Below are 116900 nucleotides of genomic sequence, written 5' to 3' on the forward strand. Positions count from 1 at the left end.
TATACTTGGTCATTTATTTACTGAGGAAAATGATCCAATATTACATATCTGTGAGTGGCAAAAGTATGTGACCCTTTGCTTTCAGTATCTGGTGTGACCCCCTTGTGCAGCAATAACTGCAACTAAAATGTTACTAAAATGTTACTTCCCGGTTGGCGGGATTCTCGCAATGCGGTGTGCGCATGATCAGAAGTGGAACGAAGTCTCGCTACCACAAGATAACGCGCGATTTCATAAGACTCTTTACTGCCTGTCCATGCTTTCTGTATTGTACCGTTTGTAAATGTGATGCACTTTTATCATCGTGGGAATTGATTATAGCTCTAAATAAATATTGAAAAGAATCCGTATAACTTTATTTGTACGCCCGTATACTACGTTTATTGAATCAAATCCGTATAAAATACGGACATTCCGTATAGGTTGACATGTATGCAAGCCTTCCAGATGCAGACTAATCCTAAATCTCGGGTTAATAGAATTTTACATTTTGTCTAAATCTGGCTTTAGACTAACATTTATCTTCAGGAGGTTGATGGATGCATCAACATCTTAATCTGAAATATCACGTAGCATTAAAAGTAGCATAAAATGCGCTCAGAAATGTGATTTGTGAATAAAGTTAACTTCTCTAGGATGAATGTTTCTGAATTTATAGAAAGGTTCACATTTTCAGTTAAAGACAAACTTTCTCTGTAATAAATCAATCACATGCAGGGAGTGTTACATATGAGCAGTTTGTGATTCTACTAAAAAGGCTCAGTGGTTTGAACCGATCACGGGTCGATATGCAAATTATTAGCGGATGACCTGGTGATCAAAAACATTTCTGTTCTGCAATCAGAACTTGCAGAAACCCACGCGGATAACATGCAAACTTCGCACAGAAAGGCCCTTGCCAGCCACGGGGCTCGAACCCGGACCTTTTTGCTGTGAGGTAACAGCGCTAACCACTACACCACTGTGCCGCCCTAGCGTTGAATATGGTTTATGATATTGCATGGTTGTCAAGACAACATGACGTCACACATCAGAGCTGATGCGAATATTCACTGAGAAAGTTTTCTGCTGCCCATGCACGGAAGCATTTCTTTGTTTGCTGGCGGTGCCATCGAATGTGTATGTAGTTGTTGGCTCCTTCGATCTCGAAAGATCATGGTGATCTGCGCCAGGGGTCATCCATCAGTTGCTGAGTTGCAGTGCCTAGTATGACTGTATAGGCCGATGCGTGAGCCTCACGGTCTGCTACAGTTGCTGCAGGTGAAGTTGCTTGGTCGGGTGTCTGTTGATGCTGTCTGCAGTCTCCACTGTCTTCGGAGCTTCCTCTCCCCCCACCGGGTCTCTCTCCTTTCCTCGGCTTCCCCAACGACGGCCTTGGTGGTGGACCGCCAGCCGGCGCGGTCTGAGGCCGCCATCTCCAGGTCTGCGGGGTTGAAGCCACCTACCCTCAGGTCGCGCTTGCACACGTCCTTGTAGCGTAGTGCGGGTCGTCCTGTGGGTCTGGAGCCTGTGGCCAGCTCACCATACAGCACGTCCTTTGGAATGCGGCCGTCGTCCATGCAGCTGATGTGGCCTAGCCAGCGCAGGCGTCTCTGGGTCAGCATGGCAAACATGCTGGGCATCCCTGCCTTGGCCAGGGCATCAGTGTTGGTGACACGGTCCTGCCAGGTGATGTAGTATAATAATAATAAAAATAATAGGGGCAGCACGGTGGTGTAGTGGTTAACAGTGTTGCCTCACAGCAAGAAGGTCCTGGGTTGGCAGCTAGTGAGGGCCTTTCTGTGTGGAGTTTGCATGTTTTCCCCGTATCTGCGTGGGTTTCCTCCCACAGTCCAAAGACATGCAGGTTAGGTTAATTGGTGGCTCTAAATTGATCGTGAGTGTGAATGGTTGTGTGTGTCAGCCCTGCGATGAGCTGGCGACTTGTCCAGGGTGTACCTTGCCTCTCGCCCATGGTCAGCTGGGATAGGCTCCAGCTTGCCCCCCCACAACCCCACATGGGATAGTGGTTACAGATAAAACAAACAAACAAACAAACAAACAATCAATAGGGGTGGCATGGTGGTGTAGTGGTTAGCACTGTTGCCTCACAGCAAGAAGGTCCTGGGTTCGAGCTCAGTGGCCGGTGAGGGCCTTTCTGCATGTTCTCCCCATGTCTGTGTGGGTTTCTTCCAGGTGTTCCAGGTTCCCCCACAGTCCAAAGACATGCAGGTTAGGCTAATTGGTGACTCTAAATTGGCTGTAGGTGTGAATGGTTGTTTGTCTCTGTGTCAGCCCTGCGATGACCTGGTGACTTGTCCAGGGTGTACCCTGCATCTCACCCATAGTCAGCTGGGATAGGCTCCAGCTTGACTGCGACCCTGTAGAACAGGATAAACGTCTACAGATGATGGATGGATAATAATAATATTGGCTGGCTTTTTTCATGGTATACTCCATTCAACTAGCATAATATTGACCTTGTTGAATGGAATATATCTGATATACCACTCAACGCCAGCCAATATTATTTAATTATCTCATTACAGTGGCACCTGTCAAAAGGAGGGATATATTAGTATTACGCAGCAAGAGAAGAGTCAGTTCTTGAAATTGATGTGTTGGAAGCAGGAAAAATGGGCAAATGTAAGGACCTGAGAGACTTGTTTTTAGACAAGGGCCAAATTGTGACAGACAACTGGGTTAGAGCATGGGTACAGAAGAGCTACTGTAGCACAAATTGCTGAAAAAGGTCATGCTGGCTATGATAGAAAGGTATCAGAACACACAGTACATCGCAGCTTGCTGCCTATGGAGCTGTGTAGCTACAGACTGGTCAGAGTGTCCATGTTAAACCTTGTCCCCCATTGACAGCATCTACAATGAGCATCAGAAATGAACCATGGAGCAATGGAAGTAGGTGGCCTGGTCTGATGAATCATCTTTTCTTTTACATCATGTGGATGGCTGGGTGCATCCATGTTGCTTACTTTGGAAAGAGATGGCACCAGGATGCACTATGGGGAAAAAGCAAGCCCCAGTGTGAGAAGAAGCCTTTATTTATCATGTATACACATTAGAGTACAGTAAAATTCTTTCTCTGCATTTAACCCATCTGAAGCAGTGAACACATACTCAAAGCAGTGGGCAGTTGCATTGCACTGCCCAAGAATCAGTTGGGGCTTAGGTGCCTTGCTTAATGCCACTTCAGCCATGGATATAGAGGGAGGGGAAAGTGCTGTTCATTCACTCCCCCCACCCACACGTTTTCCTGCTAGTCCAGGGAATCAAACCAGCGACTCAAAGCTGCTTGTCTAACCTTTAAGCCATGGCTGATGATGTGTCATGCTCTGGGCAATGGTCTGCTGAGAAACCTTGGGTCCTGGCAGTCATGTGAATGTTACTTTGGCACTACCATCTACCTAAACATTGTCATAGACCAAGTACACCTCTTCATGGCAACGGTGTTCCCTAATAATGCACCCTGCGAAGCACTGTAAAAAGTGTTCAGGATCATGACAAAGAGTTAAAGGTGTTGACTTGGTCTGTGGGACGTGCTGGTAAAACAAATCCGATCCATGGACACCCTACCTCACAATTTGCAGATCTTAAAGGGTCTGCTGCTAACATCTTGGTGCCAGATACCACAGCACACCTTCAGGTCCTGTGGAGTCCATGCCTTAAAGTGTATATCATGGGTAAATTCAGGAGCAAGATCAATGTAATTCTCCTGTTTTATATTAAACTTTGGTCAAATATCTGTCACATTTTGCATTTTGTGCAATTTTTTTTTTACCTTGCGCAATACCAGAAAAATTCAGTTGAAATCAAGCCATTTGAGGTGAATTGGTCCACCTCTGAAAAAACTTGGCATTTGGATTTCCCAGCAAACATTGATTTTCGTGACGTCACATGCGGGACGCCTCCCTCTGAATCCTACGTCAGCACTGGTTTGTTTATGAGAAAACGACCTGGTGGTTTTCTGCAAATTTCTTCAATGTTATCACATAATTATTAAAATGGTTAACAGATGTATCGTAGGAGGGGGTAGCAACACCAATCTTGATGGGATTAGTACTCATCGTTTTCCAAAAGACCGGACAATGAGAGAGAAATGGGAGCGCTTCGTGCGAGGTACCCGGAAAAATTGGCTACATGCTACAGACTACAGCATTATTTGCGATGCTCACTTCACAAGGCCTGACGACTTTGAGAACTATTTGCAGTGGGAAATGGGCTTCGCGAAGCAACTTGATCTGAAAAAGATGCAGTTCCATCTGTCAGAATGCCCAAAGCAACACCGTCTCCATCTGTGTCAGCGTCACCAAAGGAGCTAGCCGTGTTCGTCTCCTCTGACAGAAGGTGAAGTGCCACATCCACTGAGGCCCTCGAAGCCGAGGACCAAGCAGAGCCGAGAAAAAGACCAAGAAAATTGGCAATTCACAAGTTGACTGTTGCCAGGGTAAGAAATAATTCTGACATCTCATTATATTCTTCATCCAAAGGTGAAGTAACATTGCGCTCAGGTGACAATTCCATATTTCAGTGCAAAATTGCTAGCTGCTAAACTTGGTCTACACAGGCTGTGCACTGAAACCATGCAAGCTCTCGCAGCCTGCTGGCGGTTCCACAGGTGACGTCACGAATCTGGCTCCAGACTCCCTTGGGATTTTTCCAGACGCGTTTTGTTATTTTATTTTTTTCTGCTGTAGACAGATGGCCTTGTGCAAAATTACCCTTCTGGATGAGTGTAAAGGGACATACTCATCTCATCTCATTATCTCTAGCCGCTTTATCCTTCTACAGGGTCGCAGGCAAGCTGGAGCCTATCCCAGCTGACTACGGGCGAAAGGCGGGGTACACCCTGGACAAGTCGCCAGGTCATCACAGGGCGGGGACATACTTTCATATAAAAAAACACGAAATTGGTCCAGAATATGCACTTTAATGGGTTAGAGGTGTTTTGGTGGCACAAGGGGGGCCTACACAGTATTAGGCAGGTGGTTTTAAAGTTATGGCTGATCGGTGTATTTTTTGAAGCCACATATGCAGCAAGCTGCAATGCACTGTGTGTTCTGACACCTTTCTGTTTTAGCCAGCATGAACTTGTTCAGCAGTTTGTGCTACAGTAGCTCTTATGTGGGATCAGACTAGTCGAGCTAGTACATAGCTCAATCTCATCGTACATGGCTTATAGCCAATTCCACGCTACGTGCCTCTTCGGCTATCAGCACATATCCGACTCAATTTTGTGGAATAACTTTTCACTTCACCTGTCAGTGGTCATAATGTGGTGGCTGATGTGTGTTTGTTTTCCATCACCATTTATAATAGGTTAGCTGAGCTGACGCATGAGATTATGGGATATTTAGAACAGTAAAAGATGCATGTATATGTAGGCAGCATTTTATGTAAAATTTCGATTTGGACATGACCCAATGCTTCACTGCTTTCAAAATATTGCCCGAGTAGGCAGCATTGTAGTGTTTCAGATATGACAAGATGTAGCTCTTGTGAGCCTTTGAAGGAGAGCCAGAAAAGCTTAAAATGAATTTTCCAATATATCTTTGTAATTATATGATTAATAACTTAAACATTACAAACTAGTCAGGAAGACACATCATACCTCAATACCAAAGACAGTTAACAAGATTTCCAAATGTAAATTTACATATTTTGGGTGACACAGGGCGGCACAGTGGTGTAGTGGTTAGTGCTGTCGCCTCACAGCAAGAAGGTCCAGTAGCCCAAGAGCATTAGCTCAAAATTGAGTCCAACCCGGAACAAATTAGTAACAAGCTGAATTTTTCAGAATATGTTCAGAATACCCTTAGGAATAACATACTAAAAGTCCCCGGGAATCCACCTTGTGATCTCTGAGAAATTCAAGATGGCGTCCAAAATGGCCGCCGATTGGAGATTTTTCAATATCTCAGGGATAAAACATAATATAAATGCAATTAAAATGTTAAATTATATGTTCTCTCATACAAGCAATGCAAATTCAGCATTGTCACACTGTTAAAATTAAAATTAACCAAGATTACAAGGTCATTAATGTGGAAATTACATGGAATTTGATGGTTGACATGATTGACAGATTAGCTTAGTAGGCTACCTACATACATGAACATAATGTAAGACAACAATTAGACATCAATTTCCTTAATATTTAGTGCATCTTTAAGCTTTGATAAAATATTAAAGGGAAATTAAATTTGAGAACTCTATCTTCTAAAACTACAATGGCAAGCTGTTTCAGTACACTTCTTCAACATTCCGGCGACTTTCATGACAAAAAGGTCTGCCTCAATAAAAGCTCTCTCTTATAAACAATGAGTAGACTTAAACACTTCTCAGTGCCTCAGTTGTAATGCTTGGACCTTTGTTGTACCATTAATGAAGTAGGGAATTTATTCAAGCTTGTTTAAGGGTGGAAAAAAATTAATCTTTGAGTTTCTAGCGCCAGTCTTTACTACTAGCAATGCCAGTGTGTTCGGACAAAAAATGATTAAACTCAGCATGACCTTTTAAAAATGACTGAACTCAGCATGACCTTTTAACATGCCATTTTTCATTTTACACCACCAATTTACTTTAATTAATATTAATGAAAATAAGTGCTCCAACCCCTAGTAATTATGTTTGTTGTTTTGTGAACAGAATAGGATGATACGGAGTGAACGAGTAACCAATGGATCCACACTCTATAATCGGTAGTGTACATTAAATAGCACATGTATAGATTTACAATTATAAGTCTGTAATTATTAGTCCTAAACATTAAGAACTGAAGCCATTTCAAAAACATATGAGATATCTTCATGATACCATAAAGATTATTTTGTCATAACAGTCATTGTTATTTCTTCTTGGATGTGAATTTATGGGCCAGGGCGTTTCAAGATTGATACTTGATTCAAGGATCGGACTGGATGAAACCTACACACATTCATAGTACTGTGCACATTCATAAATGTGAACTGGTGAAGTGCCAAAAATATGACAATCTAACCAGACATGGCAAGCGAACATATTAAACACAAATATACTGTTATAATAATGTGTACATTGTTATTATATAATGTTAATACACAATGTAATTAATACACACATGTTGGAATTTACTCTCCTACCCTACAAAACATATATTCTGACCTTTTAATTGCATTAATATTTTGTTTTGGGCCTGAGATATGGGCAGATCTCCATTTGGTGGCCATTTTGGACGCCATCTTGAATTTCTCAGAGAGCACAAGGGGGATTTCCAGGGACTTTTAGTATGTTATTCCTAAAGGTATTCTGAACATATTCTGAAATTTTCAGCTTGTTACTAATTTGTTCCGGGTATAACCCTATTACTCCTGGGCTACAGGTTCGAGCCCCGTGGCCAGCGAGGGCCTTTCTGTGTGGAGTTTGCATGTTCTCCCTGTGTCCATGTGGGTTTCCTCTGGGTGCTCCGGTTTCCCCCACAGTCCAAAGACATGCAGGTTAGGTTAACTGGTGACTCTAAATTGACCGTAGGTGTGAATGTGAGTGTGAATGGTTGTCTGTGTCTGTGTGTCAGCCCTGTGATGACCTGGCGACTTGTCCAGGGTGTACCCCGCCTTTCGCCCGTAGTCAGCTGGGATAGGCTCCAGCTTGCCTGCGACCCTGTAGAACAGGATAAAGCGGCTACAGATAATGAGATGAGATGGGTGACACAATGGTGTAGTGGTTAGTGCTGTCGCCACACGGCAAGAAAGTTCTGGGTTCGAGCCTAGTAGCTGATGGGGGCCTTTCTGTGTGGAGTTTGCATGTTCTCCCCATGTCTGTGTGGGTTTCCTCCGGGTGCTCCGGTTTCCCCCCACAGTCCAAAGACATGCAGGTTAGGCTAATTCATGGCTCTAAATTGACCATAGGTGTGAATGTGACTGTGAATGGTTGTTTGTCTCTATGTGTCAGTCCTGCGATGACCTGGTGACTTGTCCAGGGTGTACCCCACCTCTCTCCAGCTTGCCCGCGACCCTGCATAGGATAAGCGGTTACAGATAATGGATGGATGGAATTTACATCTTAGCAAAAAACATCCCAAACACCTGTGATTTCAACTTGGAAGCAAGAAGGGTGAACCTGAATGTACAGAAGCAAATATGTGTACTTGTAACTAAGAACTTTATTTTCAGTTTAATTAATCAGGAAAAAAAATGACATTTGTTCAAAATATACAGCTTTTTATGTCTTTGCCATATTGTATAGTCATTTCTTAGTTCACGTAGCTCATATTAGCTGCATAATCCATGATAATATACTCAGACTTGAGCAGAAATCCACAGATAAGGTGAGGGAGTGAACTTGGTGGCACACGTATAAACATTAACAGACGGGTGTTTTTGTGCTGGACATGGTCATACCTAGAAGGTGTTACACTTTGAATAACATCTAGAAGAAACATCAGTGATCTTTGAAGACTGCATGAAAATCTGATAAAACTTTCTACTCTTTGTTCCCCTTTATCCCTCACTTCTCATCAGAGTGTAGGACTGAACAGAACCAAATCCAACAGTAATACATAATCTCATTGCAATAATTGTCCAACCCTTTCCCTCCCCTTCACTTTTCCACTGTGATGTATAAGACATCCCTGAAATCTCACACCCCCAACCCAGATTAATACTGGAAAAGTGAAATGTTTAAAACCGCCTCTGTGGTTATACAGAAAAACAATACAAATAAAAGGTCGAATGTGGTCAGGTCTGCAGCTGATATTTATATTTAATCTCTTTATAAGGCAGTACGGTGGTGTAGTGGTTAGCGCTGTTGCCTCACAGCAAGAAGGTCCGGGTTCGAGCCCCGTGGCCGGCGAGGGCCTTTCTGTGCGGAGTTTGCATGTTCTCCCCCTGTCCGCGTGGGTTTCCTCCGGGTGCTCCGGTTTCCCCCACAGTCCAAAGACATGCAGGTTAGGTTAACTGGTGACTCTAAATTGACCGTAGGTGTGAATGTGAGTGTGAATGGTTGTCTGTGTGTCAGCCCTGTGATGACCTGGCGACTTGTCCAGGGTGTACCCCGCCTTTCGCCCGTAGTCAGCTGGGATAGGCTCCAGCTTGCCTGCGACCCTGTAGAAGGATAAAGCGGTTAGAGATAATGAGATGAGATGAATCTCTTTATAAGGCATAAGAGAGAATCACAATCTGAAAGTGTTGTTTCTTGATAAAGCAGTGCTTTTCACAGTGTCCGTTACCAATCTCAGTGTTTCTTTTTTCTCTCCAGATAAAAGTGGCACTTTTTAGAAACATCTCAAGGGTGAAGCCATTCCTGATCCCAGGCACTGAACATTACAGTAGGGGTGTGGTTTTCTGTTAGACTTTGAGACGTATTGTATTATATAAATGTCAGCAACTGTTAACTGTTAACTTTTTAACACTGAGATGAATTACACATAGTCAGTCAGTCATTCCAGATGTTTATGTATTTTGCCACCTTACGCAGGTCTTCGTTAACAATAAGAACAGATACACAAAACAGGAAAAAGATGTTTATTTCAAAATAGTGATATCTTCATATATTACAAGGTGTTTAAACAAACCAAATGAGACTATACAGGCTTTGGTTGAAGAATGCTTCGTATCTTTTGGTCAGTAAAGTCAGGCAATCTTGTGCAGTAACTTTGAAGTAAATTAGTATAAATACACAGGTGATTATCGGAAATCGTGTGCGCAGATTGGTTGAGAAATTCAGACTATTTCTCAATAATCACTTCGAGCGACTCGGCAAAATGGCGGCCGATTGCTTCGTCACCATAAGTGAGGAAGAATTACAAACGATGAAAGAAAAATGCTGTTCCTAAAAGCACTAAAGATGCTACGAAGTTTGATCTAAAATTATTCAAAGGTAAGGTGGAATTGTGATTTATTTTATTGATTTCAAAATAAAGTATTTTATGTGAGTCGGCATAGATAAGTGACAAGTCTGTGCCGCATCTTTTACTACATTTGCAGGCCGCTTTTGAAGATTGAAATAATTTTTTTTTTAAATACGTTTTTTTTAAATAATCACCTGTGTATTTATAGTAAAACAATTATCCACCTCAGGCTCAGTGAATATCGGTGAATAATAACCTCAACTTCATCTCGATTATTATTCACGGATATTCACTTCACCTTTGGCAAATAATTGTTATTGTTATAATTAACACACGTGTTCACTGATTAAGTGAATAAACAGTTGCTTTAGTTTTGGTTACTGTAGCGGAACATATAACCACTTATTTCAAATAAACAACGTCTAACACTGGAAAATTCAGGGTGTGTTATATAACCCACAGAAAAAGATTATAGACAGTATTCAACGGTTAAGCAGTTAGGTCTAACTCTACTTCCTTTCATGAGAGAGCAGCCACAGCTTAATATTATCTCCTTTGCCTCCCATATATCTTCCACTTTCACCTGAGCTACACAGGACACGATGACAGGGCACAATCAGAGGAACCTGAGAGATGCAAACACAAGCGAGAGGAAGTCAGCTGACAGATTTCACATTTGCACCTACAGGAGGAATTAATGCATCAAAGTGAACCAACCGGATTTCTCCTCATAACACTGCCCACTGCTCGAGCAGCCTTTGGGTTTCCTGCCATCTCGCTGAGCTCCTTGTAGGAGACGGTTTGTCCTACTTGTACCCTCGACTGCAAGATCCTCAACACGCGTGCAGTGAAGGAGTCTGACACAAAGAGATAGGGGTTTATACAGTCTACACCAACATGACAGTGATTGGGTGTGTATGTGATGCACGTACCTCCCTGCAATAGTGGGTGATGTAAGGCAGGAAAAGGAAGAGAGCTCACTGATTGTGCAGAACAAAAATAACTCTGAAGCCACGTAACACACTGCTGGAGCTCCGAGTTCAGTTCTGCCTGGTCTGAAATGAGCCGAGACCTGCCAATACATGCGCGCGCACACGTTAAGACACATGACCGTATGTAGAGGTGCATAATGCTTGAAACAAATGGCAGAACAACATTCCTCTTCTGAGATCAATCTTCCCAATGGCAAATATCACAACTACCACAATAGCGGACTGCTATAACATTTAAAGACTACACCCACACTGGCCACTTTAATAGGAACTTGTTCTTGATTCTAAGATTCCTGTTCTTGGCTGCAGGAGTGGAACCCAATGTGGTCTTCTGCTGTTGCATGCTGAGATGCTTTTCTGCTCACCACGGTTGTAAAGAGTGATTATATGAGTTGCTATATCCTTCCTGGCAGCTCAAACCAATCTGGCCATTTTCCTCTGATCTCTCTCATCAACAAAGCATTTCCACCCACAGAACTGTCACTCACTCAGTGTTTTTTGTACCATTCTGTGTAAACTCTAGAGACTGTGTGTGAAAACCCCAGGAGATCAGCAGTTTCTGAAATACTCAAACCAGTCCATCTGGCACCAACACCCATACCGCAGTGAAAGTCACAGAGATCACAATTTTTCCCCGTTCTGATGTTTGAAGTGAACATTAACTGAAGCTCTTGATTTGTGTCTGCATGATTTTATGCACTGTGCATGTGTCAGGGGATTGGCTGATTAGAGAACTGCATCAAACAGCAGGTGGACGGGTGTTCCTAAACCTCTTCAGACATAATGTGCACGACTGTACACATGAAGTTCCATAGCATGAAGTTCCAGAGCATTTTTCCTTGTGTTCAAAGGGGTTAATAAAGTGGCCGGTGAGTGTAAATAAGCAATTAGTAGTGATTCAAAATAGAGAGTTAGGAAGTCCATCCATCCATTATCTGTAGCCGCTTATCCTGTTCTACAGGGTCACGGGCAAGCTGGAGCCTATCCCAGCAAGAGGTGGGGTACACCCTGGACAAGTTGCCAGGTTATCGCAGGGCTGACACACACAGACAAACAACCATTCACACTCACAGCCACCAATTAGCCTAACCTGCATGTCTTTGGACTGTGGGGGAAACCGGAGCACCCGGAGGAAACCCACACAGACACGGGGAGAACATGCAAACTCCGCACAGAAAGGCCCTTGCTGGTCACTGGGCTCGAACCCAGGACCTTCTTGCTGTGAAGCGACTGTGCTAACCACTACACCACCGTGCCGCCCGAGTTAGGAAGTCATTTGCATTCAATATTTTCACATTAAAGCAGCAGCATCCAAATAAAACTTGTAAAGGTCCAATTACCAAAAAAAATGTTTACAAAGCAGCAAATATGACTGAATGGTGACAAACAGATACATTTTAGTGGATAAACATTAACAATTAGTTTATGGCCATAAATAAGACCATTAGAAGTTGTGTTTTGTAGCAATGCTTCACATTAGTACCTGGAATCTGAACAGTTGAGACATCTGTGGGGCGGCACGGTGGTGTAGTGGTTAGCGCTGTCGCCTCACAGCAAGAAGGTCCGGGTTCGAGCCCCGTGGCCGGCGAGGGCCTTTCTGTGCGGAGTTTGCATGTTCTCCCCGTGTCCGCGTGGGTTTCCTCCGGGTGCTCCGGTTTCCCCCACAGTCCAAAGACATGCAGGTTAGGTTAACTGGTGGCTCTAAATTGACCGTAGGTGTGAATGTGAGTGTGAATGGTTGTCTGTGTCTATGTGTCAGCCCTGTGATGACCTGGCGACTTGTCCAGGGTGTACCCCGCCTTTCGCCCGTAGTCAGCTGGGATAGGCTCCAGCTCGCCTGCGACCCTGTAGAACAGGATAAAGCGGCTACAGATAATGAGATGAGATGAAATACTCCAAAAGCATTTTGACTCTAAATTTGCCTTCATCACCGGACAGGATCAAAATTATATCACGTGATACTAATACTATTACTGTGATGGCATGTTGTCTAAGATACACAATGTTTCCATGGTGACAGTGTACCCATGTTCGGTTTCCATGGTAATAGTGATGGCGTGAACTCCCCTCTCACAGCCACTCAGTAGAAGCTCTCCCACCGGCGACTTCAGAGACACACACTGCAGCACACACTCGTTTCTAACACACAAACACATTTTATTATTGTAAATGTAGGCTACATCCTGGAAATAAACGAAGGCTGATGGATCAACTCGTAATTAGTTGCTCAACAGAATAACTTTTATTACCATAAACAAGTATTGCATGATTCTTGCCCCAACTCTCCGGGAGTGTTTGTTATACAGACCTCTCTTTCTGCATTCTAGGTATGAACTGCACGCAAAAAGCTGCAAACCGAGTAGTAATTATGTCAAACCCATCAAATTTTGCATTCAGTGCGCTTTGTTTTCGTATTTCTCAGTAAATGAGGATTGACATGAAACCTGGCCAATCAGTATTGGAAAAAAAATCTCACCAGAAGTCGCTATTGGCTCTCGAAAATGTCACTAAAAGCAATCACGCTACATTGCGTATGACGTCACATTTTACGCAAATACGTCTAATTTGCATACGTTACGTCAAACGCAGTAAATGAGGATTGACATGAAGCCTGGCCAATCAGTATTGGAAAAAAAAATCTCACCAGAAGTCGCTATTGGCTCTCGGAAATGTCACTAAACGCAATCACGCTGCATTGCGCATGACGCCACATTTTACGCAACACGTCTAATTTGCATACGTTACGTCAAACGCAGTAAATAAGGATTGACATGAAGCCTGGCCAATCAGGCTTCAAAAAAAAATCTCGCCGGAAGTCGCTATTGGCTCTCGGAAATGTCGCTAAAGGCAATCACGTATGTAACCACAATTTCCAGCAGCGATAATAAGAAGGCTGCGTCGAAAAACACAAAGGCTTTAAAGACTATCAACATTTGCAAACCGTTAAATTTGTTTACATGAAATATGCTCTCGCACACTTAATTACTCTCTTGTCTATTCTGTTTTTTTCTTTTTCTTCTTGGAATGTCTTGTTTATATCTGTCTGTATTTTGCTCTTGATTTCGCTCTGTTTAATTGTACTTAAAATTTAAAAGAGAAAAAAATAAGAAGGCCGTCAAAGCACAAACACTTTTTGTGCTATACAGTGTGTTTTTATGATCTGTTTTTTGTTGTTGTTTTTTTGTTTATTTATTTTGTAATGTACATCCCCCTGGCGTAGTTGCACCAATGGTATTGTATTGTATACTCTCTGTGTACTGTTTGTATACTTGATTTGATCTAAAAAAAATAAAAATAAAGGCAATCACGCAAGATTACGTAATGACGTCATACAATACGGAAGCACGTCTAATTTGCATATGGCACGTTTAAAGCAGTAAATGAAGATTGACATGAAGCCTGGCCAATCAATAACAGGGCAGTCAAAATGTCATTTTCATATTTCATCATTATTGGATAGCTGTCAGAGCGTAATTTATTCCCCCCCATTACCGTTTAATATAATGTAATCATGGGTGCAGATCCCCCCCCCAGTTTCTGAAAAACATGAATTGTCCCCCCCCCCAATAAAAATCCCCTAAATTATTCAAAATTGTACAAACAAATGTGTTTTCAGACTTCACATTCTTCACATTTTAGATAGAAATGGTGGAACAAATAATGTTTGACAAATATATTTCTGAGTCTGCATTCCATCTCTGCATGGTATGAGTTGCATACGGGCAAAAAAAAAAAAAAAAGGAAAAAAAATCACTTTTGTGTCCCCCCCCCCCAATCCTGACATCTGATCTGCACCCCTGAATGTAATGTAATGTAATAAAATAGATAAGAAAAAGACAAGTAAGCAAATATCTTGCATTTTCCTTCCTCAGTCGTCTATGGTATGCATCTTGATACCATTGGATAAAATATTTCTAATTAAAATGCAATACTTACATACTTATTTCCAATATATTTTTCATATTGACGGAGTACTATCATGAGAAATATTGAAACAAAAAACGTTCCATTTAAAAAAAAAATTGTCTAGCATACAACTTCAACAATTATGTGGAACAAGAGGCAATAAATTAGGTGAAACGTATTATAAATGCATTGTTTAAATCAGCCTGTTTTAATCCTACCTTCCACTTTGCCTTCATCATCCACACTCATACCATCTCCCTGTAGCCTTGATCCTATCACTATACCTCCATCTTCACCTTCTCCCTGTAGAGCTGCTCACCATCATCCTCATTATCATCCACTGGGAGTGCTACCTCAGTAACCTTCTCTAACGTGCCTCTTTGTTCCGCTGAAGGGAAACTGTAATGCTGCAGCATACAAAGACATTCTAGACAAAGTTGTGCTTTAAATTTTGTGTTTGAGGGAAGCATCACATACAGGATCAGGTATCCACAATTACTTGGCCATATAGTGCAATCCATTAACTTAAAACAGGCTTTTAAAATCTTCTCAATCTGTCCTTGTATATTACTAACACAGTAACAAACAATGCAATGTTCAGTTAAACAGCTTATAGTATTGAAAGGTATTTTAACGCCATAATTTTGTAGCATAAATATTCCAATACACCATATTAATAAATTCTTATACATTACAAACAATTCTTACTTTCATTTATATTTTAACTAGTTGTACTTTCACTCTGGCCCAAGCATAATGAGAAATTAAAACAAAAATGCAAAATAGACTTGGTATATAGTATTACTTTTACTTCTGTAAATCTAGTATCCCTGGAAGTGGGGTACATGCAGGTGAGGAACTGAAAACACTAAATTATTAAAGCTAAGGTAGGCAATATTAGAGAAACCAGCAAGAGTAAGCTAGAGCTTGAAAAAAGTATTCAACTGAAAAATCCCATCCCCTCCCTCAGCACTCCCTCCAAAGCCTCTCCTCCAAAACACAAAACATGCAGCGACCGAATTAAATGATTGGACATGATTTTTACATCCCTGTGTCTGCTACAGATGACGTATTGTTTTATTTTTATGTTCAGATCATTTGATTTATTCATTGCTGTCAGGATATAAAGTGAATTTCAAGAAATATAACTAAAAATACTTCCAAAAGAAATTGCCTACCCTAGCTTTAATTAAACAAAAACAGCAAACCTTTGATATATTTGATGACAAATCTTCAATGACACTTTAGAGAATTGTGTTGGAACTTTTACTTTCGTACAAAATACATAAATATAGCATCTGCAGGTGGGTCCAGCAGCAGAAAATATTTGTACAGATACATTTTATGCACACACGCACGCGCGCGCGCGCACACAAAAAGTAAGCAGACATCCTTAAATACTAATTTGCCTCACCCAATCCCTCTGAAACATGATTAAATACAATTAATTGTTTAGCCTTAGTTAAATGCATTTTCCTGTCCAAATGGAACGTTACCTATTCAACTTTTAAAGAATTCAAGTGATCCATAAAAAGGACCATTACTGTCAAGGCGTTGCCATTATACACCCTTATTACATATACGCTCTCTCTCTCCCTCATGCTGGTAGCTCAAGGGCATCAAGCAGGAAGAAAATAAAAATACTAGCCTTGATAAGCCACAGATGCATTTCTCAAAAAAAAAAATTCCAAATTACCTGTAAAGTCCATAATTTCAGCAACGACACTCACTATCCCTATAGTGAATCCTAAAGCAGCAGATGATAAAGACAGCACCTTCATGCAAAAATAACAGAGGATGGGCTGTTTATGGCACCAGCTATTTCTGAAGAATATGTTGTTTTTGTGAGACAAAGCGCAACTTGTGCTTTAAGTAACAAAATCTAGGCCATAAACATATTGCCTAGTTTTGCAAAATACAATAAGAAATGCATTATTCAAACCACTGATATATAAACAGCTCAAACCAAAACAAATGTGAAGGTGTGAAAGTGTGCAAATTCCTTTTGGTATCTACATCGTTAAAAACAACAACTTCCAACGAGCCTATTCGACATGGTTAAGCCGAATTAGCAAAGGCTAGCAAACAAACTGGTTGCAACTTAATTCAGCATTCATTCAGGCTGATCAAAAAGTTCTTCTTAGTTCAACTCAACACCATAAATAGAACGCAAACCCAGCGACCCTGCTTTGTAGTATTTGTTGCATCAACGTTTTTCTTCATCCATCATCTCTCAAAAATACAGCAACTTCTATCTTTGGAGGAAACGCTTACCTAGACGTTTCTCCTTTAGATCGCACATATAAATAGAAACTTTAAGAACCGTTCACATAGGTAAACATCATATCGTATGCACTTTTCAAACAGTTACTATAATTGCAGTGCATGAAAAGAAAGAGACAAGGTCTTGTGGGTGTGTTATAGTTGCAGAGTAATGCTCTATATTTTACATAACAGCTGTGTTGTGTGAGAATATTTTATGCAGGCACTGTCCTGAACGCGCTCCAGGCATGGAAACAGCGAGTAAAACAATGAGGTTCGTTGCCTTTGCGCACCAGGCGCAGTTTCCTCGGGTGCTCAGCATCCTTGGACCTCATGTGCTGAATATAGACCTGAAGATCAAATCAAAGATGCGACAGAGAAGAAAAACAAGCAGGATCATTAGTCATTGCAGCTGTAATGTAACATCCTGTAGGACAAGCTTAATAAAAAGGATGTAAAAAGTAGATCATAAACTGAGAGGCAGTCTTAGTCTTACCTGACAAGCCTTTAGACTCAGTTTGATCTCCACCTGGCTCGTCTGGGTGCCAACCCACATGTACACCTGTATAAAAACACACGAGCCATCAAGTACAACTTCCACTGGGCCTTTGTCCAGAGGTTTACTTCAATAAACTTAAGTAAGCACTTACTTCTTTTCCATTGTCTAGCAGCATGATGTCATCATCAGCCAAATCATCTTGACAAAAGTCAGAGCATTTCTCAGATATAGAAAAGTAACCTTTCTCATTGGAGCACCTGCAGTGAAATGGCATAGATGAATTAACTTTGATAAGAGACCAGCAAACAAACCTCATCTCATTATCTGTAGCCGCTTTATCCTGTTCTACAGGGTCGCAGGCAAGCTGGAGCCTATCCCAGCTGACTACGGGCGAAAGGCGGGGTACACCCTGGACAAGTCGCCAGGTCATCACAGGGCTGACACATAGACACAGACAACCATTCACACTCACATTCACACCTACGGTCAATTTAGAGTCACCAGTTAACCTAACCTGCATGTCTTTGGACTGTGGGGGAAACCGGAGCACCCGGAGGAAACCCACGCGGACACGGGGAGAACATGCAAACTCCGCACAGAAAGGCCCTCGCCGGCCACGGGGCTCAAACCCAGGACCTTCTTGCTGTGAGGCGACAGCACTAACCACTACACCACCATGCCGCCCAAACAAACAATATATGAGTGATTCCACGCTTATGGGTACTGAAATGGGGACATGAACTTATTCACCTGAAACCATTTCTTTTTTTACCATCAGGTCACAAAACATGTAATCTTTAATGAATGATATGTTAAAAGATAACTTTAATTTTCTGAGATGTAATAAAAACATATTTATATGCCAAAGTCAAGCCTGAGTTCCAAAATGATGTCTGTTATATTACTCCTGTTACGATTGTCCATCTCGCGTCTGTTACAAATTAATTACAATCTAGCTATATACCATGTTAATCTTATTGAAAGAATGTGTATGTTTATTCTACTACACATGTTTATTAATTATATTTGCTAAAACATCACCTTCCTATGTTTCAAAAAGTAATTCTACATTGTTAAAATTGAGAATCTATATGTCCACAACACTTCTGTTACGTTCTGACTTTGGCATATAAATACGTTTTTATTACATCTCAGAAAATTAAAGTTATCTTTTAACATATCATTCATTAAAGATTACATGTTTTGTGACCTGATGGTAAAAAAAAGAGAAATGGTTTTAGGTGAATTTTTAAAAATAAGTTCATGTCCCCATTTCAGTACCCATAAGCGTGGAATCACTCATATAAAAGAATTTAACAAATAAAGTATTTAAATTCCTAACCTAAAAAGCCTGGCATATTTCATGTATTCTGCGTCTTCATCGTATGGTTTCTGTGAGCCAATGCCAACCCAGAAAAAGTTTTCTGGTTCCTCTCCCTCATTTATTACCTGTAAAAAGCAAACACACTTCGTGTTGTATAATCAATTCAAAACAATTTTCTCAAAAGCCAACACGAACGAACAGTCCAAACATGTACCTGCTTGCTGTAGGTATCATCAAACATGGAGTTCATAATATCCTCTGCCAGCTTAGCCTCGTCTGGGTCTGCTGCTCTGCCAACCCATGTATACACAATACCCTGGTTGTCTGTACTCTCAAATGGCACCTAGAAGAGGTTGGGGGTGATGGTGACAATAGTTTGTGTCACAGACAGGTTTTTTTTAAAAAAAAAGCAGCATTGGCACTACAATTTCTAAAGCATTAAAGAGATGAATCTGGAAGTGCATAACAGTCAAAGCCACACAAAGGTTCATGTCTCTTCAACAGAACATTCTTTTGTTCATGGCTCCAAAGAACCCACATGGAGCACACGTTAAAGGTTAAATTATTAATAATCTCTGTTCACAATAAAGGCTTAATAATAATTTTGAGCACTGGAAACTATGGCCATAATTATGTGGACACCTGACCATCACTCTCCTATGTGGTTCTTCCCCAAACTGCTTCCAACTTTGTAGGAAAAAACAATTGTATTATGGAACGTCTTTGTGTGCTGCAGCATTACAATTTCCCTTCACTGGAACCAAGAGGCCCAAACCTGTTCCAGCATCACAAAAATGTCCCTGTGCACAAACCAAGCTCCATGAAGACATGGTTTCGCTCAAATTGGAGCAGAAGAACTCAAAGCGCTTTCACTGAACGACCTGTGAACACTTGTATGCAGTCAACCCATTTCAATTTCTTCCACTCTCATCCAGCAGGCCTCTTCTGGCAGCATAGATACTGTCAATTTGCAAGTTCTGAGGAATCCTAGAACTAAGAATCCACAGCCCCACTTTCTTGTTTTCTATGGGTTCACAAGAAGGGAGCTTGTGAATTCACAAGTAAAATATTTACCCAAATAAACTCAGTGTAACCTATCTGAGTCACCAAACCATCTGACTTGTCCGACGCTATCTCCGATTCAGATATGTTTATAAACAAAGGCATCTTCCTGCATCTTTTCCTCTTCAGTGAACTGCTTTTTTACTGAGGGAACTTTAAAAGCACAAATCATCTGACTGCTGCTTAAGCTGAGTAAGTGGAAAAAAAACTTTTAGGTGGCCCTAATATCACTATTGCAACAGGTTTAAAAAATATATAATAATAATTAACCAGAAAACTGGACCTGGTGGCACCTTTGCATTTATTGCCAGTACAAATACATAGAACATTACCTTCAGAATGAAGCAGAACTCAGAGTTGAGGTTACTGGAGTCAGTTGAAATCTGGATAGTTCTATGGAAAATACATCATAAATAAGCATGTTAGTCTGTCAACAATAAATGAATTTTCTTGGGTTTCAGTCACGGGACTTTTCTTAGCGATTTCACTTCCGGTAAAACAGCTGGTGGTCAAGCAAACCAAAACGGCCGCCATAGTGCGAACAACTAGCGATAACAGAGTATGCTCGTAATCTAGAAGCCACTGCTGGCTTTAGATATATTCAGAAGATTGCTACGTGCAATGGAATCGACCCCTACAGTCTGGGAAAGGAGGATTTGTCACACAATCTCGAAAACCACCCCTCAGTCGAGTTCCCCGTCATCTCAAACTATCTGGTGTTGCAGACATCCTTCTACACCGCAAGACAGATGAAAGCATGGAAGAGTATGGAGGCTTATAACTTTTTTGTATGTGGCTGGGTAAAGGACCTCAGTATCAAGTCACTGCCGAATGAATCCTGTATTGTTTTTGCCCATGTTTTTTTTTTAAGCTTTTCATTCGAGGGCGGCACGGTGGTGTAGTGGTTAGCGCTGTCGCCTCACAGCAAGAAGGTCCGGGTTCGAGCCCCGTGGCCGGCGAGGGCCTTTCTGTGCGGAGTTTGCATGTTCTCCCCGTGTCTGCGTGGGTTTCCTCCGGGTGCTCCGGTTTCCCCCACAGTCCAAAGACATGCAGGTTAGGTTAACTGGTGACTCTAAATTGAGCGTAGGTGTGAATGTGAGCGTGAATGGTTGTCTGTGTCTATGTGTCAGCCCTGTGATGACCTGGCGACTTGTCCAGGGTGTACCCCGCCTTTCGCCCGTAGTCAGCTGGGATAGGCTCCAGCTTGCCTGCGACCCTGTAGAAGGATAAAGCGGCTAGAGATAATGAGATGAGCTTTTCGTTCGTGTCTTTACAACGAAGCGTGCAAGTTGAAGTGTAAACAGTTTGCTTGATTCTCACTTGTGTTGGCTCGTATCTCTCAGGTAAATCATTCACAAAGATCATCAGAAACCCCTTTAAAGACCTGGATCTTAGTTAAACAAGATGGAGAAGTGATCACGGTGCATTGTAACCGTATGGCTGGGGAAGAATTTTGTCACGACCTTCATGCATATGGACTTTATTATTCATGGTTGTTTTGATCGTGAGCACTTGCTGAAAGACCCGTTGAAAAGACCGCTAGGACATCCTGTTAAAGAAAGCAAGACGTGTCGTTTTCAGTATGGCGTCCATCGAGTGAGGAGTAAACAAAGAAACAGCTGGGGACTTTAGCGCTTCATGACTTTAAAAAAAGAGTACCATAAAACAACACATAGCAAGAAACGTACCTGAAAAAAAAAAACCAACACTAAGGACAAAGCTGAGAGGGAGATACACACCTTTCATGCAGTGATCACTGCAAACTCGAGCATGCTTCAACTCTGCTCCCTTCGATTTCAGTGAGAGGTTCAAAAGCCACCTTTCTCGACGTCTTTTTGTAAAACCCTGTGTTCGTTCACCCTTATTAGTTCACGGGGAACCCTGAAGAAACTTTTATCAGTTTCACGGTTTGGTCGATTCAAACAACCTAAAACAACTTTTTTCATGCGAGCAATGCACCTTCTTCGTACAAACACTGTCAATGGAGCTTTGGTAGACCACCAGCTAAAGATTTGAATAACTAACGAGGCGGATGTGACGTCACATGAAACCCAAGAATTAAAAACATTCTCTGACATTTTGACATGTGTATTGAATAGACTGGTAACCTGGTGCAGAGTGCACTGCCATTTGTCCTGATATGGTACAGACTGGGCTGCACATTATCCACCTTAAGCTTTCTCTTCCCTTTGTGGATAATGAACTTCCTCTTGAAGTGTGACAAGAACTTGAGGTTTTCCTGCTGCTGGGTCATCCTCACAACCTGGAAGATGCACGCCATGAAAATCATAGCAATTTGGACCACTTTTTTTTTTTTAAATATGTTTGACAGCTAAGAAATTGTACCTCTAGTTTGCCAGGGAAAAGGCTCTCAAACTTCTTCTGCAAGCTGAATGTAAATGTAAGCCAGCCCATGTTGGAAGCCTCACGACCTTGCCAGAAGTAAACCACACACTGGAAGTCCTCTTCAGGTTGCTTGTCCTCATCCTCTCCTTCTCCATCATCACCCTTCTCTTTTTCTTTATCCTCCTCATACTCAACTGGCACCCAATACCTGCAAAGCAGCACACAAACAAAAACGTCAGTCAGCATTTATAACTGAATGGAAGCTATCATACTGCATAGTACTTACATTAAGAATAAATTTACTCCACAAATACTGCAGAGCCTGCCTCACCTGAAAACTACCGCCATGATTACAGGTCGACATTTTGAGTAACTAAATGAATTATTTCTTTACAGCCTTCATGGATCCTGTCCATATATTCATGGAAAACATTTCACATGCTTTCAGAGATACAAAGACAATAACACTAACAGGAATTAATACAGATTGTGACTTCACAAACAAACAAGCTAACCAGAATATGGGATTTCAGATTTAGTCCAGTTAACTGGAGTCAATGCAATTAACAACAGGTTCAACTAAGAGAAAGGAAAATGAGAGGCAATCCTATTTCCACAAGATTAGCCATCCAATACCACTTACCTGCAGAGAAACACATAGCAGTCTTGCGTGTTGAAGTGACCAAACTCCTCTTCTGGCAGTCGGGCAAACTTTTTACCTTCTAAAACAAATCCCTCCATACCATCCAGGTCCTCGTTCCATTCTTCCATCATTTGCTCAGCCTGTGCAATGATTACCATGAGCCATAATGAACACATTAAAAACAATGCTGGTTTTCCTTTTTTTAAATAAAAATTTGTTCAGACGGGAGTTTAAAAAAAAAAAAAAAAAAAAAAAAAAACCACACATCTATTAAACCAGAAATTTTTCAGACAAATAAATATGCATATTTTACAAGTGATGCTTTTATTACTAACACAATTGTTAAATATGATGTGGTGCAAAAAGTGTCTGAATAGGTATAAAAACAGCCAAATTAATTGGAGAAACCCTAGTATACCATAACCGACATGTTATGCCAGTACCATCTTAACTTCTCTGAAACTACTGTACTGCTTAGTGGTGTGTATTGATATGCATCATGAATTTGTATATTACCCCATAAATTATCACCCGTCTTAGACAAACTTTTTATGGTTGCGGTTGTAAATTACAATTTATTTATTTGATTTTTCCTCATTTCTCACTATAAATAATCACGTTTTAGATTATTATCCTTATACGACTTGAGTGCAGTTGTATAATGGGCTGCTCTTCCATGCAGACATAGAAACCAAAGTTGCGGACCTTGTTTCCTTACGCTAAATGTTCAGTGGAACTTAGTGTTGCAGTCTTCTGTTTCCTATCTCTCCATGGTAGTCACCTCAAAGTTGAGAGTAGTAACTCAGTCCTCACCGGCCTCGCGTTGCCAGCGGGTATTTTGCCCATCATTGCTACAAGTTACTGAATTTCATTGACCTTACATCGTCGCTCATCACCACATTGCCATGAATCGCTTCCTGTGTGTAACACATGCTCCCTCAGAGACATATGAAGCCAAGCAACCTGCTGTTCATGCTGCATCACACACTCAAGAAAGCGGTTTCTGTCCTCTTACGCATACATAAGCTCACAGACATTCACAACTAGCTAGCGTCGTTCTGCTTGACAGGGGAGAAAGAGAGAGAATATGCCGCCTCTCCTACCCAGAGCGCGTGGCCAATTGTCCTCTCTTGGACTCCCAGCCACAGATAGCTGTAGCATCATCAGGATTTGAACTTGCAATAGGGCAACAAGTTTTCCTGTTATGCCACTCAGGGGCCTGTACATCATTTTTAACTTGAAAGTGCAAGGAGTACCCTGGGAGACAAGTTTACACAATAGCATACTGAATGAAATGAAGTGCATATGACATCAAGATCTCACCTCAGAAAGGGGCATAGGTGGTTGCCTGGGCAGGAAGAGAGCAGTCAGGTCAGCCTTCATCTGGTTCTTTTGCTCAGCATCCTTCTTCACCTTTCCTGACAGGCCATTGTTCTGCTGAACACTCTCTGCATTCCTGGTGTAGTCCACCTTCAACACATCATCCCAGTTCTTGAACTTGGATTTGAAGACCTAGTAAGGAAAACAGAGAGGCATTGGGGTGTATGGGGAAGTCTTTTACCTTATTTCTATTCAAATGTCATGTCAGAATTGTGCAAACACAGACATTTAAACCGGAGGAGCTTTGAATAAATTGTGCGCTTGCATTTCAAAGCATGTCTCACCTGGCACTCAGTACCCTCCAGGTTGCGGAGGACTACGGCATGTTTTGGTCGATGGAGCATGCTGCACAGCTCCTGGCCTAATTTCAGTGCAGCTGCTCTTACAAGACGAGGGGACTTGCGTCCAATCCAAATGAACACTTCAGACCAACAATCCAGTATATACACACCTTTAGTGTCTAGAAGGCTTTGGAGCTGCAACAGGAAGACATCATTTATAGTTAGTGCATTCAAATGAAGCCAACCTGTAACTTAAAAATAAAACTTGAGCGATTACTATTTCACATACCAGTCTGAGTTCTGGAAGCACATCAAGTTTGAGTTTGTCCTTATGCTCAACTGAAAGCTTGTAGTTGATTTGAGGAAGTTCAAGATATCCCAAACCCAGACCAACCTACAGCACACACAAGATCAGCTTTCACACACTCATTTCACTCAGTGCGTTTACATGCACATCCAAATCGAGCTGCTGTCGGTAATCGAGCTAAGGGTCCCAGAGAAATCCAATCCTACATGCACACAAGGAAATCAAGCTGTTGTGTGAGGTACATTGTGCACCTGAGCCACAGGTGGCGCTACACGCCCCATCGTGTTGGTACACTTCCGGTTGTCGTCATGAAGAAGAGCTATTCAAGAGTGTAAACAAAGTTATCAGTTCTGTGTTCTCCATTGCGCGTTTTTCTCCCGTCCATGAATTTTAATATATTCAACTCCTTAAGCTGAATGAGCATGAACTCTGTCTCCTTATTGCTCCAGAAGTGCACGTTTCTGCTCGCCATTTTCTCTTCGTTTGTTCCTCCTGACCTCTTCTGCTGCTCGCTACTACTGTTGTCATGCCGACCGAGGCTGTCGTGTTTCCCGCTTGTGGTCTCATCCTCGTCACTTCCGGAAGGGGCAGTGCTGAAGTAAGTAGCTCGACTACGTAGCTTGATAGGGTTTACATGCACTAAGTAGCTCGGCAAAAAAAAAAAAAAAAAAAAAAAAATCGCATAACGTAGGTCGTGTAGCTCGATTACGAGAAATCAAGTTCGGTTCGATTTCAGCCTAGCTAAGGTGTTTCCATGGCATTTAGAACTTCGATTTCAGTCGAGCAACGGCAGAAATTCGATTTTCTCTATGTGCATGTAAACGCACTCACTGTGTTGTCATTTATCTTGATGGGGGGTGGGGGTGGAGACAGACACCAACCTTGTAGAGCTTAGGTCGAACTGGAGAAAAGTCATCTGGAACATGTTTCTTGATTTCTTCTGGCTGTCCACCAAGAATTTCCCAAAATTCTGGAGGTTCCTGGTTCTGCATCAATGAAGTGATCTCTGCTTTGCCCTTCCTTTCATTTTTGTTTATCTTCTCTGCAAATAATCTTTAGACGCCAGTGAGAGTACAACAGGTTAGAGTGAATCAAAGGGAAAAATGCTGTTAGACAATAAATAAATAAATCTCACAACATACCTGGCTTTTGTAGTGCTGCTAAGGGTAGCATTGGCTCCTCTCCACACATATATTTCAAGACCAGTATCCAGCAAGAAAACAAACCTTGTAAAAGGAAGCAACATTTTAACACTTTTGAGATTACCCAACTATGTATGCACCTTGGCAGTTATCTGGGACTTACCGAGGATCAAGGGAGGCTGCCTTTAGAGGCACAGATTCCATTTTGATGTTCTTCTTCCCATACACACGATAAAGTCTGTCCACAAAAAAAAAAATTAAATAAATGTGTCTATAACAGAAGCATGCTATGGGCAATTCCATGTAAATGTCAACCTCACCATGCAAAAATAAAGCAACATGTAATACATCAAAACCACTCCCAGAGATCTCACCTAGGCCTGTATTTTACAGATGTGAATAAGTTGAACCAATTTGTAACCAACCTAATATGTCACTGTCAGTCTTTCTTATAATGTAAAGCCCAAGCTAAAATCAACTATGATCATGTACAATTCTATATTATTGCCACAAGCCACAGAAATGTATGCTAAAATCCACAAAACAGCAAAACAATAGCCATCCTAAATATTATTTAAGAACTTTGATAGTTTTAGCTGATATTTAGAGAGTTTTTCAAAGGGTTATGGTGGTTAAATTGCTGATTTTCTAAACATATGCCATGTCTATTTCAGACGCGTCACATCCATAACGGAATTTCGTCACATCCATAACGCTGACTTTTCCTTCCGAAACTCTGCATGAAATACAAAATATTTTAAACAAAGATTTTTTAATATTCACCTTGGACCCCTCTATCAAATGGATCTCTCCATTTCGACATTAGGTTTACAATTTCACAGAGTTTGATAAAAATGTACAGTCACCCAAGAAAAGTGATACTTTTTCTGTCACGTCCATAACGCATCTTTAATTGGCGTTTTCTGGCATGCCCTAGATGTACTATGGGAATTGTTCTTGTTCTATCACTTCTCCAGTATGGTACAGCCTTAAAATATGCAACACCTTTTTAAATACTGGGAGACAATAAAACATGCACTGGGTCATTTGTTGCCATTTTGAGTTCAAGTGTCACGTCCATAACGCTGGAATTGCTCCTATAGTGTCCCCACCTCCCCCCCATTTGTGTTTCAGTTTAATACCTTGTTGGGTATTGTGTGTCCTCTACTGTGTAGAATCCACTGACAGTACCTCCTTCTATGTAGGAAATTTCAGTGTCAAATACCTAAAGGAACAAAGAGCAGGAATTAAAAAAAAAAAATTAGATACAACCTGAAAGGATGCTACAGGAATCATCAATACAACCTTGATACTTTCTTCCACATTTTTTTTTTCTTTTTAAACTGGATCCCAGTCCCAACCCACACCTCTATCCATTTTGATTTTCAACTCAGGACAACATGAAAAGAAATCTAATGCACATGGCCTACTAACCGCAGTAAATTCTTCACTTTCGTCTCCCATTTCCTCTCGGATAGTCCTACACTCAGCACCCAGGAAATTGCGAAGATTAACAGCATGGATAGCAGAGCCTGCTTTCTTATCCAAGGTGGCATCCTGACCAATCCAGTAATAGATCTGCCAGGTTAAAGCCCCATTGTCATCTAGAAAAGTCTGAAAATAAGAACAGAAATATAAAATACAAATGGATGAGTAAACTTCTATAAAGAAGAATAACAAAAAAAATAAGGTTTTGAAAATTCAGACACATGAGCCAAAATCAAAAAAGCATTGTAAATGAATTTTACCTTCAGAACAATGTAACAGTCTGCCTCATAGAACTTTCCATGGAAAGCTTCATCCACCTGAACAGGCAAGAAGTTCTCTATCTGCCACACAGAGACTCCAGGAATCTGACCCACATCTTCCATATAGAACTCAGAATAGTCAAGCGGAGGTTTCTCAAGGTTCTTATCCCAGCGTTTAGACTTCAGGTCAGAGTATTTCATATCGCCGTTCTCCTGATTAAATAGGAGATCATTCATTTGTGGCTGGTGTAGTACAGCGTCTATATACTTTTTTTAAGGATGCATTAGGGTACAAGCATGTTTATCGCTACATTCACACTGCAAGGCTTAATGCTCAATTCCGATTTTTTTGTGAAATCCGATTTTTTTGCGAGGTCGTTCACATTAACAAATATATGCGACTTGTATGTGATCCTCAGTATGAACGAAAAGCGACCTAAAAGTGTTCCGCATGCGCATTGCAGGATACGACGACGTCACACGCAGTGAGCATGGCCAGTGTTTACGGAAGTAAAACCGCCCGGTTGCGGTATGATCCATCCAATCTAGCTTGAATAGCTGCATCCCCCCCAAATGGAAATCAGCTCCCTAACCTCTGCGTCCTTCCATTGAGAAGATTCAGAACCTTCACAGCCCGAAGTGTCCCTCGCATTGATGTCATGCGCAGCGGTGCAGATACGTTTTTTGAACTGGGGGGGACAAAAAACTGGGGGGGACAAAGCTGCCAGCAAACCAACCCCAACCCCGATATGCCTGTCAAACTTGTTGTTAGTAACCATAGCAACCAAGCTCGAGCTCGCAACCTGTGCAGTCTGCGCAGCTCAACCAACCGAATATCAGTCTTTGTTTTGTTTTATGTGAGTTGTTGCAACTATGTATACACTGCCGTGCACCTCAATAAACCGAATGGTGATTAGTCTTTTGATTTTTCCGTGAGGTTTGCCTTATGCAAAGAAAGACAGCATAGACGGTTTTTCCTCCCTTTAAGTGGGGGGGACCGAGCGAGGTGAATTTAAATCTGGGTGGGACGAGTCCCACTCTCTATCTGCGCCCGTGATTATGCGCCATGTTGTTATAACTTTTTTTGAGAGACCCGCCGCCTACTTCAGCGCAGAATAGTGACGTTTGTGGCTTGTTGATGACGTGTAAGTCGGATGAATGCGACCTGGCGGTTCAGACTGAAGTCGCATATGAAAAGAGCGGATAGGAATCGGAATTAGGACCACATATCCAAACGGCCTGGGTCGGATTTGAAAAAAATCGGATCTGTGTCGTTCATATTGTCAATAAAAGATCGGATACAGGTCACATATGGGCGAAAAGATCGGATTTGAGTCACTTCAGCCTGCAGTGTGAACGTAGCCTATGACAAAGGCCACCAACTCAACCTGCGCTTAGATATTGTCTCACCTGAATAGATTTGTTCTTCTCCTGGGCTACATCAGACATGCCTTTCAACACCTGTTTAGCTTGGTCATCCTGTGTGGAATCCTTCCGTCGCCTTAACCTCATTTTTCTGGCCATTGGATCTCTTGGACTATTTCCTATACAGGGATTATATAGATATATATAAAAATAAAAAAAAATACTGTAACACAAACACTTATATGGCGTTGTTCCAGCAGTACTGGAATCATGTCATCTTCTATTTATATATTCGAGACTGAAACATAAAATAAAGCAGCATTATGTGGACATCATTCCTGTAGCTGAATATGTGAATCTCAATGGAACAAAACAAAACATGTGGTTTACTGCACCTCCACCTGCTGCAGCCACAGTAGCTGGTGATGCACCAGCCAATCGCAACTGGTTCTGCAAGGAGAAGTCTATGTTGTACCATTCGGCTCCCCTGTCCACTGGCTTCGGTGGCATAACCAGGTTTGGATTTTCACGAACATCCAAAACCTATATTAAAATAGCAACATGAGTACTGAGTGAAATTTATTCAGCGGCCATTTAAAATATATTTTTTTAAACCTTACATCTAAATCAGTGAGGAAATGGATAGCCTCTGGTAACGTCACAAGCCTGTTCTTGTTCAAAACCAATTTCTTCAGTTTTGCGCACCTGAAACGCATATACAGATGAAGAAAAATAATTATGTTAGTTTAACACAATTTGTAATTACAATTCACCAGTGAAGTACAGTGCAGGGGCGTACATGGGGACTGGGATCCTGCGGACACAAACACAGGAACAAGTGGTTTTTACTCTTATGCAGGCAACTCTCAGGACAAAGGAATGCCATGTTAATCGACATGGAAGCTTAGTGGACAGGACACATTAACCATGTCGGATGTAAATTGGGCTTTATTCATTTGTTACAACTATAAATTACCGTTTACATTTTGAGAAATAGAACCAACTCATACCCCATTCCCACTCACACTGAAAATTGTATATTTTCAGCTATAATGCTGTAAAAGTATCGTGTGGGAATCTATCCCCTAGTGACATTTATGGAAATCTTTTGCAATGGAAATCGGAAGCATCTGGAACAACCTGTTGTGACCATAGTGATATTGTGACGGAACTACTCGCACTGCCTCAATTTAAAACAACCGGCAGCAAAACATTGGCAGACACGGCTGGAAATTAGAACGACACCAAAATCAAAGAACTGTTGGCTGTCCGTGCTGAGGACGAAATTGCTCGTCGGATATCTGGTTCTGTTTGTGATGCTGCTAACCATCTCAGCTTGGGCTGTTCACAACAATATGGACTTACTGGCTCGTGAATTATATTTTTTATGCAGTCTCACATATTTAACATGTCTCACGGATAGTTGTGCTCCGTAGCATTCCATTAAATATAGTCAGGTGGGAATACACGATATCTGATACTTTTCCATTACAGAAGACTGAGTGGGAATGAAAACTTGTCATCTATCCATCCTGTGTTGTTTTTACCTCATACAAGAATGGATTTTGCATGTGAAAGAGGCTCAAGTTAAATAGAAAATATCACAGGTGCATACAAACAAAAATAACTGCAGGAGCAGGTGGGATTGGTCAAAATTCCTGTACAAGTGGTCAGGAGTGGGAATTTAAAGGGGGGGGGGGGGGGGGGGGGGAATCCCACAAACCCATCTATTATTAAAAGGACTTCCTACCTGCAGAGCCCCTCTGGAATAAGCTCCAGATTATTATTGGCTGCCATGAACTCCACCAGGCTGGACAGCTTCCCAACACCAGATGGCACTCCATCAAAATCAAGCTTGTTTGAGTTCAAATACAGCTTCTTCAGTTTGGATAACTTGCAAATTGCAGACTGCAAAAGATCAGATTGACCAATCGGTGATGATTAAATTATTAGAATACTCATCTCCAAAATATGACGCAACTGACTGATGTTTGCACTCTGAAGGGGTTATTTTATTTCCAGAAGGCCAGTGTGGCAAGAAAACATCCACTTCAATAAAGCAGGATACAGTGATTTCAGTTTTTAATCATTTCGTCCTGGACTTGTAAACTTGGATGAGATGTAGATGGTTGGAACGAAACCTACAGCTCTTCATAGACAGGGTTTTTTCTAGAAAAATTTAGTATGAGGGCGCTCACCATGGCGAGGGAGCGAAGCGGGGGGGTGGGGGGTGGGATGGTGCTGGTTGTCCGTCCCCCCGCCGTGCGAAGCCTTTGAAAAATTGAGGCTACAATGGGACATTCTGAGGCTGAGAGGGAAATTGTAACAAACTGTCTGTCAACATTGAAAAAGAAAGAAGTAATCTTCTTCTGTCCCGGACAGTCTTTGGCTTTCTTCCGCTTCGTGCTGCGGGATGACATCTTTAAATGCCCAAGTGTCAACAAAAACAACTCGCCAACTACTTCTGTCAAAAGCTCCCGCGCCAGTGGGTGAAAGGTCATTCAGTCTCGAGAAATCTCGCTCTACAAGTCAGCTGACCTTGTATGTAACCTATGTCAAATCTCGCGAGAGCAGCCGCGACAAGTAAACAACTAAACAACATGGCGCAGCAGTCTGGAAAATGCCAATTCGGATTGTTTTTGCACCGTCTGGCGGTGTATCTACTATGATTGGAATATTTTTGGAGTAATTATAACGTATTTGATGATCAGACACATTGTCACGTGGTGTTGCTGGGGTGTTTTCACGGAGAAAAGATCGTTTTGAGAAAGATTGCATGTTGTGCTGTAGCATATAAGTGCATGGCCTAAGTGTGACTTGGGGTTCAATCGGCATTTCGGTAAGGGGGCGCACGCTGAGAGTAAGAGGGCGCAGCACCCCTGTTCCCCGGTTTAGACGAAAGCCTGATAGATAAGACTAGACACCACTGCACTGCAGGCTGCTTTGCCCTTCATCATTATGTTCCCTCCCTCCCCTTGACTTGTGGAAAATTGTAGATGGGTCATTCCGTGCCAACTCACCTAAATTTCAGGAACTCCCCCACATCACCGTCTCAGATTTTACTCAAAAAATTCTCTAATCAAGAATCATATGTTTGTACCACACATGCAAAATATTAGCCCCCAATTATGTTGTAGTTTTGGAACTACAGGCCTTTGAAATATTGATGTCAAAACACCACATGTCGAAATTGGCTCTTTCCCCAACTTCAGAGACCCATAACTTTTTATTGCAGCTATCTAGAAAGTTGTGTGTGCAGATTCTTGCTGAATGATACCCACTCTTTTCAAATCTGTTGCCAGAAAGCCTCTGAAGGACATACTTTTTGCATAATAGGAAGCCAAAAATGGCATTTTGGCCAAAATCGCTTAAAATTCATTAAAACTCAAAGGGGCCTAGTAGAAATATGAAACTAGTTAGATTTTTTTCCTCATTACATAGTAATTGTAGGGTTGTTATCTGTTCACAGAAACATATTTTGCGATGAAAATTATATTCCTGAATTTTTAAAAATTTTTTTTAACATCTTACGTCCTTTCCGAGGGGGCTAAAATAGGGCATTTTTGCCATCTTATTTGTTAATGTGGCTAGGGGTTTAGGATCTTCTAGTTTTTTGTGAAGATGCTCTCATATAAGATGTAACTACTCCCTGATTTTTTTTAACAAACGCCCCTTGCTTCATATTTTAATAATTTTTTTTGTACATGGACAGTTTCATCATTTTTCACTTTTTTCCACATTCAGAACTCTGTAACTCTACATTGGAAAATTCCTACTAGCAGCCATTTCAGATTTACATACACTGACATACAAATTTTCATATTTTAGTAGTAGTCTGCCCAAGAAATTCATATTTTTCTTTCTATTGGGACCTAAAAACAGCTATTTGGCCAAAAATGACAAAAATGTTGACTTGATATTTTTCAAGTTCTGGAGGGAATGGGCTATTTTCCTCATAAATTAAAGATGTGGTGACTTTTTCTATCCTGGAACAAGATCTCATCACAGCTTCTGCCCAATTGCACCCACTCAGCTGGAGATGAGAAGGGTTTCTTCTGATGTGGTACCATCATCGGTAGTGGACATAGGACCTGAAACCACACCAGTTTTACAGTCCCAGTTACAGGCCCCAAGCCAAATGTCCCAATCTGCACCAAATATGTACCAGCCAGGCAAATATATTGCCTGTGTTTATGACAGAAAATGGTACATTGGAAATATTGTCACCAGAAATGAAGAAGAAAATGTGTATGTCAATTTCATGAGACAAGGACGAGGCAACACATTCTCATGGCCACCACAAAGCAGGAAAGATGAATGTTGGGTGCCTTTGCTTCATGTCCTTTGTGTGGTAGAGGCCCCAAACATAAAAAGTGGGGGACGCCATTACCAACTAACAGAGGATGACTTCAAACTTGTGAAAGACTTAAGTTTTAACTTATGTACTACTAGATGACAGTTTATGAGTGTCTTAGCACATCACATGAAACTGTACTGCCTGTGAATGAATTACCCATTATCACGGATGCCCATATTTGACTTTAAATTATGTACAAATCTTGTGATGTTTTTCAACATCATGATCATGGATCATTGAATGTGTTAATATGTAAATAAAACCTCATTGCTAAATGTTTTGTGCTTACACAACCTTGAAGTATATAAAAAATACTACTCCAGAATTTTGTTGTTATTTTTCTATATTTTCCAAGGATATTCAACAAAAATTGCAATTATACCTAAAATTTTCTAATTGCAAAAAATAATATACAATACAGAAAAAGTTGTTCAGGAAATGTGTATGCCTAGATTAGGTTCTTATAAGCCTTAATTTGTGTGCAAAACACCCCTTTATTATTCCCTTGTTTATTAAAAGCTGCCCAGCGTTTTTGTCATTTTTGGCCAAATAGCTGTTTTTAGGTCCCAATAGAAAGAAAAATATGAATTTCTTGGGCAGACTACTACTAAAATATGAAAATTTGTGTGTCAGTGTATGTAAATCTGAAATAGCTGCTAGTAGGAATCTTCCAATTTAGAGTTACAGAGTTCTGAATGTGGAAAAAAGTGAAAAATGATGAAACTGTCCATGTACAAAAAAAATTATTAAAATATGAAGCAAGGGGCGTTTGTTAAAAAAAATCAGGGAGTAGTTACATCTTATATGACAGCATCTTCACAAAAAATTTGAAGATCCTAAACCCCTAGCCACATGACCAAATAAGATGGCGAAAATGCCCTATTTTAGCCCCCTCGGAAAGGACGTAAGATGTTAAAATTTTTTTTGTAAATTCAGGAATTGAAATTTCATGGCAAAATATGTTTCTGTGAACAGATAACAACCCTACAAATACTATGTAGTGAGGAAAAAAATCTAACTAGCTTCATATTTCTACTATGCCCCCTAGAGTTTTAATGAATTTTATGTGATTTTGGCCAAAACGTCATTTTTGGCTTCCCATTATGCAAAACGTATGTCCTTCAGAGGCTTTCTGACAACAGATTTGAAAAGAGTGGGTATCATTCAGTAAGAATCTGCAAACACAACTGTCTAGATAGCTGCAATAAAAAGTTATGGGTCTCTGAAGTTGGGGAAAGAGCCATTTCGTCATGTGGTATTTTGACATCAAAATTTCAAAGGCCAGTAGTTCCAAAACTACAATGAATTGGGAGCTAATATTTTGCATGTGTGGTACAAACATATGATTCTTGATTATAGAATTTTTTGAGCAAAATCTGAGACGGTGATGTGGGGACCCTTAGGTGAGTTGGCACGGAATGACCCAGATATGGATGCCAAATATATCCAGTTTGAGAAACAAACAGCATGAAAGTACTTACGGGCAATGACGTGAGCTGGTTCCTGGACAGGTTCAGAGTCTCTAGGTGGGTCCACTGATCTATACACAGTGAGAGCTCTGAGATCTGATTACTACTCAGATTAAGGCGTTTTAAACTGGCCAAGGAGTACAGGCATTCCGGCACCCGAGTCAAATCGTTACAGGACAGATCCACATCTGCGAATAATAAAATCATTAACTAAAACAAATCCTCACACCTAAAAGCCTGTTTCTCTTCTCTCACACAGCGATAGCTACACTGGCTTTACTCTTAGTACCTGCTAAATGAATGAGGCCTTCAAGACTTGTTGGCATGTTACTTTGAGTGCGTTGAGTGTTCCTTAAATGGAGGGTCTGAAGAGCTACCATTGCCGGAAGCTGCCTGTTGGAACATGAAACAAACCCAAACTAATATTTGCAGGAACCTTATCAGCAAGTGAGAAAACAATGAGGTCATCAGGTCTGACTGAATCACACACTGTACTGTATATACGCCAATGGAGACTTCCAGATAATAAACAGCAACACAGTCTCACCTTAACTGTGCGTGCATAAGGGGATTATTGTTGAGAATGAGTGTCTGAAGATGAACCAGACGCCTCATCTGAGGGGGAAGGCTGTCCAACTTATTATTACTCAGATCCAGGTAGAGCAGATCAGTCAGGTTAATGAATAGCTGATTTGGTATGTTATCAATGCTGAAAAAAGCAAGAATAAGGAAGTAAGGTGACACAAATCACTGTAAAATAATTCTCAGAATGTCTCACACACACACACCTATACACACTTCTACCTGTTATGGCTGAGGTTAAGGACCAACATATTTCTAGAATTCTCCAGATCCCTCGGAATTTCAGTCAGTTGGTTGAAGCTCAGGTCCTGCAAAAATGATGGCGCATATGAATCTTTATCAGCTTGTGTTTAAAAAAAAGAAAAAGAAAGAAAGATGGAATAAAATGTGACACATGATAAATGACACCACTTAGGCAAGAAAGAGTTTATGAGAGACATGGAAGATGATGGAAAAATTAATCATTGTGTGTAATGAAATGAACAAATTAATGAATACAATAAGAACTGACATACCAGTACTGAGAGGTCATCCAGATTAAAAATGTCATCTGGAACTCCTGAGTTCTTGAGGTTGTTTGCCCTGGCCACAACTGCCTAAACATAGAATCAAAACATACAAGTGACAAATTAAAATGGTCACAGATGCAGTCATAACATTCGCTTTGCAAATGAAAAAAATAATACATTTTATATGATTATAAATCTGATTTACCCTTAGGTTCGGAAGGCTCGAGAGCTCTCCATGTAGCGTTGTAAGACTGTTGTGGCTCACTGACAAATGCTCCTGATTTTAAAATAATATCGGAGAAGAAACAAACATTTAATTGGTAAGGGCCAAAGTAAAAGCTTGCACACAGCGCTCAGTACTCCAACTCAAAAGGTATGCAGTTACATAAATTTCCTTGCTTACAAAAGGTCTATTATAGCAACTATCATGATTAAATGGTGACAGCAGGTACCTTTTAATGTTTAAATATGTACAAATAATTCATGGAAATAAATGAGACAATTCAAAGTGCTTATGTTTTGTATTAATGCTTCACATTAACACTTCTGATGGGTGGCGTGGACTCTGAACAGACGTTCTGTTTGTCATCAGTTCACTAATCAGACCAGACAAATCAAATCAAATTTAAAAAAAAAAACCTATGCAAGTCTGTAAATGCTTCCCTGTTGCATCTAGTCTCTGATCAAATGAGGTGCAAGGATCAGACTATACAAATTCAGCCCGATTTTAACACAGTTCTTTCATGGACGACAAATTTCCAGCTTTGGGCTCAAATACGAACACTGAGAATAACAAACAGGCCTTATAGATTACATTACAGGCATTTAGCAGATGCTCTTATCCAGAGCGACATACAGCACACCTAGTTAGGGGTTAGGTGCCTTGCTCAACAGCACTTCAGCTATTCCTGCTGATTCAGGTAATCAAACCAGTAACCTCCTGGTCCCAAAGCCACTTCTCTAACCATTAGGCTACGGCTTCCCCATGATACAATTGAAGAATAGCGATGTGGCGTCTGGGACGCTCCATGACACCCAGATGAAAGGTCTACCATGTCAGAATGTTTTGTATTTTCTCACCTAGTTTGACATCTTCTACAACATGTTCCTTCTGCAGCTATGATTGCCAATTTCTTGACCCTCCTCCCTGACGACACGCAAGGAAATGAACAATGATTGGCTGGGGTCAAACTTGTGTTGCCTGATCCCCTCATCAAGATATGGCAAAAGTTTTATGGCACTATGATTGTCTAATCATGACCATCATGAAAGACAAAAATATTGTATAGTCTGATCCTGGTATTAGATAAATAAATTTATATAAATTCAAGTGATTGGATAAGTTGCCACATATGATGATGTTTAGAGTCACTGAACTATGACCAGCTTTTTCTGTACCTTGATCATGGGGAAGCCACAGCCTAAAGGTTAGAGAAGCAGCGTTGGGACCAAATGGTCGTCGGTTCGATTCCCTGGACTAGCAGGAATGGCTGAAGTGCCTTTGAGCAAGGCACCCCCCAGGCTGCTCTGGGTATGTCATATGTCGCTCTGGATAAGAGTGTCTGCTAAATCCTATTAATGTAATGTCTCTGCTACAACATTTTTTATATGCTTGGTTTGGTCCACAGAAATACTTTTCTGGGTCAGCAACTCTAGGCTGTAGTTACTTTATTTTTCCAAGTTAATTTGGGCACATAATACAACAAATACATGTTTATTGCGGCGGCACGGTGGTGTAGTGGTTAGCGCTGTCACCTCACAGCAAGAAGGTCCGGGTTCGAGCCCCGTGGCCGGCGAGGGCCTTTCTGTGCGGAGTTTGCATGTTCTCCCCGTGTCCGCGTGGGTTTCCTCCGGGTGCTCCGGTTTCCCCCACAGTCCAAAGACATGCAGGTTAGGTTAACTGGTGACTCTAAATTGACCGTAGGTGTGAATGTGAGTGTGAATGGTTGTCTGTGTCTATATGTCAGCCCTGTGATGACCTGGCGACTTGTCCAGGGTGTACCCCGCCTTTCGCCCGTAGTCAGCTGGGATAGGCTCCAGCTTGCCTGCGATCCTGTAGAACAGGATAAAGCAGCTAGAGATAATGAGATGAGATATGTTTATTGTTTTAAGGGGTTATGTTAACTTCTTCACACTGATTAAAAATCAACAAAACCAAGTTACTTGACCAAGATTCACAAACTTGCATCAGAACGTATAATATTAAGAAATACTCACCAGTTTCTGGAGCGAGGAAAGTTCTTCTGGAAGATAACAAAGCCCGGTCCTGTTGAGTTTCAGCCATCGAAGACTAGTCATAGATTTAACATGTTCAGGAAAATAGCCTCCCTGTGGAAATATGACAAAACATAAACATCAGATACAGCTATGACTAATCACAATTACTAATGCAGATAAAGATTTACACTACACTGCTTATTTACAGTTTATACTAAATAGACCAAAAAAAATACCCTGTAAGCTTTTAGTATAGGAGTAATGCCATGATATTTGTATACAGGAAAGGAACAATCCTCAAGTCGTGATAAGAGAATGAAAGTAAGCTTTTAACTTGTCTGGAATAATAATAATAGCCTTTTATCGACTATATGCTACAGTCTGAATAATGTCTAGCATATATAAAAAACTGGTGTGCCTTAAATGTTTGAAACAGCTGGTTTGCTAACCGACTTAGCTTCCTAGCTAGCTAACGTCAGCTATGTGGCTACGCAACTTCATAACAAAATGTAATTTTAATTTTAAACTAAACACAAGCTTGTTCACTCTTTAAATAATACCTAAAGGGAGCTGTAAACATCCACGAATAACAGAGCAGGTTAATGGCTATTTTTTTTTCTTGCCAGTATTTCACTTTACATCTGTCACATACTGCTACACTTAGCAAGCTAACGCCCATGAATTGTTCCTCATAGCTACCAGTTTATAGCAAACCACAGCTGTGGGATTTATTGTGTTGACAGCGAGCTGGTGACGATGAATTACAGAAAGGTGTGTGTGTTAAAAACACTACACTGAAATAGTTACTTACTTTAAAATCATTCCCACTTAAGTCTACCCCCCTGATAAAGGGGAGAACTCCGGTGGCAGCCATTTCTAATTCAGGATACAGCAGTCACTGAACCTATTTCTGGGCTGTGTGTGTGTATATGTTGCCCCACCCTCTCTCTCTCTCTCTCTCTCTCTCTCAGAGTTTACAGAAAGCACAGCCCATGACTTTACACAACCTTAAAGGAAAAGTCCACCCTGAAACATGTTGCATAATGTCATACAGAAATGACCAAAACTTTGTGGACACCTGCCCATCATACCCATGTGCTTCTTCCCACAAACTGTTCCCACACATTTTGAAGCACACACTGTATAGAATGTCTACATGCTGTAGTATTACAATTTCTCTTCACTGGAACTAAGAAAGTGGTGTAGTAGTTAGCACTGTTGCCTCAGAGCAAGAAGGTTCTGGGTTCGAGCCTAGCGGTTGGTAGGGGCCTTTCTGTGTGCTCCGGTTTCCCCTACAGTCCAAAGACATGCAGGTTAGGCTAATTGGTGGCTCTAAATTGACCGTGAATGTGAAAAGTAAAGGGTTTTGTACAAAGACCCAGCAGCAGCAGTTTGCTAATGCTGGGCTTTGAACTCATGATCTTCTAGTCAATAGCCCAGTGCCTTGACTAGGCCTACTAAGCTATCATTTCCCTGGACCATCACCACACAGCATAACTGGGGGATTTTCCTTCCACCAAACTCACCTGATTCTGTTCATCAGATAATTAACAACATTGGATAGAACTTGGTGAATTAGAGGAGAGAAAAGCATTAGATTAGATTAGACAGGATTGATTAGATAACTAGATAGATTAGACAGTGGTGTAGTGGTTAACACTGTTGCCTTACAGCAAGAAGGTCCTGGGTTCGAGCCCAGTGGCCGGCAAGGACCTTTCTATGCGGAGTTTGCATGTTCTCCCCGTGTCTGTGTGGGTTTCCTCCGGGAGCTCCGGTTTCCCTCACAGTCCAAAGATATGCAGGTTAGGCTAATTGGTGGCTCTAAATTGACCGTAGGTGTGAATGGTTGTTTGTCTTTATGTGTCAGCCCTGTGATAATCTGGCGACTTGTCCAGGGTGTACCTCGCCTCTTGCCCATAGTCAGCTGGGATAGGCTCCAGCTTGCCTGCGACCCTGTAGAACAGGATAAGCGGCTACAGATAATGGATGGATGGAACTAAGAAGCCCAAACCTGTTCCAGCATGACAATGCCCCTGTGCACAAAGTGCTCCATTATGACATGCTGTGAGAAAAGCGTACTTGCAAACTCTACTGATTCAAGTGTTTGTCATATGCACAGTAAGGAACATGTCCTCTTGCACAGTGAAATTCTTAGTTTGCTGTCCACCAATTACAAATGCAAATAAATAAATGGGCGGAAGAAATAATACAAATTAAAGGCAATGTAGTGCAAAATAAAAGCCCCCCCAAAACAAAACAAAACAGTATAGTACAAAATAAAGGTAAATGTAGTGCAAAATATGGTTATAGGCTCCTGTCAGCTGTTCAGGAGTCTGATGGTGGTGGGAAAGAAAGAGTTCTTTAGTCTGACAGTTTTACATTTCACACTTCTGTACCTCTGGCCTGATGGTAGAAGTGTGAACAGTCCATGCTGGGGGTGGTTGGGGTCCTTGAGGATGGAGGCAGCTCTCCTGTGGACTCTGTGGTAGTAGATGCTCTGCAGAGAGGGCAGTGGAGTTTTGGTGATCCTCTCAGCAGTCTTCACCACCCTCTGCAGGCGTTTGTGGTCCATTGCTGTAGCACTGCCGTACCACACAGTGATGCAGTTGGTTTAGAATGCTCTCAATCACGCAGCTGTAGAAGTTGCTGCGGATCTTGGGCGACATACTAAACTTCCTCAGCCTCCTCAGAAAGTTCAGTCGCTGTTGAGCCTTCCTAACCAGCAGTGTGGTGTTAGGTGTCCATGTGAGGTCCTCACTGATGTGAACACCCAGGTATTTGAAGCTGCTCACCCTCTCCACCTCAAGCTCCCGGATGAACAGTGGCCGATGAGTTCTCCTCTCCTTCCTCATGTCCACTATCATCTCCATCGTCTTGTCCGTGTTGAGGGTGAGGTTATTGTCCTCACACCATGACACCAGACTGCCCACCTCCCTCCTGTAGGCCGTTTCGTCTCCACCAGTGATTCATGCAGTAGTCTACCGCTTTTAGTTCTAAAAACTACCACATTACAAAATAATCAGTGAACATTGTTGGATTCGCTCTTCTGACCTCACTTCAGCTGTTTTCAGCACAGGGGACACAGGTATATAGCATCAAATAGTCATATGAAGTGAAGCCGAGAGCCAGTGCAACGGCGCGATAATGATGTTCAATCTAAATTGTATCGCTCTATTCCACTGGTTCTCATTATGGTTCTTGCCAATCGGCAATGAGGTCACATATTACAACGAATTGCGCAGTAAAACCCAAACACACTCTGGTGATCGTGAACAGTGAAAACTCAGAAAAAAAAAAGATTTGCTATGACAAGTTTCAGGCCACTTGGCCATCAGATCATCCAGCTTCAAAATATCAAGGTGAGGTAAGAAGCATGCATTTTGTGAAGTATGTTGGTTGGATTTCTCGATCAGTTTTCTTCAAATACGGCACTCGAAATGCAGGAGAATGCACCATTTTACACTTTTTCCCCAAAAAATTTCCAGGGGAGTATAAAGAGACTTTATTTTCAGAAGGTTAATAACTAGTTTAGCTCACAGTAATCTTACACTGGACCTTCAACCTATCTGGGCTTAGGACCAGCACTAAGTATGCACTATCTTGTACAGCCCCAGCAGCTGGGTATTTTACCTAATCTGCATGTCTTTAAACTGTGGGGGAAACCAGAGCACCCAGAGGAAACCCACACAGACACGAGAACATGCAAACTCCACACAGAAAGGCCCCCATCAGACATGAGGTTCAAACCTGGAACTGTCTTGCTGTGAGGCAACAGTGCTAACCACTACACCACCATGCCACCCATATGCCCCTGGACACCATGGTTCCAGGGGCATATGGACCTTGGTTATTTACTAATAGTCTTTCACCCCTCCCTCTCTTTGGGAGTGTTTTTTCCTTGGATCCCACCCTTTTGAATTGGCTTCACCTGTTTGGCTGGCTATAACATTACATTAAAGGTCCCATGGCATGGTGGTTTGTTGATGCTTTAAACGGGCTCGTGGAGGCTTCCGGATGTTATATCCGCAGCCTTTCTCGAAATGAACCCTCGGCACGTAAATATAGCCTCCTGGGAGAAAGCCCCATTTCAGCGCTTTTCCCAGTGCGTCGTTTTGCTAATGAGAAGCAGGAGGCGGGGAAGGGTAGAGGGTGGGGGCAGGCCATGGGGGGAGGGGCTTGACCAAGCTGCGCACACACATACTCACTGCTATCAGCGCCTGTAGCCACGCTGCTAAGACAAAACCCTGTTCTCCCTCGGACTTCTTTCGTAAACTCAACGTGACACAGAGAACAGAGAGTGAGAGTGTTCGGAGTGGTAGTTTACGAACGTATAATACCCTAGGCTTGAACACGCACTCCATAACCAAAGAGGATAGAAGCAGCAACTACAGCAACATATCGCTTATCCAACAGAAGACATGCATTGCGGAGCAATAGTCAAACATAAGCTCATAAGTTACAGTCAATTTCCAGACTAAACTCAGTTTAACAGAGCATGCTGCATGCTCTTTAGTTTTGTAGCGCAGAGTACCTGGCTAACTGCAGGAAGCGGTTAGCTCCACAGCTAATGTAGCCATTGCTAGGCTAACGCACCAATTTTAAAACACAGCAAAACGACCAGTTATACACTTACTTGTTCGGTGTTTGTTGCTGATGCGGCAGGGATGCTTGGTACGGACCCAGGCTTCAGTGACAGTTGATGTGCAAAACCTGCCCTGTACTGTCCCAAGTTGTGGAAACATTCCTCAGGAAAATGCTTCCGACAAACATACACCGTCTTAGGTAGACTCGACGGCGTATTATTGAAGTAAATAAAATTAAGCAACTGCGTCTTCAGGGGCTCTCCCGTCGGCAGTAAAAACAGACTCTTTTCTGTGTTGTCACATCCATGTACAGCGCAATTTCCATGTTTCGCTCGCTTAGGTGATGCCATGTTGTTGTGTCCTCTATGGTCTCCTCACTACAACTGGGCGGGGCAATCCATACAGTGGGTGGGAATCCAGAGGGGGGGCGTGGGGATCATCTCCCTTGCTGACGTAGTAAAGGAAGAGCTTATCAACGCGCCGTTTTGACGCGCCATTCTCAAATGTTGGGCATAGTTTGGTTTACACATTATGAAATTTCTAGCCACTGGGGTGACTTAAGAAGGTCAGAGGAACTCATTTTAACGTTAAAAAACCTCAGAAAGTGAAAATTTCATGCCATGGGACCTTTAAAAGCGTTTAGTAGGCACGCTTACCCAGAGCAACATACAATGTACCCAGCTACCCATCTCCTGCCTGGGGAGTACTTGGGGGTGTCATGTGCCTTGCTGAAGGGCAATTCAGCCATTCCTGCTGGTCCAGGGACTCAAACTGGCAACCTTTCAGTCCCAAAACTGCTTCTCTGACCATTAGGCCATGGCATCCCCCTGCACATATAAAAACCTACGTCTCAAAGATGGTGTCCTCACCTTGCTTGCATGCTGGCTCCTCCCTGATGTTGCTTTTTTTGTCTAGGAGGCTGTCGCCTTCTGGATATCTGTTTTATGCTGTTTCTTTGGTTCAAGTTGTTTAATAAATGACTTCTTTTAACGCTGTAAAATGGTATGTACCGTATCCCATCTTTGTCATGGCCTTACAAGCCAGGTTGTGACAAGTCAGAGTTATTTTTATTTACTTTAACTAAAATAAATGCTATGCTAACATTAGCTAAATTAGTGAGCTGCCTAACATCAAGTACTAATGTTTTGTAAGCACACTGGCGGAAAAAACCACTACCATATGATTCTACCACATGATTCCCATCGGTTTTCTACCTTTCTCATTCTTCCCCTTTGTTTCCATTTTGTCTTCCCATTTCACCATTGCCTTTTCTTTCTCTCTCCTTTCATTTTTAAATTCCACACTGCACCAGTAATGAACACATTCGAGCATTTGGCAGGACTCATTACAGCAAGTTTCTTTTCTTTTTTTCCATTTCCTTTAGGAAGCATGCATGAAAGCCTCTTGTATATACCCATCACATCACATCATATAAAGTAAGCTTTAAAATGTTTTACAACTGACAAACAGAGGATTCAAAGAGGATGTTATCAATACACCAATTACACCTGAGACGAGGTGAAAATGTGAATTTAACTGCATTTAATCCAAACCTTAATGGAATCTTAAATTTAGTAGCGTATCTTAGTTACCTTTAAGACCAGCCCTTAAATTTAGTAGTAAATTTAAGTATTTTACAGAACTTTTAAAATGCATTATATACTAGTAACTTTAAGACCTTTTATTGGCATTCTTAAAAGTAGTAGTAGTGACATTAAGTACGTTTAAATGTTAAATTTATTCATTTTAAGTGACATCTTAAACTTTCTTTTTAACAGCATTTCATTATCTTTTAGAAGTCATGGAAAGTCACTTCAAGTTATGCTATAAGAATTCTTCAAATTATAAGTAAATACACTGAAATTTAGCATTTCATAAACTTTTAGGATACTTTAAGAACATCTTCAAGCTGTTAATTAATCTAGTGTGAGATTTGTTTGTACAATAAAGTATTTGACCCATTTCCCCCGCATCCTTTCACATCTCTGAAGTTGAAAGCCAACTGAAAGATGATGGCTTTGAGTTCAGAAAGCATTAAGAGTTAATCACCATTCACAATAAAGTGACCAATAACACTAACGTTTATCAACATAAGTATTTTTTACTTATATGGAACTTATAGACACTTTTCTAATTTCTCTCCTTTAAATTTAATCTTGTCAAAATGTTATCACAAAATCTTGATAAAACAGCCAATGAAATAAACAGCTTTCTTCCCGAATAAAAATAGTATTTGCAGTCTTCATTTATTTAATTCATAGTTATTACTAGTTTATGTAGATTCATCTCAATCAGCGGAAGAGTCAAAATGTCTTGCTTTAGTCCTTCTGACTGGAGTTTTCCATATAGGCAGATAGCGCTAGTGAAAAGGAAGCAGATTATTGAAAACAAAGACAACATACTTATAAATGTTAGCTTTTATTTTTGTACAAGTGTCTACTCTTTTTAGATAGTAAAATGTCACAAATTATAACAAAAACTTATTTCATTGACAGAATATACATAAGTAATCATCTTCAGACATCTCCGTGTGTCTTCGTCTCACCGGCCCTGAGGACATGTGGTGCGTGTGTGACCCGGCTGATGGCAAATTCCACAAGTCCTTGGCCTTTTAGGAGCAGGAGCTTTGCTTGAAGAGGCTTCTTTCTTCTTACTAGCAGCCCCTTTACTGATGTTTCCGCTTATATTCCCAAGAGCAGCTGGGGGAGAAACAGGAAAATGATAAGTACAAATTATTCTGATAATGAAGTCTAATTTTAGCAGCTAAATTACCGGCTACTTCTGTGGTATTTATTATTTTTCCTGTGTGACACAATCATTTAATGCGAGAGCACCAATCTTTTAGCTTTCGTATGCAGTATTTGACATAACTGTAGTTTCTACTTCACAAAATCCATGCTTTGCTCCAGCCCACTTTAAAAAGTTAGTTAAAAATGAGCCTAGTGTATGCTAGAACAGCACAACAGCTCACAACTAAAACACTCACCATATCACTCATTCTTAAACATACAGTACCAGTGAGTCAGTGCGTCCGAACTTTTGACTGGTCCTGTACATAAAGAGAGCTCAGGCTTTCAGGGAAAAAAAAAAAATAATTTTTTTTAATTACTGACAATTGGCTTTACCGAGCCCACCATCACTTCTGCTCATCGATGATCTAAACTGCTTCAATTTTCCATTTACAAGTTGATTTAATTCGTTTATTTGATGTATCCTTCTTCAGCATTTACTTTGTGAACTGGTGAGAAAGCGTCTTATCAAATTGTGTAAAGGGGAAATTTGATTGCAAAACGAGCGTACGTTTTATTTTTATTAAACAGTTTCATCTCTGCCTTATCTGTCCTATCAAATAACGTATAGCAAGTATATTATGCAGATTAGAAGCTGATGAGTAAATACAATAAAAATCATGTTAATAATCAAAACTGTGCATGTGGAAAACTCATGCAATAATATAAGTAATGGGGTTTAGTGTCAACATGTAATTTGCAGACATGGATGTTTATCAGCGCATTAGTCCTTCAGCGGAGTAAGAGGCACATTTGCACCACATAAGATGCACCACAAAACTCGTATCTGGATCTGGAGTCTTGGGCGGGCAGGCAGGCTATTCAAAGATATTAATTGATTAATTAATTGGGCGGCATGGTGGTGTAGTGGTTATCACGGTCGCCTCACAGCAAGAAGGTTCCGGGTTCGAACCCAGCGGCCAGCGAGGGCCTTTCTGTGTGGAGTTTGCATGTTCTCCCCGTGTCTGTGTGGGTTTCCTCCGGGTGCTCCGGTTTCCCCCACAGTCCAAAGACGTGCAGTTAGGTTGACGTGGGGCGGCCTTAGGCTGAGGTGCCCTTGAGCAAGGTACCTGACCCCTGACTGCTCCCCGGGTGCTCTGGTGTGGCTGCCCACTGCTCTAAGTGTGTGTTCACTGCTTCAGATGGGTTAAATACAGAGGATGAATTTCACTGTGCTTGAAGTGTGCATGTGATGAATAAAGGTTTTTTAATTGTTGAAACACAAACAGTTTAGACCATCATTTCCTCTATTAAAACTGCAAGTTTTAATTTTGTGTTCACCTTATGTTATTTTTATGAATATTAAAAAGAAAACGTGCAGCCTGCTACATGATTTCATTTCACCTGCCCACTGTCTCAACACCTGCATAAATTAGGGCACATTTAATGTAAATGTGATGTACAGGGGGGCACCATATGCATGCGTTTCATCATCTGCGCTCAATTCTATACTGATGTTTTATGAATCAGCGCAGTCGTTCATACGTCCTTTTTTGCATACAATCAAATCTCATCTCATTATCTGTAGCCACTTTATCCTGTTCTACAGGGTCGCAGGCAAGCTGGAGCCTATCCCAGCTGACTACGGGCGAGAGGCGGGATGTCTCACAGTGGTAAACATGGCCTTGTCCCAACTTTTTTGAGATGTGGTGTTGTCATGAAATTTAAAATCCCATAATTTTTCTCTTTAAATGATACATTTTCTCAGTTTAAACATTTGATATGTCATCTATGTTCTATTCTGAATAAAATATGGAATTTTGAAACTTTTACATCATCGCATTCCGTTTTTATTTACAATTTGTACTTTGTCCCAACTTTTTTGGAATCGGGGTTGTACTAAACCCAAAATAATATGCATTGCTAAGTTGTGCTTAGAGATTTAGTGTATAGAGGAATAGTTATTTACCAGGAGCGACGTTCTCATCCACCCACTGAAAGAAGCCACACTGCTGATCCCGTGGTTTGCTACAGGTGAGGAACACTCTGCCCTTGTTCGGCCCGTCTTTCATGACGGTCCTCGTGACTGCAGGTATGTTACAGTTACACATGCTCTCTTCTCCACCACCCCCTGATCCTCTGCTGCCATGCCTCTGCTGAGGTGTATTTCCAAAGCCAAGGGAAGGTCTAGGAGGGTGAGAGCTAGGGCCCGGTTGTCCTGTTAACCCGATCCTCCCTGCTGACCCAAGCCGGTCGTTCGGCTGTTCGGCCCACAGGAAGAACTTACAGTTCCCGGTGTTGCACTTGTAGAACTGACGACCTTGGTTGGGACCCTCTTTACGCACTGTGAGGAGAAGCGCATCCTGGCCACAGTTACACACAATATTGTTCTGGATAGACTGTGATGGCTGTATGGACCATGTCAGTGTAGTGTTGGGTGGAGTGGGTCTGCTGCTGTCTGCTCTTGGTCTGGGAGGTGCTGGTCTGTTTTCAGACCTGGACTGAAGTGCTGGATTGGTTACTGGAGGATTCGATTGGCGTGAGGCTGATCTGTGATTAACCTGAGTGCTGGAATCTCCTCCTCCTCCTCCTCCTCCACGGAGATACTTCAAATTCAAAACCTCTCTCAGAGTCTCATCACAACCACCAATACACCCAACAAACTCAAGAGGCATCCCTGGAGGTAGGCTTCCCCTCTTGAACTTGAACTTCAGCCTGGAAACAAATTGAGAAAGATATAAGGCGTATTTGGTTTCGTTTTGACTCACATTATTTCAGCAAATGCTTTACAGTTACAGAAAAGGAACTTCAGTCCTATTTCTTACATGTTGACAGGATGTGGGTGACAAGTTGGACAGATGCTGTCATCCCTGCTGACCTCCAGTACCGTGTCTGGAAACCATACTGCTGCCTTACAGCTCGGGTAGCCCGTGCATGACAGAAACTTCCTACAAAAGTTAAGCAGTGTGACAACAAAGGAAATAACACAATGAGTAAAGACAGATATGCTGAGCTCATATGCAGTCAGACTTTAGCCTCACTTAATAAACATTATACCATTGTGCTGTTGAATTCTCAGAAGTTATTTATATTAATGCACTTGTTCTAATACGCTATCATTTCTATAGTTTAGTTTATTTAACAGGGGCCATGTACAGAACAAGTCCCATACCAGAGTTAGCTATACAGCTAATTTTCATCTGTGGTCCCTGGGCAGGGGGTTTAAAACAAACAAACAAACAAAACAAACAAACAAACAAACAAACAATATGGACAATACATACACTACTATTGCCATTACGACTAGATATACACTAAAAACAGCAACATCATACTAGGACAACACAACATCACAACATGTAACGATGGCACAAGGACAACAGGACACTACCATCAATACACAAATGACAACACATAAGGCAGCACACATCACAAAATAATAAATTAATGATCACATCTTTGATAAGCCTTCAGCCATATCTTCAAGGATTTTTTAAACTGGCTGAAACTTGTACAGTCTCTAATATGAGCTGGAATTGAGTTCCATTTTTCTACTGCACTGATAGAGAAAGCTGATCGGCCAAATGAAGTCTTCCTGAAACTCCCATAACAAATCACCTCTCACTGAAGACCTAGAGACCCTTAATTTCATCTCATCTCATTATTTCTAGCCGCTTTATCCTGTCCTACAGGGTCACAGGCAAGCTGGAGCCTATCCCAGCTGACTACGGGCGAAAGGCGGGGTACACCCTGGACAAGTCGCCAGGTCATCACAGGGCTGACACATAGACACAGACAACCATTCACACTCACATTCACACCTACGGTCAATTTAGAGTCACCAGTTAACCTAACCTGCATGTCTTTGGACTGTGGGGGAAACCGGAGCACCCGGAGGAAACCCACGCGGACACGGGGAGAACATGCAAACTCCGCACAGAAAGGCCCTCGCCGGCCACGGGGCTCGAACTCGGACCTTCTTGCTGTGAGGCGACAGCGCTAACCACTACACCACCGTGCCGCCCCGACCCTTAATTTATCTCTGCAAAGTGATATGTATTGCTTGAGAGGTGGCGGTGCAAAATCATGGATAAGTTTATCAGCACATATCAGCAAAACAGATAAAACTCTCAAAGGTTAGCAAGTTGTCTTTTGTTATGATGGCACAATGATGGTAATTTCTTGGTTTTTTATCAAGAACTTTTATAGCCTGTTTGTAGAGGGTGGCTAAAGGTTGTAAGATAGTCACCCCTACCTGGGACCAACTTGTAGAGCAATAAGATAGATGAGAAAAAAAATCATAGAATGTACAAACAGTTTAGCAGTAGGTAAGGGCAATTGGTGCCTGATATGCCTAAAATTAGCTAGACTAGCTCTGACACTTTTGGATATCTTTTTTATGTGCTTTTTAAAAGTTAAGTTAGAATCAATGATAACACCCAGATACTTGTAATTATCAACAGTATTTATCACCTCTCCCTTAACAAGGATACTGGGTTGTTGTTTTGGGTCATGCCTCTTGATGGAAAAATACATGGCTACTGTTTTGCTCACATTAAGAGTAAGACAGTTAACTGTCAGCCAATCAGACACTTTATTTAACACTGCAGTGAGTTGTGTTGCAGCTTGTTCACTCGTTCTGGCATGTAAATAACTGTGTCATCTGCATACATCTGAATGTAAACTTCTGGGCATATCAAAGGCAAGTCATTAATATATAGACTAAATAAAATCGGTCCTAAAATCGACCCCTGGGGGACTCTAATGGTGCTATTAGACAGGGGAGAGCATGTGTCCATAATTCTTGTACACTGCTTTCTTGAATCTAAGTAAGATTCCATCCATGTCAGAGTGTTAGAAGAAAGATTGAACTTTGAGAGTTTGTTTAATAGAACATTGTGATTAACCGTGTCAAACACCTTTTTAAAATCAAGGAAGACAGCACCAACAACACCTCCCCTGTCAAGTCTGGATTTAATTTGCTCAATAAAATAACAAAGTGCTGTTCTGTTGAATGATTCTTCCTAAATCCAAACTGCATGGGGTGTAGTGGAAAATTACCATCTAAATAGGCTATTAATTGGTCACACTATAGTAACAACTTAGTCACTGATACTTCTATGGAGCACATTCTATATTATCAAAGGCTAATAATAAACAGGGCGGCACGGTGGTGTAGTGGTTAGCACTGTTGTCTCACAGCAAGCTGGGCTCGAGCCCTGCAGTTGGCCTTTCTGTGTGGAGTTTGCGTGTTCTCCCCGTGTCTGTGTGGGTTTCCTCCGGGTGCTCCAGTTTCCCCCACAGTCCAAAGACATGCAGGTTAGGTTAACTGGTGACTCTAAACTGACCGTAGGTGTGAATGTGAGTGTGAATGGTTGAGGAGAAAACCTCTGTAATAATCCAGTAGAAGGCAACAGGAAACCACTACTGTAATGTTCCTAGAGACTTTGATGGCTGAAGCCGTCAGAGAAGCCACATCACTGTGGTGATATGCCAAAATGGCTGGAATAATAAACAGATAAACAAATGTGTTGTTATTTAATTAAATGTACAGTGGTGCTTGAACCATCACAACTGTAGAGGCCATGGAGAGAAAGATCAGTAGTTACTTGCGAAGATGGCTTGGCCTACCCCGAAGCCTGAGCAGTGCTGCCCTGTACGGCAGAAGTAACACCTTGCAGCTTCCGTTCAGTGGACTCACTGAAGAATTCATGGTGACCAGAACTCAGGAAGCCCTGCAGTACAGGGAATCCAGGGATGAGAAGGTGGCGGCGGCTGGCATCCAGGTGCGGACAGGCCGGAAATGGAGGGCTGACAAGGCTCTGGAAGTGGCAGAGTCGCGACTGAGGCAGAAGGTACTGGTCAGGTCCATAGCCTCAGGACGCGCAGGCATTGGCTATTTCCCATCAACCAGGGTGGACAAGGCCCAGGGAAAAGAGCGGCAACACCTCATTCAGGAGGAAGTGCGGGCAGGCGTGGAGGAGGAACGAGCCAGCAGGATGGCGGGAATGGGACAACAAGGAGCATGGACTAAATGGGAGAACGTTCTGCAACGGAAGATAACCTGGCCCAACATCTGGAGAGCAGACTCCCTTAACATCAGGTTCCTAGTCCAAGCTGTTTATGATGTCCTACCTAGTCCATCCAACCTTCATGTCTGGGGCAAAGCAGAGACACCATCCTGCCCCCAGTGTCCAGGACGGGGAGCCCTGGAACACCTCCTCAGCAGCTGCCCAAAAGCCCTTGGAGAGGGGCGTTATCGCTGGCGCCACGACCAAGTGCTGAAAGCGATTGCTGAGAGCATAGCCAAGGCCATTAACACCACCAAGGGCTACAGCAAGCCTAAGTCCATTAAGTTCCACAAAGCCGGAGAGAAGCCCACCATCCAAGCAGGGGCCAGGTCAGGTCTCCTTACCACTGCTGCGGACTGGCAGCTGGAAGTGGATCTGGGCAAACAGCTGAAGATCCCAGCTAGAATAACATCAACACGGCTCCGACCAGACATGATCATTGTTTCAGATGCCACCAAACAATTGATCATTCTGGAACTCACAGTTCCCTGGGAAGAACGCATGGAGGAGGCAAATGAGAGGAAGCGTGCCAAGTACCAGGAGCTGGTGGAGGAGTGCAGGAGCCAAGGCTGGAAGACCTACTGCGAACCCCTGGAGGTTGGATGCCGAAGATTTGCAGGGCGGTCCCTCTGCAAAGTCCTCACCATGCTGGGCCTCACTGGTGAGGCAAAGAGGAAGGCCATCAGGTCTGCAACTGAAGCCGCAGAAAGAGCCACTAGATGGCTTTGGATCAAGAGGGCTGATCTGTGGACGAATGCTGCTGGGATACAGGCCGGAGTCTGATCACCTCCGGTCGGGTCGCCTGGGCGAGGGTGTCTGATGTTGAAAGACCCGAAACACCCAGTGACCCCAGGTTACATCACTGATGATGCGTCCCAGCGCATCAGTAAGATGTATCTTTCACCTGAAAGTTTGTGAACCCTTCAGAATTTTCTATATTTCTGCATAAATATGACCTAAAACATCATCAGATTTTCACACAAGTCCTAAAAGTAGATAAAGAGAACCCAGTTAAACAAATGAGATAAAAAATATTATACTTGGTAATTTATTTATTGAGGAAAATGATCCAACATTACATATCTATGAGTGGCAAAAGTATGTGAACCTTCGCTTTCAGTATCTGGTGTGACCCCCTTGTGCAGCAATAACTGCAGCTAAACGTTTCTGGTAACTGTTGATCAGTCCTGCACACCGGCTTGGAGGAATTTTAGCCCATTCCTCCGTACAGAACAGCTTCAACCCTGGGATGTTGGTGGGTTTCCTCACATGAACTGCTTGCTTCAGGGCCTTCCCACAACATTTCGATTGGATTAAGGTCAGAACTTTGACTTGGCCATTCCAAAACATTAACTTTATTCTTCTTTAACCATTCTTTGGTAGAATGACTTGTGTGCTTAGGGTCGTTGTCTTGCTGCATGACCCACCTTCCCTTGAGATTCAGTTCATGGACAGATGTCCTGACATTTTCCTTTAGAATTCGCTGGTATAATTCAGAATTCATTGTTCCATCAATGACGGCAAGCCATCCTGGCCCAGATGCAGCAAAACAGGCCCAAACCGTGATACTACCACTACCATGTTTCACAGATGGGATAAGGTTCTTATGCTGGAATGCAGTGTTTTCCTTTCTTCAAACATAACGCTTCTCGTTTAAACCAAAAAGTTCTATTTTGGTCTCATCCATCCACAAAACATTTTTCCAGTAGCCTTCTGGCTTGTCCACGTGATCTTTAGCAAACTGCAGATGAGCAGCAATGTTCTTTTTGGAGAGCAGTGGCTTTCTCCTTGCAACCCTGCCATGCACACCATTATTGTTCAGTGTTCTCCTGATGGTGGACTCATGAACATTAGCCAATGTGAGAGAGGCCTTCAGTTGCTTAGAAGTTACCCTGGAGTCCTTTGTGACGTCATTGACTATTACACGCCTTGCTCTTGGAGTGATCTTTGTTGGTTGACCACTCCTGGGGAGGGTAACAATGGTCTTGAATTTCCTCCATTTGTACACAATCTGTCTGACTGTGGATTGGTGGAGTCCAAACTCTTTAGAGATGGTTTTGTAACCTTTTCCAGCCTGAGGAGCATCAACAATGCTTTTTCTGAGGTCCTCAGAAATCTCCTTTGTTTGTGCCATGATACACTTCCACAAACACGTGTTGTGAAGATCAGACTTTGATAGATCCCTGTTCTTTAAATAAAACGGTGCCCACTCACACCTGATTGTCATCCCATTGATTGAAAACACCTGACTCTAATTTCACCTTCAAATTAACTGCGAATCCTAGAGGTTTACATACTTTTGCCACTCACAGATATGTAATACTGGATCATTTTCCTCAATAAATAAATGACCACGTATAATATTTTTGTCTCATTTGTTTAACTGGGTTCTCTTTATCTACTTTTAGGACTTGTGTAAAAATCTAATGATGTTTTAGGTCATATTTATGCAGAAATATAGAAAATTCTAAAGGGTTCACAAACTTTCAAGCACCACTGTATAATCATTGATATGGGGAAGTTTTCAGGAAGCAGAAATTTATTTAACATTTCTGGAAGGTGATGATGTGTGTATCAATACTTTTTCTGCCACATGAGAATCTTCAGAACAAGGGGACTGAATTTTGCTGTTTCTCAGTAATGACCAGCTGCATTTGTCAACAGAGAGAGAGAGACGGGGGGGAGGAGGCGCGTCAGTGATAACAGGACCTACACTGTCTTGCAGATGTTCTGCAAAATTACATATAACTAAGTTTTTAAATAGCATGAAGTGTTGCTCATGAATAAATTTAAAATTGCATTCATTGCCGCATTGCTGTGGAATAAAACACTTATGGGACAACAGTCCACTTCAGGGTGAAACACAATATCCCACTGTAGATATTGTCCTATAGCAGCACTCCTCGTGTTTTATTAATTACTTAAGGCTGTATAACGGCTTACCCTGTGCCTTCCTTCTTCTTCTTTAAAACCATGTCTCGGCTGCACTGCGGACACTTCCGCACCGGTAATGGCATCTCTAACTCCTGTTCTTCTTGCTCTGTATATTCTTGGGCTTGGCCTAAATAATTGGACAGAGCCTCATCCAACCTGAAAAGGAGAGGAGGGGGGAGAAGGAAACAAACAAACAAACAAACAAACAAACAAACAAACAAACAAACAAACAAACAAACAAACAAACAAACCCCTGTTTAGTTAAATACTCCATTTTGTATAAAGCATGACCAACAGTTTATTCAAAGCATTCCTGAAAACGTAGGGTTTATTCGTGATAAAAACAGGGTTCTTGGTTCTCATGATGAATAAAATCCAGACCTATTCAACATCATTTGTGGGTTTTTTATTGCGTCTTTATACTCATGTTGAAGAATGCCAAGCACCCGCAAAGTATGTACATGCCACATTGAGTGACAGCAACAAAACTCACTGAAAGCAGAATTAACCTACTGTGAAAGTTATTATAACTTGCATCTATATGCCAGTAAAAATATACATCATTTATCAACATAACCTGAAAAGGCCAAAATCTGGTTTTAATTAGTTGAATTAAGTGAAATGAAAAGAAAATGTTCTGATATAAAACAGAGGGGAAAAGACTGGAACTCTACACTGTACTCAGGTGATCATGGACACCAAGATCAATATACAAGGAAGCTGCTATATTTATTTGTTGTAAGTGTCTCAGGGACTGTCAGCCAAAACTCTCTTTGCCCTCACACACACCAACCTAGAAGCAACTTACACGCCGGCTTTCCCGTCCTCCTTTTAGACAGCAGCATTACTTTAGGTTCTAGTTTTTAGTTATAACACTTTAAAGGGCTGATGACACGAACATGACTCTATGCAATTTCTTAAATAAACTATACAACATGGCAAACATGTTAGATTTCTGTTATAATTACGTGAAAAGAAGCTGTTGTTACGCGAATATCCAACTTTTAATTGCACAGCGCAAGAAAACTGGGTCCGTGGCTCGCGGCCATGTTGTGACGTCGGCGGGAGAACACGCTGCGGTTCACTGGCTGTTCTACTCATAGACATCCTATGGTTCTACTCAATGGAAATGGTGCATGAAAACGCCGGTGAACTCTCTAGTGCTAGCTCTTCCTCTTCTGGGAGTCTAGAATTGTGTTGATCTTTTCCGAATAGAATCTATGATAGCCTACCCTCTTTACCCTTTGCCTCTCATTGCTAGGCGGCAGTTACATGAAAGCCGCAAGCTTTCACAAGCAAATACATGACTGATATCACGCCGACTTTATGATTACATTTATGATTATCATGTAGAATCTATAGCTCTACGTACCTTTATCTTATGTCGTTTCACAACACATGTTCTGACAGGAGGACTGTCTTTGGATCCGGCATAGCTACTAGTAGACCCCCTCCGGAATACTGGCAGTGTTGCCAGATTGGGATTTTGATACTGCTGACGTTTTCCAGCCCAAAATATGTTCAAAACCCACCAAAATGCACTTGAAACTGCTGAACTGGGCGGGAAAAATCCCAATCTGGCAACACTGTGTAGGCACTGCTGATGGTAGTAACACACATTTGTGCTGAACTGAACACCCAAGAGATTTTTTTAAGCTGGGAAGGGTGTCAAAACAATCCAAATCGAAGTGTTCAGAGCACAGGACGGATGTTGGTGAGGGCTCCCAATTGTCACGAGTGCGCCTGACTTGCTTCACCCACTTCGCATGCAGCTCAGGATCTCTGGGAAACTTGAATAAACTTACCCCATCCTTGTAGGTTTTGGAGCAAAAGCCGGCAACACAACGCGAAGGCATAATAACTAATTATATATATATATATATATATATATATATATATATATATATATATATATATATATATATATATATAAAAAATACTAATAATGACAAACTGAACACCTGTCGCATCAACAATAAACTGGTAAGTTAGGAGGAAGATTCTTTCGCTGACGTCATATAGCTCCTCCTCCTCTTTCGTCTCCTGGGTGCTGCAGCCCCGTCAAATTTGCCCAAATAGCCGCGTTTTTTATCATAACTTGTAAAATAGGCGCCTTCGTGAATTAATATATGGATCATCGGGAATGACTTTTTATGTTATAAAACATCGCCAAAGATGTCAAAAACGTGTCATCAGCACTTTAATAACAGGATACTTTTTTCAAAATGTTTCCTGAATTCTTACTCTTCCAGGTCTGGAAATGACTGCTTTTACATTTCTGTACTTTTCCACACTTCCCAGGAAGAACCCTGAAATACTATGAAGAACAGTATGAACGTACTTCTTTGCCTTCCTGACAGATTCGATGAAAACGGTCTTGTATTTTGCCACATGATGTCTGAGGACAGATGCCTTGTCCTTCCGCCCTTCAGACACGAGTTTCAGGTCTGCCTCGAGCTCTGCCCTCAGGTCCGGCTTTGACATTTCATAGCCCATGGAATTGTACCCTGAAACCCAGTTACACCCGATTAACAATAATACAGCCAACACATTCACCGTTTTTAAATACAAAATAACATGATTTCTGAAAAATAAGAAAAAACAAACAATGGATTTACACATACTGGAGTCATATGACAACAAACATTTCAACTGTGTGTGTTTATATGACAACATAAAAATTTCAAGTCTATGTGTTTCGTCAATAACCTCAGAGCTCACATATCAGAGGATCACAGCTGATCTTGTAAAGAAAGAACAGCGTCTATATATTTATTCTGTCCACATTCACTGGATATGAGCAATCACACGCTCTGATTGGCTACTCTACTACTAGGATATCAGCTCGTATACCGTGAGTAGAGAAAACAAAATGGTGGATCGTGTTGCTGAACCAACTGAGGACAAAATAAAAATTCTACTCGAAAACAAAACCCCCAAAAATACAAAAGCAACAAAATATGTAAGAAAAGTATTTGATTGTAAGAACGTATCCTTTTTAATTTTTCAAGAATTATTATTATAGTAGCAATTTGTGAAAAATGCTATCATTTCGCCAGTTTGTTTACATTCTAAGCGGAAATTATTTTGTTGGACGTTTTGTATAAAGCTTTTATTTATTGAATTTGCAAAAAATAAAAATGCTCCGTTTCTCAAAACCCAGTGAATGTGGATAGAATAAAAATTATTCCACTCAATATATATATGGCTTATAGCCAACTCAGCCGACAAGGCACGTAGCACTATCAGCTCATGTACAACTCAATTTCATGGAATAATTGTTAAATATTCCTACAGTACCAGTCAAAAGTTTGTACACCCCTACTTTACTCATTCATAGGTTTCTAATGTATTGTGACTATTTTCTACATTGTAGAACAATACTGAAGACATCAAAACTATGAAATAACATACGAAACATATATGGAATTATATGGTCAACTAAAAAAAAAAAGTTTCATATTTTAGATGCTTCAGAGTAGCCAGTGTTTACCTTGATGATGCTTTACACATTATTGGCATTATCTTAACCAGCTTCATGAGGTAGTCACATGGAATGCTTTTTAATTAACAGGTGCCTTGTCAAAAGTTAATTAGTGCGATTTATGAGTAAATAATAAAAATACAGTAAATAGGCCTATTCCACAAGCTATTTACATAACAATCCATATTATGTCAAGAACCGCGAAACTAAGTAAAGAGAAACAACATCCATCATTACTTTAAGACATGAAGTGACTTTTAGTTCATAAAAATAAAGAAAAAACAGTGAATTAGAAGGAGTGTCCAAACCTTTGACTGGTACTGTATATATTTAAGCATGCACTGCAGTACAAACAGATGAGCAAAAATGTTTCTCCTCCAAGCTTACAGATTATACATAATACATATAGCTCTTTATTTGAGAGTTTTTATGGTCCTTTTTTTCTTTAAAACGCCTCTATATGAATCCACAGACGGAGATGGGGTTTTTCCCCCCTTTACCAATTCTAATGCTTGTTCAAATGGACAGATTAAAGGGGAACTGAAGTCATTTTTAAACTTGCTTTATTTCTTAATTAACGTGTTCCTCAATTACGTTTTCAGTTTTAGTAACCTTATATTGCGACTCGTACTGGCAACTAATTGCAATTAAATATTATACTTATCGGCCTATTCGGTGTTTAGCCATGTTGAATGTAGTTCGTTTGGTCCACGGCAGGCGTCACTTATCCGCGCGATCTTCACGAGACTTGTGCAAGACTTCGAAACATAAAGTGTCAGCCAGGTGTCAGTGCCGCCATTTTGAAAACTGTTTTCCAAACGAAATATTGCACAAAAACGAGTTTAAATGACGATTACTGCCTACTTTTTTCAAACTTTCCTGATTGCTATCAAAACAAACAAAACTTCTGGCTTGATTACATCAGCATTCGAAAGAGGGCGCGCGCGTCTTTTTTTGCAGTTGCGCTCAAAGAAATCAAATTAAAAGTTTCAAATTTGATTTAATAAAAGGCAGCGGCAAAGAAGAAAGTATTCAGCCTTGATTTAAAAAAAATTGAAAGATCCAGGTATTTATTAATGTGGGAAATACACTCAGTATAATATGGCTTTATCACAAAAACACACACACATATAAAGTGGTGCTTGAAAGTTTGTGAACCCTTTAGAATTTTCTATATTTCTGCATAAATATGACCTAAAACATTATCAGATTTTCACACAAGTCCTAAAAGTAGATAAAGAGAACCCAGTTAAACAAATGAGACAAAAATATTATACTTGGTCATTTATTTATTGAGGAAAATGATCCAATATTACATATCTGTGAGTGGCAAAAGTATGTGAATCTTTGCTTTTAGTATCTGGTGTGACCCCCTTGTGCAGCAATAACTGCAACTAAACGTTTCCGGTAACTGTTGATCTGTCCTGCACACCGGCTTGGAGGAATTTTAGCCCGTTCCTCCGTACAGAACAACTTCAACTCTGGGATGTTGGTGGGTTTCCTCACATGAACTGCTTGCTTCAGGGCCTTCCCACAACATTTCGATTGGATTAAGGTCTAGGAATTAGACTTGGCCATTCCAAAACATTAACTTTATTCTTCTTTAACAAAGAAGAATAAAAAAGAAGAATTACCAAATTCTTCTTTGGTAGACTGACTTGTGTGCTTAGGGTCGTTGTCTTGCTGCATGACCCACTTTCTCTTGAGATTCAGTTCATGGACAGATGTCCTGACATTTTCCTTTAGAATTAGCTGGTATAATTCAGAATTCATTGTTCCATCAATGATGGCAAGCCGTCCTGGCCCAGATGCAGCAAAACAGGCCCAAACCATGACACTACCACCACCATGTTTCACAGATGGGATAAGATTCTTATTCTGGAATGCAGTGTTTTCCTTTCTCCAAACATAATGCTTCTCATTTAAACCAAAAAGTTCTAGTTTGGTCTCATCCGTTCACAAAACATTTTTCCAACAGCCTTCTGGCTTGTCCACGTGATCTTTAGCAAACTGCAGACAAGCAGCAATGTTCTTTTTGGAGAGCAGTGGCTTTCTCCTTGCAACCCTGCCATGCACACCATTGTTGTTCAGTGTTCTCCTGATGGTGGACTCATGAACATTAACATTAGCCAATGTGAGAGAGGCCTTCAGTTGCTTAGAAGTTACCCTGGGGTCCTTTGTGACCTCGCTGACTATTACACGCCTTGCTCTTGGAGTGATCTTTGTTGGTCGACCACTCCTGGGGAGGGTAACAATGGTCTTGAATTTCCTCCATTTGTACACAATCTGTCTGACTGTGGATTGGTGGAGTCCAAACTCTTTAGAGATGGTTTTGTAACCTTTTCCGGCCTGATGAGCATCAACAACGCTTTTTCTGAGGTCCTCAGAAATCTACTTTGTTCGTGCCATGATACACTTCCACAAGCGTGTGTTGTGAAGATCAGACTTTGATAGATCCCTGTTCTTTAAATAAAACAGGGTGCCCACTCACACCTGATTGTCATCCCATTGATTGAAAACACCTGACTCTAATTTCACCTTCAAATTAACTGCTAATCCTAGAGGTTCACATACTTTTGCCACTCACAGATATGTAATATTGGATCATTTTCCTCAGTAAATAAATGACCAAGTATAATATTTTTGTCTCATTTGTTTAACTGGGTTCTCTTTATCTACTTTTAGGACTTGTGTGAAAATCTGATGATGTTTTAGGTCATATTTATGCAGAAATATAGAAAATTCTAAAGGGTTCACAAACTTTCAAGCACCACTGTATATTATTTTGAAAACCCACCAGCCAACTAATCTGGCACGTTTTAATTGTGTGACAGTAACGACGTAAACACCAGTGCAACGGTCTAGTGTCAGAAAGCGTTTTTTTTTTTTTTTTCAAATTTTACCAATGAACTCACTATATAGTAATTCTTTATATAGGGAGTAGTGAACGAGTGAGTGATTTCGGACACAGGGAACATTGGCAGATGCTGGTCACTTTGATTTCTGCCGTACGTTTTACTTCCGTCCTACGATGTCTCGCACAGGTCTCAACAAATCTTGTTTACGGCCATTGCTTTGACATATGGACTGATATAGTCTCATCTCATTCATCTCATTATCTCTCGCCGCTTTATCCTGTTCTACTGGGTCGCAGGCAAGCTGGAGCCTATCCCAGCTGACTTGTCCCCTGGACAAGTCACCAGGTCATCACAGGGCTGACACATAGACACAGACAACCATTCACACTCACACCTACGGTCAATTTAGAGTCACCAGTTAGCCTAACCTGCATGTCTTTGGACTGTGGGGGAAACCGGAGCACCCGGAGGAAACCCACGCGGACACGGGGAGAACATGCAAACTCCACACAGAAAGGCCCTCGCCGGCCACGGGGCTCGAACCCGGACCTTCTTGCTGTGAGGCGACAGCGCTAACCACTACACCACCGTGCCGCCCGGACTGATATATTACATAGCATATTTCAAACACTCAGAACTTGCTATAGCAGTGACAAAATAACTATCGAAAATGCATTCCTATATTTAATAAAATGAGACAAATAGAATTTTGATAATAAAAAATTTGCCTTCAGTTCTCCTTTAATGAAAAATTTAGCATGCTGAATTCATGCTAAAATCTCGTCTTTATCAGACTGATTGAAATCTGGTAAAGGCTTTAACCTGACACTGTAGTAGGATATTCATTGATCATAATCAGTAAATTAAATAATGATCAGACTATTCATGATTTAAATACATTAAACAACTCCAGGTTTGAGTTTCTTCACCTTCAACAAGACCCATCCCAAGCTCTCCAGGAAGGAACCTCTGATCATCCGTCAGGCCCACGTACATGCGGCTCTTGATGGTCTCAATGTGTTCAGCGTGTGTTGCATCCGTGCCTACAAAACCAAACAACTCACGTTTTTTTTTCGTCCTGTAAAACAGTTGTTAAAAAGACAAACATATTAGCTAAATATTATACCGATGCCATGCTTCTCCATTAAAGCAATCAAGTCAGCTTCAGTGAGGAGCTGAGGTGGGCTGGTCTGTCCTTCCACCATCTCAATAGCCGTTGGCTGGAATGTTGTTTCAGGTGTATATAACGGAATAAACTGCGCAACAAAAAACAACAATCTCCCTGCTTGAGTATGACAAAAACAATATGTAGCAATTAAAAAATTTTGAGCAAATTTGTTAAAATCACTGGCTGGATTACCTTATTGTACCACTTGTCGTATGGGTAAACGTCGAGATAGTTACGAGCAATAATCGTCAGTCCACTTGCAGAGAATTTCTCTTCAGCAATTTCGATTTCGACAGTCATCTCCTGGCCCTGTGCATCCTTGGAACAACAGGCCAGGAAGTGACGAACGATAAACTCGTATAGCCGTTTCTCATTTCCCTACACAAGAGAAAAATATGAAAAATTGTACAACAAATAAATTTATACAAGCCCTTTAAAGTAGACTTGATTCAATTCATCAAATATCAAAACAGACATCGAATTCAGTTAAAGGAACCACGTCCAAAACTTTTTTAATTGGTGGCTTAGATTTAGCATTTATGTATATTGTATTTGCAAAACGAAGGCCACCTGTAGATTATTTGTGTATTTGGTAGGATGAATGGGAGGATGGGCCTGGTCTGATTTGTTCCCATTGCGGGGTGTCGGCCCACCGCTTTCCAAAATGCCTCGAGCAAAAGCCCCCCATTCGTTGTCCTGAGTCTGCTGCTCAACAAGCGGGGTCAAGTTCAGGTTTGTCGGAAACATGTTGGTCTCAGTACGAGGGTAACTGATCAACCTGGAATAAACAAAAAATTAGTTCTTCCAACACTCAGGGCTCGACAAGAAGAAGAAGAAGAAGAAAAAGAAGAACTAGAATACAAGACTGCTGGTGAAGAATATTTAGCTCATACCCTTGTGTGTACAGCTTCTCAGCTATTCTCATCGTCTCTTTAGCACTCATCTTCAATTTTCTTGAAGCCAGTTTTTCAAGTTCCTGTGGAAGAAAAGAGCAGGTTAATATAAATAAACTACCAGTTAAATGTTTGGACACACACCAGCTAAGAGAAGGGCTTTCTTCATTTTAATATTCTTCTACTACTTTAGAAGATGACATTAACACTATGAAATATCATACATGGAATTATACAGGAACCAGAAAAGTGCTAAACAAGTCAATGCTATTTAAATATTTAGAATTTTTAACAGTATATTTGATGAAGATCCATCCTGGAGGCTTTTCTGAAAATATTCTAAAATGAAAAGTATTTGTTTAGGTAAACAGTTTATTTTAACCAAAACCTACTTGTTTAAAGTAAACTGACTTATTATCCATCCATCCATTAACTGTAACCGTTTATCCTGTACAGGGTCGCGGGCAAGCTGGAGCCTATCCCAGCTGACTATGGGCGAGAGGCAGGGTACACCCTGGACAAGTCGCCAGGTCATCACAGGGCTGACACACAGAGACAGAGACAAACAACCATTCATGTCAACACTGCTCACCACTGGTGTAGTTTATAATTATTAAGTGCCAGCCATTCTACCTGCCGAGGGAATTTACAGCCATATTTCTGGTAGCAATATACATCCCTCCCGGCTCCAATAACAACAGAGTTCATTCAGTGCTTCACTCCTATCAGCACGTCAGTGAGCAGCAGACAGCCCACCCAGATGCTTTCCTCATCCTGGCTGGGGATTTCAACCATGCAAACCCCAAGAGCGTGTTTCCAAAACTCTATGGACATATCAACTTTCCCACACATGGAAACAATACTCTGGACAAATGCTTACACCATGCATAAAGGCGCCTACAAAGCCCTCCCCCTCCCCCACATTGGGGCCTCAGGGCCTCTGCATGCTCTTGCGACAAGGCTTTCGCAGCTAGCTTTTCGCAGATAGTTGTAATTTATCGTTGAGCGGGGAGTAATAGGCGTGCGCGATGTTATTCACCGCCACAACGCAAGGGGGCGCGAAGTCGCGAAATCGCTAGGAGTAGTTGGTGGGTGTGGTTAGTGGAGTGTTTATCCTCCGGTTACTTATAATGACTAGAACTGGAGTCATATAGATGTACGTACTTCCTCACTTCCTTGATCAACCGCTCTTTGTGCTGCTCCATCTTCGCTCGTGTTTTTAAAAATGCCAGTCATGAAAACAAACCAAACCGGGAAAGTAGGGAAGCGGAAGTGCATGTACAGCGGATGTAGAGTGGACCAATCAGAGCCCTCTTGTCTGCGACGCTGTCTGCGAGGCTTCTGCGGTGGTCACAATTTTTGGGAGGTGCGCGCAGAGCGTCTGCGAAGGTGGGGGGGCTACGCAGACGCTATCTGCGACGCCGTCTGCGAGGACTGGGTTGTCAGTATAAATTGGCCTTCAGATCACTCCACTGTTATGCTAATGCCAGCATACAGGCCGCTGGTTAAAGTCACCAAACCAGCTACAAAGCAGGTATGTGTGTGGCCAGAGGGGTCCTCAGAGGCACTCCAGGGCTGTTTTTCCACCACTGACTGGAGCATGCTCAGACAGGCGGCCACCTACACCACACACTACAGATCTCCAGGAGTACACGGAGACCGTCACTGCCTACATGAGGAAGTGTATGGACGACGTTACAGTCACCAGAACCATCTCCATTCGGGCAAATCAGAAGCCATGGCTGACAGGGGAAGTCCACAGGCTCCTGAGGGCTTGGAATGCCGCCTTCAGAGCTGGGGACGAGGTGGGCCTGAGGACAGCTAGGGCCAACCTGTCACGAGGCATCAGGGTGGCCAAGAGACAGTATTCCAGGAACATTGCTGTCTACTTCAATGACAGCAGAGACTCCAGGAACCTGTGGCGGGGGATTCAGACCATCACAGACTACAAGCCCTCGCCACAGACCTGTGATAACTTCACCTCTCTGCTGAATCAGTTGAACGACTTCTTCGCTCGCTTTGAGGCAGACAACAGCACCATGGCACAGAAGACCCCTCTGCCTCCCAGCAACCAGGTGTTGACGCTGTCCCCAGACAGCATGAGGAGAGCTCTCAGGATGACAAATGCACGGAAAGCCCCGGGTCCTGATAACATTCCTGGTCGTGTCCTGAGAGACTGTGCCGAGGAGCTCACAGATGTCTTTACAGACATCTTCAACATCTTGTTGAGCCAGGCTGTTGTCCCCACGTGCCTCAAAGCCACCACCATCATCCCAGTCCCGAAGAAGCCGTCTCCCTCCTGCTTCAATGACTACCGCCCGGTCGCACTCACTCCCATCCTCATGAAGTGCTTCAAGCAGCTAGTCATGTGGCATATCAAGTCTGCCCTCCCCCCACCCTGGACCCTTTCCAGTTTGCATATCAGTCCAACCGTTCGACCGATGACGCCATCTCCACTGCCCTCCACTCAGCCCTCACCCACCTGGAGACAAAAGACTCATACGTCAGAATGCTGTTCATAGACTTTAGCTCAGCATTCAACACAATCATTCCTCAGCAGCTCATTCATAAACTGGACCAGCTGGGACTCAACACCTCCCTGTGCAACTGGCTGCTGGACTTCCTGACGGGGAGACCACAGGCTGTATGGGTCGGCAGCAACTCCTCCAGCACCATCACATTGAACATGGGGGCCCCCCCCAAGGATGTGTGCTGAGCCCCCTCCTCTTCACTCTGCTGACCCACGACTGCACACCAACATCCAGCTCCAACCTCTTCATTAAGTTTGCGGACGACACGACTGTGGTGGGTCTCATCAACAATGGCGATGAGACAATCTACAGGAGTGAGGTGAGCCGCTTGGCCATGTGGTGCAAGGACAACAATCTCTGTCTGAACGTGGAGAAGACGAAGGAGATTGTTGTGGACTTCAGGAGAGAGCACACCCAGCATGCTCCACTAACTATCGACAGTGCTGCAGTGGAGAGGGTGAGCAGCACCAAATTTCTGGGTGTGCACATCGTGCTGGAGCAACAACACCGCATCACTGGCCAAAAAAGCCCAACAGCGTCTGTACTTCCTCTGCAAACTGAGGAGAGCAAGAGCCCCGGCCCCCATCACGCACACATTCTACAGAGGCACCATCGAGAACATCCTGACCAGCTGCATCACCGTGTGGTACGGCGCCTCCACCGTGTCCTGCTGCAAGACTCTGCAACGCATCGTGAGAGCAGCTGAGAGGATCATTGGTGTCTCTCTCCCTTCTCTTATGGATATCTATAACTCCCGCCTCACCATCATGATTGCAGGTGACCCCACCCACCCATCTCACAGCCTCTTCAGCCTGCTGCCATCGGGGAGGAGACTGCGGAGTCTCCAGGCCAAAACCAGCAGGCTCAAGGACAGTTTCTTTCACCAGGCGGTCAGGAGGCTCAACTCCCTCCCTGTTCTGCCCCTCCCCCCCGCCACAGATTCTGCCCGTACACCCCCCTGCCCCCCATTCAGCATCTGAGATCCTATCACCCTCACAGTCCCCCCCCCCAACACACACACACATACTCTCAACATTCATTCGCACACTGAACTCAGGGTCTGCACATTTCACTTTACCTTGCTCATTTGCACTATTCCACACTACCCCACCTTAACAGCTATTAGTTTATTGTTTATACTGCTTATTTCATGTTTACCTGCTATACCTCAAGTGCCCTTGACTGTTTATGTCCTTTTGCTCCAATTTGTGTGTGTGTGTGTGTGTGTGTGTGTGTGTGTGTGTGTGTGTGTGTGTGTATATATGTGTGTGTGCATGTGTGTGTAGATAATGTCTATTTCTTATCTAGAGTGTTTATACTGTTTATATTGTTTATTTCAATTATTCTATTTTTTATTTATTGCATTGCCTGTTTACACCGTGGGTCAGAGAGGAGTGAAATTTCATCTGTGCTGTATGTCGAGCATGTATAGCATATTTGACAAAGTTGACTTGACTTGAAAATGATGATTTGTAAATAATACTTGACCTGTATTGCATTCAAATCAATACAACAGCATATTATTTGATGTTTTACCTCATGAAGTTAGTGTTTTTTTTTGTTTTGTTTTTTCAAAAAAAATCAATTTTGATTCTTGGAACAATAAAGCATTTACAGCCCCGTGATGACCTGGTGACTTGTCCAGGGTGTACCCCGCCTTTCGCCCGTAGTCAGCTGGGATAGGCTCCAGCTTGCCTGCGACCCTGTAGAACAGGATAAAGCGGCTAGAGATAATGAGATGAGATGAATAAAGCATTTACCACTTTGTAATGTTGCCATTCCTTCTCACAACACTTAAAAGATGTTTAGGGACTGAAGACACCAAGTGATGAAGCATTTCAGGTGTTATTTTGTCCCATTCTTCCTGCAAACAGGTCTTAAAGTGCATATCACGGGTAAATTCAGGAGCAAGATCAATGTAATTCTCCTATTTTATATTAAACTTTGGTCAAATATCTGTCACATTTTGCATTTTGTGCAATTTTTTTACGTTGCACAATACCAGAAAAATTCAGTTGAAATCAAGCCATTTGAGGCGAATTGGTCCGCCTCTGAGAAAACCTGGCATTTGGATTTCCCGGGAAACATTGATTTTCATGACGTCATCTGCGGGACGCCTACCTCTGAATCCTACGTCAGCGCTGGTTTGTTTATGAGAAAACAACCTGGTGGTTTTCTGCAAATTTCTTCAACGTTATCGCGTAATTATTAAAATGGTTAACAGATGTATCGTAGGAGGGTGTAGCAACACCAATCTTGATGGTATTAGCACTCATCGTTTTCCAAAAGACTGGACAGTGAGAGAGAAATGGGAGCGCTTGGTCTACACAGGCTGTGCACTGAAACCGTGCAAGCTCTCGCAGCCTGCTGGCGCTTCCGCAGGTGACGTCACAAATCTGGCTCCAGACTCCCTTGGGATTTTTCCAGACGCGTTTTGTTATTTTATTTTTTTTCTGCTGTAGACAGATGGCCTTGTGCAAAATTACCCTTCTGGATGAGTGTGTAAAGGGACATACTTTCATATAAAAAAAACGAAATTGGTCCAGGATATGCACTTTAAGGTGTGCAACAGTACGGGGTTGTCATTGTCGTATTTTTCATTTCAGAATTCACCACACATTCTCTACTGGGGACAGACACCCTCTTCTTCCACAGCCATACCTTTGTAATGTGTGCAGAATGTGGTTTTGCATTGTCTTGTTGAAACATTCCTGGAAAAGATGTTGTCTTGAAGGCAGCATATGTTGCTCCAAAATCTCAATATACTTTTCTGCATTAAAGCTCCATCACAGAAGTGTAAGTTACCTTTGCCAAGGGCATTGACATGACCCCATACCATGACAGACCCTGGCTTTTGGACTTGTTGCTGGTAACAGTCTGGATGGTCCTTTTTGTCTTTGGTCCAGAGCACACGGCATCTGTTTCTTCCAAAAAAGACCTCGAATACTGATTCATCGGACCACAATATATGTTTCCACTGTGTGATGGTCCATCCCAGATTCCTCCGAACCCAGAGAAGTCAACGGCGCTTCTGGATACAGTTAACATAAGGCCTCCATTTTGCGCAATAAAGTTTTAACTGGTATTTGTGGATGTAACTCTGGATTGTAGCGCATGACAAAGGTTTGCCAAAGTAATCCTGAGCCCTTGTGGTTACATCAGCTATAGATGAAAGACGGTTCTTGATGCAGTGCTGTCTGAGGGATCGGATACCACGGGTGTTCAGATTAGGCTTGTGCCCTTGCCCTTTACACGCTGAAATTCCTCCAGATTCCTTCAACTGTTTAATGATATTGTGCACTGTAGAGGGTGAAATATCCAAATCCCTTCCTATCTTTCTTTGAGGAACATTGTTTTTAAATATTTTGATAATTTTCTCATGCGTTTGTTGACAAACTGGAGATCCTCTGCCCATCTCTGCTCCTCAGACTCGGCCTTTATTACCTGTTACCTGTTCTCCTCATGCCTGGTGGCACATAGGGCCTTCACATCACTTTTTCACTTTTCCCTGTTCGCTGCCTTTGACCACACCTCCTCCCAGGTCCTCCACCCCGCCTCGCCTCTCTCCTTCTCCACAGTCCTTCGCCATGTTGTTTTTGGTCTTCCCTGTTTCCTTTTGCCTTCTGGTGCCCAGGTCAATGCTACGTTGCAGTCGTTCTCTCTATCCTGCCTCAACACGTGTCCAATCATTTTCCATCGCCTCCTCTTCACTTCACAGCTCAATTGCTGTATGCCTGTTCTTCTCCGCACCTCTTTGTTCGTCACATGGTCTTCCCAGCGAATCTTCAGGATCCTTCTCAAGCACTTCTGTTGGAATATGTCTAACATTTTTTCATCCTCCTTATTCATCTTCCAAGTCTCACAACCGTACAACAAAACCGAAAGTACCAACGACTTGTAGAGAGTTTTATCTTTGTTCTTCTCATGATCTTCTTTGAGTTCCATATACGTTTCAGCCTAGTGTACGCACTCCTTGCTTTCAATAACCTATTTCTGAGATCCTTCATCCCCCCACCCTCTCTGCAGACTTTTGCTCCCAAGTAAGTAAATTCGCTGACATCTTCGATCTCCTTTCCATTGATTGTAATCTTTCCATGTTGCTTTGCGTTTATCCTCAACATCTTCGTTTTGTCCCAATTTATCCTTAATTCCACTCGCCTGGCCTCACCGTCCAGTCTTGCTGTCTTCTCCTGAATGTGATGTTTAGTGGAGGAAAGCAATGCTATATCATCCGCAAAGTCTAGGTCATCAAGTCTGGTTGTAAATTTCCATCTTATTCCATTTTCACCTTTTCCAACCGTTCTTCGTAGTATCCAGTCCATGACCAGTAAAAACATGAAACCTGACATATTGCAACCTTGTTTCACTCCTGTCTTGATATTAAACCACTCTCCAGTTTCACCCTGATCTTCAACTGCACATTGGAAATCTTCATAAAATAGCCTTACAATGCGTATAATCTTCTCTGGAATTCCATACTTTTGCATGATTACCCACAAGCTTTCACGATGAACGGAATCAAACGCCTTTTCAAAGTCTATGAAATTTACATACAGAGTTGCTTGCCATTCATTTACTTGCTCTATGATGTTTCTCAGTATAAATACTTGCTCTGTAGTTCCTCTTCCTCTTCTGTAGCCAGCCTGTTCTTTCCTTAACCTATTGTCAACACCATTCCGTATCCTGTCAATAACAATTCTTCCAAGTATCTTCCCTACAATGGACAATAACGTGATACCTCTTGAGTTCTTGCATTCCTTCAAATTTCCTTTCTTTGGAAGCTTTATTATTAGCCCTTTCTTCCAGTCATGTGGGATGGTTTCATTACTCCACACTTTTCCAAGCAGTCCATGCACTCGCTTGGCCGAGAATTCTGTGTCTGCCTTCAGCAACTCCGCTGTGATGTTATCAATACCCGGCAACTTTCCGTTCTTTAGCCTTGTTATTACATCTTTTACTTCTCCATTAGTTGGTTCACTGACGGCTATTTCCTCTATCAATTCTCCGAATTCAAATCCTACTTCATCTTCGGGTCCTATGGGATTATCTGGCTGTTCCCTATTCAATACCTCCTTGAAGTGTTCTGTCCACCGCTTCTGCACTTCCTCTTTCTTACTGAGAAGGTTCCCATCCTTGTCCAACACCGCAGCGCTATGCCTTGGTCTCTCATTGCATAGCTTCTTTGTCAAACCGCCTCTTCAGCTTCAGATGCAATGCCCTCTAACCATTTCTTTTTGTTCGCTTTCAAACTTCGCTTAGCTTCTCTGTCTTTCTCTCTGTACTTCTTTCTCAACTGCCCCTTTACTCTTTCCGACCGCATGCTCAAGATCTTCTCATTCATCTGTTGTCTTTCGTCTATCAGACTCCATGACTCTCCGCTGATCCATGGCTTGTTCTTCTTCCGAGGCTTACCTAAAACCGTCTCCGCAACCTCCAAAAATGCCTTCTTCATTACACTGAAGTCCCTTTCCACTTCGTCCTCTGCATCTGCCTCTTCTTCCACTCTCCCTTCTTCACCCTCTTGCTCCAATGCCTGGAACCTATTTCTCAATTTGATGCTAAATGTGCTCCTCACGTCTTCTTCCTTCAATTTTGATGTATCATATTTCACCCTAATGTTACTCTTCCGTGCTGGGGCTTTCCTTAACCTTAGTTTCACAGTTGCACACACCAAGTAGTGATCACTTCCTACATCCGCTGATCTGTATACTCGTGTCTTCCACTGAATTCCTGAACCTCCTATTCACCAAAACATGGTCTATCTGGTTCTTTGTCTTTCCATCTGGTGAAATCCATGTTGCCTTGTGGATGGTTCTGTGCGGGAAAAGTGTCCCGGTTATCACTAGCTCGTTAAGGCCACACATGTCACATAATCGTTCTCCGTTATCATTACGTACTCCCAATCCATGCTTCCCCATGACTCTTTCAACGTCCCAGTTTTGGTCTCCAACCTTCGCATTCATATCGCCAGTGATGATTAATATGTCATGCTGATTCCTCTTATCCAGTACCTCCTGCAGCTGTGTATAGAACTTATCTTTTACCTGTTCATCTGCTTCCTCCGTAGGCGCATATATGTGAATGATGGTCAATTTAATGTGCCTGGAGTAGAATCTTACTTGACTCATTCTTTCACTCAAAGGAGTCCAGTCCATTAAACAAGCCGCTGCATTTTTCGACATAAGGATCCCTACTCCCTCTCTATGGATGTTATCTTCCCTCGCGGAATAAACCGTTGTCTCGCCGTCTCTCAGCTACATTTTCCCTTGACCTGTCCAGTGAGTTTCACGGATTCCCATGATGTCAATATCCCTCCTGCTCATTGCTCTTGCTGCTTGGGCAACGTTACCACTACTATATAAATGTTCTGACATTCCAATTACCAATTCTCATTCCATGTTTTGGGTGGACCAATGGCCTTCTCAGCCCAGGGGCGTCTGGATGGCTTTGGCCTCTGTGCATCATACAATCCCTTCCATGAGATGCAGCCACGGTCTTCCCTCTATTAAGTGGATTTGCTCTGCTTCTGGTTTCTGTGATAGACTGTTTTTTTTTTTATGAGAGAGGGTTATCAACCCTTTGCCCAACCCCCAACCTGGAGGACCAGGGGATCACTTCATCTGGCCCCTACCTTTCGACCTGTCCGGCATGGGTGACCCTACCAGGAGCATAGCTCCAGCCAACATAGCTCTAGAGGTCACTGGGGCACGCAAAACACCCTCACCACGGTAAGGTGGCGATCCCAGTCGGCCTTTATTGGATACTGTTTTTGTACCAAATCATGATTATAATCACCTGCTTCAAATCACATCATTATTTAATTGTTTTACCTCAATTCTAGCCCTAAACTGCCCGCCCCAACTTTGTTTGGAATGTGTTGCAGGCCTGAAATGCAGGAATGGATGTATATTAACAAATGAAATGAAGTTGACCCCCCCCCAAAAAAACATGAAATCTTTTGGATTCATACTATCTGCAATTAAAGGTCATAGGCAACGGTTTTAATTTTATGCATATTTGAAACTTTATATGTTAAAAAAACCCTCTGTAATTTTCTTCTGGTCCCAAGAAGTATTGTTAATAAGTAATAATTAAAATAAGTTAGCGCAGATCGTGGCAAATTTCTGTCGGCTATTTTCGTGACCACTCGGCGCGTGACATCATTCAAGACAAACAAACCGCTTGAGTTGAGTCCACTTCTGTTTACTTACATTGCCGTTCGGCTTGAGTGCAGACGTGCATTCAAGAATTTCCAAAGAAAAACCCCATGCCTTATTGTTGTGCAGTGAACTGTAACAACGGGACCGGTTCAGGAAGAAGTATTTACCTTTTTCTGAGAGAGGAGAAGAGGCAAAGAGAGTGGATTGGCTTTTTCCGAAAAAGGAGAAGAGGCAGAGCGAGTGGGTTGGCTTTTTCCGAAAGAGGAGAAGAGGCGGAGCGAGTGGGTTGGCTTTTTCCGAAAGAGGAGAAGAGGTGGCGCGAGAAGGTTGGCTTTTTCCGAAAAAGGAGACGAGGCAGAGAGAGTGGATTGTGTGCGTGAAGCCAGAGGGTTGTTTTTTTCCCGAAGAGGAGAAGAGGCGGAGAGAGTGGATTGTGTGTGTGAAGCCAGAGGGTTGGCTTTTTCCGGAAGAGGAGAAGAGGCAGAGAGAGTGGATTGTGCGCGTGAAACAAAATCAAGCAGTCAAAGAAGAAATGGACCAGCAATGCTCAAGCAAAAAGGAGAAGATTGGAGGTAAACATTGTTACTTTTGCTTGCAATTGACAAGTCAAGAATCCTGAGGGATCCTGTACAATCATTGTGGAAATGAGACAAAAGGGATATTTCCTCGCTTAGAGTAGGCTATAAATAGTATAATGCTGCGGATGTCAGGCTAATGTGGCCTACTGGCGCACTGTCCAGTAATCGTTCCCTATATCCACTAGGGAGGGCGGTTTAATTATTCTTCAAAAGGGCTCTTATTTAGTATTACGACGAAAGTAGGAATTTATCATAACTACCAGGATAAATCGTTTGGGCGCGAGTCTTGTTGAGGTCTGGGGTCACCGCGATCAGAGTCGGCCGAGTCATTGTCTGATTCCGAGGCCGCACGGTCAAACCAGTGAGCCACATTCACCGATTGCTTTGCAACCGCCATAGGTTCATACATCTATGGTTTCACCTCTCGATATTCAATTTGGAGAGTTCCTACTTCAAAATCGCTATTGCTTTCAGACATTTTACACAACCTCTCACGACCAAAGTCCGTACACGTGTGCTCGGTTCGCAGGTAAACACAGAACTGCTCCCAGTCTGTTTGCCTTAAATGACATCACAACGACGGTCCCCTGGCGGTGAAACTGCGCATAAGTGAGATGTAAACAAACCTTCGGAAATTGGGCAAAACAGTATATTTTAACCATTGTATTCAATTTTAGGGTGCAAATTAGACACCAGGAAGATTGAATTAGCTTTTTGGGTCGTTCTTCGAGACAATAAAAGTTGATATTCTACGTTTCACCTCCGACCATTGCCTATGACCTTGCCTATGACCTAAATTTACATGTCAAAGTAAATTTAGAAATCACTGCTTTCTTTTCTTTCTTTTTTTTTTTAAGTTGCATTTTTCATACTGTCCCAACTTTTTCTGATTTGGGGTTGTGGAACTGTTGCAAGATGACGCCTCCTTTATATCAGGAAACAGGTTTTTTGCATGATATCAATAATATTTATGATAAATGCCTTCATGCTTAAAAAAAGTTAGCTTTTTATCTGTTTGCCACAATACACAACAACAAAAAAATGATTTTGATATGTAATGCAGGTATAAGGTATAGAAACATGAATCAAAATGCACTGCTTTGATTACTTACCACAGTGTCAAGGGGTAATGGACGCCATTTGCTTTTTGATTTACTTGTTACAGAAATAACTCTTGCTATGGGGTCCTGAGAAAATGATTACAAAATTAACAGTGAACGTACATAAGACCTTGTCTTGTCAAGACTGTCATGATGTACATTATGTTACAACATAATTCACAGTCATCTTAATGCCCAGATTTAAAAAGAAGATCGGAAAAAAGAAAGAAAGAAATCAGGTACTAGATGTTGCTAACCTCCATGCACATCTGGTAAAGCACAAGACAAGCCGTGTGGTTGAACAGGCGATGCCTTTTCCAGCTGAATTCCACCGATTCTTCTTCATTAGGCTCATGAACCACTGGTAGAAAACACAAGCACACACTGTTCACTCAGTGTCACTGTTTACTGCAGCGGAGTCACAAGTTGTCTTCAAATGACAAGCAAGGACCTACCTCTTCACGGAGTACTTACATTAGCACTTTATATTTAAACAAATTGAGATGTCTGCAAGTTTTTATACTATTTTACCTCCATATCCTTAACAGAGTTTGTTTTGAACTGATAGCACTCAAAGTGTGTGACCTAGTGGACCAGTCTCAGGATATATTTATTGATACTGGAAGCCACTCTGTATAAAGGGCATAAATGCCATAAATGCACTGCCTTTGTATGTTTCAGTGTGAATGTACAGTGGTGCATGAAAGTTTGTGAACCCTTTAGAATTTTTTATATTTCTGCATAAATATGATCTGAAACATCATCAGATTTTCACACAAGTCCTAAAAGTAGATAAAGAGATCCCAGTTAAACAAATGAGACAAAAATATTATACTTGGTCATTTATTTATTGAGGAAAATGATCCAATATTACATATCTGTGTGTGGCAAAAGTATGTGAACCTTCGCTTTCAGTATCTGGTGTGACCCCCTTGTGCAGCAATAACTGCAACTAAACGTTTCCGGTAACTGTTGATCAGTCCTGCACACCGGCTTGGAGGAATTTTAGCCCATTCCTCCATACAGAACAGCTTCAACTCTGGGATGTTGGTGGGTTTCCTCACATGAACTGCTCGCGTCAGGTCCTTCCACAACATTTCGATTGGATTAAGGTCAGGACTTTGACTTGGACATTCCAAAACATTAACTTTATTCTTCTTTAACCATTCTTTGGTAGAACGACTTGTGTGTTTAGGGTCGTTGTCTTGCTGCATGACCCACCTTCTCTTGAGATTCAGTTCACGGACAGATGTCCTGACATTTTCCTTTAGAATTCGCTGGTATAATTCAGAATTCATTGTTCCATCAATGATGGCAAGCCGTCCTGGCCCAGATGCAGCCAAACAGGCCCAAACCATGATACTACCACCACCATGTTTCACAGATGAGATAAGGTTTTTGTGCTAGGAAAACACTGCATTCCTTCTTCAAACATAATGCTTCTCGTTTAAACCAAAAAGCTCTATTTTGGTCTCATCCATCCACAAAACATTTTTCCAATAGCCTTCTGGCTTGTCCACGTGATCTTTAGCAAACTGCAGACGAGCAGCAATGTTCTTTTTGGAGAGCAGTGGCTTTCTCCTTGCAACCCTGCCATGCACGCCATTGTTGTTCAGTGTTCTCCTGATGGTGGACTCATGGACATTAACAGTAGCCAATGTGAGAGAGGCCTTCAGTTGCTTAGAAGTTACCCTGGGGTCCTTTGTGACCTCGCTGACTATTACATGCCTTGGTCTTGGAGTGATCTTTGTTGGCCGACCACTCCTGGGGAGGGTAACAATGGTCATGAATTTCCTCCATTTGTACACAATCTGTCTGACTGTAGATTGGTGGAGTCCAAACTCTTTAGAGATGGTTTTGTAACCTTTTCCAGCCTGATGAGCATCAACAACACTTTTTCTGAGGTCCTCAGAAATCTCCTTTGTTCGTGCCATGATACACTTCCACAAACATGTGTTGTGAAGATCAGACTTTGATAGATCCCTGTTCTTTAAATAAAACAGGGTGCCCACTCACACCTGATTGTCATCCCATTGATTGAAAACACCTGACTCTAATTTCACCTTCAAATTGACTGCTAATCCTGGATGTTCACATACTTTTGTAATATTGGATCATTTTCCTCAATAAATAAATGACCAAGTATAATATTTTGTCTCATTTGTTTAACTGGGTTCTCTTTATCTACTTTTAGGACTTGTGTGAAAATCTGATGATGTTTTAGGTCATATTTATGCAGAAATATAGAAAATTCTAAAGGGTTCACAAACTTTCAAGCACCACTGTACACTATAATATGGCCAATAGTTTGTGGACGCCTGACCATCACACCCAAATGTACAACCCGGTTACCAAAAAAGTTGGGACACTGTGTAAAACATAAATAAAATCAAATACTTTTTGACCAATATTCAACTGAATACAAAAACAAAAGACAAGATATTTAAATGTTCAAACTGATAAACTTTATTGTCTGTTGTAAATATACACTCATTCTGAATTTGATGCCTGTAACACATTCCAAAATAGTTAGCATAGGGATACGTTTATTACTGTGTTACATCACCTTTTCTTTTAACAACATTCATTAAGTGTTTGGGAACTGAGGACACTCATCAAAATTTTGAACATGAAATTTCGTTCTTTCCCATTTTTGCTTGATACAAGACTTCAGTTACTCAATAGTCCTCCGTTGTCGTATTTTGTGCTCCATAATGCATTTCATATTTTCATTGGGAGGCAAGCAGGCCAGTTTATCACCTGCACTCTTTTACTACAAAGTCATGTTGCTGTAATATGTGCAGAACGTGGCTTGGCATTGTCTTGCTGGAATAAGCAGGGACGTCCCTGAAAACATGTCGTCTGGATGGCAGCATGTTGCTCCAAAACCTGTATGTACCTTTCAGCATTACTGGTGCCTTCACAGATGTGCGAGTTCCCTATGTCATGGGCACTTACACACCCCAAGACCATCAGAGTTGCTGTTTTTTGAACTTTGCGCTGATGACAATCTGCATGGTCCTTTTCCTCTTTAGTCCAGACAACACAACGTACATGATTTCCTAAAACAATTTGAAATGTGGACTCGTCAGACCACAGCACACTTTTCCACTTTGCATCAGTCCGTCTCAGATGAGCTCAGGCTCAAAGAATTCGACTTCATTCCTGGATGTTGTTGACGTATGGAATTCGTTTTCCATTTGCAGATGCAGCAATGAACTGTGTTTACCGACAACAGTTTTCCAAAGTCTTCCTGAGCCCATGTAGTAAAATCCTTTATACAATCATGCCAGTTTTTAATGCAGAGCCGTCTGAGGAATTGAAGGTCACGGGCGATCAGTGTTGGTTTTCAGCCTTGTCTCTTACGTACAGAGATTTCTCTGGATTCTCTGAATCTATGGATGATGATATTATGGATTGTTGATGGTGAAATCCCTAAATTCCTTGCAGTTGTATGTTAAGAAGTGTTGTTCTTAAACTGTTGGACTAGTTGCCCACTCATACCCAGTCATGATATGATCACCTATTACCAGTTAACCTGTAGAATGTTCCAGACAGTTTTTTTTTTTTGAGCATTCCAAAACTTTCCCAATCTTTTGTTGCCCCGTTCCAACTTTTTTGGAACATGCTGCAGGCAGTAAATTCAGAATGAGTGTATATTTACAAGAAACAATCAAGTTTATCAGTTTGAACATTAAATATCTTGTCTTTGTATTGAATTCAATTGGATAACGGTCAAAAAGGATTAGCAAATTATCGCATTCTGTTATCATTTACGTTGTACACAGCGTCCTGACTTTTTCGTTCCAGATTTATTCCCCCTTTGCTGTGATAATAACCTCTACTCTTTTGGGAAGACTTTCCACTAGATTTTGGGGTGTGGCTGTGGGGATTTGTGTTCATTCAGCTAGAAGAGTATCAGTGATATCAGGCACTGATGTTTGTTGAGGAGGTTTGGAGTGCAATTCAGTGTTCAGTGGGGTTGAGGCCAGGAGCATTGTGATGCTGGAACAGGTTTGAGTTCCAGTGAAAGGAAACTGTAATGCTACAACATACAAAGACTTTCTATACAATTGCGTGCTTCCATCTTTGCAGAAACAGTTTGATGAACTACTAGATCAGGCATCTACATACTTTTGGCCACATAGTGTATTTATGACGGTGACAATTAAAATCTATATTGAGTAGTTCAGAGGCCATGTAGACAAAAAAAATCATACCTTTAATTTTAAAGAAAATCTCAGGGATGAATGCTTGAATAGCTTTAAATCTCTCCACCACAAAGCCCAGGGTAGGAAACTGGCAGCTCCCGTAACTGATCAGCTGATTAGAGAGACACGCTGGGAAAATCTTTTGTAACCGTAAAGTCTGGAACCTTGTAAATGCTGCTCCTGGAAAGTAATCGAAACAATCATCTGGATCCTCTGACAAAATTTTAACAAGTAAAGATTGCTTACGTACAATCGCACTTACCAATGCGGAGATCTAACTCTTGCCGGACATCCACAGCATCACTGACATTAATGTCTGGCTCAGTTAGAGACTCACAGGCTCTCCGAATAGAAGTGGGAGTAATCTCAGAGAACCGAGCACGGAACACCTGAATGTTTTGCTTGACTAGAAGAGACCAGAGTTCAGAGTCAGTGTTGCAGAGTTCACAAATTACAAAACTATTAATGATACGCTGGAAAAAAACAAACAAACAAGAAATCACCAGCTTTGCAGACATCAATTATCTCATAGCCTATGTTCTCTCCCTCACGATCACAATCAGTCCAGATGACCAGAGCTTGGCACTGTCTCGCCTCTCTCTCCAACGTCATCTAAAAGATGAGCAGAAGGTTTCTAGACATTGATTCCAAAAAAAATTGTGCATCTTTTTAAAAAAAAAAAGGGGGGGGGGGGGGGGGAGTATACACCTTAACTGGCACAAAGTTTTCAGGACAATACTTTTCCACCTCAGCATCAAACAGCAAGACTGGATTACAGCTGTGCCTGTTACACAACACAACATAACACGTATGAGACCATTTCATATCATAGCTGAATGCAAAATTTTACACACCATTTTGATAGCAATACAATATTTAACCCCACAGTTTTCACAGCTGGGTAACAACAAATAGGACATAATGAAAAACGACATCAGCTCAAAAGCTCGGATCTCACTTTGTGAACGTGACAAAAAATATTCTCTTATAACTCACATGTCCATGCTTTGCCTGAACGACAGCCTGTGACTTTTCTGCATATCCGCCTTTTGAAACTTTTCACTGTCAATATTCTACCCATTTTAATTATTTCCCATCTTTAACCAAATTTGTTAATAACAGGGACGTCTGTAATAAATTCTTTGACATGTCTCCTCCGTGATAAATCTCTCACATCAGGGCAGCAATAAATTCCCCTCAGGAGGAGTGCGTTTCGAACAGGCTTGTACTTTCTATAAACCAAGGTGTCATATGATCGTGCTCTGTTTGCAACATGGAGTTGAGAAAGGACGCCTATTTCAGTCTGGAGCAAACAAAAGTTCCAGCAACAATTTGAAAACACAATTCATAATCACAATGTACAGAAGAAGCAGTTTTGCAACTTAAGAAGTGTTTAATGTCTGGGGAAGGGTCACCGATATGCGCTCCGAGAACGAATACAGCAAATAGCAACAGTCAAACATCTGTATAGAAAATCACAGATGTGTATCTGGGACTAAATTATCAGACGAGTGCAAAGTCTGGTGAAAAACAGAATGTAATATGGCCTGGAATTTTCTCCGAGGAAGACGGAGAACACCACCAACATGGCCGATCTAGACAACATTTTATTCTAGTTCAGCTTAGTTTATTGCAGTTCGCCATAAAAGATAAATAATTACAATAATTTTTAAAAAAATTAAATACAACCAAATACAAAACAAACATTGTGGCAAGAGACAATAACAGGACTTGTGCCCCAATTAAAAATTGTCCCTTATGCTAAAAAGGGAAAAAAAAAAAAAAAATTATATATATATATATATATATATATATATATATATATATATATATACATACACACACACACACCCCACATAAACATTTAAATATAAAAATACAGAAAAATAATATTAGTAATGAGATAATACTGCCGTGAGTATGACATGGACGAATATAATAGACCTATGCAAATCTATTTTATAATATACTTTGAAGTATGTAATCAAGTACTTAAAAAAAAATTATATACATACATACACACATATATGTAAATATAATAAATATAAATGTATATATAAAATGATGGTAGGATTAAGGGAGGTTGATAATTATGTTGTTTGTCTTTCAGAAACTGCAGTCAGGCAGCATTAAATGAACTTAAAGTTGCACGACTTCTGCATTTAGACGGCAGATTGTTCCATAAGTTCACAGCTCTCGGAAAAAAAAGAAAATCTAAAGTCATTTTGTTTCTTGTGATTGATGATACATAAGTTATTTGAATTATGACTAAGAGTGTTATAGTGAGAAATGTCAGGTTTAAAATAGTTCATCTCATCTCGTCATCTGTAGCCGCTTTATCCTGTTCTACAGGGTCGCAGGCAAGCTGGAGCCTATCCCAGCTGACTACGGGCGAAAGGAGGGGTACACCCTGGACAAGTCGCCAGGTCATCACAGGGCTGACACATAGACACAGACAACCATTCACACTCACATTCACACCTACGGTCAATTTAGAGTCACCAGTTAACCTAACCTGCATGTCTTTGAACTGTGGGGGAAACCGGAGCACCTGGAGGAAACCCACGCGGACACGGGGAGAACATGCAAACTCCACACAGAAAGGCCCTCGCCGGCCTCGGGGCTCGAACCCGGACCTTCTTGCTGTGAGGCGACAGCGCTAACCACTACACCACCGTGCCGCCACCTGTCATAGTTAATATACATAATTCCAGTTTTAAATTTGAAAAGCATAAATCGCATCATTCTTCCAAAGTTATTTTCATTTGTAGAAGATGCACTCAAGAAAAAACCTTTATTTGTCACATGCACACTTCAAGCACAGTGAGATTCATCCTCTGCATTTAAACCATCTGAAGCAGTGACACACATACGCGCGCACACACACCCAGAGCAGTGGGCAGGGAGCACTCAGGGGCACTTCAGCCCAAGGCCACCCCACATCAACCTAACTGCATGTCTTTGGACTGTGGGGGAAACCGGAGCACCCGGAGGAAACCGACGTTGACACGCAGAGAACATGCAAACTCCACACAGAAAGGCTCGAACCCAGAATCTTCTTGCTGTGAGGTGACAGTGCAAACCACTACACCTGACTAAACAATTTCCCAGTTTGGGATCAATAAAGTAAATCTGTCTATCTATATATTTATTCATTTTATGTTTCAGTTCATCAGGTTCTAATAAAACAAATATTTCAGACATACCATTTCTGAAAAGGAGCTTTGAATTCAAGACCTAAAAGGTGTCCGGACACAGAGGTCATGCACACAGTAACATCCTGTCATAAAATAAACACACACACACAAGATTAGGCTGGTTTTAAGAAATGATTCCTGTACTTTTTGGATGCAGAAGGCAGAAAACTTACTTGTCCAAAGAGATGATATTCATACTCATAGATCTTGTTGTAGACCGAGTACCCTTCTCTCTGGATAAAAGAAAACACACCAAGTGAACATCACATCTCATCATTAAGGTTCTGTGATCTTTCTGTGCCCTGATCCACACTCACTCTTCTGGATGTGCCGTTTGACATGATCTCTGCGATGCCTTTAGCCGCATCGTTTTTTTCAGCGACGCAAAGCACCTTCTTAATCTGAGCTCTTCTGATCATACTCACGGATACCGAGCGACAAAGACCACTCCGAGTTGTCAGTCGATACAGTGACCTTCCCAAGAGGATCATCACCATAATCTACAGACCCGCTGTGTATCTAAACAGGCCATGGCCGAGCGGCTGCATCAAAACAAGCACACTTCGTTGTTGTCAGTGGAGAAAGTGAGCTAGTTGGCGAGCTAATGTGGCTGAAAATTCAATCTTAAAACCCGCTAGAATTAGACTTTCCATGAAATAGGATTATTTTTTAAATAACTTTTTAAAAAAATTCCACTAAAGGCGCTGAATTTTTTTTTTTTTCAATTATGGAGCTGCTCAGTCAGAAAAACAATCAAGAACTTTCCAAATTCGGCGCCTGCCACAAACTGTCGTGAAACTGCCGTAAAGGACACGGTTACGCGGTTTTCCCGTTAGTCCGTCAAATACATCACTTCGAAAAGAGCTAAAAATGACCGAATGCTCTTTTTTGATCACAAACAAACCTGTAAAAAATTGTGTCATTTATAGTAAGACAGGATATCTATTATTCTTATTATTATTTTTAATTTTATTCTTGTACTTCCGGGTGGACGCAATATTCTGACGTAGGCGCGTACCGGAAAAAAGGTGAAAAGTGCGCTTCACATTTTCGGACGATTACTGAGTCATGTAAGCTCGCGTTCTCGCTAATATGACACAAATGTTGCTTTAAAAGCAAAGCTAGCATGAAACGTCAAACACATTATTTAATATTTAATAAACACCCGACTGATATTATTGAACTATTTATATATATTTTTTTATTTAATCATGGACTTCCGGGTGGACAAAAAATTGTGACGTGTGCGTACAAAGACGTGTTCCGGTTAGCTGATCTTCATATAAAAACAAGCCAGGACTTCCGCATTGACATGATATGTGAATCATGTAACCTGTCCTGATTTACTTGCACGCCCATTATTATGTTTTTTTGTATGGAGTCTGATACAGGCAGGATGTGTGATGTGATATGATATGTGCGATGGATGAAGTGAACCTTGCGACGGTTTGGTAAATATGTTAGGTGCACTGTGTCAGATTGTAGTTGTGCTGTAAAGATGTTTTCGTGTCTAATTGCTCCTTGTCGTTCTCCTGCATGGCGGTTATGGAGCTCCAGTCAGGCCCAGTGATGGAAACCCAAGTGTCCAGTCTCTCCAGCGGATGTAGTGTGAGTTGCGCCTCTGGCTTTGGTGTAGTAGGAGATTTCTTCTAATGTCGCTTCTAACATTCCGAGAACATGATCGGATCTCCAGATGTGGTGGCATTGACCAAAGATGATGATTTTGGAGATTCGTTCCCAGATCCGTGTTTGCTCCCAGAGGAGTTTTCTGTGCCTTTGTTTCCTCATGCAAATGCCAATCCATGGTTAAAAACATCCTATGCAAAATTTCCCAAGGATTTCATCCTTATCTCTGAGTTTTCAGAGCAGGTTGGACCACAGCCATTACTCACAATTCCAGATGATCCCAAAGTGTGTGGGACGTTTGACCTCAATTACTTCTCTCTGCGCATCATGTCTGTGGACTACCAGGCTTCGTTCGTGGGACATCCTCCAGGCACAAGCTACCCCAAGCTCAATTTCGTCGAGGACTCCAAAGTCGTCCTTGGTGATTCGAAGGAAGGGGCGTTTGCCTACGTGCATCACTTGACCCTCTATGATTTGGAGGCGCGTGGCTTCGTACGTCCTTTTTGCATGGCTTATATTTCAGCAGATGAGCGAAAGATCATGCAGCAGTTCCAGCTGCTGTCGTCTGGCTTTTCCAGGGCTTCCGAATGCTTGAAATCAGGGAATAGAAAGGCCTTTGCGAGTGAATTGGAGAAGAAACTGAGAGACCTGGAATATACGAGATCCGTGCTGCACAAAGAAACCGAGCTGCAGAAAACGAGCAGCGGCTGTTATTCCACACAGGTTATCGAGAAAGCTAATGAACTGGCAAACGTGGAAAAATCTATCTATGAACATAAAGATTTGCTGAGGCAGATTACATCATATCCTAACAGTAAAAGAAGCAGCACTGATCAAGTGCAGTGTGAGCCTGAAAATAGAGCTAACACACGGACAGTAGACCACACACTGTCTTCTAATCATTCCGGAAATGGGGATACTCATGTGGAAACGGAAAGTGGTAGTCAGCCCCCGACTTACATCCCTCAGTTTATTAAAGCTAAATCTGCGAAATGTTTTGATAAACGCCTAAAAACCCTCGAAGAACTTTGTGAATCAAACTTTTTCCTTCAGACCATGGAACACCTGAAGGCAATCGAAAAGGCGTTTAGAGGTGATCTTTGCTTTATTTACACCAGCCAGATTGACCGGGCTCTCTCGAGCAAACAGAAGATCACCAATTTTCTTTTTGAGGCGGAACGAGACGATGATGAAGAGGGCAGCTCTTCTACCAGGAATTTTTATGACCCAAACCATACCGCACATCATGTTTCATCCAACTTCTCTGGTGAGCGAATGAACCTTGAGTCATACACCGCTTATGTTGAGAGAAGTCCGAATAAGCTGGGACTCGAAACGATGGAAGGACCTCCAGAGTCCAGTACCTCGGACGTTACACAGGAAACCTCAGAAGATGCTAATGACACCGAAATGAAAGGGAGTTTCAGCAGTGACCGGAGTATCGAGGCATTTGTAAACCTCAGTCCAGCAAATCCTGATGGTTTTTCAAGGAGAAACACCAGTGTGGCTTGTACAGTAACCCCATCTGAAGGAGAAAACGTTTCACCTGTTGCAAAGACATCATCCTCACTAGAACGTGAATCAGACCTGAATTACGGTGAAGTGTTTGAAACTGGACATCTAGTACAAATGGACACAGCGTGTTGTATGGGACAGGATGGTTTTATCTTTGAGGAGCCTTTGCCTGAACCGGTACAAGAATACTGTGAGGACACCGTTGTCAAGCGCGAGCCTCTGTCCCTGCTTCAGAGGGACCCTTCTCTGCAAGTGGACTATGTCTTAGGAGAGTCATTGCTGACCGTCCCAAGTCCCAGTCTGGTGTTGACGCTTCCTGAACTCAACCCCAGCTCTCTGTCTGAGGAGATGGTTAAAATGAACGTGGAAGATGTTTCCGACAACGGCAGTTACATGAGCACCTCCACCAGCTCTGACCGAGCAGCCTCACCTTTCACCTATGGCAGTCCCATCACGCTGAAGCACAAGAAGAAGGCAGGCCACAGTGCTCTGCGCTTCATCAGGCAGTACCCCTTTGCTCAGCAAGCCATCTTCTGCCTTCTGAGTGGAAGAACACTTGTGGTTCTGGGAGCTGACGAAGGCACAGTCAGGAAGCTGGTGAACGCCTTGCTGATTTTCATGCCAAACCTTGGCAAGTATGGCGAAGCAGTGCAGCCCTGGCTTTCCACATCTTTTCAGCTGAGTGACCTTCAGAGATGGAAACTCATTGGGTTGCAGAGGTATGATGTAATCAGATGCACAAAATTTTAAGATTATTAAATTATTTTATTATTGGAGTTGTCAAATGAGAACGTTGGCTTTGACTTGTTCATATTTTTGTATTTGATGATAAGGGCAGCACGGTGGTTAATGCTGTCTCCTCACAGCAGGAAGGTTCTGGGTTCGAACCTTGTGATCGACTGGAGCCTTTCTGTTGTGGAGTTTGTATGTGCTCCTCATGCCTGTGTGGGTTTCTTCCAGGTGCTCCAGTTTCCTCCTACAGTCCAAAGACGTGTTTTAGGTCAACTGGCTACTCTAAATTCCCCATAGGCGTGAATGGTTGTCCGTATCTCTGTGTAGCCCTGCAATGGATTGACGACCCGTCCGGGATGTGCCCTGCCTCTCACCTGATGTCAGCTGGGATCGGCTCCAGCTTCTCCATGACCTGCAATGGATAAGAAAATGAAATTAATAATCTCTCTCTGTCCCCCCCCCCCCTTTTTTTTTTCCTAGGGTGGTTTCTCCAGCAGGTTCCAGCTTGCTCCATTCCCTGAGCCGCTACAGCCGATATATCGGCATTCTGGACTGTGACAACAAAACACTTCGATGCCCATCCTACAAAGGAACACTAATAGGGCACATGGCAGACCACAGGACACAGATCAAACGAGGGAGCACCTATTATCTCCACGTGCAGAGCGTATTAACTCAGCTTACAGCTAAGGCCTTTCTTTACACTTTTTGCCATCACCTTCACCTGCCCATCAGCACAGACCAGGACGCCGATTCCGTGGTCTTGCGGAGGACTAATTTCTTGTTGCAGCTCGGCTACACTGAAGAGGAGAGTAAAATAATCCGCTTCTTGAGTGAGCTCATCAAGCAACATTACCTTCAGGGGCCTTTAAAAGGGGTCAGCCAGAATTACTTTAGTTTCAGTTATACCACCAGCTATTTGTACAAAATCTGACCATGATCGTGCCCTTTGTTCATTTCCGATCTTTTAATAGGATTCGTATTTTGTGTTTCTCATCCCTGGCACCTCAACTAAAATCAGGAGACCAAGAAATATTGAATGTATTTGATTTTGGTTAACTTTGCCAGTGTTGGCTTTACAATCCAGTAATTAGGTTGTGGATGATCTGTTCTCATCGCTTTGGTTATGAATGTGTTTTAGAATGACGTCTGATGTCTAGCTCTCGACACTTAACACGAAATGTATTTCTGAAGTTTTAAAGATAACGTCTTGTATTTTTTTTTTCTTTCATCCGACGAGCCAGTCTGCGTTGAAGGTGCAATCAGCCTGCAAGAACCAACACCTTGGTCAGCAGTTATTAATAGGTGGTGGAGTCGTGAAATTTGCTATCCTCACCTCACCTATTTTAAACAGAATGTGAACATGTAGGATAGCATGGATTTTGGTACGATGGTGTTTGTTTTATCGTTTTGCCTTGGATGTGCTCTTTAAGCTTGTGTGCTAATTTTTCATGTGGTTATAAATTATTTCAAGGAAAATCCAAGATGTGGTAAGAGCAGTAAATAATTAACTTGTCCATGACTTTCCGTGTTTGCACTGTAAAACGAAAAAGCTGGTGAACATTTGATTCTCTCACACACACACCTCTCCGTTCCCAGTCAAAAATAGGTCTTGTTTTATTCTTTATTCCACTGTATACTTTATAACTACTGTAAGGTTTTGTAATGAGAAAAAGGCCAATCTGAACACACATTTTGAAATCGATAAAATTTAACCAAGCAAACTGCCAGATGTGTTTTTTTTTTTTTTTTTAAAACCCTGTTATGTCTTCAAGTTAAAGAAAGTTCTGCATGGAAAAATGTTAAATATTGGAAAAGTGTTCGATTACATCCTGCATGTTTGGAAATTATACAGGCAAATGACCCGGCAGCACCCGTTTATTTTTATATTATATTAAATCTTCCATATGGATTTCTTTCAATCTAATGACCTACAATAATGTAACATCGTCTGTGTTGTGTGCAAAAAAACGTGAGCATGAGTTACTTGACGGAGTGGCACTTTCTAATGTCGGTTAAGAATCACAGTCATGGTGAGGAGTTACAAGGACGTGGAGGTGATTCCCCCCCCAAAAAAATGCAGTACTATGTTCGCATCACCACAATGTTTACTGTTGCATGATGCGAGTTCTCCAACATCCACCAGATTTAATTTGCATTTTAATATATATTGCTTTCCATTTGTAATCTGCATTGCTATCCTCTGTGAAATATCCCGTACTGTATGTGAAATGCATTCTGACGAATGTTAACAAGCCATACTGTACACATTGTGTATTCAAGTTCCTAATGGCTGTGTTTTTTCTTGCCTTTTTTTTTTTTTTTTTTTAAACCACTTTCCTTTATGTGTCTTGGAAAGAGTGCTGCTCACTAAGAGTGCATAAAAAGTATTGTGATGTTTGTCTGGGGTGCAGTAAGACATTTGTGTTTTTATTGACAATGATTGTGAATGTTTTAAGTGATTTTTGGGCATTACTCAACTGAATTGACTTGTTGCCCATGATGTTTTCTGCCTTAAAGGTTCATTAAAATATTACTAATTTGATGTTTGTGAAGTCAAGTCTTCTTATATTCCTCATATAACACACATCTTTTAAAATGGCAGGTTTTTGTGATGTAAAAAAAAAAAAACCTCAAGATAAATTGTCTTTTTTGTGCAAGCCACAAAATTCAAGTGAAAAACAAATAGAAATGTATTTAGAGAGGGGGGAAAGAAAATATACCATAACCTGTTCACTTAAGTGCAAATTAATGTGATTTAATACTTTTTCTAAAAAGCACCTTTTGTTCATAAGTCACTCAGTGGTTTTGAGTAAGAGGCTACCAACTTGGCACATCTTGATTTGGCAATTTTATTCCATTCTTTCTTATAAAAGTGCTCTAGATGTCTCACGCTGTGAGTGGATCTCCTGGACACGGTCCTCTTCAAGTCACTCCACAGGTTTTTGATGGGATTCAGATCTGGACTCTGACAGAGCCTTTCCAAAACGCTGATGTTCTTCTGAAGCCTGTTCCTTGTTGACTTGGATTTGTGATTTTTGTTTGTTATTGGGGGCGGCACGGCGGTGTAGTGGTTACCGCTGTCGCCTCACAGCAAGAAGGTCCGGGTTCAAGCCCTGTGGCTGGCGAGGGCCTTTCTGTGCGGAGTTTGCATGTTCTCCCCGTGTCCGCGTGGGTTTCCTCCGGGTGCTCCGGTTTCCCCCACAGTCCAAAGACATGCAGGTTAGGTTAACTGGTGACTCTAAATTGAGCGTAGGTGTGAATGTGAGTGTGAATGGTTGTCTGTGTTTATGTGTCAGCCCTGTGATGACCTGGCGACTTGTCCAGGGTGTACCCCGCCTTTCGCCCGTAGTCAGCTGGGATAGACTCCAGCTTGCCTGCAACCCTGTAGAACAGGGTAAAGCGGCTACAGATAATGGATGGATGGTTGTTATTGTGCTGGAAAGTAACTTTTTCTTTCACCTTCAGCAGTAAAAGTAGAATGCTGTGGCTTATCCATACAGGATAACTGTAGCGTTAAATACACTGTGTGGATAATGAATTGTCATGGTTCTTAAGGTGGTTTTTTTTTTTAAATCACCCCGATTTCCAAAAAAAAGGGATGCTGTGTAAAAGAAAAACCAAATGCAATGATTTGCAGCTCTTTTTCAACCCATGTTCAACAGAATACATTATGAATACAATGAACACAAGACAAGATATTTAATATTCAAACTGATAAACTTTGTTTTTTTTTTGTAAATATACACTCATTCTGAATTTGATGTCTGCAACACGTTCCAGAAAAGTTGGGACAGGGACAGCAGAAGACTGGGAAAGTTGTGGAATGCTCAAAAACGCACCTGTCTGGAACATTCTACAGGTAAACGGGCTAATTATGTTAAATTACACTCAACGGCCACTTTAATAGGAACTCATTCTTGAGTCTAAGATCCCTGTTCTTGGCTGCAGGAGTGGAACCCAATGTGTTCTTCTGCTGTTGCATGCTGAGATGCTTTTCTGCTCACCACGGTTGTAAAAGATTGATTATATGAGTTGCTATATCCTTCCTGGCAGCTCGAACCAATCTGGCCATTTTCCTCTGACCTCTTTTATCAACAAGGCGTTTCCACCCACAGAACTGTCACACACTCAGTGTTTTTTTGTTTTTTCGCACCATGTTTTTTTGTTTTTTCGCACCATACTCTAGAGACTGTTGTGTGTGAAAACCCCAGGAGATCAGCAGTTTCTGAAATACTCAAACCACAGTGAAAGTAACACTTTGAGATGACAATTTTTCCGATTCTGATGTTTGAAGTGAACATGAACTGAAGCTCTTAATTTGTATCTACATGATTTTATGCATTGTGCTACTGTTAAGGGATTAGCTGATTAGAGAACTGCATAAAACAGCAGGTGGATAGCAGCACAGTGGTGCAAGTGGTTAGCACTGTCGCTTCACAGCAAGAAGGTTCTGGGTTTGAGCCCAGTGGCTGACGGGCCTTTTTGTGTGGAGTTTGCATATTGTCTGCGTGGGTTTCCTCCGGGTGCTCCGGTTTCCCCCACAGTCCAAAGACATGCAGGTTAGGTTAATTAGTGGCTCTAAATTGTCCATAGGTATGAGTGTGACAGGTTGAGGAGAAAACCTCTATAATAATCCAGTAGAAGGCAACAGGAAACCACTACTGTAACGTTCCCTAGAGACTTTGATGGCTGAAGCTGTCAGAGCAGCCACGTCACTGTAGTGATATTCCAAAATGGATGGAGTGGGTGGATGGGTGTACCTAATAAAGTGGCCGGTGAGTGTATGTTAAGGCTTAGATACAAGAACAGATTGATGTAGGAACATAACTAAGAAAGAGACAGCGATTAAGCAGATTGGTAATGCAAGGAACAGGAATACAGGCCTTAGAGTAGTAGTTGAGGTGAACAGACAGGAGTTAATGAGTTACTGGTGGTAGTTAGTTTGTTAGATCGTAATTAAGGAAGTACATAAGTAAGTCTCATCTCATCTCATTATCTCTAGCCGCTTTATCCTTCTACAGGGTTCCAGGCAAGCTGGAGCCTATCCCAGCTGACTACGGGCGAAAGGCGGGGTACACCCTGGACAAGTCGCCAGGTCATCACAGGGCTGACACATAGACACAGACAACCATTCACACTCACATTCACACCTACGGTCAATTTAGAGTCACCAGTTAACCTAACCTGCATGTCTTTGGACTGTGGGGGAAACCGGAGCACCCGGAGGAAACCCACGCGGACACGGGGAGAACATGCAAACTCCGCACAGAAAGGCCCTCGCCGGCCGCTGGGCTCAAACCCGGACCTTCTTGCTGTGAGGCGACAGCGCTAACCACTACACCACTGTGCCACCTGGAGTCAGATATATTTTGATTAAAAAAAACCCCTACATGATAAAACATTTGTGTTGAGGAATGGTATGTCTGTTATGTTTAAGTATAAAGCTAAGGAAAAAGACTAAATTGTACCTAATAGAGGTGTAATGACACACCCCTGTCAGTTCGATTCACTTCCTGATCACAGGTTAAAGATTCAATATTCTCAGAATATTCTGAACATAATTTGAATGAAGACAAATTATGTTTTTTTTTTTATTGCTGAATCATAAACATTGCAAAACAATTTGCATTTTATTTTGTCTCTTTAAAACTCTAAGTAAAATACAAACTGTTACAAAAACTACCTATGGTAAAATACTGATTTTAAGTCACTAAAATTTACCACCAGCACCTTAACCTCTATAAATTCACACTATAAAATGTGTAGGGTTTTTTTCCCCCATAGCTTATAGCACAGTTAATGCTCAGTTATAGTAGCACAGAATGAGGATTAGGTTCATAGCTCAGGCAGTCCAGGCATGGGGAATGTTCCAGCAAAAGCCTCAACCTCATCTCGGATTTCTCTTACTCTCTTTTGATATTCCTCATGCTGAGCCAGAGTTTCCTTGAACTCCTTGAAAGTAGATTGTGGGTTCATGTTTGTCTGGATCTCCACAGCCAACTGAATGCCTAATGACATACAGATAAACACAATTGTAATACTTGTACTTTTAAATGGTCTTATTTTATTCAAAATGCAATTAAAATCACCTTTGTGAATTAACTCTGCCACGAGGCAGAAATCTTCCTCCACTAACCCTCGTGATGTGAGAGCAGGCGTGCCTAACCGAAGGCCAGAGGCTTGCAATGCACCATCACCTGCAGTGAGAAAGATCATATGTACATATATGCAATGAAAACTATGTTATGAAATACAACCCCGATTCCAAAAAAGTTGGGACAAAGTACAAATTGTAAATAAAAACGGAATGCAATGATGTGGAAGTTTCAAAATTCCATATTTTATTCAGAATAGAACATAGATGACATATCAAATGTTTAAACTGAGAAAATGTATCATTTAAAGAGAAAAATTAGGTGATTTTAAATTTCATGACAACAACACATCTCAAAAAAGTTGGGACAAGGCCATGTTTACCACTGTGAGACATCCCCTTTTCTCTTTACAACAGTCTGTAAACGTCTGGGGACTGAGGAGACAAGTTGCTCAAGTTTAGGGATAGGAATGTTAACCCATTCTTGTCTAATGTAGGATTCTAGTTGCTCAACTGTCTTAGGTCTTTTTTGTCGTATCTTCTGTTTTATGATGCGCCAAATGTTTTCTATGGGTGAAAGATCTGGACTGCAGGCTGGCCAGTTCAGTACCCGGACCCTTCTTCTACACAGCCATGATGCTGTAATTGATGCAGTATGTGGTTTGGCATTGTCATGTTGGAAAATGCAAGGTCTTCCCTGAAAGAGACGTTGTCTGGATGGGAGCATATGTTACTCTAGAACCTGGATATACCTTTCAGCATTGATGGTGTCTTTCCAGATGTGTAAGCTGCCCATGCCACACGCACTAATGCAACCCCATACCATCAGAGATGCAGGCTTCTGAACTGAGCGCTGATAACAACTTGGGTCGTCCTTCTCCTCTTTAGTCCGAATGACACGGCGTCCCTGATTTCCATAAAGAACTTCAAATTTTGATTCGTCTGACCACAGAACAGTTTTCCACTTTGCCACAGTCCATTTTAAATGAGCCTTGGCCCAGAGAAGACGTCTGCGCTTCTGGATCATGTTTAGATAGGGCTTCTTCGTTGAACTATAGAGTTTTAGCTGGCAACGGCGGATGGCACGGTGAATTGTGTTCACAGATAATGTTCTCTGGAAATATTCCTGAGCCCATTTTGTGATTTCCAATACGGAAGCATGCCTGTATGTGATGCAGTGCCGTCTAAGGGCCTCTGCATGCTCTTGCAACAAGGCTTTCGCAGATAGCTTTTTGCAGACAGTTGTAATTTATCGTTGAGCGGGGAGTAATAGGCGTGCGCGATGTTATTCACCGCCACAACGCAAGGGGGCGCGAAGTCGCGAAATCATTAGGAATAGTTGGTGGGTGTGGTTAGTGGAGTGTTTATCCTCCAGTTACTTATAATGACTAGAACTGGAGTCGTATAGATGTACGTACTTCCTCACTTCCTCGATCAACCGCTCTTCGTGCTGCTCCATCTTCGCTCGTGTTTTTAAAAATGGCGGTCGTGAAAACAAACCAAACCGGGAAAGTAGGGAAGCGGAAGTGCGTGTACAGCGGATGTAGAGTGGACCAATCAGAGCCCTCTTGTCTGCGACGCTGTCTGCGAGGCTTCTGCGGTGGTCACAATTTTTGGGAGGTGCACGCAGAGCATCTGCGAAGGGGGGGGCTACGCAGACGCCATCTGCAACGCCATCTGCGAGGACTGCGTTGTCAGCATAAATTGGCCTTAAGGGCCCGAAGATCATGGGCACCCAGTATGGTTTTCTGGCCTTGACCCTTATGCACAGAGATTCTTCCAGATTCTCTGAATCTTTTGATGATATTATGCACTGTAGATGATAATATGTTCAAACTCTTTGCAATTTTACACTGTCGAACTCCTTTCTGATATTGCTCCACTATTTGTCGGCGCAGAATTAGGGGGATTGGTGATCCTCTTCCCATCTTTACTTCTGAGAGCCGCTGCCACTCCAAGATGCTCTTTTTATACCCAGTCATGTTAATGACCTATTGCCAATTGACCTAATGAGTTGCAATTTGGTCCTCCAGCTGTGCCTTTTTTGTACCTTTAACTTTTCCAGCCTCTTATTGCCCCTGTCCCAACTTTTTTGTGATGTGTTGCTGTCATGAAATTTCAAATGAGCCAATATTTGGCATGAAATTTCAAAATGTCTCACTTTCGACACTTGATATGTTGTCTATGTTCTATTGTGAATACAATATCAGTTTTTGAGATTTGTAAATTATCGCATTCCGTTTTTATTTACAATTTGTACTTTGTCCCAACTTTTTTGGAATTGGGGTTGTAAGTACTAGTTTTCTATATGCACTATGGCAAACCTGATTTAAAAAAAAAACAGTAGCCTGTGATGGACTATAGGCTGTGTTAATCAGGTACACAGCTGCCGTGAAAGTCAAAAATTCATCCAAAATTAGTAGCTTTTCAAACAACAAATCAATTGGTTAGGGTTCATCATTAGGTGGCACCTGGACAAGGGTTCCTCATGCAGCCAATGGCGCAGTCCTCTAGCACCTTCTCTGCCCTGATTCCATCAATTCCATTCGGACGAAGGTCAAGCAATAACAGGTGAGTATCTGTACCACCTGAATGCAGAAAAGGCTTATAAGATTAAATTCGATGAATAAATGAGACAATTTCACAATGCCTATGTGGCAGCGGGGGCATGGCCAAACGTCAGTTTGTGAATGGAGGGCGGGGCCAGGGAAGGTGAGTGGCTAAGTCATTAGACCTGGTGTCAATTAATATATGTGTGTGTGTGTGTGTGTTGTAGGGATGGTGGAGCATAAAAGTAAGGGGAGAGCAGAGAAGAGGTCTCTCCTGACCAGAACACATGTGTGTGTGTGTGTGTGTGTGTGTAATGTATGTGACTGTGTGTGTGAGCAAAGCTGAAAAGCTAAGAAAATAGATAAAATAAAGTGTGTGTGAACATCAACTCCTGCCTGCCCTGCTTCTGTACTCCACCCACATCAGGGACTGCTACAGCCTATTTTTCAGAATTCTTCCCTGGCAAATTTACAAACATCACAAAATATTCTCAGAAAATGCTTAGTCCATATCATGGAAAACTGCAACTCTTAACAATGTAAATAAAACAATTTTATATACTATGTAAACATTGGTAAAGTTAGCAAAATTCTCTTCTCAGTCTATACAGGTTATACATGGAAACTAAGCTCTAAGTGTCATGGTTGTGATGTCACTACCATGAACACATTTGCATATGTAAATCTGTAGCAGACAAAATTGTGTAACAGACACTATTTTTCACAGTTTATCCCTATATACACAGAAGTATGTAAGTTGCAAGCAGTGGCATGACCTGTGTATTTGACATTATATGTCAAAAGATTAGCCAGTCAAGCATTATTTTAGTTTTGTATAAATACACAGGTGATTATAGAAAATCGAGCACGCTGATTGGTCGAGAAACTCTGACTATTTCTCGATAATCGCATCAAGCGACTCGGCAAAATGGTGGCCAATCGCTTTGTCACTGTAAGTGAGGAAAAATTACAAATTATGAAAGAAAATCCATCCATCCATCTTCTACCGCGTATCCGGATCCGGGTCACGGGGGTAGCAGCCTAAGCAGAGCAGCCCAGACTTCCCTCTCCCCGGCCACCTCCACCAGCTCTTCCGGGTGAATACCGAGGCGTTCCCAGGCCAGCCGAGAGATATAATCTCTCCAACGTGTCCTGGGTCTGCCCCGGGGTCTCCTCCCGGTGGGGCATGCTCAGAAAACCTCCCTTGGGAGGCGTCCAGGGGGCATCCTAACAAGGTGCCCAAACCACCTCAACTGACTCCTTTCGATGTGGAGGAGCAGCGGTTCTACTCCGAGTCTCTCCTGAATGACCAAGCTTCTCACCCTGTCTCTAAGGGAGAGCCCAGCCACCCTGCGGAGAAAACTCATTTCTACAGCTTGTATCCGCGATCTCATTCTTTCTGTCACTACCCATAGCTCGTGACCATAGGTGAGAGTGGGAACGTATATGGACCAGTAAATTGAGAGCTTTGCCTTTTGGCTCAGCTCTCTTTTTACCACAACAGACCGGTTTAGCGTCCGCATCACTGCTGACGCTGCCCCGATCCTTCTGTCCAACTCCCACTCCCCCTTACCCTCACTTGTGAACAAAACCCCGAGACACTTAAACTCCTCCACTTCAGGTAGCAACTCCCCCCGAGTACCCTCCCTGGACCAGGGATACTGGGGCCCCATCCTGGAGCCAGGCCTGGGTGAGGGGCTCGTCGGCGAACGCCTGGTGGTTGGGCCTATATCCGTGGGGCTCAGCCGGGCCCAGCCCGAATGAGCAACACGGAGCCACTCTCCTGTGGATCCATCACCCGCAGGAAGTGCCATAAGGGTCCGGTGCACTGTGGATCGGGTGGCATGAAAGAAAATACTGTTTCTAAAAGCACTAAAGATGCTACGAAGTTTGGTCTGAAACTATTCAAGGGTAAGGTGGAATTGTGATTTATTTTATCTATTTCAAAACAAAGTATTTTATGTGGGGCGGCACGGTGGTGTAGTGGTTAGCGCTGTCGCCTCACAGCAAGAAGGTCCGGGTTCAAGCCCCGTGGCCGGCGAGGGCCTTTCTGTTTGGAGTTTGCATGTTCTCCCCGTGTCCGCGTGGGTTTCCTCCGGGTGCTCCGGTTTTCCCCACAGTCCAAAGACATGCAGGTTAGGTTAACTGGTGACTCTAAATAGACCGTAGGTGTGAATGGTTGTCTGTGTCTATGTGTCAGCCCTGTGATGACCTGACGACTTGTCCAAGGTGTACCCCGCCTTTCGCCCGTAGTCAGCTGGGATAGGCTCCAGCTTGCCTGCGACCCTGTAGAACAGGATAAAGCGGCTAGAGATGATGAGATGAGTATTTTATGTGAGTTGGCATAACGAGTCTGTGCCACGCCATCTGTATGCCGCTTTTGAAGTTTGAAATAAATTGTTTTTAATATGATTTTTTAAAATAATGACCTATTTATAGTAAGTCTGCCTCAGACTCAGTGAATAATAACCTCGACTTCGTCTCGCTTATTATTCACCGATATTCACTTCACCTTCAGTGAATAATTGTTAAATATCACTTTCAAAAACATGAAAAAACTAACTTCGTGTCTAGTTCTAAGGAATAAAGTATGGTGTAATCTCATCTCATTATCTCAAGCCGCTTTATCCTTCTACAGGGTCGCAGGCAAGCTGGAGCCTATCCCAGCTGACTACGGGCGAAAGGCGGGGTACACCCTGGACGACTTGGACGACCCAGGTCATCACAGGGCTGACACATAGACACAGACAACCATTCACACTCACATTCACACCTACGGTCAATTTAGAGTCACCAGTTAACCTAACCTGCATGTCTTTGGACTGTGGGGGAAACCGGAGCACCCGGAGGAAACCCACGCGGACACGGGGAGAACATGCAAACTCCACACAGAAAGGCCCTCGCCGGCCCCGGGGCTCGAACCCAGGACCTTCTTGCTGTGAGGCGACAGCGCTAACCACTACACCACCGTGCCGCCTGGTGTAATCTCAATCTTGAATAAACATTAAAAGAGAGAAACAAAAGACAAAATCTCTGAGTGAAGGTTCTTCTTTTCACATGGCCAGGAAAGTAAATCCATAAATCTTTCAACTTTCTGAATCCAGCACTTTTTATATCATCACTTATTTTACATATTAATCAGTTTACACAACAGTTTACACAATAATTCCTTATTGCTTTCATGAGAAAACAAACACATTTTGTTGGCAGTGATGAAAAGGTTACATCATTTTTTATTGTCAGTACAGTCCACCTCATGCTTAATGTTTTCTTTGAGTTTCTCCTTCCTCACCCCAGGTTTTATTATCCTCATCAGCAGGACACTGTGACTAACACTTTCTCTTTCAGACAACTCAGATCCATGTGCATAGTAATCTATAATAATTAAGCCAAATAAAACCATAAACGTTGTCAAATTGTCATAAAAATATTATGAATTAGGGCCATTTTACTGACGGTACATGAAACAACAAAACTGATGCTAACAGGGGGGCAGTATAAGATTATTTTGCAGAATCCTGTTACGTGATATTATGCTGTGATATTACAGGAAATGGACTTCCATCCATTATCCATAACCGCTTATCCTGTGCAGGGTCAACGCAAGCTGGAGCCTATCCCAGCTGACTACGGGCGAAAGGCGGGGTACACCCTGGACAAGTCGCCAGGTCATCACAGGGCCGACACAGACACAGACAACCATTCACACTCACATTCACACCTACGCTCAATTTAGAGTCACCAGTTAACCTAACCTGCATGTCTTTGGACTGTGGGGGAAACCGGAGCACCCAGAGGAAACCCATGCAGACACGGGGAGAACATGCAAACTCCACACAGAAAAGCCCCTGTCAGCCACTGGGCTTGAACCCAGAACCTTCTTGCTGTGAGGCAACAGTGCTAACTACTACACCACCGTGCCGCCCCAGAAATGGACTTGCATTCAGTATTGTGAGAAACAGTACAGTTCTCGTGTTTCAGGCAGCATTTTTTTACATTCTTCAGTACACTTAGCCCATGTTTACATTAGACCGTATCAGCGGATCATCAGATTAACGTTTTTAAAACGATTAGTGTGCACACAGCAACAGCAATACACGATTTGCGTGCACACAGCAATACCAATACACGGATACGCTCGGCTCCGCAGGCATCCTGCGCTCCAAATTACTCCGCCCTGAACAGCGCGTGCCCTCTGGAGGGTGCGCACTCCGGCCCTGCGCAGCTCACAGAGCACGCGAGTGAAGCGCACGAGCAGTGATTCGGGACTGAGCCGCTGTGTGTGTGATCCCAGCGCATATCACTTACCACTTGCAAGTGGAAGGATGGCAAGCCTAAAGACAATCATAACTACACAATGGGCAGTATTTGCATCAGTATTTGCAGTATTTTCATACTTTTATACTCTTTAATGAAAGGTGATACAAGGCGGAAGTCCGCGCCGTTTTTCAGCAGTCGCGTCACATGACCAACGCCAGCGAATCAGGAAGGTGGATGTCACAGTGACGTTGTCCAATGAGATGCCAGCTAGAGCTCAGCACAGCGTATCCGCTTATTCTCAATGTTTACACAGCACCGGATCAGACACGATCTGGATTGAATACGTGGACGCTGGCGGATTCCCGTTTCCCGGCGTTTCCAGGCGGTTTAATGTAAACGGACAGTGCATCCGCGAAGAAAACGAGACAGATACGGTCTAATGTAAACGTAGCCTCAGATAATAACTCGTCCTTCAGGTTTGGATAATCCGGCATCAAAATGGGTCTCTGCTGTCAGGTATTTAGGACACAAAACAGTAAAGAAATATATTGAGCACTATCGTGTCCCTGTGATCACAACTTCTAGAGCTTTCCAGCTCAGAATGATCTCAGGAGATGATGGTCAGCAAATCTATGTCACTACCATTTCTCCATTTCATCATCTCCCCATTACCATTTTCAACCTTTATCTATTCATTAGAATTAGACGTGCTATGTTTTTCTACCCCAGCCTTTTTTTTTTTGAGGGAGGGTGTTTGGGGAGTTGCGCAGGAGACAGCATTAAGTGTCTGTGAAATCTCTCACATGTTCAGTACTGGACTGTCGCCTCACAGCAAGAAGGTCCGGGTTCGAGCCCAGTGGCCGGCAAGGACCTTTCTGTGCGGAGTTTGCATGTTCTCCCCATGTCTGCGTGGGTTTCCTCCGGGTGCTCCGGTTTCCCCCACAGTCCAAAGACATGCAGGTTAGGCTAATTGGTGACTCTAAATTGACCGTAGGTGTGAATGTGAGTGTGAATGGCTGTTTGTCTCTATGTGTCAGCCCTGTGATGACCTGGCGACTTGTCCAGGGTGTAACCCGCCTTTCACCCATAGTCAGCTGGGATAGGCTTCAGCTTGCCTGCGACCCTGTAGAACAGGATAAGCAGCTACAGATAACAGATGGATGGATCGATGTTTCTACTTTGTAGGTAATGATAAACATCAAACTCACCTGTGACAATTTTGTAGCCCTTTTCTGTTAAAGAAGATGCTAAAGTCTTGCTATTTGCCAGCACTTGTACCTGGTAGGCCTTGAATTCGGGAGTCAGTGCCTGCTTCAATGCTACAGCAAGTCCTATGCATAAAATTCAAGAATAAGTAACAGTTATTCCACGAAAATGAGTTGCATGTGAGCTGATAGCTGATGAGGCGCATAGCACCGAGTTGGCTATAAGCCATGTATGATGAAATCGAGTGGAATAACTGTTTTACTATATCCATATTCACTGGATTTTCACAAACAGAGCATTTTTATTTTAATTTTTTTGCAAATTCGATAAATAAAAACTTTATACAAAAGATCTGACCAAATCATTTCTGCTTAGAATGTAAACAAACCAGCAAAATGACAGCACCAATTTGTGAAAAATGCTATAATAATAATTCTTGAAAAATAAAAAAAAAGATACGTTCTCACCATCAAATACTTTATTCCATATTTTGTTGCTTTTTTTGTATTTTTTGGGGTTTTGTTTTTAAGTAGAGTTTTTATTTCGTCCTCAGTTGGTTCAGCAACATGCTCAGTCATTTTGTTTTTCTCTACTCACAGTATATGAGCTGATCACCTAGTAGTAGAGTAGCCAATCAGGGCTCGTGATTGCTCATATCCAGTGAATGTTGATAGAATAATATGCAATGTCCAACAAAAACGTGTCAGTTAGTGTATTATATGTTTCTCTTGAAATGCTAATTATAATCATTTAGAGACAGAAAGGAAAGGAAAGGAAGAAATGCATAACTAGCTACCTGCAATGGAATGGTTGTGATGGCCTCCCTGGAGCCTTGGAAACACAGCTTCACAGATCAACCTCTCCAGGTTGTAAAGAGTTTCCTTTCCTGTTTTTGGATCCACACTGCGCACACCTAAAAGGTAGAACTGTTACTTGATATCACAGAAAATAAAACAGATCAACTCTGGCCATTTTCTTAATCACAAAGGACCAACCTTTCCTGTAAAATATGGCGCCACCTCTGCTACCTCTCAGGGTTTTATAGGTGGAGGTTGTAACAATATCACAGTAATCAAAGGGAGATGGAACCACACTAGTTGCAACAAGTCCAGAAATGTGGGCCATGTCACCCATCAGGTAAGCCCCATTCTCATCTGCTATGTTTCGCAGACGGCTATAATCCAGGTTACGTGAGTAGCAGCTGGTACCTATGAGAATAAGACACAGATGATGTGCAAATTAAGGATGGAAAAAAATGTATCTATAATCTCATCTCATCTCATTATCTCTAGCCGCTTTATCCTTCTACAGGGTCGCAGGCAAGCTGGAGCCTATCCCAGCTGACTATGGGCGAAAGGCGGGGTACACCCTGGACAAGTCGCCAGGTCATCACAGGGCTGACACATAGACACAGACAACCATTCACACTCACATTCACACCTACGGTCAATTTAGAGTCACCAGTTAACCTAACCTGCATGTCTTTGGACTGTGGGGGAAACCGGAGCACCCTGAGGAAACCCACGCGGACACGGGGAGAACATGCAAACTCCGCACAGAAAGGCCCTCGCCGGCCCCGGGGCTCGAACCCAGGACCTTCTTGCTGTGAGGCGACAGCGCTAACCACTACACCACCGTGCCGCCCTGTATCTATAATATAAATTAGAAAATAAAATAAATGTTATATATATATATACACACACACACATTCCACTTCCCCAAAGAGGACAAAAACATCTAAGCTCAGCATGTTTCCCAGAAAGCAGACAGGATTTTTTTGTTTAATCTCTAAGTGTTTTTTTTTTCTGTGATTTTCCTTGGTAGAATATTTCAGCAATAACACTCACCTGCAATTATTAGTTTTGGCTTGAATAAACGAGCATTTTCTGCTAGTTGGTTGTAATCAATGTAACCACTCTCTTGGTTGACCTAGAAGTAGTTAAAAGCTAGAATGAAATGCAGCTAGTATGGCAATGATATAAAATAATATAAATATACTATACAGCCAAAGGTATGTGGACACCTGACCATCATACCCATATGCACTCCCATTGTAGATATAGCCCTGTCACGGTGATGCCTCATGAAGCCAGAACATCGCTCCTCATACCACTGTATCTCGGATGCTGAAAAACCAGCTCTGGTTCACCACCTGTGTTTTGGACAGCAGAGCGGCGTGTGGCTGTGAGGCGGAGCCAATCAGCCGGCCCCAGCTGTAGCAACTGAAACGGTGCCTCTCTACTCCCTCTACAAACAATCAGGGGAGTATAAGAAGGCACCACCAGCAACACAGGTCAGTTAATCTTAGGCGCAGTCCTGATACTGATATGTCCCCCTTGTCTGTTCATAGGCCATTTCACCGACAATAAGACAGGGGAAACCAACGCTCTGGCTTTGTAGCAAGCTCATCAGGCCCACCTCATCACTCCAGCGCAAGACTGAACAGCTCCTGAAACCTCACTATGCCTCACACAGCCCTGCACCCTCCACTTTTTCATCATACCTTAATTATATAAAAGAGCGCTTCTTTTTCTACCTCATCTCCTGTGTCTGTGTCTGACTGTTAGGATCCCGTTACAGTCCCCATTTGCTGTTATAATAACCCTCGCTCTTCTGGGAAGGCTTTCCACTAGATTTGGAGCATGGCTGTGGGGATTTGTGCTCATTCAGTCAAAAGAGTATTAGTGAGATCAGGTTCTGATGTTTGGTGAGGAGATCTGGCACACAGTCAGTGTTTCAGTTCATCTCGAAGGTGTTCAGTGGGGTTGAGGTCAGGGCTCTGTGCAGGACACTCGAGTTCTTCTACTCCAACCTTAACACATCATGTCTTCATGGAGCTCACTTTGTGCACAGGGTCATCTCATCTCATCTCATCTCATCTCATCTCATCTCATCTCATCTCATCTCATCTCATCTCATCTCATTCTCTCTAGCCGCTTTGTCCTGTTCTACAGGGTCGCAGGCAAGCTGGAGCCTATCCCAGATGACTACGGGCGAAAGGCGGGGTACACCCTGGACAAGTCGCCAGGTCATCACAGGGCCACACGGTCATTGTCATGCTAAAATGAGTTTGAGCCTCTGAGTTCCAGTGAAGGGAAATTGTAATGCTATATCAATATCAAGAATATATAGAAATGAAATGCAGCTAGTATGGCAATGATATAAAATAATATAAATATACTATACAGCCAAAGGTATGTGGACACCTGACCATCATACCCATATGCACTCCCATTCTAGATATAGAATATCAAGACATTTTAGACAATTGTACGCTTCCAACTTTGTAGCAACAGTTTGGGGAAGAACCACATGTGGCTGTGATGATCAGGCGTGTATATACTTTTGGCCATATAGTTTACATCAGGATAGTTAAGCCTTACAAATGAATGTTAAATAAACAATACCTTGTATGACATTGATTCAAAGAAAAGAGAGGTGGCAGAGAATTTCTCTTTGTCTATTATTAATCCATGGCTCCGGTGGCCACCATCAGAGGGATCCAGACCCATGAGCCTCCCATGAGGCTCCACTACTGCGATGTACACAGCAAAGTTGGCAGATGACCCTGAAAAGAACACTAGTTTATGAATAACCTTGGTGTTTTGAGATTAACATCAAAACATCAAATACACAATCTTACCAGAATGAGGATGCACATTTACACCCCATTTTTCTGGATCAAGTCCATAAACCTTCAAAGCTCTTTGCTGACAGAGATGCTCCAATTCATCCACACTCTCTGTATCGCCAGAGTATTGAAAGCTATTTTTGCAAAGATGTTATTATTATTATTATTATTATTATTATTATTATTATTATTAAAAGTAACATCCACAATGTAAAATAAATACATATTATGCATCAAAACATCTAAAAATGTAGTCTCACCTGATTTGAAAAGATTTGTTGATTATGCATGAGCTCAAGACCTCTGAAACAGCACGACTGGTAAAGTTCTCGGATGCATTAAGTGATAAGCTATATATCTGTCTCCTTTTCTCCTTCTGAATGATGTTAAAGACCTATTGACAAATTTTTATCTGTTGTAACGCTGAAAATGCTAGCTATGTACATAGCTGTAGTTCTATTAACCAATCTTCAGGTGCAAGATGAATCACCTGGATACCTCCTTGTGAATGAATATTTTTATTAACCCTAATGTATGTTGTTTTCTCTATTGATAAGGATTTTTATTATGATTTTTTAAAAATTATAATTTCCTATTTTTCACAATTTATTATTTATCTATGCAGTATAATAGTTTTAGGTTTCTATTTTACAAATGTTTAATTAGTTATTTTAATTAGATTTTATATAAAGGTTCGAATCTATTCATTACGAGTCTTCAGCTCACTGTACGTATCGAAATTAAATAAAGTTATCTATCTATCTATCTATCTATCTATCTATCTATCTATCTATCAGTGAGCATGTACACACATGCTGAGGCAAAGTCACAACAATAAATATCAGCATCATACAGTCATACTTCTGTAAAACCTTCTCGCTGAGCCAGCACTGGTAGTAATCTGGGGTTCACGATAATTGCATTATAATAATTTCTATTGTGTTATGGTTATTGTTATAATATATTGCTATGGTGACAGTCAATTTACTCAATAAGTAAATACAACCAGAATGGAATGATTTGCAAATCCTTTTCAACCTACATGCAATTAAATTCAATACAAAGACAAAATATTTAATGTTCAAACTAATAAACTTGATTGTTTCTTGTAAATATACACTAATTGTGAATTTACTGCCTGCAACACATTCCAAAAAAGTTGGGACAGGGCAACAAAAGACTGGGAAAGTTTTGGAATGCTCAAAAATACACCTGTCTGGAACATTCTACAGGTAACTGGTAACAGGTGATCGTATCATGACTGGGTTTGAGTGGGCAAATCATCCAAAAGTTTAAGAACAACATTTCTCAACGTACAACTGCAAGAAATTTAGGGATTTCACCATCAACGATCCATAATATCATCATCAAAAGATTCAGAGAATCCAGAGAAATCTCTGTATGTAAGAGACAAGGCTGAAAACCAACACTGAACACCTGTGACCTTCGATCCCTCAGATGGCTCTGCGTTAAAAACTGACATGATTGTATAAAGGATACAACCCCAGTTCCATAAATTTGGGACACTGTGTAAAATGTAAATAAAAAACAGAATATGATGATTTGCAAATCATGGAAACCATATATTTAATTGAAAATAGTAGAAAGACAACATATCAAATGTTGAAACAGGAAAATGTTATTGTTTTTTGAAAAATATATGTTCATTTTGAATTTGGGGCAGCACAGTGGTGTAGTGGTTAGCACTGTCGCCTCACAGCAAGAAGGTCCTGGGTTTGAGCGGCCGGCGAGGGCCTTTCTGTGTGGAGTTTGCATGTTCTCCCCGTGTCTGTGTGGGTTTCCTCCAGGAGCTCCGGTTTCCCCCACAGTCCAAAGACATGTAGGTTAAGCTAATTGGTGGCTCTAAATTGACCGTAAGTGTGAATGTGAATGGTTATCTGTGTGTCTATGTGTCAGCCCTGTGATAACCTGGTGACTTGTCCAGGGTGTACCCCGCCTCTCACCCATAGTCAGCTGGGATAGGCTGCAGCTTCCCTGCAACCCTGTAGAACAGGATAAGCGGCTACAGATAATGGATGGATCGATTTTGAATTTGGTGTCAGCAGAACATTTCAGAAAAGTTGGGTCAGGGCAACAAAAGACTGAAAAAGTTGTGTAATCCTAAAAAAAACTAATTTGGTTAATATCAGTTGAAAAGGATTTGCAAATCATTACATTATTTTTTTAAATTTACGTTTGTAGCTCAGCAATGTAATATCATATGGAAAAGGACTCCTTGAACATCTCTGAACTCCTTTAGAGTTGAGAGCCACAGTAACACCACTGGGAGGGGAGCAGCAGCACAGACCTCTTGAAGCAGCACACCTCAGAATAAACAAGCTGTTTAGTCTGTGGGGCTTGGGCCAGATTTGACTCTGAATCAAGGTTCAAATCTGACAGTCCAGTACACCATGTTGACATTAGCATTGCCACACAGTAGTCACATGCACCTAAGCAGATAGCACAATGTTGCGTGCATGAGACCCAACATGCATATGAAACAAGAAGAAGGGTAAATATGACTGTGTGATAACAGCATTTATTGGAAATAATGCATTATAATATATGGACGCGAGTGTTTTACTGGGAAATACACCACTCGTATTTTTCATATGAGCTACATCCGGGACATGGAGAACCAAAATCGTGACATATTTAAATAATATTGGCTTTTTTTAATGGTATATCAGATATATTCCATATATATCTGGAATATATCTGATATACCATGAAAAAAAAGCCAGCCAATATTATTACTATTATACATACACACTCTCTTTTCCAGTTTTTCGATGTCCGTTGGTATGTTTTTCTCTTGTAAACTGGAGGGGAACCATCAGGGCCTTCTAGCCCTTCAGAGAAGGCCCAAACATGTCAGCATTTCAAATGTTAAATTTAATTTCTTTTATTATTTAATTGCTTTCATTCTTTCATAATTTCATTATAATTATTCTCTTCTAATTCTAATTTGGCCTCATTTTCTATCAAATTTGCTTCAGAAATGAAAGGGATACTGTCCTGAAAACATTAAAATAGTGTTATCCAATGAGATATTTTGTGTGTTGTCTCTACGCTGAGAAGAGTTTAGAGCTGGCTCACTCATTGGTTAGGACTTCATTGCCAGGACAGAAGCCCATGGCAGTGTATGTTTATGTAAGAAGTGACAGATGAATTTACCAATCAAATTTTGATTTATATTAGGAGGGACCAAAAATGTATCACCCTCGGCCTTCTCAAAGCCCAACATGGGCTTAACTGCGAATCGGTGCCATCAGTGCAGCAGTGAAGTCACCTTCCAGCCGGTGTAGCGTTCATCAGTAGTGTTAGTGAATGCTAATAAAGCGGTCAAGCCAGTGCTATCGAGAGCAAGTAGCACAGGCTAACAACTGAGAAACTAAGATTTCTGTCTTCAGACTCTTCTGCCTTGCACACTTGTCACAGTATTTTCCACTCTGACTTAAGTATTCATTTCCCTGTGTAATCTACTTAGTTACTTTTACAACCCCGATTCCAAAAAAGTTGGGACAAAGTACAAATTGTAAATAAAAACGGAATGCAATAATTTACAAATCTCAAAAACTGATATTGTATTCACAATAGAACATAGACAACATATCAAATGTCGAAAGTGAGACATTTTGAAATTTCATGCCAAATATTGGCTCATTTGAAATTTCATGACAGCAACACATCTCAAAAAAGTTGGGACAGGGGCAATAAGAGGCTGGAAAAGTTAAAGGGACAAAAAAGGAACAGCTGGAGGACCAAATTGCAACTCATTAGGTCAATTGGCAATAGGTCATTAACATGACTGGGTATAAAAAGAGCATCTTGGAGTGGCAGCGGCTCTCAGAAGTAAAGATGGGAAGAGGATCACCAGTCCCCCTAATTCTGCGCCGACAAATAGTGGAGCAATATCAGAAAGGAGTTCGACAGTGTAAAATTGCAAAGAGTTTGAACATATCATCATCTACAGTGCATAATATCATCAAAAGATTCAGAGAATCTGGAAGAATCTCTGTGCATAACGGTCAAGGCCGGAAAACCATATTGGGTGCCCGTGATCTTCGGGCCCTTAGACGGCACTGCATCACATACAGGCATGCTTCTGTATTGGAAATCACAAAATGGGCTCAGGAATATTTCCAGAGAACATTACCTGTGAACACAATTCACCGTGCCATCCACCGTTGCCAGCTAAAACTCTATAGTTCAAAGGAGAAGCCGTATCTAAACATGATCCAGAAGCGCAGACGTCTTCTCTGGGCCAAGGCTCATTTAAAATGGACTGTGGCAAAGTGGAAAACTGTTCTGTGGTCAGACGAATCAAAATTTGAAGTTCTTTATGGAAATCAGGGACGCCGTGTCATTCGGACTAAAGAGGAGAAGGACGACCCAAGTTGTTATCAGCGCTCAGTTCAGAAGCCTGCATCTCTGATGGTATGGGGTTGCATTAGTGCGTGTGGCATGGGCAGCTTACACATCTGGAAAGACACCATCAATGCTGAAAGGTATATCCAGGTTCTAGAGCAACATATGCTCCCATCCAGACGACGTCTCTTTCAGGGAAGACCTTGCATTTTCCAACATGACAATGTCAAACCACATACTGCATCAGTTACAGCATCATGGCTGCGTAGAAGAAGGGTCCGGGTACTGAACTGGCCAGCCTGCAGTCCAGATCTTTCACCCATAGAAAACATTTGGCGCATCATAAAACGGAAGATATGACAAAAAAGACCTAAGACAGTTGAGCAACTAGAATCCTACATTAGACAAGAATGGGTTAACATTCCTATCCCTAAACTTGAGCAACTTGTCTCCTCAGTCCCCAGACGTTGACAGACTGTTGTAAAGAGAAAAGGGGATGTCTTACAGTGGTAAACATGGCCTTGTCCCAACTTTTTTGAGATGTGTTGTTGTCATGAAATTTAAAATCACCAAATTTTTCTCTTTAAATGATACATTTTCACAGTTTAAACATTTGATATGTCATCTATGTTCTATTCTGAATAAAATATAGAATTTTGAAACTTCCACATCATTGCATTCCGTTTTTATTTACATTTTGTACTTTGTCCCAACTTTTTTGGAATCGGGGTTGTAAAATCAACATAGACAAATACACACAACAGAGCTACCTGGCAGCCTGCCGCTAATCCCTTGCAAAATCCTTTGCCCTGTTGCTTTTTTGGTGTGTCTGGCTAAGTTTTGGCTGAGCTGAAGTCCCAGTTGTAATAGTAATGGTTCACTACTGCTTGTAAATATGCATGAAGAATATCTAATGAAGTTTTGGTAGCCTTTCGGGTGTTCAATGCATCTTTAGTTTCAGTTTTCAGTTTATTTATTTAGTGCTTAATTATAGCATAGCTAATCCTAGCACTGGATTAGTCTAGTCTTTCTCTTTCCCAGCAAACAAAGAAATGCTTCTGTGCATGTGCAGCAGAAAACTGTCTCATTGGACATTCGCATCAGCTCTGACATGTGATGTCATGTTGTCTTGACAACACGCAATATCGTAAACCATATTCAATGCTCATTCTCCATTGGGTAGAGTGACGCAATACACGTAGGATAAGTGATATGCTAACAATATTGTCTGCTATCAAACCACATGAATAAAACCCACTAGACATATGTTTTTATTCCATCGAAAAAGTGTCCTGTATGTATAATAATTCTCTATATGTCACTCATGAGGAAATCAATGAATTGTTTTGATTAACTTGCGTACCATTTTGTTTGTGAATGTGTTGATATAATAAAAAGAACATCACATGTTGGCTTGAAGATATGATGTTTATCTTCTCGTGTTGAAAATATTTTCACTCATTCGCTTCACTCACTCATGATATATATATTCACCACTCAAAGATAAACTTCATATCTTCACACAACCATATAATATCCTCTATATATGATACTATGCGACTTTGTTGGAAGATCACGACATCATGCAGGCAAGCACATGGAGGTATTCAGGGGATGCTGAAGTTAACAGAGGTGAAAAGGAACTTTGTCTGGTAAAATTACAATGGTAACTTACCTCTGGATCATTAATGCTGAGAGGCTCCTGCATCATGCGGTCATGTGACTCCCGTGTCCTTTTGTTGAAGTAATAAACATTTTCTATCTGCTTACTGTGAGGTAGAAAATAACAAAATAAAAACTAAATATTTTATTTCTATAGGTTTTAAATATACACTTTCCAAACAAGGTAATAATGATCACCAATAATAAATAATGTGTCAAAGGAATTCGTTACAATACCTTCAGAAATCATAAAAATAAACCAAAATATATCTGTAACATGATTGTTTTGTAACCATATCACAATTTATATTCATCATAGTTCATAAGGCAGGTTTTCATAAAACAGATTGTATTTAGTATTCTTAAGCATAAATTTACACACACACACCTAGGAGGATGAGTAGGATATTAACATTTACTGAACACCAAATTTCTTGTGTAAATGTGCCTATCAATGATTCATGAATACATTCATTTGTATCCCACATGATAAACGAGGCCCAATATCTGCTCTTAAAAGCACTAACTGAATTGAGTGGTAATGTCTGTCAGTAACGCGATAGAGAGTGCCACTTCCAGTCAGGCTACAAACATGGCCAATCTGAACTACAACACCCAAGAACCACAGCGCCCTCTATCACCTGTCTATTAATTACACCTGTCACTCATTTCCTGGTTCATCAGCCCACGCTATATAAACACCTTTCCCACACTCACTCAATGTGAAGTATCGTTCAGTGTCTTACCTGTCATACCAAGCCTTGTCAATCTGCCTGCCTTATCGTGTTCTCGACCCTCGTTATTGTCTCGTTCTCATTACTCTTCAGTCTAGCCCTTATTACTCTGTCTGCCGATCGATCGACCCCTGCCTGTCCCTCAACTTCGATTTTGTCTAGCATTTTGGATTTGTTTGCCAGTCTGCTTTCCCCGTTCTCCCCTGCACATAAATCCGTAAGTGCCTGCAACTTGACAGGATACTTTGCAGCATTATGCAAGGAGAGTCGCGGATTATGCCCTAGATTTTCGGACTCTTGCAGCTGCCAGTGGATGGAATGAGCCAGCGTTAAAGGCAGTGTTTCACCAAGGACTTCACCCCTCAGCATTGAGTGAACTAGCGTGCCGCGATGAACATCTCACTCTGGATGCTCTCATTGATCTCGCCATTCGGCTAGACCGTCTGTTATCCAGCCGCCCATCCCTCCGGGAGGAAGCCAAGCCTGCCATGACCTCTGATTCTCTCTATCCCATGGAAGTTTCTTGTGATCACCTGAAACGCTCCGAACGAGATTGGAGAAAGGAGGGCTTGTGCTTCTACTGCAGGAGCTCCAGTCACCCTATCATCCAGTGTCCAGTCCGCCCGCCACGCACCAGCTCCAAGGAGACCAAGGCTGATTCAGTGAATCCCTTGAGATCACTAAGAGCTCAATCTTTCAAGCTTCCAGTATTACTGAAACTGTCTTCTTCTATCCATGTGCTGTCTACATTTATCGACTCAGGGCAGAGGGAAACTTCATTGCCAGCTCAGTCATCCAGAGGTTCAATCTGCCCACAAACTCGCTGAAGAGCCCACTCAGCATCCAGTCCATTGATGGAGGCCCCACAGGGGAGGGTCTCGTCACCTCCCGGACTGCTTCCGTGCATATTCAGGTGGGAGCTCTTCACTCTGAACAAATCTCACTCCTCGTCACAGCTACCAAGTATCATGACATCATCCTGGGCTGTCTGTGGCTACAGCTTCATGACCCACTTATCTCCAGGCAGAACAAGGAGATTCTCCAGAGGTCCCTGACATGTTTCCAGAACTGCCTCCGACATCCTCAGTTAAATCTTTCCTCCACCTCCATAGAGAGTCCTCACCCTTACTCCCTGGAAGGGATCCCCACGTGCTACCTGGACCTAGGGGAGGTCTTCAGCAAGGGCAAAGCATGCGGCCTACCCCCACATTGTCCGTACAATTGTGCCATCGACCTCCTGCCTGGTATTTCTCCCCTACGCAGCTGCTATGGAAGAGTACATACAGGAGGCCCTCAAGCAGGGGTACATATGCCTGTCCACTTCACCAGCATCCGTGGGATTCTTTTTTGTGGAGAAGAGAGGGAGCAGACTTCGTCTGTGTCTTGACTTTCGAGGATTCAATCAGATATCAGTGAAATACCTGTATCCACTTATACTTGTGCCCTTCGCATTGGAACAGCTCCGCAGTGCCATGATCTTCTTCAAGCTTGACCTATGTAGTGCCTACAACCTGGTCCGCACCCGCGAGGGCGATGAATGGAAGTCCACCTTCAGCACCAGCACTGGCCATTTTGAGTACCGGGTCATGTCTTATGGCCTCTCTTTGGTGCCAAGAGTATTCCAGTGCCTCATTAATGATGTGCTGCGAGACATGTTGGGGAGGTATGTCGTTACATTGATGACATCCTGATTTACTCCCCTGACGAAGAGAGTCATCTTAACCATGTTTGATCAGTACTCAAGCGCCTGTCTAAGAACCATCTCTATGTCAAGGCTGAGAAGTGTGAATTTCACATGCGTAAGATCTCCTTCCTGGGGTACAGTACATCATCAGTACTGAGGGGATCAGCATGGATCCCTCCAAGGTAACTGCAGTCACATCCTGGCCCATACCCACCTCGGTGAAGGAGTTACGTTTCCTAGGCTTCGCAAACTTTTATCATCGTTTCATTAGAGGGTTCGGTACCCTTGCGGTGCCCCGACCACCCTCCTGAAGAAGGGACCCAAATGCCTCCACTAGAACCCCACAACTGAAGAGGCCTTCCACAGGCTCAAAACAGATTTCATCACAGCCCCTATCCTTCAGCATCCAGACCCAATCCAACCCGACCTTTCACGGTCAAAGTGGATGCCTCCAAGATTGGTGTAGGAGGGGTTCTCTCCCAGTGCTTCGGTGAAAGGCCCAAGCTCCACCCGGTAGCGTTCTTCTCCAAAAAGCTCACTCCAGCAGAGAGAAACTATGATGTTGGGAACTGGAGGCTACTGGCCATCAAGTTCACCTTAGAGGAATGGAGGCACTGGTTGGAGGGGGCCACGCAACCCTTTGTCATTTTTACTGATCATAAAAACCTCAAGTATCTCAAAAAGGCAAAGAGACTGAACCCACGCCAAGTCCGATGGGTACTGTTCTTCACCCGTTTCAACTTCAGAATATCCTATTGTCCTAGCACCAAAAACACCAAGGCTGACGCCCTGTCATGCATCTTCAGACCATCTCTTCACGACCAGGAACCTCATCCCATCCTGACACCTGAATGCTTCGTCCAGGTGATCACTTGGGACCTCAACAAGGAGATAAGGGACTCACAACCACAGAATCCTCCAGTCAACTGCCCACCAGGCCGTCTGTACGTCCCTAATCATCTCAGGAGCCGATTCATCCCATGGGCCGAATACACACAAAACTCTCTCAAGCACTCAGCCACACAACTTACACCCTTCCAGTGTATGCCCTGTTTCCTTGGGACGATTCTCCAGCACGGGTATGGGCCGTGGAGGAGTGATTCACCCATAGCCAGTCGATTTGGGAGGAAGTTCACCAACGCATCACGCCAGTTAATGCCAAGTACAAGGAATATGCTGATAAGCACCGGAGCAACAACCCCATGTATTTGCCTAGCGATCAGGTATGGGTGTCCACCAGGGACCTTAGGGAACCCAACACATACTGAAAATTACAGGCATGCTACATCGGACCGTACAAGGTGCTCCGGCGCATCAACGAGATTTCCTGTAGACTCGAGCTTCCACCTCACAGTCGTCTATCACCCACCTTCCATGTCTCCTGCCTCAAACCCTTCATCCAGGGTCCCCTGTCTGAGAACATGCCCAGCCCTGACCACCCGTCTCCTGGCCCAGGAGGAGAACCCATCTACCAGGTAAATCGGATCCTGGACTCTAGATGTAGAAGAGGTCAGCTAGAGTACCTGGTAGATTGGGAGGGCTATGGACCAGAGGAACAAAGCTAAGTGGGAGCTAAGGACATCCTAGACCCTCTCCTTACTCAAGAATTTCACAGCCAACACCCTGACAAGCCCAAACCCAGAAGGAAGGGGCATCCTTGGAAGAATGTAGCTCCTGGAGGGAGCTCCTTGGGGGTCGGGTGTGTGTGTGTCTGTCAGTAACACGATAGAGAGCACCACTTCTAATCAGACTACAAACATGGCCAATCTGAACTACAACACCCAAGAACCACAGCGCCCTCTATCGCCTGTCTATTAATTACACCTGTCACTCATTTCCTGGTTCATCAGCCCACGCTATATAAACACCTCTCCCACACTTACTCGATGTAAAGTATTGTTCAGTGTCTTACCTGTTATACCAAGCCTTGTTATTCTGCCTGCCTTATCGTGTTCTCGACCCTCATTATTGTCTCGTTCTCGTTACTCTTCAGTCTAGCCCTTATTACTCTGTCTGCCAATCAATCAACCCCTGCCTGTCCCTTGACTTCAATTTCATCTAGTGTTTTGGATTTGTTTGCCAGTCTATGCTCCCTGCTCTCCCCTGCACATACATCCGTAAGTGCCTGCAACCTGATAATGTCAAGTCAAGTTTATTTTTTATAGCACTTTTAACAACAGACACTGTCGCAAAGCAGCTTTACAGAAAATTAAAGACTTTAAATATGAGCTAATTTTATCCTTAATTTATCCCTGATGAGCAAGTCTGTGGCGACAGTGGCAAGGAAAAACTCCCTCAGATGACATGAGGAAGAAACCTTGAGAGGAACCAGACTCAAAAGGGAACCCATCCTCATTTGGGTGATAGCAGGTAACATGATTATAAATAACTTGCTTCTATAACTGTGTCCTGTATAGTCACAAATTATAACTGTGAAACCAGGAAATTCATTATAGTTTTAACATAAAGTCTGCTTTGTTGACGTTATAAACTCTTCATTGATAGAAACTTGAGTGCAAAACTGTTCATGACAACTGCAATCCTAAAGTTAGCAAGTCAACTGAAGTCCTCAGACATAAATGTATTACTGTAAGTGTCCAGAGCGTCCTCCAAGTGTGACTTTTGACTGTCCATATGGGGCCGTCCTCCACAGGAGCGATGGCCACCCATCGCTTTGTTGTTAGATATTAGAAGTTATTAGACGTATGTAGGATGATCATTTGGTGTTGGAGGCTCGTAAGGCTATTTCCAGTTTGTTAGAGGCATCGCCTCTCTGGTTCAAACACATATGCATTTTCATTTTAGATTGACAGTTGTGCAGCATGTTGTATTTAGATTGTATAGTTGATTATCATATTTGTTTTCTTTAGGGTTTGTGTCGTTCCAGGTCTTGTGGTTATGTCTTGATGTCTTGCCAAATCGTTAATTCAATCAGCAGTGTATCTTGTACTATAGCTGTTTTATAATGAGCTTATTTTTTCCTTCTGTATCGCTGGAGACACACCAGCTGCTGGAATTTTTCTTGCGTGTGTCAACAAACTTGGCCAATAAACATGATTCTGATTCTGAGTGTTGACTCTCACTATGATTTCTTGCTTACTAAATGCTACTGTATATAAAGGTGTAATAAAAGGTTTTCAGATATAAACCCTTACATACTCACATGTCATGGTGTAATGATCTTGCCTGGCGAAACCCCTTCACGGAATTCAAAATCCTGGTTATGTTTTTTGTTACAAATGTCCTCACTGCATGCACACACACACACACACACACACACACACACACACACACACACACACACACACACACACACACACACACATTAATATACTGTGCATTCTAAAGTTAAATAAATTTGGCTGATAAATGTAGTGTGTCTTTTTTGGGCTCACTTTTTTTTAATCACTGAGAACACACTAGTTGCTGCTTGCACTTGGTTGTCCTCCTCTTTCTTGTCTTCTTTTGTTCATGTCATGTTTTGAAAACATATACACAGTACCAGTCAAAACTCTGCATGCACCTTCTTATTCAATGTTTTTTCTTTATTTTTATTAATTAAAAGTCACTTCATGTCTTAAAGTAATGATGGCTGTCGTTTCTCTTTACTTAGCTGAGTGGTTCTTGACATATTATGGATTACTACAGTTGTGGAATAGGGCTATTTACTGTATTTTTATTATTTACTATTTGATCTCAAATGCATTAAAGCTAGATGGCCTTTCGATTTCATACGATCGGTGAGATTTAGTTCCCTGTGAAATTTGGTTGTTGTGATACATGTTTGTTTCTGTAATATCTCACAAAATATCAGGCCATTCTGTGCCTGGGAAGTTATTTAATTTGAGGAGATTCCTGAGCAAATAATGTGCATGAAATCACTCGCTTCACGCAGTCAAGCAGACAGAAGAAGTCCGTGTGCGCATGTGCAGGTTTACCTTCTTCTTCTTCTTCTTTTAGGTTTTACAGCAGCTGGCATTCACAGTGTTGCATTATTGCCATCTACAGGTTTACCTTGAGCGTGCACTGACAGTTCCATCATTCTGTCACTAAATGAACAGCTGATCACACCGAGGTGCTCGCTGAATGTTGATATTTATTAGTTTGGTCCTGCGTTTCCTTTCCTTTGCAACATAATGTCTTTTCTTCTTGCTTTCCGTTACTGTAGTCGGTCTTTCATGTTTCATTGGCACACTCACGTCCTCCATTTTTCTCTCCTGTTTCAAATTTGTATCCCACAACGCCTTGCGTGAACGGGGAAAGCCCACTACGTGATGCATGATGTAGTATCTTGAATTGGGTCATGGTGCAGCAGGAAAAAATAGCTGAGAATTTCAGGCCACGTGGCCCTAAATTCATTAATTGTTCTTTTTTTTAAATGAATAAAATTGGAAGTCAGTGATTTGAATTCAGTAGCTTTCGGTCCACTAAACAAAAATAATTGGGTGTCAGGGAAAATTCTTTTAATGACCTACACTTAAATCTGAAAGGCAGTACAGCAAGAAATTGCACTAATTAACTTTTGACGAGACACATCTGTTCATTGAAAAGCATTCTAGGTGACTACCTCATCAAATTAAGTCAAATCAAGTTTATTTGTATAGCGCTTTTAACAATAGGCATTGTTGCAAAGCAGCTTTACAGAATTTTAATGACTTTAAACATGAGCTAATTTTATCCCTAATCTGTCCCCAATGAGCAAGCCTGTGGCGACGGTGGCAAGGAAAAACTCCCTCAGATGACATGAGGAAGAAACCTCGAGAGGAACCAGACTCAAAAGGGAACCCATCCTCATTTGGGTGATAACAGATAACGTGATTATAACATTTTTAACAGTTTTAACATGAAGTCTGTTTCATTGATGTTATAACTCTTCATTGATGGAAACTTGAGTGCAAAACTGTTCATGACAACTGCAGTCCTAAAGTTAGTAAGTCAACTGTAGTCCTCAGCCATAAAAGCATTACCGTAAGTGTCCAGAGCGTCCTCCAAGTCTACCTCATGAAGCTGGTTAAGATAATGCCAATAGTGTGCAAAGCGTCATCAAGGTAAACAGTGGCTACTTTGAAGAATCTAAAATATGAAGTGCATTTTTTAGCACTTTTTTGTTTACCACATAAACATA

General features: G+C 42.0%; 5 protein-coding genes across 8 annotated transcripts; 1 reads left to right on the forward strand and 4 right to left on the reverse strand.

Annotated features, from left to right (window-relative positions):
* Positions 1-9480: 9480 nt before the first annotated feature.
* mgmt (O-6-methylguanine-DNA methyltransferase) lies at positions 9481-13243 on the reverse strand. Of its 3 annotated transcripts, XM_060942109.1 has the most exons (5): positions 13121-13243; positions 12838-12951; positions 10753-10892; positions 10538-10677; positions 9481-10446 (listed from the first exon to the last, which is right to left on the reverse strand). In XM_060942109.1, exons 1-5 carry the CDS (start codon positions 13132-13134, stop codon positions 10330-10332), a joined length of 525 nt encoding a protein of 174 aa, XP_060798092.1. In that variant the 5' UTR covers positions 13135-13243; the 3' UTR covers positions 9481-10329. The 3 variants fall into 3 exon arrangements, with proteins under 3 accessions (XP_060798092.1, XP_060798091.1, XP_060798093.1); XM_060942108.1 differs by having other exon boundaries at positions 10538-10892; XM_060942110.1 differs by having other exon boundaries at positions 10538-10892; positions 13062-13223.
* Positions 13244-15970: 2727 nt separating this feature from the next.
* On the reverse strand, positions 15971-39137 carry flii (FLII actin remodeling protein). The gene is made up of 30 exons (XM_060943028.1): positions 39023-39137; positions 38212-38322; positions 36200-36271; positions 36001-36081; positions 35708-35793; positions 35451-35612; positions 35193-35296; positions 34916-35091; positions 30828-30985; positions 29698-29782; positions 29473-29620; positions 29123-29256; positions 27713-27925; positions 27399-27578; positions 27107-27189; positions 26128-26202; positions 25965-26048; positions 25704-25875; positions 24805-24909; positions 24519-24710; positions 24178-24366; positions 22855-22994; positions 22212-22419; positions 21974-22128; positions 20198-20258; positions 19018-19146; positions 18822-18928; positions 17631-17736; positions 17477-17542; positions 15971-17330 (listed from the first exon to the last, which is right to left on the reverse strand). The coding sequence occupies exons 1-30, from the start codon at positions 39083-39085 to the stop codon at positions 17196-17198; spliced, it is 3780 nt and encodes a 1259-aa protein (XP_060799011.1). The 5' UTR covers positions 39086-39137; the 3' UTR covers positions 15971-17195.
* Positions 39138-45196: 6059 nt separating this feature from the next.
* top3a (DNA topoisomerase III alpha) lies at positions 45197-82594 on the reverse strand. Its single transcript, XM_060943029.1, has 19 exons — positions 82026-82594; positions 81882-81941; positions 81718-81791; positions 79220-79295; positions 79015-79123; positions 78774-78917; positions 78521-78691; positions 74558-74661; positions 74313-74387; positions 62932-63014; positions 62609-62816; positions 62231-62416; positions 61997-62126; positions 61800-61913; positions 56870-57035; positions 54538-54684; positions 48349-48471; positions 47493-48238; positions 45197-45493 (listed from the first exon to the last, which is right to left on the reverse strand). The coding sequence occupies exons 1-19, from the start codon at positions 82203-82205 to the stop codon at positions 45336-45338; spliced, it is 3054 nt and encodes a 1017-aa protein (XP_060799012.1). The 5' UTR covers positions 82206-82594; the 3' UTR covers positions 45197-45335.
* Positions 82595-82778: 184 nt separating this feature from the next.
* Positions 82779-88126, forward strand: smcr8a (Smith-Magenis syndrome chromosome region, candidate 8a). Of its 2 annotated transcripts, none has more exons than XM_060943031.1 (2): positions 82779-85568; positions 85810-86051. In XM_060943031.1, the coding sequence occupies exons 1-2, from the start codon at positions 83386-83388 to the stop codon at positions 85847-85849; spliced, it is 2223 nt and encodes a 740-aa protein (XP_060799014.1). In that variant the 5' UTR covers positions 82779-83385; the 3' UTR covers positions 85850-86051. The 2 variants fall into 2 exon arrangements, with proteins under 2 accessions (XP_060799014.1, XP_060799013.1); XM_060943030.1 differs by lacking the exon at positions 85810-86051 and adding an exon at positions 86062-88126 and having other exon boundaries at positions 82782-85568.
* Positions 88127-91419: 3293 nt separating this feature from the next.
* On the reverse strand, positions 91420-111172 carry LOC132900237 (serine hydroxymethyltransferase, cytosolic-like). Its single transcript, XM_060942254.1, has 12 exons — positions 111105-111172; positions 109371-109464; positions 103585-103718; positions 103337-103458; positions 103101-103261; positions 101541-101622; positions 100689-100901; positions 100490-100606; positions 99696-99818; positions 94150-94266; positions 91674-91781; positions 91420-91592 (listed from the first exon to the last, which is right to left on the reverse strand). Exons 1-12 carry the CDS (start codon positions 111170-111172, stop codon positions 91420-91422), a joined length of 1512 nt encoding a protein of 503 aa, XP_060798237.1.
* Between the last annotated feature and the right edge of the window lie 5728 nt (positions 111173-116900).

Source organism: Neoarius graeffei, chromosome 16 (assembly GCF_027579695.1).
Source record: "Neoarius graeffei isolate fNeoGra1 chromosome 16, fNeoGra1.pri, whole genome shotgun sequence".
Classification (NCBI taxonomy): domain Eukaryota; kingdom Metazoa; phylum Chordata; class Actinopteri; order Siluriformes; family Ariidae; genus Neoarius; species Neoarius graeffei.

Coding starts and splice junctions, on each gene's coding strand:
- top3a (XM_060943029.1), bottom strand. CDS start 82,205: ATGGTGATGATCCTCTTGGGAAGGTCACTGTATCGACTGACAACTCGG. Junction 62,127..62,230: donor ACGACAAGTGGTACAATAAG/GTAATCCAGCCA, acceptor TTTGTTGCGCAG/TTTATTCCGTTATATACACC. Junction 54,685..56,869: donor TCTGTCAGGAAGGCAAAGAA/GTACGTTCATAC, acceptor TCTCCTTTTCAG/GTTGGATGAGGCTCTGTCCA.
- smcr8a (XM_060943030.1), top strand. CDS start 83,386: ATGATCGGATCTCCAGATGTGGTGGCATTGACCAAAGATGATGATTTT. Junction 85,569..86,061: donor AAACTCATTGGGTTGCAGAG/GTATGATGTAAT, acceptor TTTTTTTCCTAG/GGTGGTTTCTCCAGCAGGTT.
- mgmt (XM_060942108.1), bottom strand. Junction 10,893..12,837: donor ACCATGGAAACCGAACATGG/GTACACTGTCAC, acceptor ATGTATTGGCAG/GTCTCGGCTCATTTCAGACC. Junction 10,447..10,537: donor GTGTTATGAGGAGAAATCCG/GTTGGTTCACTT, acceptor TGCATCTCTCAG/GTTCCTCTGATTGTGCCCTG.
- flii (XM_060943028.1), bottom strand. CDS start 39,085: ATGGCTGCCACCGGAGTTCTCCCCTTTATCAGGGGGGTAGACTTAAGT. Junction 29,621..29,697: donor ATTTCCTCACTGATTTAGAT/GTAAGGTTTAAA, acceptor ATTTTAATATAG/GTTTTGGATGTTCGTGAAAA. Junction 19,147..20,197: donor AGTTCTGCTTCATTCTGAAG/GTAATGTTCTAT, acceptor AACCTCTTCTAG/GTGCCATTTGAGAGTACAGA.
- LOC132900237 (XM_060942254.1), bottom strand. CDS start 111,172: ATGTCGGAGGCAGTTCTGGAAACATGTCAGGGACCTCTGGAGAATCTC. Junction 109,465..111,104: donor CTTGTTCTGCCTGGAGATAA/GTGGGTCATGAA, acceptor TCTACCTCACAG/TAAGCAGATAGAAAATGTTT. Junction 100,607..100,688: donor CGCCATATTTTACAGGAAAG/GTTGGTCCTTTG, acceptor TCTACCTTTTAG/GTGTGCGCAGTGTGGATCCA.